Source organism: Callospermophilus lateralis, chromosome 2 (genome assembly GCF_048772815.1).
Source record: "Callospermophilus lateralis isolate mCalLat2 chromosome 2, mCalLat2.hap1, whole genome shotgun sequence".
Taxonomy (NCBI): Eukaryota; Metazoa; Chordata; class Mammalia; order Rodentia; family Sciuridae; genus Callospermophilus; species Callospermophilus lateralis.
The window spans coordinates 155,403,107-155,545,291 of NC_135306.1; the positions used below are offsets into that span (position 1 = coordinate 155,403,107).

At 36.9% G+C, this 142,185-nt stretch overlaps 1 protein-coding gene, 1 non-coding gene and 3 pseudogenes across 2 annotated transcripts; 1 reads left to right on the plus strand and 4 right to left on the minus strand.

The window, feature by feature from the left end:
• Positions 1 to 8,719: 8,719 nt before the first annotated feature.
• Positions 8,720 to 8,811, minus strand: LOC143393235 (small nucleolar RNA SNORD116). The gene has a single exon (XR_013090536.1). It is a non-coding gene; the product is annotated as a small nucleolar RNA SNORD116 (small nucleolar RNA).
• Positions 8,812 to 18,391: 9,580 nt separating this feature from the next.
• On the plus strand, positions 18,392 to 20,610 carry LOC143391456 (ATM interactor pseudogene; annotated as a pseudogene).
• Positions 20,611 to 27,234: 6,624 nt separating this feature from the next.
• LOC143389199 (interferon-induced very large GTPase 1-like) lies at positions 27,235 to 77,363 on the minus strand (annotated as a pseudogene).
• Positions 77,364 to 105,019: 27,656 nt separating this feature from the next.
• On the minus strand, positions 105,020 to 112,303 carry LOC143391457 (interferon-induced very large GTPase 1-like). Its single transcript, XM_076844160.1, has one exon. The coding sequence runs from the start codon at positions 112,301 to 112,303 to the stop codon at positions 105,020 to 105,022; it is 7,284 nt and encodes a 2,427-aa protein (XP_076700275.1).
• Positions 112,304 to 140,496: 28,193 nt separating this feature from the next.
• Positions 140,497 to 140,873, minus strand: LOC143389212 (small ribosomal subunit protein uS10 pseudogene; annotated as a pseudogene).
• Positions 140,874 to 142,185: the final 1,312 nt, after the last annotated feature.

Consider the following 142,185-nt stretch of genomic DNA (forward strand, 5'->3'; position numbering starts at 1 on the left):
TTTTCTTGTATATGGTTTTAAATAATCAGTTATATATGTAAATTATGATTCTTAACTCTAAGTGACATGGGTTTATAATGAATAGTAGGAAGCAAGAAATTGTGAAATGTCACACCAGAAATCTGCAGATCGATATATCTTTGAATCATAAGTTCTAGAAGCTTTTGTCTTTTCATTGTAATTTGTTATTGTGGCACAGAATATGTTTACTAACAGTCTTAAATAATATTTTTAGTATCTCCATAATAAAAAATTGTCAGAGGCAAAATTTTATCTCTATCCTTTTTTTACTCCCTTCATTTTGCTTTTGTTTTTGCTTATTTGCTTGCTGGGTTTGAGCATAAAATGGTTGATATAAACTTCTCTCAGTCTCAACTTTAGTTGTTAATGACAAGAATGTGAAAATCTTCTGGTATAGGGAAAACATGTTTTACACAGGAATTTTACCTTTTTACATCAATTTAACTGATTGATTTTTAAAAATTTATGCTTAGAGACTGTGGATATAGCTCAGTTGGTCAAGTGCTTGCTTTGCATTCACAAGGCCCTGAGTTCAATCCCCAGCACCACACACACACACACACACACACACACACACACACACACACAATATGCTTTGATTGCTCATGAAGATGAGACAATAACCAGTGAACCACCATCTTAAGTTATTTTGCTTGCTGACTATCATTTTTTTATTAGAATGTTATAAATCAGTAGCTGGGTTCATCCTAATAAAAATAATACATGCAGGGAATTTGGTTTCAGTTCACATTCTCCCGTTTTCTTTCCCTTCCTCCTTCCTCTCACCAGTCTCCTTCTTCTACTCTACTGGTCTTCATTTGTTTATTTATTTATTTGGTTGTTTGTACTTCTACATGAAGGTGAGATTCCTTGTGGTATATTTATATAGACATATAGCATATTTTTTAAAAAATTCATTTATCATTTCCTCCCCTTTCCTGCCAGCCCTGACCCTCTCAATCTCCTTATACTCTACTGATCTTCCTTAAGTATTTATAATATCTGGTCCTCCTCTCCTTTCCCCCATTATTTTGATCTAGTTTCCACATATGAGAGCTTGTTTGGAGGTTACAGTGGGAGGCAGCTATTCCTATATCCTATCCTCCTATATCTGGGAAGGCCATCTTTTTCTACCAAGCATGCAGCTTCTGGAGGGAGGAACATGAAGCAATGAGGGAGGAAGGCGACACCTAGCCAGCTGGATTAGCTGAATCAACCCTGGTGAGCAGTGGGGTGACAGATATTGCAGTTGAATGGCCCCCACATCCATACTTCCACATATAAGAGAAAACATTTGACCCTTGATTTTCTGAAACTGTCTTATCTCACTTGGCATGATGTTCTTCAGTTCTATCCATTTACTGACAAATGCCAAATTTCCTTTTCTTTTGGCTAAGTAGAGGGCACCTGAGTTGAAACCATAATTTGGCTATTTTTAATCATGCTGCCATAAACATTGAGGGGGCTGTATTACTATAGTATGCTGATTTTAGTTCTTTTGGCAAAATAACAAGGAGTGGGATAGCTGGGTTATGGTCATTTCATTCCTAGTTTTTTTGAGGAATCTCCATATTGTTTTCCAGAGTGATTATACTAATTTGCAGTTCCAACTACAATGTATGATTGTAGCTCCCCACCCCTACATTTTGCCAGGATTTATTAGTTTTGTATTCTTGAAAATTGCTCTTTGACTGGAGTGAGATGAAATCTTAGTGTAGTTTTGATTTGCATTTCCCTGATTGTTAGAGATGTTGAACATCTTTTCATATATTTGTTGGCCGTTTGTTTTTCTTCTTTTGAGAAGTGTCTGCTTAGTTCTTTTACCCATTTATTGATTAGATTTTTTTTGGTATTAACATTTTTGAGTTCTTTATACATTCTAGACATTAATCCCTTGGGAGAGGAGCAGTTGGCAAAGATTTTCTCCAAATCTGTAGGTTCTCTCTTCATGCTCTTAATCATTTACTTTGCTGTGCAGAAGCTTTTTTAATTTGATGGTATCCCAAATATTGATTCTTGGTTTTATTTTGTGAGCTGTAGGGGTCTTATTAAGAGACTCAGTACCAATATGATAATGTGTTCATCCTATGTTTTTGTCTATCAGTTGTCAGTTTTCTTGTCTAATTCCTATGTCTTTGATCCATTTTGATTTGACTTTTGTGCATGGTGGGAGTTGGGAATCTGGTTTCCTTCTTGTCTAGGAATATATTCAGTTTCCCCAGTAACATTTGTTAAAAAGATTGTCTTTTCTCCAACATGTATTTTTGTCACCTTTATTAAGCATCAAATGGCTATAAGTATGTGAGTTTGTCTGTGTGTTTTTCATTTTGTTTCATTGGTTCTTATGTCTATTTTAATTCCAGTATCACGCTGTTTTTGTTACTATAGCTTTGCAGTATAATTTCAGACCAGTTATTGTGATGAGTCCTGCACCACTCTTTTTGGTTAGTTTTACTTTGGCTATCCTGGGTCTCTTATTATTCCAAATGAATTTAATTTCTAATTTTGTGAAGAATGTCATTGTTATTTTGATGGAGATTTCATTGAACTTATATATTTCTTTTGGTGATAGGACCATTTTTACAGTATTAATTATGCCTACCCAAGAACATGGGTATTTTTACATCTTCTAAGGTCTTCAGTTTCTTTCTTCAGTGTTATATAATTTTTGTTGTAGAGCTTTTTCATGTCCTTGGTTGATTTAATCTCAAGAATTTAATTTTATTTTTTTGAGATTATTGTGAAAGGGATGGTTTTTCTGACTTGTTTCTTAGAAAAATCACTGTTGGAGTATAGAAAAACTATTGATTTATGGGTGTTGATCTTATATCCTGCTGTTTTGCTGAATTTATCAGCTTTAGAAGTCTTCTGGCAGAAATTTTTGGTCTTTTGCACATTGGGTCATATCATCAGCAAACAATCTGACTTCTCTTCCTATTTGTACAACTCTATTCAGTATGGTATTGGCTTTGGCTTTGCTACAGATAGCCTTTATAATGTTGAGGTAAGTTCCTTTTATCCTAGTTTCTACAGATTTTTTTATGTGAATGGATGCTAGATTTTATTAAAGATATTATCTGCATTTATTGAGATTATCACATGATTCTTGCCCTTAATTCTTAATTATCTTTATTTATTTGTGTATGTTGAACCAAATTTGCATCCCGGGGATAAGATCCACTTGATCCTGGTATATTATCTTCCTGATGTGTTTTTGAATGCAACTTGCTGATATTTTATTAAGAATTTCAGCATCTATGTTCCTCAGGGATATTGGTCTATAGTTTTCTTTCCTTGATGTGTCTTTGTCTAGTTTTAGTATGAAAATGGATTCATAGAATATATTTGAGAGTTTTCCTTTCCTTTTCACTTCATGGAATAATTTGAGAAATATTGATGTTATTTCTTCTTTAAAAATGTCTGGTAAAACGCAGCTAAGAATCCATCTGGTCCTAGGCTTTTCTTTGTTGGAAGACTCTTAATTGCTGTTTCAATTTTATTACTTGATATTGGTCTCTTTAATGTTTTTTTATATCTTTCTGGTTCAATTTAGGTAGGTCACATATGTCTAGAAACTTGTCATTGTCATCTAGATTTTCCAGTTTATTGGTGTATAAAGTTGCAAAAATATTTTCTAATGATCCAATGGATTTCAGAAGTGTCTGTGGTGCTATCTCTATTTTCATCTCTAAGTTTATTTATTTGGGTCTTCTCTTTCTTTTGGATAGTTTGGTTAAGCATTTATCAATTTTATTTATCTTTCAAAGAACCAACTCTTCATTGTCTTGTTAATGAATATTGTTTTCTATACTCAATTTTGTCTCTGATCTTCATTATTTCCTGTCTTCTACTAATTTTGGAATTAGTTTATTCTTCCTTTTCTAAAGCCTTGAAGTGGAACATGAGCTTATTTATTTGAGAATATATTTTTTAATGTAGGCACTCAATGCTATAAATTTTTCTTTTAGAACTCCCCAGAGATTTTGATATGTCATAACTTTGTTCTCATTTATTTCTAAGAATTTCTTGGTTTCTTATCTCATTTCTTCTTTGATCCATTCTTTTTTTTTATATTTATTTTTTAGTTTTCGGCAGACACAACATCTTTGTTTGTATGTGATGCTGAGGATCGAACCCGGGCCGCACGCATGCCAAGCGAGCGCGCTACCGCTTGAGCCACATCCCCATCCCCTTGATCCATTCTTTATTTAAAAAAGTTTTGGTCAATTTCCATGTGTTTATGTAGTTTCCATTATTTTTCTTGCTATTGATTTCTAGTTTCTTTCCATTATGATCTGATAAAGTGCACAGGATTATTTTGACTTTTTTGGATTTTCTAAGATTTACATTGTGACCTAGAACATAATCTATTTTGGAAAAGTTTCCATGAATTGCTAAGAAGAAAAATCCAGCTGTTTGGGAGGTAAAATATTCTGTGGATGTCTCTTAAGTCCATTTGATTTATAGTATTATTTAAATATCTTTATCAATCTTATATTTTGATGATCTATTAGTGATAAGTGTGTGTTGAAATCACCCATTATTATTGTATTAGAATCTATCTGATATATTTTTTAAAAAAATATTTATTTTTTTTTTTTAAGGTGTAGATGGACACAACACAATGCCTTTATTTTTATGTGGTGCTGAGGACCAAACCCCAGTCCTGCCCGTGCTAGACGAGCGCCCTACCGCTGAGCCACAATCCCAGCCCCTGATATATATATTTTTTTAAAAAATATAGGGGTTTTTTTGGTTGTTTGTCAGAGTCCAGCTCCAGCAAGGGGTCTCAGGAGACGAATGCATGGTGAGGAGTCTGTGAAAGGCGGCGGAGAAACAACACAGACACTAGAGTGAAGGTGCTGATTCTGATTCTTTACTTGTGAAGTTAATCATATATACTTTTCATTTTGGCAGGCTAACAGTATTTTGTGGTTACAAAACAAGAAACATTATTCAAGGAAACAAAATTTTAAGTAGCTACAATTAGATAAGAAGAATATATCTTGGCTTATGCATAAGCAAGCATTTTACTTTCAGTTCGTGTTTTGCTTTGAGCTGTTTCTGCTTAGTTAGCTTTTAATAATAGTTAGAAATGTCCCAGACTATTGACCTATACCTTGACTATTCTTTCTTGACTTACTGACTAGAACCAGCGCCACGAATATGGCAAGTGGTTAACTTGAAAAGAGAGGCTACTAATTTTAATAAATCAAGAGGAAGAACATCAAACCATTGTGCACAAGAACTAGAACAAGTTGCCCAGTACCAAGCCCTAATCTGTCTTCTTAATATTAATTTTTCTTCTCTAGATTTTAACTTAATTTCTCAAAAATTTCCTTGACTATTTTTTCTACAGGAGGTTTCTTATTAAACATTAACAATTTACGTTCCACAGCTGAATCATTGCATTTATAGCAAACAGATCTATTCATGTTTTTTCCTTCATGCTTAATGGTCATATGAGAAGTCGCAACTATACTTATTATTTTTTTTTTATTGGTTGTTCAAAACCCTACAAAGCTCTTGACATATCATATTTCATACATTAGCATACATTAGCTTCAAGTGAGTTATGAACTCCCTTTTTGTTTTTGTATTCCTGTTAATAAGTATAGTTGCGAAAAAAGGGAGTTCGCAACTATACTTATTAACAGGAATACAAAAACAAACCAGCCCATTCCCAGAAACATGCTGCGCTCCTCTAGAGGATGGACACCTTGTGCCATCCACCTCAGTAGGGCCTTGCCTTTGCCTGAGTCAGGGGTGGGGCGCAACAGTTGTTGTTGTTTTTTAATATTTATTTTTTAGGTGTAGATGGACACAACACAGTGCCTTTATTTTTATGTGGTGCTGAGGATCGAACCTGGGTCCCAACCGTGCTAGGGGAGCGCTTTACTGCTGAGCCACAACCCCAGCCCTCTATCTGATATTTAATGTCAAGAGGTATTTGTATTTATGTAATTGGGGGCACTGACATTTGGGGTATATATTTGCCATGTTTATATCTTCTTGTTGGATTATTCTCTTTTAAGGCTCACTTCTGACTTCTCAACTCAGATTCTAAAATCAAAGAAGGCCAGAAATGAGATATTCCAAGCTCTAAAATAAAACAATTGCCATTTTTTTTTTTTTGCTTGAAATCTGCATCATCAGATATAAGAAAGTTACTTCAGCTTGTTTTTGGACTGCATTTGCATGGAACATTTCTTTCATCTTTTTACCTTTAGCCTTCCAGTATCTTTGTCTATGAGATGAATCTCTTGCAAATAGCTTATAGTTGCATCTTGTTTTTTGATCTATTCTGCTAATCTCTGTCTTTTAATTGGAAAGTTGAGACAATTCATATTCAGTGTTTGTGGTTTCCTGTCATTTTGATTTTTTGATAAATTTAATATTTAATTATATCTTGATTTTCATTTGGTTGATTACTCTTCTATTGATCTTTCTCTATTTGGGAGTTTTGGGATTTCTTTTAGTTTTGATTTCCTCTCTGTGCAGTTTATCTTTGAGTATTCTTTTTAGTATTGGCAGGTTGTTCATGAATCTTTCTAGTTTGTCTTTGTAAAGACAATATTTTATCCCTGCTGAATTTTGAAAAAGAGCTTTGCTGGATATAGAAATCTTTATTGACAATTGTTTTTCTTTTAGAGCTTGAAACATCTCTTATTCTAGGCCTTCTTTGGTTTTGGGGCTTGAGTTGAGAAGTCAGAAGTGAGCTTTGTTGGTTTGCCTCTAAATGTGACGATGTTTCTCTTTTGCAGCTTTTAATATTATTTTCTTATTTTCTACATTCGGCATTTTGATTATGATGTGTCTTGGTGAGTTTCTTTTCTGATTTGGTCTCTTTGGGATCCTGTACATTTCCTGTATGTGGATGTCTCTCTCATTTCTGAAATGAGAAAAGTTTTCTGTTACTATCTTATTGAAAGTATTCTGAATACTTTTAGTCTGTATCTCTGTATTCTCCTCTATCCCAATGATTCTCTGGTTTGATCTCTTGATGTTATCCCAGAGTTCTTCTATATTCTGATAATGTTCTATCATTTTTCATTCTTTATTGCATCTGTGTACTCAAATTTATGAACACTTTCTTCAAGGTCTGAAGTTCTGTTTTTAAGGGCTCAAGTTCTATTTTCTACACAATCTAATCTGTAGTGATGTTTTCAAGTGAATTTTCAACAAATCAAAGTGGAAGGTGAAAACATGCTTGAAATATTTCGAAAAATTTATCAGAGGTGAGGTAGGAGATAGATAGCAGATGTAAACTGTAAAGAAGAAATAGAAAATTAACTGAAAGTAATAAAACAATAAAGAGAGAAAGAAGGAACAGAAAAATTTGTGTGTTAATGGGGGAATAGAGTGAAGAAGGGGAGATAGGAGGGAAAAGAAGCTAATCATGAACAAACGAGCAAGTGTAGGATCCAAATAACTTGAATCCTTGTATAATTATACTCCACCTAAGTAAATTCAAGTCTAGATAATTATAAAATGCAGAAGAAAGTTATCAGTGTGAAAGTAAAACTATATGATATACATGACATATTTTTTCAATTCATCTATACAAAAAGAACTCTCTCTCTCTCTCTCTCACACACACACACACACACACACACACACACACAAAATCATGCATATGGAAAAAAGTAAAAATAATACAATACAATGCAATGATGTTTGAAGAAATTTTGAAAAGTTAAAATTTTAAAAATGAATAAAAAATAAATAAAGGGAATATAAAGAAAACAAGAAATACGCAAAAAGGAAAAAAAGAAGAAAAGTCTTAAAAATATATATTTCTTTAAGTTGTAGATGAACACAATACTTTTATGTATTTATTTTTATGTGATGTTGAGGCTTGAACTCAGTGCCTCACACATGCTAGGCAAGCAATATGCCAATGAATTACAATCCCAGCCCCAGAAAATAATATTTTTTAAAACAATTTTCTATTTGTTCTTTTTAGTTATATACAACAGTAGAATGCATTTTGAGATATCATTCATACATGGAGTATAACTTCCCATTTTTGTAGTTGTATATCATATGGAGTGAAACTGCTTACATATATGAACATAGGAATATTATGTCCAATTAATTCTTGTCTTTCCCATTCTTATCCCTTCTCTACTCCCCTCTGTCCAATTTGGTGAACCTTCCCCTGCTTCCCCCATTGTGAGTCAGCATTTGTATATTAGAGAGAACATTTGGCCTTTGTTTTCTGGGGATTGATTTATTTCACTTAGCATTTAAGTCTCCAGTTCCATCCATTTACTGACAAATGCTATAATTTCATTCTTCTTTATGGCTGAGTAATATTCCATTGTATATATGTACCACATTTTCTTTATTCATTCCCTAGGTTGGTTCCATAGCTTAGCTGTTGTGAATTGAGCTGCTATGAACATTGATGTGGCTGTGTCACTGTACTATACCAATTTTAGGTCCTTTGTATACAGACTGAGGAGTGGTATAACTGGGCCAAATGGTGGTTCCATTCCAAGTTTTCTGAGGAATCTCCTACTTCTTTCCAGAATGGTTGTGCCAATTTGCAGTCTGACCAGTAGTGTATGAGTGTATCTTTGTCCCCATATCCTCGCCAGTATTTATTGTTACTTGTATTCTTGATAATTGTCATTCTAACTGGAGTGAGATGAAATCTCAGTGTAGTTTTAGTTTGCATTTCAGAAAACACTCTTAATAACATATTTTTTTCTTTTTTTTTAATAGAGTTTTCACTCATTTTGTTCCGTTGCCAAGGAATGTTTTTGTGGGAGTCATCATCGATCAACATAGTATTTCTTAATAATATGTTTCTGAATTTCTGTGTCTTTAGAGTTCCTTTTATAGTCCAGTATTAAGTTTCAGTGAATTACCTTTGTTATTCACCTTTCTGAGAAGCAATCTGTCACTGTAAATATGGTGCTGAGAAACTGCTGGGATTGTACCCTTCCTTGAATCTGCCATCTGCTGCCCTCTCACTAACTGTAATGTTTACTGCTTGGTTGTGCTATGGCAGTGTGATAGGCTGCCAAGAGACAAATAAGGACACTTGGAGGTGGGATATGAGATGTAAGGCTCATTGAGAAATGCTTATGTGGAAGATCTAGTGGCAACGGCTAGATATATATTTCATCAGACAGTGAGCCAACAATTTGTACTTCTGCTCCATGTTGTACCTCCAGTACCTTGCCAGAAAGCCCAATAGCAATGCAATAGACAGGTGTGTCTCTGGTATTTTTTCCAGAAAGTCCAGGGAGACCACCTGGATGAGCACTTTCCTCTCTATGGTATTCTGATCCACCCCAGTTACAGCAGGAAGAGGGGTTTTATAAGTTAGGCTACAGAAGCAGTGATAATTTGCTTAGTTTCCTTTGTTCCTTGTATGACTAGTATCCCAAGGAGCAGCTGCCCTGGTGTACATGTAAGAAAGTAGCTTTCTGTAGATAAAACTAACCTGCTCTTATTTTCAGAATATATGAGAGAAAGCCAGAGTCCTTCCATGTGTATCCGGACATTGTGGCTCACACCCACTTTCATTGTGCACTTAACTTGGTTAGTTTGTTTTGGGAATGGAAAGGGCATTCAGGGATATGGTGTTTTGTTTTTAACTTTTCTTTAGGGGCAACACACTGATAAGTTTTGTAATATAGAACTAACAAAAGCTCATTATACTAGTAAACTTATGTGGGAAAATCATGCATCTGTATTTTATTTAATGCTAAAAATGCTTTAAACAGGCCTGATTTACTCAAACCAATAATATTGTTATTTTCCAAAGGTTACTCAAGTCATGTGAATTTGAATAACATTTGGGTTATGTATTAGTGAACTATTTGTCATAACGAAGCATTGGATACAGTTAACTTCACAAGAGGTTTATTTAAGTTCACTTTTGGCGGTTCAAGGACATGGTACTTCCATTAGCTCAGTTCTGGTGGAAGCTGTCACATCATGTCAGAGAGGAATAGTGGGAGTATACATGAGAGTGTGGTCACATCTTGAGTCAGGAAGTAGAGAGAGCTGAATGGGGTCAAACTTGCTCCTTTCATAACCATGCTTTTTGCAAGTGCTACTTAAGAAGTCACATTAGAAAATATCTCATGGATCCAGTGATTGAAGGACATGGTACTAGACCCCCTCCATTTCTTAAAGATTCTACCACTTCCTAATACCATCACTCTGGGAACCAAGCCTCTAATTACGTGAACCTTTGTGGAGACACAATTAAACCATATCAAAACCATAGCAGGTTTAGTTCTTAATTTTCTGAAAGAATGTTTTATTTGTATAAGCACTGTTTTCCTTTAGTTCAATAAAATAGCACTCTTTCACAATTTATTTTTGACAATTTTGTAAGGAGGTAGGAAAATATCACACATACATATCATACATCTAGATATACATAAGCATATAATCAGAAACAGATCTTATTACTTTCATTTTAAATTTTTAGTCATATGTCGGGTATAATAACACAAAACTCATTAATTTGTCAAAGTATGTCTGATCCAAATTGTTTTTTTTTTTTTTTTATCAAATGAATAGGATTTCCTTCCCAGATGGCTAAAGCTTTTGAATATTTGTTAAAAAAAGTTTTTAAGATTTAAAAAAATAATTTTCCTCCTGTAAGTATTTTTTTTCAAAGATGCAACTTTTGTTTCATTTACTCTTTTAGATGCCTTTTTGTATCAAATAAAGAATGCATCTCATTGATTTTATGGCATTTTAGATCCTGTTTGTCTTTTGTTAAATTACTTTATTGTCATATGATAATTATGGTGGAATAAAGATCATTAAAATTTAACAAAAAAATAAATAAAACATAAAACTATTCTAAAATGGTGGTGCAGTTGTGATTATACACATACATTGTATCTGCACTAAAACTTTGTATAATAGCATTCTTTGGCCTTATCTTAAGTAATAAAGTTTGGCACTTTGATATGACAAGTACGTAGTTTAAATAATCAGGTAGAAAAATTTAAATTACAAAAATATTTGAGTGTGTAAACTATACAAGGAATTTTCTGAATGTTGTTGTGGTAAGATGTGAGGCAAAGATAATATGTTTATGGGTAAATAAGATCCCCAAACTGAAAACTGTCTATTGAAGGGCATACAGGTAAATGGGTTCATTTCAATGGTCTGTAGTTTGAGTTAGATAAGAAATTTTAAGAGGCAGTTGTTTTGCCACAGCAGGAAGAATATGCTTATCTTTTATTTTAAATTATCAGCAATTCGTTGTATGTGAATGTTGTGCTCAAAGGTCAAGGTAGATTTTTCCTACACATGTGATGTTTTCCCCACCTTTGGCTGTTATTACAGAGTACCCCCAGATTCAATGTATCTTTTAGCAGCTTACGTTCTAATAATGTAACAAAGTTGGCCATTTGTAATGTTTTAAAAAGTGTTCTGCTAAAAGAAGATGAAACGCATTTTCCATGGACAGACCTCAGGAAATACAATTATCGAAAAGTCTGTCATGTTTTTCAAACTGAGCATGATGCAAAATTCTTGAAGCCAATTCATTTGAAATACAGCCTCAGTTCAGAAATTGGAGACAAGTACCTAAATGCTTGTACTTTCTAGGGTCAAAGTGCAAGTCTTCCTTACATATAAATGTTCTTTGCATATTTCTTTTGGTTAGTCTTGAAAAGTATTAACTTATGTCCACAAAATTTGCATGTTCCCATCCATTTAGTTATATGTATATCTCTCTTTCCTGACATCTTTATTTTCTTCTTCTATTTCCATGAGCTTCTCATCCTTTGGTTCCAGAGACACACAAGAACCAATAACTTCATTATATTTCACAACACAAAAATCATATATTGTTGAAAAATGATTACCATTGATAGTTAATTACTTTGAATACAGAAAAATGTGCATTTATTTAAACTGCTTTGATGATTTTCTTCCAAATTGATATATTTTTAATAATTCATACAGTGACAAAAATGAATTCATTCCCTTCTATCTTTCAACTTGTAATTTCTTGTGACTTGCCCAATACTGTCAATGAAAATGCCATCTGACCAGGATTCAAGACTTAAAATCATGTACTGTTTTTTCTCCCTCACTTTTTGTTTTCTGCAGATTCCAGTAGAACTAAAATAAGCCATTCAAACTTGAATTTATCCCATGCATTTGCTATTATCTGTTGATATCATTTAGAAATACTCCCAAGTAGAAATATTCCCTTATGTTGATCGCTCTCTAGTCCTCATCTACATTGTGCCTTCTCACTTTATTACCTTTCTTTTAGAGACAGCCTTTCCAACTAAATAAACTATTACAATGTCCAATTTAATTTTTGTTATAGTTTAACATTAAGATTCTCTCCGGCTCAATAGTTCTATTCTTATTTTCTATTTACAACACTCTTTAAACTGACTTTCCTGCTTCTAGACTTGAACTCCTCCAGACTAGTATTCACATGCATCCAGAAGCTTAAATGTATTCATAGCACTCTACCACTTAAGGTCTGGCTCAAATTTCCCACTTCTACAGGATATATTTCAGATTCTTCAGTACGGCCTTCAGAGCCCACTATGATCTGACTTTTACTTCCTTTCCAGTCCTCACTAAACTTGAGTACCTTTTCTTCCTGCCTCACTTTGCATAGTACACTCCAGACATGATAATTTACTTATAGAGAACCCAGACAGCTTCACTAATTTCCTTTTCTTTTCCTGCAATATTATTCTGTTTATCTTGCAAATATAAACTCAAATTCCAGTTTCTTTGAAATGTTTCCTAGTCTACCTTCCTACTTGAAGGCTGGACTTCTTTCAAAGGACCTGTAACACCTTAAAGCATTAGCAGGTGTATTAAAAGTTCATGTGGCAGAAATTACACACTAACTCCCTCAGTCTTTACATACTTTCTGACCTGTCTTGTTAAAGACACTGGAAATAAGAAACTGCATTAAATGCTTTAGATGTGTAAAAGGATCCACCAACTAGACTGTTTTATGAGAACTCAGAAGTCAAATGTTTTCTTTTTCCTTTCCTTTCCTTGTCCTTACCCTTCCTCCCTATCTTCCTCCTTTAAAAAAACTATTTTGCTAATAGCATGCAGGGTGTGGGATGTGAGTATTTAGATTCAATGACCAGCCTCAACATTCTACCTTAAGGAAGCCATCCTCATGGGTAACTGGAGACAGTGTAGCAGTGCATCAGTAGAGTGCTGCCCTCTGTCCTGCAGCTTCATGATGTGAGCCTGAATTCAATAGTCCGGTGATGGGCCACTAGTTTTGGCTCTTCTATGCCTCCCAGAGTTTTTAGAGATGCCTATTTCCCTGCAGTACATATCTTATAGTCTGACATTCCTGAGATGGTTTAGGTTTCCTACACTGAAGTCTGATTCAGTTTGCTTCATTTAAACTGTAACTCCTTTGAAAATAGGAATAAGGTTTTTAAAAAATGATAGGGTTGATAAACTATAGTTGTATGTATTTAGGGGTACAAAAGGTATTTTTGAACACAATGTGGAATGATTAAATCAAACTAATTAACATATCACATTTAACTTTTTTGTGATGAGAACATTTGAAACTAAACTCAGTGATGTTGAAATATACAGTATTGTGTTATTTGTATTCATAATGTTGTGCAATTGATCCAAAAAAATAATATGCAATTATCTAACAGGCTTTGTACACTTATTTATTATCTCTATCCACCCTCCTCCCAACATGTATAAACCATCATTTTTATTCTCTGGTTCTATGAGCACGATTGTTTTAGATTCCATTTATAAATGAGAACATATGGTATTTATCTTTCCATTCTTGGTTTATTTCATTTATCATAATGGACTATAATTTCATTCAAGTCTTTGCAAATTATGTAACTTCTTTTTAAAAGTGCTATTCCATGAGGGATTCAAGATAAGAGATTAGAGGAAGGCTGCATTTCCAGTTGCTCTGTGGCTCAGGATATAAACAGTGGGAGTACTGCCTCTCACTGAGCATCTCAGTGAGGTAGGTGAAATTCAGTATCAGATGGTCAGAGTCTCTTAGAGACTTAAAAATTTAGGATTCATTGAACAATGAACAAGAAAAGGTACATTGGGGCCAAGTTGGTTGCACGTAGTGGCAGCAGCACTGGTTCTATTCAGAGGGGTGTGATAACATAGAGAACTACAGCAGACAATTTGGCATGGTAAAACCTGTAGAACAGAAAAGCATCCTGAACTTATGTGATCCAGAGGCTGCACAGTGAACTAGTATTTGAAAAGTACTCGTTTCTCAACTGGCAAGCAGAGAGCTGAGGCAAGGAGCCATCTTGAGGAGTCCACAACGCAGCTTGCTACCGTGGGAGCCTGGGTGATCATAGCAAATATCGCCATAGTGTCCTCAAAACCACCTATTGGGTGGCCTAGGATGTACTTAGCAGAACATGAGCAAAACAGGCACAGAGAAGATTGTATCCAGGGGGATTTAAGTTGGAGAAATGGAGGGGAGTACAACTTGCTTTCCATTCGATTCTGGTGGTTCATATGACCGGATGAAGGGAATCTGAATGGGCAGCATGATCAGACTTAGGAACTAAACCTGGGAAGAATGTATTCATGGGCAGTAGAGTGTGTGGGACCTATGGAAGGTTGTCTTTCATGCCCGTGAGTAGAATTCTCAGGAGACTCCTGAGATCCAGACTTCCAGCAGAGATGAGCATCTACCTGGCCCTTGGGGGTGTGTTGATTTAATCTCTCCAGAACAGATACACCCAACAAAATTGCTAAGGTCTGATTAGAGCTAAGTACCATTGCTGGGACTCCCCACTTAAAACTCTACAGGAGCACCACACTGGGAGTGCATCAATCTGGTGTTAGACTAGGATGCAAGAAAAGACCACTGACTCCAATTAAAATCAAATTAAAGCAAGCTTATTATTTCGACTGGCCGGGCTGCCTCTCCCTCCCAAAACGGCGGGAACAAGACAGCACCCCAGCTTTCCTGCAGCCCAGCTTTATAGCCCAGAAAGTTACACCAAGGGGGGGGGTTACAGATAACAGAACTCTGACAAGCATCACACTAATGGTAGTTTACATTTTTTTGCTGGCCCCAACATCAGAATTTATGAGGACCATTAGAGCCTCAGAGAGGGTTGTTGTCTGGCCAGGGAAGGCCAATATTTATGAGGTGTCACTAAGTTTCAGAGAGGGTGCTATTAGGTCAGAGAGCCAGGCATGGGTGAGTTTAAGGCACGGGCAGGCATTCCAAGCAGGTTCAGAATTTGCAGTAATTTATAGTAAAGCCGAAATTATCTTTTCATGGTTTTGTGGCGAGATGCCCAATTTTAAGAAAAGATCAGGTTGGGTCTATCACTGGTATTTCCAGACAAAACTCCAATTGAGAGTAAGTTCTTCCCATATTCTGTCCTTAATTGGTGAGAAAGGATATTGAATGGTATTTCTACCAACTTCAGTTTTTGGCTACTCAAACTGATAGCTCAGTGAGCAACATACACAAATGAGGGGATTAATAACCACCAGTCTTTTTTTTCTTTCTTTCCATCTCCCCCTCTCTGTCTTTACCTCAGTACATAGCCCAAGAAGAAACAAAAAGAAGGATAGCTGGGCATAGGTACTAATCATCCATCCTCGCTGAGGATTTTGACCACTTCAGTGGAGATTATTCTTTCATTTTTCATTAAGAATCTTTTCTATATCTCTTTTTTATAGCCATGACTTGCTACATCTATTTTGATTTCTCTCTGTTCATATTTTGAACATTCTAAACTTTCTTATCACATTTTATTTTCTCTTAATAAACTGTATTTGCCATCATTTAGAAATATTTATTTATATAATTTCTGCCTACACCATGCATGTTTTCATGATTTTGCTGTTATCATTATTGTGGGTGGCATAGTTGACAGCTATTGTTTACTTTAATGCCAGATCTACTTCATAGATATTTATTGCTTTTCCTTTTGGCAATTTCTGACCCACTTTTCTTGTTTTTTTTTTTTTTTTTTTTTTTTGGTGTGTGTGTATGTTAATTAGTGCAATAAATGTCATAGTAGGCATATATTTTAATGCTGGATATTGTTTGATCCTGTTGTTGCTATTGTTTGTTTAACCATTTTCTGTGAGGGACTGGGAATATCCTGGGACACTACAAATTTGCAGTGTAGAGAGTCGCTGCTCACTTAAACCCAGCCAAGAGATAGCTAGCTCACCTTTATCCACACACAAACCATTCACGCTTATTTTAGTCAGCTTGTAGTGGTTGTTACCAAAAGACCTGATAAAAACAATTTTAGAGGAGGAAAAGTTTATTTGACACGATGGCTTCAGAGGTCTTAGTCTATAGATTGCTGGCTCCATTACTCAGTGCTCAAGGTGAGACAGAACATCATAGCAGAAGGGTGTGATGGAGGAAAGCAGAAAAGGGGAAAGAGAGAGAGAGGGGGGGTGGGAGGGAGAGAGAGAGAGAGAGAGGAGAGACACTGGGAAATATGTTGAAAAGTTCCCAACACTTGATATCCCAAAACACTTTAGAAAGAGAATGTGGTGCCCTAAAAGGCCCACACATAAGAGGATCTGAACTGTAACAAAACTCAAACTTAAGTGATATTTTAATACAAATTTTAGATACAAGACACAAAACCCCACCAACAACCAGGTTCCAAGTAGAAATGGCTGGGGGATGCGTACTAATAGTCTCACTCATGGACATCTATTCCTACAGCAAAACTGGAGAAAATTAGCACAAAGGCTATGGAGAACACACCTGTAAGGGGTCTCAATCTAGATGTACAATACTCCTTTAGAATATACTGAGTTGTTAAGTGAAGAAGAGAATCAAGAGAGAGTGTACTCCACATATCCTGCTGTTCACAACACAATTGCCAAATCCACAAGGAAGATGCTACTCTTTTGAGACCAACAGGAAAATTAGAATCCTCAAGCTTTGAAACAATATGCACTGTATCAAACTTCAATAATTATTTAGTCAGCTTTTTTGCTTGCTGTGACTAAAAGATCTGACCAGAACAATTTTAGGAGAGGAAAAGTTTATTTGAGGGCTCATGGTTTCAGAGGTCTCAATCCATAGACAACAGGTTCCATTCCATGGGGCTCGAGGTAAGGCAGAACATCATGGTGGAAGAGTGTGGCAGAGGGAAACAGCTCACATAGTGATCTGGAAGCAGACAGAGAGGTCCCCACTTGCCAGATACAAATATATAGCCCAAAGCCATGGCCCCAATTCCCATCTCCTCGAGCCACACCTTACCACTGCAGTTACCACCCAGTTAATCCCTATGAGGGGATTAATTCATCGGATTAAGACTCTCACAACCAATCATTTCTCCTCTGAACCTTCTTGCATTGTCTCACATCCAAATCATACACTAATCATTATCAGAGAAGTAGCAGGAAAACTACCTACAAAGCCCACTTGGAAATATGTTGAAAAGTTCCCAACACTTGATATCCCAAAACACTTTGGAAAGAGAAAGTGGTGCCCTAAAAGGCCCACACATAAGAGGATGCATAAACCCCGACATAGTAATACAAGAAATATGAAAAGCCAGGTAACATGATGCCTCCTGAAGCTCATAATACACCAGTAACCAACAGCAAAGATACTGAGATGAATGAAATACCAGATAAAGAATTCAAAAGCATGATTATAAAAATGATCAATAAATCCCAAGAGATTTAACATGCAAATCAATAAATGTAAAGGTCAAAGGCTGTTTATTCATCTCAATAGACACAGAGAAAGCCTTTGACCAAATTCAGCACCCATTCATGATAAAAACATCGAATAAACTAGGGATACCAGGGACTTATCTCAATATCATAAAGACGATATATATAAAAAATGCAAAGCCAGCATCATAGTGAATGGGCAAATATGGAAAGCATTTCTTTTAAACTTTGTTACACGGCAATGATGCCCATTCTCACCACTTCTATTAAATATAGTACTAAAAATTCTAGCCAAATTCTAGACAGGAGAAGGAAATACAAGGGTTAAAAATAGCAAAGGAAGAAATCAAATTATCACTGTTTGCAGATGATATGCTCTTATGCTTAGAAGGTTCCCCCCCCCCAAAAAAAAAAATCCACCAGAAGACTGCGTGAGCTAATAAATAAGTTTACCACAGTAACAGGTGGCAAAATCAACACACACAAAATCAATACATTTTTCTATACATCAACAATGAATCTGCCAAAAAAGAAATTAGAAAGATTTATCCCAGTGCGGGAGCCATGGCGGCCTCCGAGGCTGCGGCGGGAGCTCCTCCGGTCCCGGAGGCCGCGTGGGAAGAAGCCGCCGCCGCCTCGGCCCAATGCAGCAGCCCGCGGCCCCGGCGCCACCCGGATCCAGCCTCGAGCTGAGCGGGAGATGCAGACCAACATCCTGTGGACCCTGCGCGGCTGCGGCAAGATCCTGCCCAACAGCCCAGCGCTCAACATGCACCTGGTCAAGAGCCACCGCCTCCAGGATGGCATAGTAAATCCAACAATAAGAAAAGATTTCAAAAGCATACAAAATTCTACTGTTGTCCAATTGAAGCATGCCCAAGAGGTCCCGACAGACCATTTTCTCAGTTTTCTCTCGTAAAACAGCACTTTATGAAAATGCATGCCGAGAAGAAGCATAAATGCAGCAAGTGCAGCGATTCCTGTGGACTTGAAAAGGCACGCCGAGGACTGTGGCAAGACCTTCCAGTGCACTTGTGGCTGTCCCTATGCCAGCAGAAGGGCATTACAGTCTCTACCGAACTGGTCATGAGATCCCTGCAGAACACAGGGAGAGATCCACCTAGTAAAAAAAGGAGAACGGAAAACTACCTACAAATCCAGAAGTTATCTAACAAGACCATTGACGCATTGAGCACCCAACCCCCTCCTCGGCCAGATCCTCAAGAACTAGAAACTTCAGAAAGAAAATTAGTAACTTCTTTTGCAGATTCTTGCAGCTCTAATGCCAGAAAACAGTGTCACACACCTGCGAGATATCCTCAGAAGTTGCTTCTACTAAAGCCCAGAGTGGCTCTAGTTAAACTTCCGGTCATGCAGTTCTCTCCTGTGCCTGCATTTGTGCCTACCACCCGACTCTTCCACCCAGCCTGTGGTGTTAGGTGTGGATCCCGGCTCCACCGCTGGTGCTGTGCACTTAGTGCCCTTGTCAGTCGGAACCCTGATCCTTGGCCTAGAATCAGAGGCTTGTTCTCTTAAGGAGAGCATACCTCTTTCAAAAATTGTAAATCCTGTTGTTGAGCCAGTTAGTACTGGAGTTCAAGTGAACTTGGGTAAAAATAAGTCTGATCCTTTATAAGAACTAGGGAACACCGGTCAGAAGAACAGCATTTCTTCAATCAGTGTACAGCCGGATCTGTCTTTTGCCTCACAAAACTTCCTACCTTCTGCACAGTGGGTTGGCCCTGACTCCTCTGTGTCATCTTGTTCTCAGACTGATCTGTCATTTGATTCTCAAGTGTCCCTTCCCATTAGTGTTCACATCTAGACGCTTCTGCCCAGCTCTAAGGTTAACTTCATCTATAGCTTCTCAGACTGATGCATTTATGGACACTTGTTATCAGCCAGGTGGGATCTCCAGAGAAACCCAAACTAGAGGGATGCAAAGTCCCACACATGGCCAAGTACAGATGGACCAAGCTGGACTGTGAGGAGACATTTTTGAGAGTGTCCATTCATCATACAGTGTTCCTGCAGACAATATTATAAGCAGCACCTTAGTAGCAGAGACAGTAACTAGTGGTTTGTTACCTCAGAATGACCCTAAGACTTTAAATCAAGATATTGAGAAATCTGCACCCATTTTGAGCTTCAGTGCACAGAATAGTATGCTTCCTTCACAGAACATGACAGATAATCAGACCCAAACCATAGACTTATTAAGTGATTTAGAAAACATCTTGTCAAGTAATCTGCCCAATCAGACATTGGATAACCATAGTCTTTAGTCTGACACAAACCCTGGGCCTTACACCCAGCTGCCATCTGGCTCAACCCAGAATCCTGGAATAGATTTTGATATTGAAGAGTTCTTCTCAGCTTCAAATATCCAGAACTCAAACAGAAGAGAGTGAACTTAGCACCATGAACACTGAGCCAGTCTTGGAATCACTGGACATAGAGACCCAAAGTGACTTCTTATTTGCAGACACATCTGTCCAGCCCTACAGGTATAGGGGAAGTTCTCACTTCCTAGGCTTTGAGATGTTTGACACGCAAACACAGACAGACTTAAACTTCTTTTTGGACAGTAGCCCTCATCTGCCCTTTGGCAGCATCCTGAAACACTCCAGCTTTTCCATGAGCACTGATTCATCAGACACAGAGACCCAAACTGAAGGAATCTCCGCTGTTAAAAACCTATCTGCCCTAGAGAGCAAAGTTCAGTTGAACAGTACAGAAACACAGACCATGAGTTCAGGTTTTGAAACCTTGGGGAGCTTGTTCTTTACAGCAATGAAACTCGGACAGCAATGGATGACTTTCTTCTAGCGGATTTGGCCTGGAACACGATGGAATCTCAAATTCAGCTCTGTGGAAAGTCAGACATGCGCAGAGCTGCACACAGTCTCCAACTTCTAAAGGTGAAGTCCAGGTTGGATGGTGTTTATTATTTCCTTCCAGATATAGATAATGGGAGCAGGGACAACAGTATTAACTCTGTTGAATGTAGCTGATGATGAAGTTGCTTACATTTGCCATTTTATAGCTAGTCTTTCCATCTTTAAAACTGTATCTCGTTCCTATAAAACCAATACAGCCATTTAGCTGAAGCCAAGCTTGCCAGGTAGTAGAGTGAAAACTAACCAAATCTCCAAAATGTTTCAGCAAAGTGTAACATACTTAAATTGCACTTAAAATGTCTTCTAGACAATGCTTCTGTGGTTGGAGACTCCTGTTGCTGCAGCTTCATCTGCTTTGCCATCTCTCTTCTGATTTGAAGACACCAAAGGAATTTACAGTTGTCTTCAGTTTTTGCAAGTTTCCATGTAGTCACTACCATTCCTTCTCTCATGAGCTATTACCGATGCTAACATGTGTGAACAGTCCTTTCCTCACAAGAGGTTTGTTGCTGTGAAATCATTACTGCCTAGATAAAGGGCAGCAGTGTAAATAGTGATCCTTCTGAGTACTACATCCAGACTAAGGAGACACGGTTGTTAAATCATGCCTGTTAGTTCATCCTGGGGTGTGTGGTCCTGTGCTCTCATACCACCATCAATTCAGAAGCCTTCTGTGCCCAGATGTGTGGGAGTTTTCCCCATGTACCAGCAAGCAGCTCCGCAGCAGATGCCACTTGGGTGTCCTCTAATGCTCTTCAATTCTGACACTATCTGGAGTCCAGGCCTCCAGAGTGTCTAACCCAGCACTTACAAATTGGTGTTGCCACAGTCTCCTTCCTGGGTTCAATTTATTCATGAGTGGCTGGCAGAACTCAGGGAAACATGTTTACTGGTTATTGCAAAGGATACAAATGAAGAAATGCTTCCAAGACTTCACTAGGAGAGCCGTCTTCCAGGAATCCACGTTTGATTATCTGGAAACTCACTGAACCCAGTCCTTTTGGGCCTTTATTGAAACTTCACGGGCATGATTGATGAAATCACTGGCCATGATCAACTTAACTTTCAGCCTCTTTCCCCTCCCAGAAGGTAGAGAGGTAAGGCAGGGTGAGGCTGAAGATAATCCCACCCCCCTAATCATGTCTTTGCTTCTGATGAGTCCTCATGGTAAAGCTACCTAGGGGCTGCCAGCTACCAATGATTTCATTAGCATGCAAAAATATTTATGGAAATAACAAGGGTTTTAGAAGTTGTCTACTACCAGGGAGGAAGACCAAATATGTTTTTAACATTACCACATCTATAAACACCCTTCCTGCACTCCACAGCAGACCAAAGTGGGGCACCAGAACTCGTTCTCACCATGCACCTACAGGCTGGCATCTTACTTTTGTCCTCATTGTTAAAGTAGGGAAAGAGAACACCACCCCTCAAACCCAGATTTCAAAACTTAATACTTCTGAGTTTGATAGGGCAAGAGTGCAATCTGAAATTATTTTAAACTTACTTTTCCTTCCATCCACCACCCATCTTTTCCTTGAATAAAGAAACACAGGTCTAATAAATATATCATTTGTGTCTTGAGGCTAGCAATTACATAATAAATACATCTAAACTATCAAACTTGCTTCAGTAATCAAGAATATTTTCTATTTTGAGATAAGGATAGCATCAAGTATGTTTTGGGGGTTCTCTAGTTAGTAGATCCTGTTTGCCATTTTATAGCTATTTTTGTTTGATTTTTTTCTTGGTACTGATGATTAGACCCAGGGGCACTAAACCACTGTGTGACATCCCCAGTCCTTTTTATTTTTTCTTAAAGCCTCACTATGTTGCTGAGGCTGGCTTTGAACTTGAGATTTTCCTGCCTCAGCCTCCCAAACTGCTGGGATTGCAGGTGTGTGCCACTGTGCCCAGCCTGAATTCTTAATTGTTGCCCAACTCTCAGGCAAGTGCAGCCTGTGTGTTTTCAGAGTTTACCCCAAAATGCTCTGTTCTTTCTGTGACACATGCTTGTGCTGCTGAAAGCTAACTCCTCAAAATAGAACTTAAGAAAAAAACTAATGATTCATTAAAGTAATTAGATGGTGTTGGTGATAATTCTTATCCCATATGTCTGAAAGAGAATTGGTAATGGATTAATAACATATCCAAGCAGATGAACTAATATCTAGAAGATAAGTTTGCTTTGGTCACAGTTACCTATGAATATGAGTTTTCAAAATGAACATAAAGACTTAACTTAGATTTTCATTGTTTTAGAATCATCACTGCCTTAATGTTCAAACATCTATTTAAGTTGTCCTGATAAAGAAGAAATGCATGTTTGTTTATGGCTTTTTGTAAATACATATGCAGTGATCTATGGCTTTACTTCTGTTTGTGATGATGTTTGTTAATCCAGCCAATAGTTATTTACAAAAAGTGGAGCATGTGATTTTTCTTCATGTACATGAACTTTTCCCCTGCAAAAACTTAGTTACCTGAATTGTCCTAAGATCATTTGTAAAAACTGAAATTCAATGATTACAAGGAAGCTAGAATTAAAAAAGCTATCCCATTCACAATAACCTCAAATAAAATAATATAAAATTCTTGGGAATAAATCTAACCAAATAGGTAAAAGAACTTTAAAGTGAATATTAAAAAGCACTGAAGAAAGAAATTGAAGAAGACCTTAGAAGATGGAAAGACCTCCCACATTCTTGGATAATTAACTAATGTTATCAAAATGGCCATACTACCAAAAGTGTTATACAGATTCAATGCAATCCTCTTCAAAATACTAATGACATTCTTCACAGAACTAGAAAAACAGTCCTAAAATTCATTTGGAAGAATAAAAAACCCAGAACAGCCAAACAATTCTATGCTAAAAAAGCAATGCTGGAGGCATCATAATACCTGACTTCAAATTATACTACACAGAGATAGTAATAAAAACTATATGGTGCTGGTATAAAACTAGACACATAAGTGAATGGAACAGAAGACACAGAGAAAAACCCACACAGATACAGGAATCTGATCTTTGACAAAGGTGCCAAAAACACACATTGGAAAAAAAAGATAGCTTTTTAAACAAATGATACTGGGAAACTGGTTATCCAGATGTAGAAGACTAGTGTTTTGTTTTTTTTATTTAAATCTCTCACCCTGCACAAAAGTCAACTCAAAATGAATCAAAGACCTAGGATTAGGCCAGAAACTATTCAACTCCTGAAGCAAACCCAGAGTCAGCACACTAAATATAGGCACAGGAATGACTTTCTCAATAGGACCCCTAAAGCTCAGGAAATAATATCAAGAATTAATAAATTCAATGGCTTCAAATTAAAAAGCTTCTGCACAGCAAAGGAAACAATTAAGAATGTAAAGAGAACCTTCAGAATGGGAGAAAAATCTTTACTAGCTGCTTTCTGACAGAGGATAAATATTCAGAATATATAAAGAACTCAGAAAGCTTAATACCCCTCCCCAATAACCCAATTAATAAATGGGCAAGTGAACTAAACAAACATTTCCCAAAGAAGAAATACAAATAGCCATCAAGAATACAAAAAAAAAGTTCAACATCTTTAGAAGTTGGGGAAATTCTGATCAAAATCATCTCACTCTACTCATAATGCCAGCCATCAAGAATACAAACAATGGATCTGGAGTTGTAGCTCAGTGGTGGAGTGCTTGCCTTGCATGTGTGGGGCACTGGGTTTGATCCTCAGTGCCACATAAAAATAAACTAATAAAATGAAGATATTGTGTGTCTATCTACAGCTAAATATATATATAATTTAAGAAGAATACAAGCAATAATAAATACTGGAATGGATGTGAGGATAAAGGAACACTTTTACATTGTTGGTGGGATTGTAAATTAGTACAAATGATATGGAAAACAATATGGAGTTTCTTCAAAAGATTAGGAATGGAACCACCACCATATGCCTGGTTATACAACTCTTTGGTATTTATCTTAAAAATTAAAATCAGCATAATATCGTGGCACATACATACTCATGTTTTCTTGCAGCCTATTATGGTTTAGATATTAGGTGTCCCCAAAAGCTCATGTGTAAGACAATGCAATAAAGCTTAGAGGTGAAATGATTGGGCTATAAGAGTCTTAACCAAATCAGTGTGTTAATCAAATGATAAGGATAACTGGGTGGTAACTATAGACAGGTAGGGTGTGGCTTGAGGCAGTGGGTCCCTGGGGGTGTGCCTTTGGGGTATATATTTAGTCCTTGTTGATCAGAGCTCTCTCTCTTTTTCTGCTTCCTGGTGTGATGTCTCACCTTGGTCCCTGAGTAATGGAGCCATCTGTCTATGGGCCAACTTCTTCAACTATGAGCCCCCAAATAAACTTTTCCGCCTCTAATATTGTTCTTGTCAGGTCTTTTGGTTGCAGCAACTAAAGAGCTGACTAAAACAATTTTTTTTCCCTGTTGGAATGATGATCTGTCATAACCTAGAACATATGGATATTTCAGATGTCAAAAAATTTTATGTTCTTTCACAATTGAAGAAGATAAAGCCCAGTAAAAGGGTAATAATCCCTTCAAGTGGTGAAATACCTCAAATACTTTAATTTTCTAATTCACATCCTAGTGGTTGGCCCTGGATGAAGTCATAGGCTTTTGCCAAAGTCTACAATTAGTATGGTGGCATCTAGCCAAAATTTACAGGATCATTAAAGCACAGAGTCTGTAATGTTGCAAAGAATCCAACTGGCTTTGGTTATTGAAGCTCCAAAAGAGGCTGGGGTAGCTTAAAGCTCCACTCAAATTCAGCTTGTTTCCTGGTAATTTTGGGATTAAGACTTAACATATTTCTACGTAATTTCTCCATAAACCACACTTGATGAATTTTGTGCATCTTGTTTTAAGAACTGACAAAGACAATTATTTATTTTTAGTTCTCTGAAAGATGTCTTTAGTGATCCTAATCCATGAGAATTTCACCATTTTCACTGGTCCCTGTATCTGTTGTTCATATCATGAATACACATTTGTAATACAGTGATGGTTTTGTCTTCATAGTGATATATTGGCATTATATTATTAATATAATTAATATCAATGTGCCGCAGTCTGTCTGGGCACAAGATCATGAGCCACTGAAACAGGAACAAACTTTATTTTTGAAATAGCCGCCAATACCACGCACCTGGCCCCCACCCCCCCCTCTCCTCCCGGAACCCCAGAGCAAGTTCCTCCCCCGGAATTCCCTCCTACTGCACTTTCCCAACCAATGGGAACTCTCCAGGAGTCCCAGCAGGAGTCCGGTATCCATATGAATGTAATTTTTAACATAATCATATCATCTCAATGGCTAGCTGGCATCACCTTTCAATCAAAAATGCCATGCATCATATTAATTGGCTGTGGCTCTTAGCATCAGTGCTTTTAATTGGATCAAATCTAAGTCTTTTTTAACCAAGTTACACTAGGTGAAATAGGAGAATTTAAGTAACCTTGTGGGAACGTAGTAAAGATCTATTGGTGTCAATCTCACACGAATGGAAATTGTTTTATTTTTGAAAATAGAAACACAAAAGAATCATTAGCTAAATAGATCAAACCAATCTTCTTTAGCATATTGTTCAACTTAAATTATTCATATCTATGGAAGCATGGCTGATGTTTGTTTCTTGGGTACTAGATTATTAAATTTCATGAATCTCTTACTTCTTAAAGTGAAATTTGAATACTGATGTCCCTGTATTGAACATATTGAAATTCAAAGTTCTTGAAGTTCCCTCTACTCTAGAGTCCTGTATTATTTTTAAATTAACCATGTGTCTAGGGTTAGATAATTTTAAAGTTTCCTATATAGCATGTTCGATTAAAATGGAAGAAAGAGAATATTTGTACAATTATCTGTTTATCCAGTGATTTGTGAAAGGAGTGTCTCCCATTCAGACATTACACCCATTTTTATATTAGAGAGGCTAGGTCCACATACAACATTTTTATATATAATATTACTCTGAGTCCTACTTTTATCTTTAAGCTCTCTACAGTTAAATCATGGTATCACCCTCATTTAATCATATTTCCCTTTATCTTTTCCTTGGTATCACAGTATGTGTGCACTATTATTCAGCAATCCTAATATAGTTTTTTTCACCATGTCCAGGCTAGTTGCCCATATTAATACAAAGATATCCACTCCTCTGCTGGGACTTCTGCCAAGAGACTTTTGCCTTCTCATCACCTAAAACACATTTTTCTCATTTACCTTGCACCATTTTAATTTGTTTTTGCTCTGAAGGGCTTCAATACATTTTTAGTTCTTAAATTTTCCTTTTTTCTCTTCTATAATTTTGCATTGTTATGTTGGTTAACCAAAGAGTGATTTGCATGTTTTGTGTTATTTCTAACAAATATTCAACTTAAACTTTTGGCAAAATAGCAGTTCTAGAGGTTAATTAGTAAATGGAAATTAGAATAATATAATAATTTAAAAACTTCCAGAGTACATCCAAACTATGTATTTAATTAGTTAGGTTTAATTATCTGTGTTACAAAAAATGCTCATCACAGAAGGAAATGCAACAGAAAAGACAGATGAGGAACTGATAAGCTTTTTGAGCATTTATCCTAATTTATAAGGCAGTAGAAATGTTTGCACCAGAAAAAAATCAATCAATGCTTTGACAATGTTTGTAGGACAACTTGAAATTAGTAAAAAATTCCTCTTTTTTGCTCTCTAGATACAGAACAGGGTTGTTTGCCATCTTGAATGCAGTGCACATCTTTTTAAAACTATTTGCTGCCTGTTGGAATAGCTCTAGGGCAAGTTCTAATTTATATCTGTTGGTTAGTAAGTATGTGACTCTTTGAGATGCAGCCTCAGTCTCAGTTTGGATCACTTGTAGAATTTCATGGAAATAACTAGAACTGTATCCTTCATTTTGTTGTTCTCTCATGTGTATGATTTCTTTAACCACATTCATAATTTGAGTTGTTCTCTTTATAATGTCTTTTTCAAATTCTTCCACAGGAGACCCATATGCTTGGGACTTTTGAGAAGTGAAAACATGTTTAGAATAATTGATAGAAAATGCTTTCTTTGTTTTACGGTACCTAATTTTGTTGACAATATTAGGATGCTGTTTAAAATGCTCTAGCAGAATATTCTCTAGATCAATTTCAATATCAGGATCCTCAATTGATGGGGATAAGGGAGGCAATAGAATGGAAATGTTCTCTGACCAGATCTTGTTGAACACATCCCTCAGTTCCTTATCATGTAACTCCTTGCTCTTGGAGGACATAGCTATTCCCCTGATTTTTTCTAAGAACATATGTTCAAATTTTACTTTTTGCTCATTCCAAACATCTTGTATTTTCTTTCCACCAATCATAACCTCACATTTTTTCATTAGTTCTACTATAAGCTCCTCTTTAAGAGTCTTCAAATTGTTTTCAAATTTACCTTTCCACTGAGCTAATATATCTCTGTCTGTGTCTTCTTGAAAATACTTTTCAAGTTTTTGCTTAATGGCTTCATGTTTTTCCACCACTTGTTTCTCTACTGGGCTTCTCTTGATCTCTTCAACTCCTCCATTCTGAATTTGGCTGGTTAGCTGTTTCTGCAATTCTAGCACATGACTTCTCAGCTCCCAGGTCCAGCTGTTGTACAAGGTCTCTAGTTTATTCATGACCATAACCTCCTTGGTGTTCCTGAACCTGAAGATGAAGTTCTCATTCATTAAAGTCTTCCATAAATCCCGTAACCGGACTTTAAGTTCTGATATCTTTAAAATATTTCCTCTGGATTCTTCTTTGGCAAGGTTAAGAATCCGGCTTTTCAGCTCCTGGACATTGTGGCTATAAGAAGGGTTGGGAGGGGCCATTGGGGGATAACCTTCCCAGAGGCAAGCAAAGTAATGGATGTGGGTCTTGACGTCAAACTTAATGATATCACTGAACTGGCATACATCTGGGCACTGTTCATATCTGGAAGCAGCAAGGGCCATTCCATCTAATTTCTCCTGCAGCCATCTTCGCCTTGCCATATTTTGATTTGTATCTATAACTTCTTCTATATTTTGATGAACAAATAGGCATCTTGGGGAGATAGTCAGTTGTTTCATCCTGAGAAAGGCATGGACAGCTATTTGCAGAATATCTTGCATTTCTGAAAGATTCTTTCCAAAAATATTGATCAGAGTTAAGTTTCCAAGTCCAATGACAAAGGTTGCCAACTCATTTTTCTTAACCTGTGCTTCATTGATGAGCTGTGGAAACTTAAGTCCTTCTGAGTCCACAACAAGCACAAAATCAAAACCCAGCTGTTCTCTGAGCATCTCTTCCACCTTCAGAAGCTGCATGTAGGCCCCCCGGGTACACCTCCCAGCACTGAGACTAAACTGTAGGCCAAACATTGCATTCAGCAATGTGGACTTCCCTGAGCCCTGCAAGCCAAGGACAGAAAGAACAAACACCCGTTTTTCTCCAAGTTTCTCAGAGACCTTGTCAAAAACAGCTGCCACCCACTTCAAGGGCACATATGAAGCATCTCCATCCATCAATTCAATGGGAGCCCCAGATACCATCAGATCAGCAGCCATTTGGGGAAGGGAGAGAAATAGTGTATTTGTTTGGGAGGAAGCTTCTTCCAGAGCTTCATAGATCTGGCCCACCTCTCTCAGGAAGTGCTCAATTCCTAGAGTGGAGTCACTGATCTCTTTGGAAACATCTTCTAATTCAGCCTCCCAGAGTCTGAGGGAGTCAGTCTTTGACTGCTTCTGCTTCTCTGTTTGCACTTGAGCCAACAAGAAACTGTGCCTCTGGTGGAGTGTTTCTAAGTCTTTCTTGCTTAGTTGTTCCATGAACATACTTAGCCTTTGCAGAAAATAGAGCTCCATGTGAGTCTCTGGGTGTGACTGAAGACCATCAAGAAGGGAATTCATTAGGTTATTAAGGTCAATAACTTTGTGATATTGTTCACAGCGTATTTTTTGCTTCTCCTTCTCAATCTCATTTTTGTATTGTTCAATGCTCCTGTTCCCTTTTTTTCTCACTTGATAGAATTCCTTATCCTTCTTGCACCAATCATACCATAGCTGTCCCTGAAGGGGAAGCAATTTTTCTTTTCTCTGAGATAATTTCACTTTCCCCAGGAGATCCATGATGATATCAGCCTTTTTTCCTGCTTCTTGACAATCTCTTTGATCCTCATCAATTATAAATTCATACTTCCTAGCAATGTTGGCACAGTTATTCAAACTGCAAGGAGATGTAGAATCCTTCAGCAACTTTTTTAATGTAGCTGTAATTTTTTCAGCTAATTCTACCTTATTTAGATTCTTGATACCAATTCTTACTTTGTGAGGATCACACTTCTCATCCACAATGTTTTCTACATTTTCAAACAAACAGATGAGTGGTTTGAGTGATTTAAAAAATTCAGGTAGAATGGAACTCTTCATTTTTTCAATGTCAGAAGTTGATAGGAGGAGTATAGTAACTGAGGAGACCTCAAGCAAGAACTTCACTTGCTTCTCATGCATTTCACCATTTCCATGGAGACTGGTGAAGGCAATACAGTTTTCAAATCTGTCTTCAGCTCTTCCACTTGGACAGAACCAGCATATTTCCACAACCCCTTCCATCAAAAGACAGCTGTTATTGTCTTTCTTAGAATGATGGTGAAAAAAATTGTCATGTTTGCCCTTACTCAGGAGTGAATTCAGAATCTGTGACTTGGAAGTGGAGACAGAATTTCCAACTCTTATGAAAGATACAATGGGGATAGGTTGCCAGCAAATCAGTTGGTTATCATAATTCCTAATTTTTTTCTCCCAACCTATTTTTTCCACCTCTTTCCAGCTTCTCCTGACTTGCCTAAGAGACCAAAGAGGGAATTCAGTTTGGTGATTACAAGGATTGGGAACCAAAAATGGGAGAGCATATTGACAAATGGAAAGTTTGGTCACCATATACTGTCTTGTAAAATCATCTGCACAGTGAAAAATTGCCATTTGAATGTCCATTGGGTGAATGCAATTTGGTATTATGGTTGAATGCGCTTCTTTGATAGTGAAAAAGTCTTCAAATGTTGGCAATTTCCTCTCTGATTCTGTAGTTTTCAGTATCTGGGATACATTAGAAGTTGCTTCTATCTTACCTCTGTAAACTAGGTACCTTGAATGATAATCTAATACCAAGAGTTTCTCTAAAAAACAATGTGGTAGTTCCCCCTCAGCTCTTGGTTGACTGCCAAGGAAGGAGGTCTTATTTATCAAAAGATAATTGACTTTGGACATCTTCTTGGGATAATAGCATTCTAGATTAAGCCTCCTGATCAAGTCATGAAAGCGTTGATTTTTAATTGTTACTTCTTTATCATTGCATTGTTGAATATCTCTGGGAAGAGGAGTAAATCCGCTGGATGGCTTCTTTGGATTAAAGAATTTTTTAAGTTTCTAGAAAGGAACAGAAACAATGATAATGGCTATTGATACTCTACAATAAAGAGACTTAGTTAAACTTATAATTTATTCATGCATGAATATATTCAGTAGCTTTCCAAAAATAAATTGAATCCTTCTATGTGCTAGGTAATGGGCTGACCAAGGGATGAAGTATAATTCAGAATCCAACCTTGAAGGGCTTAAAACTTAATAATGAGAGTTTTAAACAAGCATGTAGTCAATAATACTTCAATGTTATGCAAGTTAAAACACAAATGCACTGGAAATACATTTGAAAAAGTGACTAGATTTTCTTGGTAGATAAAAATGAGAAGACTACTCGACTTTTGTAGCAGATCATCATGAACGTTGATAGGAAGAAAAGAGAGTCTAAGAAGAAATAGGAAGGAACCTACCATAAGAAAGATGCTTGTGCGAGTTTTATTATGGAATGAAATGGATTTTTCTCAGGCAGAAGAGTGGTAGGTGGGGGCATCTTAGATAAAGAGAACAGAAAAGTCAAGGCAAAGATGTGTGAAAGTTGGGCATATTAAGGTAACAGAAAGAAATTTTGAATATGTGAGCAGAAAAAAATGTAACTAGTGAGGAAAACTGAAAGGAAAATAAATTGAACTTTATTCAGTAACTTTTGACTTTGATAATCTCACATTATTATTATTATTATTCTCATTTTGGAGAGAAATGACTCATAAAAATAAAGAAATGTGTTCACAGGGATACAGAAATGAAGAGGGAGATGGACCTCTTTGGGACCTTGCTCTTCTCTAAGAAAACTTGGAGACATGTTGGTGCCAACTTGGAAAGACTATGGTATGCAGTAGACTACTGGAGTTAGTAAGTCTCTGAGATGTAGACCATCCTTATGACCTAGGCACTCCACTCCATTCTAGGGCAAGCATATGTGCCCCAGAGTTGATTACAAACCTTAGAAACGGTTAGATTCTGCTTTTCCTCATCTGGTCCTGCTTCATTCTCTTGTTTCCTCTTGTTTGGCTTTTTGCCACACTTTCCAGTGGAAGATCCAGCTTTGAAGGGAAGATAATGTTAATTAATCTCTCAATTAAGAAAGCATGAAGAGGCTTTTTCCTCATCTACAACCACTAGTTTGGAACCAACAGTTTGACATAAATAATTGTGATGTCAGATATAAAAATGGCACAAAAACAACAATAATCATTTCAGAGTAATTGGGGCATTGCTGATAGAGTGTTCTCCCTCCCTATTATAAGATTTTTTTTATTAGGATTCTTATATTGAACACTTGGAGCATGTATTTTAATAAGATGTATTTAATCTTATTCATTTCAATATATTTTTTGAAGTTTTAATTCCTTGTGTTGAATGCATTTTTAGGCAGTCCTTATAACTACTCCATTAATATTTAAATAAAAAAGATATCCAATAAATCCTATTCAAACTTCAAATTTCAGTATTTGATTTAAAGCTGAGGATGCCATTCTGACTGAAGTGAGGTGGAGTCTTACCGTTGTTTTGATTTGCATTTCCCTAATTGCTAGAGATGTTGAAATTTTTCATGTATTTATTGGCCATTTGTATTTCTTCTTTGAGAAATGTCTGTTTAGTTCTTCTGCCAATTTATTGATTGGGTTATTTGTATTTTGAAAATCACACACACTTAATGTAGACATCGTAACCCAAGACTGTAAAACTCATTGAAGAAAACACAAGTGGAAAACTTCTTGACATTGGTCTTGGCAGTTACTTCTTAGATGTGACAGCAACAGTATAGGCAATGAAAACAAAAAAGAGCAAAAGAGCTAGGCACAGTGGCCCACACCTGTAATACCAGTGGCGTGGGAGGCTGGGGCAGGAGGATTGCCAGTTATAGCGAATGGAAGTTTAACAGGAAGATGAATGTTTATGCTTGATGGAGATACATCTAACTAAAAAGCTCCTGCACATCAAAGGAAGAAAATAACAGAGTGAAAAGACAACATATGGGATAGGGGAAACTATTTACAAACTATCTGATACAGTGTTAATGTCTAAAATATATGAGAATCTCCTACAACTCAATAGCAACAAACAACCCCCCCCAAGAACACCCCCCCCCCAAACAAACTGATTTTAAAAAAGAGCAAAAGAGTCAGGTACAGTGGCCCACACCTGTAATAGCAGCGGCTCCAGAGGTTGGGGCAGGAGGATCGCCAGTTCAAAGCCAGCCTCAGCAAAAGCGAGGTGCTTGGCTGGGGTTGTGGCTCAGAGGTAGAGTGCTCACCTAGCATGTGTGAGGTCCTGGGTTCAATCCTTAGCACCACATAAAAATGAAATAAAGGTGTTGTGTTTACTTACAACTAAAATAAATAAATAAATATTGAAAAAAAAGTGAGGTGTTAAATAACTCAGTGAGACTCTGTCTCTAAATAAAATACAAAATAGGGATGAGGATGTGGCTCAGTGGTAGAGTGCCCCTAAGTTCAATCCCTGGTAATTTCCCCTCCAAAAAAATTGAGCAAAAAAAATTAAATAGAAATTTCTCTAAAGAAGACATAAAAATGGCCATTAAACACATTAGAGAATGCTCTACATCAACAGTTATTAGGGAAATTCAAATCAAAACCACATTGAGGTGCTACTTAAACTCATTAGGATGCATGAAATCAAATAAATGGAAAATAACAGGTGCTGGAGAGGAGGTAATGAATTAGGAAATTTGTATATTGTTGGAGATAATGCAAAACAGTTCAGCTACTATGGAAAACACTTTGGTGTTTCCTCAAACATTAACTATAAAATTATCATATAACTCAGCAATTCTACTCCCAAGTATACACCCCAAAACATTGAAAATAAGTACTCAAACAAGTTATTTGTATGTATATATTGCCATAATAGCACTATTGTCCTTAGCCAAAAGGTAGAAACAGATCAAATGGAAAACAAAGTGTGGCAAATACTTAAAATGGAATACTATCTACACATAAAAGGAATAAAGTGCTGATACATGCCACAATGTAAATGAAGCTCAAAAACATACTAAAGTGAAAGTATCTAGGCACAAAATTCACACTGTATGATATCATTCATATGAAATATCCAAAATATATAAATGCATATATAAAAACATATATTTATGGTTTCCAGGGTCTGGGAGGAGTAGGGAGGAAACTGTTTAATGGGTAAGGGGCTTAACTTTGGAGTAAAGGACATTTTTTGGAACTGGACAGATGATATTTACACAACATTGTGAATGTACTAAATGCCATTGAATTGTTCCCTTTAAAATAAACAAATAAAACAAAGGTATTGTGTCCATCTACTATATATATATAAAGTAATATATGTATATATTATATATATGTAATTTTATTTTATGTGCATTTGAGTTCAGTAAATTATTTTTTTAATGAAGCAGCATGAAACATAGCTCCTTTTATAAATGATGCTGTCATGTCTAATTGGAATTAATTACAATGAAGATTTCAGGGAAAGTCCTGAATCATGTCCAGCAAACGAAGGGGTGGATTAGTTTTAGACTTACATTCTTCTATGAATTTGCTGATCTTCTCTGCCAGGCTGCGCTGGTTTATGGCTTTCAGGACCTCGTGGGTCACAGTCTTGGAGTATTCTTCCCCATAATATTGGATTAATAGGTCGGCAAGTGTGAGTGCGTTTGCTTGCTGCAGAGTGCCCCTCCGAATGTGGTCGTATCCTGCAGCAAGAGGTATGCTTGTCAGTCGGAATTTGAACTTTGACAATTCTTCCTCGATGAGGTCCTCAAGGATGGTAAGAAGGAATGCCTTTGATGTGCTTTCCATTCTGCACAGTTGAATCCCGAGGAAATGATGTCCTTGAAGTTACTGACCTGAAATGAATTATCACATGAATGATGGGAATTATATGAGGCAAGTGCTTGAAGAGAAGTCAGAAAAAGAGAAGTAGAGGGGAGATCAGTAATGTTTTGCTGAAAAACAAAAACAAAACCCGATCCTCAGAAGATGTGCCTATGGTATATATTCCTTACATAGAGGATATTTGTCAAAGATTCAGAACAACTTACCTGCCTTCCCTTTTCCCCACAATCTTGCTGTATCCCTAGAATTCCCAAGATTATCTATTAGATGATACCTGTTTGTGGAGAATGGAATGAGATGGGATCCTATGGAGTGGGATGTATGTTATTTCCTAGTAGACACTTATTTCCTAGTAAAGAAGTAAGTGAATTATAAGCAGTTACAATGAATGAAAGTTTAACAGAAAGACGAAGATACTTATGCTTGTATTACTTGTGTGTCTTGGGTGGGCAGGCAGTTTTTTTTTTTAAGGAGATTTTATTTGCATATGAAAATTGGGACAAACAATAGGAATAGCAAAAATTAGTTCTCTGATTTCTTGGTATTCAATAGAATCTTTACCCTTCTCCTGTGATTCCTACTCTCATTTGCTTCTACTTTGTCCCAAGCTGAAAAATAACTTTTCTAGGTGTGTAAGTATTTGAAATTAAAGCCATTATCACCATCTTTTATCAGTAATATTGCTGTCTTCTCCAACCCACCCCATCTTCCCCATTAAAACCTGAGTATTCTTGAAGCTACAATAAAACATCTCTTTTCTAATGTTTCTTTTGATTTTCCCACAAAGATGAGATGTTATCTAATTTTCAACTCTCGTAATTCTTATGACACTTGTTATAATTTTCTGTGTCTTTCAATTATTTCCCTCTGCTAGGTAGCAAGGATTCTTAACTAAATAAGCAATATACTGAGTATCAATTACATCTTGACTAATATGATAGATGTGCAACATAATTGTCTTATTTATTTGTAACAGAAAATAAACAGGTATTATCCTATTTCATAGATTTAAAAACTGTAAAGCTACTTACAGTAAGATAAGTTTGTGAGTAGAAGAATACATACAAGTCTTTCCAGTTCAAGAAACACCATTTTCCCAATACAACAATGGATATTACTCATTATTATGTATACTTCAGTTTATATAAAAATGCTTTTACTTAATGGTTACAAAAATCAAAAGATCTTTAACTTTGCTTCTTTTGCCCACCTTCTCACCCCAAAATCACCAATTATGTATTTAACTTTTTGCTTTCATTGCCAAATTAACATCAGGCAATATTTTAACACAGTGTAACAAGAAATGGTTCGTGTGATGGATTCTCAATTATAAAAATAGAGACAAGATTTCTTCCCACAGAATACTTTCATATCAGGTCAGGGTAGGATGTTGAAGGAAATATGAAAAAAACAGTAGAAAAACAATAGAAATATTAGTATGATTATTTCTGCTATTCAGATGATGGAATAAGATGATGTGGTGAAATACTACCATGGAGTTGAGAATAGGGACTCTTGGGAAAAGACTACTCTGATGATGTGATAGTTAACATTAAACCTGAAAGGAGATAAGAAGGCTGATATGTGAAGAACTGGGAGAAGAACCGTCTAAGAATAAGGAAGAGACAAGGCAAATGCCTAAAACAGAATCAAATTTTGTGTTTTGGGCACTAGAATAAAGGCCAGTTTGGTTGGAACAAAACTGCAAAACAGAAGAACGTCAGAAAGCTGTGATTCATATAGCATCTTTTTAGGTCATGTAAGGATTTGGGGTTTTGTTCTATGTAATGGGAAGCAATCAAAGAACACTGAAATATGGAAACATTAAGAAAGCATTGTAGTGGTCCAAAAATAATGGCAAATTGGACTGAGAGTATAGTAAGGAAATAGTGAACAATGGTCATATTTAGGTTTTACATTGTAGGCATTCCCAGCCAGAATTATTGATGGTTTTGTTATGGGATATAAAGGAAAGTGCAAATTGAAGGATAATGTAGTAGACAGGAGTCTAAGATGTTCCCTGGGATTCTCACCCCCTGGTATACATACTGTGTATCATCTTTTTCTCTTTAATGTGAGCAGAATCCATAAATATGACGAGACATCATTTCTGTGATTATGTTACCTTTGATGGCAAAGGGAAAGTTTTACTGGGAGGCTTTACTTAATAAGCTATGCTCTTAAAAGAGATAAGAAGCAGCAGCAGATGGACTTCTGTTTATGTAGAAGGAAGCATGTTGTAAACTGCCTGCATGGGTCACATGTTAAGGAACTGCAGGTAGGCTCTGGGGAGTGAGACTGATCTCAGGCTAACAGCCAGCAAGAAAATAAGGATCTCAGTCCTATAGGTACAAAAAAACCGAATTATTATAATAATTTAAATGATTTTGGAAGATGACCTTGAACTTGAGTTGAGAACTGCAGCATTTTGATACTTATATTGCAGCCTCTTGTAATCTTGAACAGAAGATCCAGGTCACCCATATTTAGACTCCTGACCCAACTAAAATAGTTAATTAGTATTTTTTAAAATAGTTTACATAATTTATTTAATAATCTTGCATCATTCATGAAATTTAATTAGAAAGGTGATTTATGATGATGATGATAGCAATATATTCAATTCTTACAATGAATTAGGCAATATTTAGTATATTAAGCTACTAAATTGATAATTTTTTATGTAGTGATTGAAAAGAAATACAGAGAATTCTAGCACAAGCAAATAGATTGATGATGGTGCTATGCTTATGGTCAAGATTTATTACATGAACAGATTGGGGTCTTACTTAGGTTACAATAGAAAGGTAAGTGAAGATGGTGATTAGACTCATGTGGGGTGTATATTTTAAGGGATAGGTCCAATTTGGAGATACTAATTAGAGAGCCATCAGTATTTGAAGGCATGGGACTTGTAAGGTCTCTTGGGAAGAAGGTATAGGAGAGAAGAAAAAGTGCCCTGGCACTAAGTAACATTCCAACATTTAAAGAAGCAGTAAAGGGGACTAAATAGAAGGATCCAAGGAGGAAAAGTTAGAGAATGAGACACAAGTGGGGATCCTTGAAGACTGTGTCTTGGTTCCTTGAGTTTCCAAAGAATCTATTTTTGTTTTCTTTATATATTTTCAGTATTTTTTTAATACATTGGTAGAAGATCACCACAAAGGTTAATATTTTGATACTAGTAGGAAGTAATGACTGTCAAAGTTGGGACTGATTAGATATAAAAAATCAAAACTATTCAAAGGATTAAAATAGTAGGACTTTTAAATTATTTGTGGAAATAGAAGTATAGGAGGCTTTAAAGGTGATTCCTATATGAAAAATTGTGATATATATGTATATTAAGAATTGTAATGAAAAAAAACAAAGTACATGTATAAAGGCATAAATTGGCATGAACATACTTTATATACAGATATGAAAAATTGTGTTCTATATGTGTAATAAGAATTGTAATGCATTCCACTGCTGTCGTGTATTGAAAAAAATAAAATCAATAAAAGATAAAAAAGAAATTAAAGCAACATTTGAATAAAAAAGGTGATTCCTAAGTTTGTACATAATTGAGTAATTTATTGAAAAGGAGGACTACATGCCGCAGTCTGTCTGGGCACAAAATAACCAAGCCACCATAAAAACTTGTAGATTCCAACAGCAACTCTTTATTCCCGAACTCTCACCGGCCCTCTACATGCACGTTCTGGGAAAATCTCCACCTCCACCGGGCTCTGCATCCCAAATACTCTCTGAATCCCGCGAGAACTTAATGGGAACTCAAGGAGCGGGCGCCTGAGGCAGCAGGATATGCCCTATTCCCAGCAGGATCCACCTTAAACCTGGAACCACCCTATTCCCAGTAGGATCCACACCCTAAACCTGGAACCACCGCCCTAAACCCGGATCCGCCCTGGTCCTTGAGCAGGGTCACCTTTCTCAAACATTCATGCAATGTCACTGCAAATGACCTGGGTCCAAGGCAAGCCCATTTCCACAATGGAGAGTCCTCCCTCTAAGCAACATTGGGTAGGCTGACAAGAAAATTGCCATGCGTCATTCCTACTGTCTATGGCTCTCAGCAACTACAGGGTTTGGGAACAGAAGAAGACGATTGATTCAGTTATCATACATTGAGTTTAATATAATGGTTAACATGTATGCTTTGTAATTTCTTTTAAGTGCTTTGCATGTATTATTTATTACTTACAAAATATTAGTAATATCATATGTGTAATTTATACATGATAAATCAGGTCTATCTTGACCATGGCTCTGTAACAACTTGGTTCTAGAACCAATGCTTTTTTTGTGTGTGTGGTGTTGAGGATTGAACCCACGGTCTTTTGCATGTAAAGCTAGCACTCTACCAAGTGAGCTGTATCCCCAGCCCTAGAAACAATGCTTTTAACTCCCATATCAATATCCTAGTGGAGAAACCAACTCATAGTTGTGCTCTGGAGGCCTCTTTGAGCTAAAGATTTAGATTAGGGAATCATCATAATGATAAGAGCCAATACCATAAAAAATAAATGCAGTCACTCAGAGGAAATGTGATACAGAGATTAGAAAACTAAGGGCTCTTTATATGCAGAGCTGATATTCATTAGGCTGCAGGATGATCTTATCAATTGTTAAATATTGAAATACAGTGCTTCCATACTGTGATAGATTCTTTTACTTCCAGATTCCCCCCTTCTCCAGCTTCTCAGGTTCCAATGAGTCCTGGATCGTTTCTGTCAAGGAGTAATATTCTCTATTTTATTTTGTTTATTTGTTCTGCTACTTAATTTTTAAACAATAATTTACTGAATATATTATATGGTGCTATAGTAGATGATGGAGAATCAAAGATAAATTGAGTACTTTCCTGCCCTTAAGAAATTTATGATAAATGACAGACCTAAGTACAGCATGAATGTGATTAAGCTTGAATGCAATTACTTCAGCGTGTGGTACAGGAATTTAGAGGATGAAGCAGTTATTGTTATGCATTCACTGAATTCATTAATTCTAAAAGTATAAAAAGCCACTTTTCAGAGGCTGGGGCCATAGCTCAGTGTCAGAGTGCTTGTGTGAAGCAATGGGTTTAATCTTCAACACCACATAAAAATAAACAAATAAAATAAAGGCATGCTGTCCATCTACAACTACAAAATAGTAAAAAGAAAAAAGAAAAAAAAAAGAAAAAAATTTTCAGCATCCTAATATGAGCCAAAATTCACAAATGAGGTTAAAATGAAAGCAAAGCAGCTTTATTTGGGTGCAGAATAGATTTGCAAATCAGAATACAGAAGTTCAGGTTGGAAACTGAGTGGATGGTCCCATGAAAAGAGGCAGGATTGAGATTTTTTTATAACAAAAATGAAGAGGAATATCAGAATTTATTTCCCCGTAGGCATTCTTTGGAGATAAGCAAAGATTGAGCAATGGTGAGAAACTAATGTGAATCAGGTTGGTTGCAAATTTTTCAAGTCCTTTGAAATATCTACACCAAGAACAGAATGCTCACTCTGGCATCCTTTCAGATCTTCAGCACACTGATAAAGTACCAAAAATTGTTTATGTTCAGTTCTTGACACAATGTCTGTGTAGCAACTTGTCCCTGTCAGCAAGCCTCTAAAGCTGACAAAAGAATTTTTGTTTTGTCTTTGGCCATTCTGCAGCCATTCTGACTTTTAATCTATCATTTTCCCCTTTTCATTCAGTGTCTAAAGATGCTTAACCAGGCAGATTGCTCCACCAACAAAGCAATCTTCACTGGATGAAGACCATAGTAAAGAATGTAGTTCAGGAGTCAGTGTTCCCCATTGCTCAGGGGAAATTTGATGGTGCTGGGAAAGTTCATTTCCAGGAAGCTGTGTCCCAGGGAAGAGGGAAGTGTCCAGTGATCCTAAGAGGCATGCAGGAAAAGGTCTTTGAAAGACAGGGCCAAATTGGAGCAATGCTTTTTGGTTTGAACAGTTCTAGGGATGCCAACAGATACACAAATGGCATAAGTACAAACACAGCAATTAAGTTTCTTTTTTTTTTTTTTGGTCTGGAGAACTGCAAGTAGTCAATATGAATCATTGGGCAAGCATACTGGCAGAGGTTTTGTTCTCCTCTTACAGAAGTTGGAAAGACAAGTACAACATTTGTAGACAACAAAATTTAGAAGCATATGAAGTAAAATCATCAGGCACAGTTGGTGGTTGAAACTAGGACCTATCTGATCATCTTGAAACCTCCAACTTTGGTTCTTGATTAGTAAAAACAAACCTTGGCAAATGCTTTTGCTCTGATCTGTTTGGTGGTGGCCCAAGAATTTCACTCTAGTGGCATAATAAGAATGTTCTCCATCCCACTCTGCAATCCCTCTCAATAATGGCCTCAGTTCCAAAATCAGCAAAATAGAACAGTAAGGGCATCACGGACATTTTATTGCTCAGTCTCAGATAGCTGGATGCCATTTGTCCTTGTAAGAAGTTAGAGGACGCAGTCTACTTGTGGGGGTTGCATAAGTAGTTAACATGCTAGAGTCTCAATTGTTATGGGAATTAACCAGGTAGATTGCTCCATCAACTAAGAAGGTCCATGTATCATCATCCATGGAATTGAGAAAGGGCTATCAATCTGTTAATCCTTTCAATGTCTGGGCAGGGTTTCTAACCTGAAATCCCAGTTTTTGTTTGTTCTGCACCAGAAGAAAACTATTTTTGTGATTTTTAATTTTTTTTGTAATGGAGATTGAACCCAGAGGTGTTTTACCAATAAGCCGTATGCTCAGCCCCCTTTTCTTTGGCTTTTATTTTGAGACAGGGTCTCACTAAATTGCTTAGGGTCTGCTAAATTGCTGAGGCTGGCCTTCAATTTGTGAACCTTCTGCTTCAGCCTCTCAAGTTGTTGGGATTTCAGGCATGCCCCATTGTGCCTGGCTTGTTTGTGATTTTTGTTTCACATTACAGCTATCAGGGGCTATATACTGGGGATTCAAAAGTTAATACAAAAGTGTTCAGTGTCTTGTGGGGGACATGGGCACAGAATCTGACTCATGTATTTTAGGATGAAGATGGATGTAGTTAAAGGGCACAGTGGAATGTGGTGAGAGTGAACTAGGACAGAAGGTATAAGGATAGGTAGAAAGGAGGCATGCAGGACTAAACAAGATTAGTCAAGATTTAAAGTCCATTTTTATATGGATTATATGTCCAGATATAAAGGTCACTTTCACCTACCTTGATCACGAACAATACTATTTAGGCAATTATTAAACCTTGTCCATAAGGACACCAATGTAGTACTGTTTAAATTCACAAAGCATAGCCTTTAAAAACCAAAAAAGAAAAGAAAATTATCACCATTCCATTGGTGGTCAATGAGTCCAGTTACCAATCCAAAGGGGCACTAAAAACCCCTCTTTGATCATATCCCCGTACTATAGATTTACATGCATAAACATGCCTGATATGTAGCCCATTCCTTTCCAACACTTGCATTCTACTGTGTCTCTTAGAGTATGTACTTCTTACTGTCTCTCAAAAAAAATCCATCTGCATCTTACTTTTCTCTGTTCTTAAATTCCTTTCTGCAATGACATCAAGGGTCCTCACAGCCTGAATTGAGATCCATCTCCCTTTTAGGGGATTTCCTTAGGACTTCCATCTTGATGACAGGAGCAGTAATTTTTTTTTTTTTTTTTTTATTCCAGTAACAGTGACCACCTAAAGTGGGATAAGGCTCCAGCGAATTGGCAGGCAGATGAGATTTTACATTCTTTAGGAGATTCTGTCTGATGGAAAATTACCTTACAGATTGCATAGTCCAGCCTCCATTTTAGAGATTAGAAATCTAGGAGCAGGCTGTGGCCAGCCTGTTTTGCACATACTAGCAGCTGAACCAGGACTTAGATCTAGTCTCTGAGCCTATCCAGAGACCCCTCCTTTAATTCACATTGACTAATCCGCCATGAGTTCAGGCTGACCCAAGCTGCAGTTGCACTTTGGTCTTTGTGTCCTCCCCACACCATTCATATCACCAGGAATAGGTCAGCCTTGGTGCCCTTGATGAGGATTCTCTCAAAGCTTCCTAAATTTGAACAAATAACTCTAAACCATATGTTTAAAGCAGGATCTTACTTAAAAGACAAAGAAGACAGAAAGAAAGGCACAGTGACACAAGAAAGGCAGAGAAAGAGCAATAAAGCAATGGAGAATGATGAGGAGATACAAAAGGGGAGACAGAAGGTGGGGCTGGGTAGGAGAGACAAAGAAGAGAAAGGGAGAAACTGAAATAGAAAAGGAAAGCAAAGACCAGGAACAAGAAGACTTTCTGGCATACTATAGGAGAAAAAGAAGGTCTCTCTAGGCACCCGTGTTCCCTTCTCATATGGATAAGAGGGGACTCTAACCTCACTGTGGCCCCCTGTGGGAAGGGGATACTCACCAGAATGAATCCTGGGTCTTCTTCCAGTTCAGTCACACCAGGGGAGGGAAGATTGTTCTTGCAGGTAGAAATTTCCCTCTTTATGGAGGCAGTTTGTGAACTGAGAAAACCAGTTTGCTTTTTAAAAAAATGTGACTGAAAAATGAGAGATGTGGAGATATCAGCGCCACAGGTGTTACCACCCCACGCCTAGTTACTTACTATCTACAGGAAGGTGGGGAATGGGTGTAGTTAGAGGTGTTATCCTTATTTTAAAACTTTGTCAATTACACTTCTTTACATATTAAATCAAGTCCAATGTTGGGATTTAAGATTTTTCCCATCTAGCTAGTGGGTAAGAGCATGAATTGGATTCATACTGATCCATACTTAAATTCCGATGAGATCACTTGCTAGTTGAATTAGATTACTGAAACTATCAGTCTCTGTCTTCTTGTTTTTGAAATGAGAATAACAATACTGAACTCCTACGGTTGACTAAAAATTAAATGAAATAACTGGGTAAACCACTTAACATACTGATGTTCTCTTAATCAGCATTCAACAAAGGTTAGCTTTTATTTTTCTTGTTCTGGGAAGCTTTACAGAAGGGATTTCCTATTGTGTTAAAAACATGCTTTTAAAAATGTCTTCCTTAACTGAATGGATAGCCTACATCTTGGGAGCAAATCTTTACCCCTCACACATCAGACAGAGCACTAATCACTAGGATATATAAAGAACTCAAAAAGCTAAACACCAAAAAAACAAATAACCCAGTCAATAAATGGGCCAAAGACCTGAAGAGACACTTCTCAGAAGATGATGTACAATCAATTAACAAATACATGAAAAAATGTTCATCATCATTAGCAATTAGAAAAATGCAAATTAAAACCACTCTAAGATTTCATCTCACTCCAGTCAGAATGGCAGCTATTATGCATACAAACAACAATAAGTGTTAGCAAAGATCTGGGGAAAAAGGTACACTCATCCACTGCTGGTAGGACTGCAAATTGGTATAGCCAATATGGAAATCAGTATGAAGATTTCTTGGAAAATTGGGAATGGAACCCCCATTTAACCCAGTTATCCCTCTCTTTGGTCTATACCCAAAGGACTTAAAAACAGCATGCTACAGGGACACAGCCACATCAATGTTTATAACAGCACAATTCATAATAGCTAAACTGTGGAACCAACCTAGATGCCTCTCAATAGATGAATGGATAAAAATGTGGCATATATACACAATGGAATTTTATGCAGCAATAAAAGAGAATAAAATCATGGCATATGCAGGCAAATGGATAATGTTGGAGAAGATAATGCTAAGTGAAGTTAGCCAATTCCCAAAAAACAAATGCTGAATGTTTTCTTTGATGTAAGGAGGCTGATTCATAGTGGGATAGGGAGCAGAGCATGGAAGGAATAGAAGAACTCTAGATGGGGCAGATAGATGGGAGGGCAAGGGAAGGGTCAGGGGGTTAATAATGATGGTGGAATGAGATGGACATCATTATCCAAAGTACATGTATGAAGACACGAATTGGTATGAATATACTATGTATACAACCCCAGATATGAAAAATTGTGCTCTATATATGTAATAAGAATTGTAATGCATTCTACTGTCATATATAAATAAAAATTACATAAAAATGTCTTCCTTAGGGAGAGAGATATCGGAAGATTCCTTGGTATTGTTGATTTGGGCCTTTTGTATAAGGTAGTTATCAGGAAGAAGCACCAATTCAGGGTAAAAAATATCTAAAAAACCAAAGGTTGAATGTTTCCTCTGATATGTGGAAGCTAATCCACAATAAGTGGAGGGGGAAGAATACAAAAAAGAATAGAAGTTCAGTGGAGTAGACAAAGGGGACTGGGGGAGGATTGGAAAAGGAAAGACAGTAGAATTCAGGAATGAATCTGACATAACTTTCCTATGTAAAAAAAAAAAAAATACATGAACATACCACAGTGAATTTCACCATTGTGTACATCCACAGAAATTAATTAAAAAAAATAACTATGGGTAAGTGGCAGAAATAAAGGGAAGAGAACAGCGTGTGGGGGGAGAGAAAGGGAAGGAGAGGTACTTGGGACTGAATTAGAATAAGATACATTCCATGCTTGTATAATTATGTCAAAATGGATTTTACTGTCATGTATAATTACAAAGAACTAATAAAGTTTAAAAAAAGAGAAAATATTCCCCATTCTTTACCTTAGGGCTTAAAAGAAAACTAGTATCACCCCTTAGATGGTGTTGATGTTTCTGGGTCCCTGAGGTCCCTGGGGTAGTAGACACCAGAAACACACCTGGCCCAACTACTGTGTAGATTAACTAACATAGGCCATCACTAAAAGTGAGAAACCTGACTTTTTTTTTTTTTAAACCTGTCTTTGGACTAGATATCATGACACACCTGCTAAGTAATATACTGTCCCACCCACCTGCTCTGAAAGGATTCTGTCCTAGCAGCTGCTGCTTTCACCTGCCCAGCAAGGAGGGTCTCACTGTCCTGGCAAGTGTTCCATCTCCCTGGAGACTGAGACTCCACTGCTGCCCTGGCCTGGAGGAGTCCTCTGCTTCCTGCTGTGTTCTGCATTCTTTTTGTACTCCTTGATTCAGGATTCAGTTCCCAGCAGCACTGGGTGGCTATGGCCAAATCTCCCCCAAACATCAGGGTATTTAAGGAGTGTTAATTAGGCAGGCCCTGGCCTGTTTTCCTTGCAGCCCTTCCTCTGAGCATGTGATTTGATAATAGTTTGAGATATTAGGTTATCTAGCATTTTACCCAGTCCATTTCTTACCTACATTCAAATATCTTGTTGCATCTGTGAATAACAGCCTTATGGAGAGCATAAAATGGGACATTTTAACATAAGTTCAGCACATTGGCTACCATAGAATAAATTGTGTTGAAGAAATAGGAATTATATTTCCAAGACCAAAGAAAGATTCACCCAGAGGGAAAGCAGAGGGAGGTAAAAGGAGATGTGACAGTTCCACCAAAGGGAATTATGTACCCCACCCTTTTTTTTTCTTTATGTACCCTGTTTTTTGTAATGCTGGCTGTAAGACTCAGAAGAGAAAAGGCTATGCGATGCCTCTGGTCTTGGTGTCACAGGGAGGTGGAGAGATGCAGCTTCAAACCTCAGTTCTTGTGTTCTTATGAAAGAAAATTACAAAAATTCAAGCAAGAAAACTTTATTGTAAGTGAAAATAAAGTATGGCTCAAGCAAAAAGCACTCTCACAAAGAGAGAGTGGGTCATCTCTGAGTAGAGAACTACAAAGGAAACAATGCCACTTCCAGATTGATTGCTGTTTGAGGTTTCACCTTCTGCAGTCCTCTCCAATCAGGGCTTCAATTCCTTTACGTTGGGTAGGGGAAGTTTTGACCTCAGCTCTGTCTGAAATTTTCATGGTGGCCATCTTATTCAGGGGGGCTTCATCTACAAGTTAATCCTATTTATGTGGATATTGGGGTCAGCAGCCAGACAAAATTTACCTTAGTGAACCTGGGCTACTAAAAAAATGTCTCTTCTAAAATACATTGAGAAACAAAGCCATCAATCCTGACTTTATAATGACCTTGGTAGATCCTGTCAAGGGTTAGTCCTATTGATCTTGCTTTCTTGATGTATTTCTTTCTTTCTTTTCTTTTCTTTCCTTCTTTTTTTTTTTTTTTTTTAATATTCTGGTGATTTTTATTTCCCTTGTACTTTTCCATATTGCTTACATTGGGGATGACGAGGGTTGATTACTTTCCACAAAACAAATACTCTTTTCTAAATCAACTTCATGAAGGCATTTCTTTTTTTAATATTTATTTTTTTAGTTATAGGTGGACACAATATCTTTATTTCATTTTTTTATGTGGTGCTGAGCATTGAACCCAGTGCCTCATGAATTCGAGATGAAAGCTCTCCCTCCAAGTTACAATCCCAGCCCCAAGGCATTTCTTATCTACAATAAATGCACCAATTTTAAGTGTACATCTCTATGAATTTTGACAAATTACACCCATGGAACTACCATCAGATGTAGACCCTTTTATCACCCTGAAAAGTCCTCTCCCAGTTAACTCCCCACCCCAGCCCAACTAACAACTGATCTACTTTCTGTAACAGTGTATTAGATTTGCCTTTCTTGTGTTTCATGTAAATGAACTAATATGCTATGTACTCTTTGGCACCTGGCTTCTTGTCTCACCATGTTTTTGAGATTTATAATTCCATTGCATGTATCAGCAGTTTTTCTTTTTATTGCTTAAAAAAAATCTATTTTATGGAGATTCTGAAATTGCTTTATCTACTCACCTGTTGATAAACATTTAGGTTATTCCCTGTTTGCGATATTATAAATAAAGCTGCTATGACTGGTATAGAAGCAGAAATTCTGGATCCTAGAGCAAGTTTATGTTTATACAAAATTTCCAACCTGTTTTTCAAAGTAGTTGTACAATTTTACATCATCACCATAATCTATAAAAGTTTCAGTTGCTCCACATTTCTCCAAAGCTGAAAGGTTATAAAGCATCTCAGAGATGAATGTCCCTGGCAATTTGAAACTTTCTCTTTGAATACCTGTGGAACTGATGCTGGAGTCATACTTTTCCTATTTTCTGATGTATGATCATTGTGTAAATCAAAATTAAATTTGTTTTTCTAGTTCTTCAGACTTAAGGCTTGAATTCAGAACTTACATTGTGTGTAGAAAAGTAACTTAACTTTGATTTAGAACCAGAGAGTGGAAGCACCCATTCCTATTATTAAACTGTTATATTATCCATAGAAACTTCACCTTTATTTCTCAGAGAGATTTCTAAAATGAAAATTTCCATGCTAGCTGGATACAGTGGCTCACACTTGTAACCCAGTAGCTCAGATGGCTGAGACAGGAGGATCACAAGTTCAAAGCAGCCTAAACAATTTAGCAAGGCCTTAAACAACTTAGAAAGACCCTATCTCAAACAAAACAAAACAAACAAACAAACAAAATAAAACAACAACAAAATGGGCTGGGACATGGTTAAACACCCTTGGGTTCAATCCCCCAGTACAAAAAAAACAAAAAACAAAAAACAAAAAACAAACAAACAAAAAATCCAACAACAAAAAAACAAACCCTGCTAAAACCCTTCAATTATTTTCTATTATCTCTATAGTAAAGTTCATACAAGACCCTTCATGATCTGTCTACCGCTCCCATGTCTTACCATTCCCATCTTCATTCCACCAATCATGTGCACATTCCTGCAGTTCTTTAGTTTGTGTTTTATAACTCCATATTTTTTTATTTGCATCATTTTTTTTTTTACTTTCTTTTCTCTTTTCTGAATTGTTTTTTCCTTTTCTTTACATTGCTAATTCTTACTCATTTAGAACTCAGCCAAGCAACACCTCTCTGGGATATATTCTCCCACTCCATTCCCAGTGTATTGGGTATTGTGTATTGTTATCTGCCAAAGTGCACAGTATAGGCAGCATGTTCAGGGATGAAATAGGATTTTTTTTCTCTGTATGCCTTGCTATGTCAGCACAAATTGTTGATCACAACAAAAAAACAGGTAAGATCTATCCTTTTCATGATGTACTTGTGTCTTCCTGTTGAGTCATTTTACATGTTCCTTCAAACCTTATCTTTCTCTATATTTCTTGGATGGGTTGCCTCACCTTAGAAGCTGAAACTGTGCTGGCTGATCACAGATATCTCTGTAATATTCTGTTCTATTTCAGGCTGGTTTGTTCTCACTCTGCATAGCAATGAGGCGCTGCTCCCTTCACTCCCTAATGTGGCCAGAAAGTATCTCAGTTATTCGGGCTTTACTCTGTCCCTCCATATCTACTCTGAGCCTGTCTCTTCTGTTCTCTAAGCTATTGGAAGCTGACCTCTATGAACTGCAACACTCGGGCTCTCTGACCTTCTGAACAGGAGCAAAATTAGGCTTGGGAAAGTGAGAAACCTTGGCAGAGTTTCCATGGGAAGGCTTCATAGGAGGTGTTTCATGGGTACTGGTAAGCCTCATTCACAAAAGAACAGGGAGCACAAGCTAAAATGGATTCTTATTTATGAATTCAGAATAAAGTAGTATAAGAAGATCATTATGATTTGACTAGATTGTGGAACTTTTCCTTGTTTATTCCCATCATAGCTAGCAAACCTATGGCAGGCCTGATTTAAGGAATAGTGTGAGAAGTATTAACTTAGAAACTATTTGGATAATTTAAAAAATTTAATTGGGATAGACAACTAAGGAAATAACATTATTTTTGACTTAAGGATGATAGCGTTGTATACATTTTAATATGCAGTAGATATCTAACAATTCATGTCCATATACAGTGGATTTGAATGGGCTGGGAAAGCCATTTTTTTCCTTTCCCTCCCACCTCATGTTTAATGTTAATCTTTTCCTCCTGCTCTTCCTCCCTGCTCTGTTCTTAGTTGCTCTCATTATATCAAAGAAGACATTTGGCATTTGTTTTTTAGGGATTGGCTAGCTTCACTTAGCATAATCTGCTCTAATGCCATCCATTTACCTGCATGGAAATGGAAGGAGACCCTCATTGTTATACAAAATTACATATAAGAGGTTGTGAGGGGGAAGGGAAAAAAAACAAGGGAAAGAATTAAATTACAACAGATGGGGTAGAGAGAGAAAACGGGAGGGGAGGGGAGGGGGGACAGTAGAGAATAGGAAAGGTAGCAGAATACAACAGTTACTAATATGGCATTATGTAAAAATGTGGATGTGTAACCGATGTGATTCTGCAATCTGTATTTGGGGTAAAAATGGGAGTTCATAACCCACTTGAATCTAATGTATGAAATATGATATGTCAAGAGTTTTATAATGTTTTGAATAACCAATAAAAAAAAAGAAGAAACAATTTCAAGATTATTCACAGAACAATGTGCTGTATAGATGACATGGGGATCAGAAGTGAAATTCCAAATACCTAATATCCATTTATACATTTACTTCTTTGTCTGCTTTTATAAATGGTATGCTTTCTTGCAGGTAAATTTAAAGAAATTTTAAAGAGAACTTTTTCTATAAGACCCCATTAATTATATGTAGAGGATAAAGGAAAAACAAAAATAAAAGCCAAAAACCAAAATCCAGGCACAGGGGAAAGTGTTGCTTCAATTATTTACTGCAGCATAGCAAACCAACCCAAAATAAAAGTCCATATCTATTTTTTTAATATTTATTTTTTAGGTGTAGATGGACACAACACACTGTCTCTATTTTAATGTGGTGCTGAGAATCGAACCCAGGTCCCGCCTGTGCCAGGCAAGCGCTCTACCACTGAGCCACAATCCCAGCCCAAAAGTCCACATCTATTTGACTCATACATCTGTAATTTGTGTAAGGATAATGCCATGATGTTTAAGGTCATAGATAAGATGACTTGGATGGCATGGAAACTCAAATATGGGCATATCCCTTTCCTTCCATGAAGTTTGTCAATATGGGCTCATGTGGGTGGCAGTTTAGCCTGATAATCTCTGGTGGTTGAACTTTTTCCATGGAATCTCAGGTTCAAGATGGAATGTTTTATAAAACACCAGAGTGTTAGTTATAGGCCTTTTATGACCTAGTCATGGAAGTCATACACTGTCACTTCTTCCAGTTCTATTTTTGATGCAAGGCCAATCCTGCTACAGTGTGGATATGACTACACAAATACTGGGGAACATGGATCATGAAAGGGGCATTCTATAAAGTAGATACTTCAAGTAGTTTCACAAATGGGCTAATAAGACATGAAATAATGGCATGTCTATCTCCTCTGAGTGGAATATGAACTTGTTTTAAATTATGGTAATAATTATAATGTAATACTAGTTATCATTTGCTAATAGATTTTCTGTGTTGAAGTCTATTCTAAAGGCATTATATAGGTAATTCATTTTATTTTCACAGTGTTCCTCAGAGATAGATGCTATAAATATCCTCAGTTTGGAATGAGAAAGCAAAAGCATAAAGCTTAAGTCATTTTACTAAATTCAAAGGTCAGGATATGGCAGAATTGGAATTAGTACTCAGGGAATCTGGCTCCTGACTCCAAGTTCTTAATCACTAATTTTTCTAGAAGTCAGAGAAAAATGGAAAAAGCTTACTATTTAGTATCCTTGAAATCTTTAAAACTTCTCAGGAGAGTCACAATAATTGCAGTACCAGGACCAGTAAGTTAACTGTATAGCAAGTAACAACAATGTTGCGGCTGACATCTGGAGAGTTTTGAGGTTCTTATTTCAAATGTGAATGTAAGCAAGAATATTTTAAAGTCCTGGGAAGAGTAAATGGAGTATGTTTCCTTTCAACAAGCCTCCAAGAATATTGTTTCTTTGACATGAATATTTGATAATTTGAATTATAAAAATTTCCAAATTTCTGTCCCTGGAATACAGTACCTTGACTGCTAGTTTAAATAGACATCTCTAAAGAAACTAATGACCTGTGGAGCATTGACTATTATATTCAGATTGAATACCTCCCTTGTCTGTGTTCCAACTTTTGCTAATTTTGGAAAGGAATAAAGGAATATCTTGTTTGTTTCTGTTACTTCTCTCCCTGCATCAAGCTTCTTTATGTTAGACATGAAAGTAAGGGTTTTTATACATAAGCAAACACAATAGAAGACATAGTTCCAGTTGAAAGTGTTGTATATCTGCAGGCTTCCCTGAACTTCCCAGACTCAATTCCACTTCTTACATCTCTTCCCTGGCCAGCTGTGGTGTGTGTGTTTGAACTATCTCAATTTGGTCCATGTTCATGCAAGTTACAGCTGTTCTTTAGCTTCGGGGATTTCCAAGGAAAGTTTCTTCACACTTGCCAAAACTTGCTTGGGCATCAAGACTGTGCGATGTGCTCATTCTGATAATTTGCTTCAAAACCTCTGGCACCTTAAGAATTCAGGTAGGGCTTGTTCTTTCTCCTTCACATACAGTCACCTGTTTTTGTTTGTTTGTTTGTTTGTTTTTTTCATTCCTCACCCCGCCCCCCAAAGGAATAGGAGTCAAAGACCTTGATTTTCCTTGGCCTGAGCTCGGTCTGGGTGGGCTGGACCCAGTTCTTAACTGCTTCCTTTGCATAATTTTGCTTCATTGCAAAATTCTGCATCTTCAGAACTATTGCATCATCATTGTTCCTGAAAGGCTCAGTTCTGGAATCAGGGCTTTGGAGGTTTGAGCAAACCCAACATATACAATTGGGTGGAAGTCCACAGATGAGCCTGTGAGAATTTTTATTTCCTGCTCATAGTACAAGCTCATTTCACAGAGAAGGTCTTTTTCCCCCCCTGAGGATTATTGTATTATTAGAGAGACCCTTATTATTGCCTCCTGATTTTCTTCTACTCCTTTTTTTGTCCTACTTCTCCGTTTCTGGCATTTAGAGTTTACCCTTTTGCTTTCTTTGTTCTCCTTTTTTTTTTTTTGTCATGTTTTTCAAAGATAAATTAACCATACATGTAAGAGTTTATTTCTAGACTTTCAGTTCTATTCCATTGCTGTTATGTATCTGTATACCGGTAACTCACAATCTTGATTAAACTTTGAAATTGGAAATTGTGAGTCTTATTCTTAGTCTTATTCTTCTCTTTCAAAAGCCTTTTGGCTCTTTAGAATCCATTGAATTCTCATATGAATTTCACAGTTGGTTTTGCAATTTTTGCAAAAAAATAGGCAGCTGTGATTTTGTTAGAGAGACTGTGTTGAATCTGCAAATCAATTTGGGAAATATGGCATTTTAATAATGTTAAATCTTCCAATTCATAGATATGTAACAACTTTCCATTTATTTAGGCCTTTTAAATTTTTTCTCAAAAATTTTGTAGTTTTCAGTATAAATCTTGTACTTATTGTGTTAAATTTATTTCTAAGCATTTTATTACCTTTTGCAATTGTAAGTAGAATTGCTTTAATTTCCTTTTTGAGTTGTTCCTTGTTCCTAGGTAGAAAAACAATTGACTTTCATATACAATTTATTTCAGAATACCAATATCGTATCCTGTAACTTCCTGAACTGATTTTATTTATTTATTTATTTATTATTATTATTATTATTATTATTATTATTATTATTTTGAACCCAAGGTCACTTAATCACTAAGCCATAGCCCAGCCCTTTTTATTTTTATTTTGAGACAGGGTCTTGCTAAGTAGGCCCTTGCTAAATTGCTGAGGCTGACTTTGAACTTGTAATTCTCCCACCTGAGCCTGCTGAGTGCTGGAATTATAGATGTATTCCACCATGCCTGACTGATCTATTAATTTTAAGATTTTTTTTTGTGAATTCCTTAGGATTTTTTCTATATAAGATCATGTCATCTATGACTAGGGATACTTTTACTTCTTACTTTTCAATATAGATTTAAATTTTTTTCTTGTCTAATTACCCTAGTGAAATCTCAAATATGTGGCAAGAATGAACAACCTTCCTTTTCTGATTTTAAGGAGTAAGCATCCATACTTTTAACATTAAGTATGATGTGAGGTGTGTGAGTTTTCAGACATGACTTTAATAGGTTGGGAAATTTATCTTTATTCCTAGCTTATGGCATGTTTTTTAATGAAAAGGTGTTGGATTTTGTCAAATGATTTTTATTTGTGATGTTATATACTTTAATTTTTGATATAGCATAGTTTGATTCTTTTGATATGATATGAAGTATTATATTAATTTCAGGATAGTAAGCCAAACTTCCATTCATAGGTAAACCTCATGGCATTTGGCATAGTGTACTATTCTTTTTATATGCTGTTGGATTTGGTTTTGCCAGTATTTTATTGAAGAATTTTGCCTGTGTATTGACATGTTTTTGTTTCCTTGTGATCTTTTTCTTGTTTTAGTATCAGTTTAATACTTGCCTTATAGAAAGAATTAGAAAATGCTAATTTTAAACATTTTAATTCATATATTTGTTTATCAGCTGTATCAAATAAGTTTTAACTATTTATTTTAAGCATCTGAATCTGACACACATATGACATACATAACACACACAAAGATGATATTCAAAGGATTTCAACTTCAATATTCTGCATAACAGACATAATGAAAGAACATTGGTAAAACTACAACTAATTACAGTCATACTGAAACTAATTGAAACCTTAAAGAAGAAAGCCTACCAAACTATTGAGCCTTTCCATGTAACATGATTGCTATAACCTTTATAAATCACTAACAGAAGCAAATTATTGGTGAGTTGATAGTTTGAACAAATTGGATTTTGTTGTCAAAAAGCAAATTTTAATAAGTTGATAATTTTGGAAAATTTGGTGAATTGTCCTTTGGGTAGCTTGATGACTGAGCATCTTTAATAAATACATTTCAACTAATTGCCTTGTTCCTAAGTTAGATAAAGCCAAGAGGATAGGAACAGAAAGATTATGCCTATCTATTGTCTCTTTTTGGTGTGTGTGGGTAAGACACAGATTTTGAGGCTAAGGATTCATTGTAAGAAGTTAAGGTGATACAAAGAGTTTTATAAACATGGAGAAAGATTTCAGGAGTTAATGGAGGTGACAGGATTGAGCAACCCAGGCTTCTTGTGTTCAAGGCCTAGCTCTGTTGGTTCCAAATTTAGTGGTCATGTGGTACTTCTCTTATTGTTGTTTGTTTGTTGTTATTCCTAGGAGTTCTCAGCTATGAGAGCATAGCAGTAGAGAAATCTGGTGATTAGTAGGTGGGTGGGAGAGAAAGACAAAGGATTAAATTGAGCTGGCTGAGAATGGTGAAATGATGACATCCAGGCTGGGTTGAAAAGGCAAAAAGAATATATTATATATTATGGAATATAATATATATAATATTCCATTTCATATATGATAGTCCATTTTATGTATAATATATTTACATATTTTATTTACATAAAATATATTTATATATAATATATGTAAATATATATAATTTATATAATGTATATAGTTTACATATATATTATATAAAAAATAAAGTATTACTCAGCCATAAAGAAGAAGGACTTTATGACTTTTGCTGGTAAATGAATGGATCTGGAGATTGTTCTGCTAAGTGAAGTAAGTCATTCCCCAAAAGCCAAAGGTCAAATGTTTTCTCTGATATGTGGATGCTAGCACACAGGGTGTGGGAGGGGAAGAATAGAAGTTCAGTGAATTAGACAAAGGGGAATAAGTGGAAGAGAGGGATATAGGAATAGGAAAGAAAGTGGAATGAATCTGACATAACTTTCCTAAGAATATATATGAATATACCACAGTGAATCTCAACATTGTGTACATCCACAAGACTGAGATCTTAATTAGAATAAGATATACTCCATGTATATAAAATATGTCAAAATATACTCTATTGTCATGTATATCTAAGAAGAACCACAACAAAAAACACTTGGTATATACAAGGAAAAAAGAGTGAGACCAAAGAACTGAAGAGTTTAAAATTTGGATATCTACATGGAAGGGGATGAGGGGACCAGAGAAAAGAAGCTTGGTTTCCATAGTGAGATTCTGGAGGGTAAAATTTGAGGAGTAAATCAGGTCTGGTCACGAAAGGGTCAGAGACCTGGTAAAGAGGGGCTGACTAGTTACTAGAGGTTAGGATCATATGTAACGGTGAGGCCAGAGTCTTAGATGGGGCATCTACATGTATGGGGTAAGTATATGATGGAATGATAGCAGGTCTTGGGATGGTAAACAAGATTCTAGGCCTAAAACTACTGAATTTGTGAGTGACCAAGAGCCATCTTCTCCTACTCCCAACACCCCCATCCCAGCATGAGTCGTCCAGCTTCTTATTAAAAAGGGAAGATATGGTATTCAGTTTTACCTCCAGAGAGGCCTTTAACCTTCTTGTGTTTGCTTCTGTCTCTGCTAAGCCCATGTTCACTTCTCTATTGTGTTTCGAGTCCATGATTGTCTGTCTGTTGTAGCCCATCCTGTTAGGTCTTTCTTTTTTATTTCTATTTTTTTAATATTTATTTTTTGGTTTTTGGCGGACACAACATCTTTATTTGTATGTGGTGCTAAGGATCGAACCCAGGGCCGCGCGCATACTAGGCGAGCTCGCTACCGAGCTCCACATCCCCAGCCCCTGTTAGGTCTTTCATTAACTGAGTTTAAGAAGCCATTTTGTGACTCTTGGTGGGCTATAAACTATGCATGATTTCTACTCAAAGGTAGATATACTCAAATTTGCCAACTGAATTCCTGGGAGATGGTCCAGCTGGGGCTGTAGACTCCTCATTCTTTAGCCTCTCAAGACAAGACCATCAGGATTCCTAAAAGAAAAGAAATTAGGTTTGGGATGTTCAGAGGAGCCACCCAAAAGTTTTTGAAAATGAGAAGGGTTTCAGGGTAGTAAGGACTGCAGGAATAAAAAGTAGTAGAGGGAGCTGTACACAGGGAAACAACCAAAATAAGGACTTCTATGCTTCTGGAACATAAAATTATAGGCAAGGGAAGTAGCTGGGGCATAGAGTATGGTTGGTCATGAAAGGGAGACAGGGCAATCTGGACTCTTTCCATTGGATATGAGCCACTAGAGATACCAAGAAATTAAGATGATCAGCTTATGTGCAGTGTGGAGGGAGGAGGGAGGAGGAGGCTGTGTGGTAATGGAGGATAGAGATTTGCAGGATTTCACATTAGGGAGCAAGGGATCAGGGCTGAGTTATATGGAATAAAATCAATGTGACTTAATTTGACAAAAAATGAATATAAGGAGACAGTCCCTGGCTTTTCTAACTGTGTCTCCTCTGTATATTTGGCTTACATAGTGTTATCTATTAATGTTAGAATAAAATTGTCATTTTGTTTTTTTTTGGTAGTGGTAGGAACATTACTTTGTCAACCGTAATGTAATGTATTAGAGCCCCAAATGAAGAACCTCTGAAAATGGAGAAGGAGCTCTCAGTATATCTGGGTCTCTCTTATGTTTGGAATTCATTAAAGCAGTGTTTAGATGAAGTTGAGGGTGCATTCACAAACTGAGGTGAAGTTTTTAATAGGACAGTTTAGCAAAATTATCAATACACTGTATCTTCCTTGTGTAGTCCTTGAGTCTTTAGCAAGTGTTCTAGGATTCTATGTACTAATATTTGGGTCCAAATATTAGAGGAGATACAACTGTCCCTTGAGGCCACTTAGACAGTGGCAGTGGTACATTATACTGTGAGATCCTTCGTGGAAGAGGTTTCTTCTCATCTCTATGTTGCTAGTCAATATCTCAGGCAACTATTTGACTAATGACAAACTTTTGATAAATATGACATCTCTAGTGTCTAAAATGATTCTGGGGATTGACAGATGCTTAATAAGCACTTAGGGAACTGTTGAGAGCCTCAAAGGGAAAATATTTCTAGAGGCTAAGAGGAAAAGCTATGGGAAGCCAGCCACAGTTCACCTGTTCCCAAGACTTAAAGATGTGTTTTTAACTTTAAGGCAAGTGCTTTCTCTAGGTGTAAGGAATGACTACCAGATATCAAACTGGGGTAAAAGTTCATGATAAGACAGAAAGGGGGGTGATAGTTTTTTTTGGGAGAAACATCAAGAGTTATAGTTTTATTTGAAAAAAGTTTTAAGTGTCTATATCACTTGTAAAGTAACAAAGCTTTCTGGCAACTACCATGAAGGACACATTGGAATAGAGGGAAAGAGAGAGCTCTGTTAATAGCAGATGTGTCTGAGACAAAGGACATTGTGGTAAAATAACACCGGAATGATTCTGTCATGAAAGTTCTCATCTTTCTGCTAGACCAGTGACCCCATCCAACCTCACCTCTATCCCCTTAGACAATGAATGGGTTCAGTGGGCCAAATATATTTGGGAGGTACACCCTATAATAATATCTTTTTCCCCACTCTCCTGGGGGATATGGTAACCATCAGGCCCTGCTGTCAAGGGTGACAGTTTTAAGTCTTTCCATGACACCGCTCTAGTCAAGACTTTGTGTCTAAGGCAGTGGCAGCCTGGCTGGGTTGTAACCACAGTAATTAGTGGATATAAAAGATTTACCTGCTTTTCACATACTATGATTATTCTGAAATCAGCTTTCTTTTCCCCTAAATTTTCCTAAAGGCCCAATTTTGCCTACATTGAAAATGTCTAGGAAATTCCCAGCAGGTTAATTTTCTAAGGCTCCTCTTAATTCAGCCCTCTCTTTCATTCCCTTTCTGTATAAGAGGAAGAGTCTCCCAATCTAATCTTCAGATCTCACACTTTTCAGACCAAAGGCCAGGAAGTGAAGGGAACAGAGTATAGGCTTTGTATTCTTCAGACATGACAAACTGAGGATGAGGGTGTAGATAAAAATGGTATGATTAGGACCTCTCTTTAGTCCATCTGAGATAAGATGGGAGATAAGAATTATTTACAAAAGAAAAGTAGAAAAATTAGTTTTTTGGCATCCAAAATGGATTTTCCATGGATCAACTTTAGGATTCAGTCACAGAAATGTAGCAGAACATGCTTAGTTATAGGTGTCGTTACAAAGTTGCTCTTTCTTCTTTCTTCTTATTTTAGACTCTGGGAATTGGACCCAGAGCCTCAGACATGCTAGGCAAGCAATCTACCACTAAGACACATCCTCAGCCCTGCCCTTCCCTGAAGTTTTTTTTTTTTTCCCCCAGTGGTTGCATATAATTTTATTTTGTAGATTAATCACCAGATACTTACCTTCCCCAGGAATAAAAATGTAGGTTATTTTTCAAGTACTGCTATTATTCAAGGAAACTAAATTTAATATCTTTATGCACCTTAATGCTCCCAATTATTAATTATTTCTCAGTATAACTAGTTGTAAAATTTCTATGACAGATACAGAAACATTTAAAAGTGAACAAATGTTGCTAAACTCTGTATAAAAGAATATAACACTTAACACTTTCTCTTTTTTGTTCTAATTAGTTATACATGACAGTAGAATGCACTTTGGTACATTACACACAAATAGAGTATAACTTCGCATTCTTTGTACATAATACAGAATCATGTCAGTCGTGTAGTCATATATGTACAAAGCGTAGTGATGTCTGATTCATTCTACTATTATTCATACTCCCATACTCCCTCTCCTCCCTTCACTCTGCCCTGCCTAAAGCAAAGTATTTCTATTTTTTCCTTAGCCCCTCACCTTATTGTAAATTAGCATCTGCATATGGATATTGGATTGAAACCCAGGGAGTTGCCCTGTCTTATCATAGAAGAGTGACTTTATTCAGCCATAAGGTAATATGGACTGCTATACCAATTTATAGGATGGAGAATGTGGCAATAAACTCATTGTTCTACAGCCATCAGAATCCTTTCTACAGCGAGAAACTCAGATACATTGTCCCTGCCAAAAGTATAGATCCCGTGTTAACTATGCAATTGCAGAATGTTCACTGGGTACACATAGAACTATACTTTGACACCAGCAGATGGCGCAGCTACACCATAAAAAAGCCAGCAGACAGCTAGAGCACACTTCTGGATGACAGGAGATTATATAAACCATACTCTTTGCCTCAAACACTAGGGAAAGAAGCAGGCAAAGGAGAGGCTCTTTAAGTGATCAAGCATTGTTTTATCCAATAGGGACTTAGTACTTCTTAAAGGTATATTTTGTTCTTCTTATTATTATTTTATTTTGCAGAACAGATTACATCAGTAGTGATTTATATATATTTAGCTAGGAACTATTTTTAAAACCATACGGCATGCATGAATTTTGCTTTGATCATATCCAGTTTCCTTCTACTCTTCCTCTCCTACCCCAGGCCCAGCATTACCTTTCCCTAATAGTCTCTTGTCCACTTTCAGGTAATTTAAATATTTTTTTTCTCATTTGAAACTAGTATTTGAAACATGCAATACCAGTCATTTTGTCTGGCGTATTTCACTTAACACAATGTCCTCCAGTTTCATCCCTTTTCCTGAAAATGACATGATTTCATTATTCTTCATGGCTAAATTGTATATATGTTCCATATTTCCTTTATCCATTCATCTGTTGATGGACATCTAGGCTGATTCCATGTCTTGGGTGTTGTGAAGAGTGCTGCAGGAAGCACAGGTAATCAAATGTCTCTTTTTTGATGCTGACTTCATTTTCTTTGTGTATATCTTAGGATTGTTATATCTGCATCATACAGTAGTTTTATTTTTAGTTTTTTGAGGTGTCTCCATATTGTTTTCCACAGTGGCTGTATTAATTTTCATCAACAGTGTATAAGCATTCCTTTTCCTTCACATCCTTGCCAGCATTTGTTATTTTTCTGGATTTTTAAAAATAATTAGTCATTCTGACTGGGATAATGTAAAAATCTTGATGATTTTTTTCTAAAAGTATATTTAGAATAAGTTCAAGCTAGATTGAAATTTAGTTAATTTTTTTCTTAAGCCAACCAATGGATTGGGGATTTGGGAGGGATATCAGACTATAGAGTAACATAAAGAGAGTAATATGTTTCCATACATAATCTGAATTATGGCATGAGCTTTAGAATTCATTCTGATTGCCCTTCTGCAAAGCCATTGAAATTCTGGATTATGAATGTATTGCCAATAATTATCAAATTTTCTTCTTCTGCTAGAGAGATGAGAATGTGTTTCTCCAGGCTGCCCCTGTTTCCACTGAATGTAGAGCAGGTAACTCAGATCTCCCCCACAATGTCCTCTGCTGGTGGCAGAGACAGCAGGAGTGAGCTTTGCCATAGAAAATAAACAAAAGACATGATAGAGTTTGCATCTTGGGAGGAGATTTTGAAACTCATGAAAATTTCATTTTTCTTGAATTCTAGATAGTTTAGAGAATCATTTGCTATCTTGAAAGCTTTGTGTATTTTCTTAAAACGCTTTGTTGCTCTTTGGAATAAACACAAAGATAATTCATATAATGTTTGCTTATAAATACATATCTTTTTTTAGTGTGTGCAGATTTTACTTAATCTTCTATTATTCTGAAGATTTCATGGAAGTCATTTTGATCATAGTCACATTGTTGACTCAAAATGCTATTAGTTAGATTCATGAAAACTTGAAAAAAATGCAGTTAATAATGAAATTTCTATCACAGGCCTCTAACTTCTTTTTGAAAAGAAAATTTTTCTTAATCACTTGGACATGCTCATCATAATTGATTTTAAACTTAACACCATAATTTCCCTTGAGTTTTTCAACCAGGTTTGTCTCCTTTTTGAAATACTCCCAGAGGATGTTTTCTGAATCCACATCAATATCAGGCTCTGTGACTTGAAGGACAGTAGAGGATAATTCATAGACCCATTTTTTCCAAAGTTGATTGAATTTCTCTAGCATATGACTCCTGAGCTCCCAGGTCCACTGGTTGTACATGGTTTCCAGTTTGCTCATGGCCATGGCCTCTCAGGTGTTCCTGAAACTGAAAACTTTGGAGGGGTCACGTTGCCTTGTTTTTTCATGTTTCTTGAATTTTTATGTTGAGATATTCACATCTGTTGGGTTGTAGGTTTTTCACATTTATATGAGGGACTTCTTAGGACATCATTCTCTCCTCCAGATGTACCCAGATAAATTGGATTGTTGTGCACAGTTGAATTTAATTCCAAATAGACTTAACAGTGTAGTTTCCTAGTGGCTTCTCTGGCTAAGAGGGGTGGGTTTTAACACAGTGCATACTGTGTCAGAGCGTTTTAAGGGTCCCACTTCCTCTGTGGGTCTGTCAGAGCCTCTGACAAGCAGTTGCTATGAAAGAACTAGTCCTCAGCATGAACTGACACCATCATTAAGGAGAAAAACCATGTAAGGACATTAATCTGCCCTACCTTTCTGTGGGTTGCATTATGGAAGACATCCATTAGGGGAAGGTGGTCAGATTACTCAGAACCATAAACAGAATCACCAGCATTCTTCTTATTCCTCAAAAGGTGATCTACCAACTGTTAATTCCTAGAATAACAGGCACTTAACATGACCCTAAGCTCCTACATTGGCCCATGAGTTGCTCAGAAACTCAGTTGGTGACTTGGTGGAGGCGATCCCCCACTCACTGTCTTGACAGGGTCACAGTGAGAAAAAGTGTTGGCAAAGCCACTCTCCCACTGTCTTGACAGGGTCACAGTGAGGATGAATGCTGGCAAAGCCACGCTGGTTGGTGGGTAACTGAAACCATGAGACCCTTTTTTATGTAATTGGGACTTTGCATTTTCATGCTTATGTTTCTCACAGGAGGCATGAGTATGTTAAATGCCAAACAAATTAAATTTCAGATGGCTAGAACAGAACAGGTGGTTCATGCCTTGGAGGCCGTTCTACCCACCCCTCAGCATATCAAGGACAAAGTAAAAGGCTATTCTTCTATCTTAGTACATTGTGGACAAACCTAATAATGGACAACAATCATCCTCTGAAAAACAAATTCTTTGAGAACTAGTGCACCTTGACTGAGAAACAAACTCTTTGAGAACTAGTGTACCTTGACTGAGAAACAAAGAAACTCTTCGAGAAAGCAGCTCAACCAGTTTTATGAGAATAAATTTAGGAATCAATTAAAATAGGTTTATAAGACACAGTTTTAAAATAATGTTAGAAATATTATTTTATTTAGATTCTTAAGTTTAGAAATTCTTAAGTCTTTAGTTGTATAGGTTTCTGATATGTTTTAAGGATGATTCATAAACTTTAGGATATTTTAAATATAAGATTTAAAGGGACTTTTTTAGATGGGAATTTTGAATTAGAAATAAAGTACAAGTATACTTTAGGTTAATGATTGGCTAGGAGACTTAGAGTCTGGTTACGTAGTTTGGCATTAGTTAATAAGGAAATAACATATCTTGGGAAAAATAGTAAATCTTGGGAAAATCTGAAGGATGTAAATTGGTGACATGTTTTATTGATGATTTTGTACTTTGATGATTGTATGGCTGGGGGTCATATCCTGGAAGAATGTAGATCGGTGTGCTCTCAATCATGGTTAAGGAAATGTCATGTCTTGGCAAAGTTTTAAATTATATAATCAATGACGTATTGTGAATCTATAATGATGAGAAAAATTGTAATAAAAAGGGGACCCAGAGAAAGCAGTTTTAGCTCTCTCTCTCTGGAGATTGCTCAAACGGAACGACTCCTGTCTCATCATTTCGCCGACGCCACTCCTCCTTCAGGACTCCCTGGACCCCGCTGGGGCTGGACCCCGGCAGTGACTATATGACTTTCTGCCTGTGGTGTTAGGCCAGAAATGGCCAAATGACCCAAATGAGCAGCGTATACCCTCATTTTAACATTGTATATGTGGTGTGTGTGTGTGTGTGTGTGTGTGTGTACGTACGTACATGAGACTTCTCACAAGAGGGCAGCAGCTGTGCACATGCCAGGCCCTAAAAGGCATGACTGTCCATGGACTCAGGCTACATGCTACTCCAAGTTCCCACTCGCTGTTCTAACAAAACCTAAAGTCCATCCAAAACATGTATATTTTTCATTTCTCTTGCCTTTGTTCCCATTTTGCAACAAACCTGCTCCGAATGGCCATCTCTGCCTCATTGTTTTCTGGGTCCAGATAGCATCCTGATTTTTAGCCCTTCACTTAAGGCCCCAGGGCAATCGAACCCCTGTGTAAACCTCCAGTTTTACTTTTAACTTTTCCCATGTCCAGTTTAGAGAAGACTCTAGACTTTGGACTTATGAATTGATGTTGGAATAAGTTAAGACTTTTGGAGGTATTGGGATGAAATAAACATATTTTGTATGTAAAAGAACATGAATTTGAAGAGGTCAGGGTGGAATGCTGTGGTTTGACTGTTTGTATGCTCTAGTTCTGGAGGCTCAAATGTCCATGATTAAGGTGCTGACACCTGATAAAGACCTTCTTTTTGTTTCATCATATGGCTGAAATCAGAAGAGAAGGAGGCAGAAGAGGATAAGGTCACTCTTTTCTAATGACATTAATCCCTCACATGAGGATACAACAATGGCATTTGAACATTACAAGTAGGCAATGCAAGCCTGAGGGGATTTCAGGCATGAAACTCCAATCAATGAGTGCTGCTCTTTGGGCTGAGCCCATCAAAGAAAAAGGACCAGGACTGCCTGAAGACTTGGGGATCTACCTTCTACTCCATAATGGCCAGAGTCAAAGGAGATTTTCTTCAAGTCTCATAGAATAAGTAGCTAGATTGATATGAGCACGGAAGTGGGGAAAGGAAATTTAGACTCTGCCCCTGGGTGGTACCCAAGTGGCCATGATACCATATAGGGAAAGCCTTAGTATGAGCAGATAGCTCCCTGTCAATCTGGAGAAAAATAATAGAGACTCTGTTGGAAAAAATCTAACATGTTAACACTAAAGCAGGTGCACTGAGCCATGGTGGGAAATCATAGTGTTATGGTCTGAGATTAATCAATATAGATTATAGGTTATAAATTATAGATTATAAGTCATGAAATATTAATAAGTAGGATACTAGGATTTGTGATAAGTTTTATAGAATAAATAATGTTAAGCTTCTCTAGTTATAAATTAGAAGAAGTAATATTAATCATGTAACTTAAGTTATAAGTTGTGAGAAATAAGATATAAAACAGTGTAGGGTGATAAGTATAAGCCCACAGATTAATATAGTTACAGATAAGTATATCTTAGTGGAACAATAGTTAAGTACAAGATATAGCAATAGGCAAGTGTAAGTAAATATAGCCATAGTGACTCCACTTTTATGACTCCTGTGTGAAACATTAATATAAGCTGTTTCTAAGATGTTAAAAATTTGTTTTTCTGTACTTCATATACCCACAAATGTGCTCGAACCCAGGATGTGGTTATCTGTTTTTGCTCTGCTAATTGCTTTCTCAGCCTTTATATCCTGATTACTTGCCTGCACCTACATTTTCAAGATGTGTTTTTTTTCTCTTATAAACCCCATAGAACTTGGACCCAATGCTGTTCCTGGCAGAGACAATTTGGGTCCTGCAGGGATCAGTTGCCAGCTGGCTAAATAAAACCTTTCTGATTTGGATAAAATTCATAGCCCAAAAAATGGCTATGTAGAGGGAATTCTTGACAACATTTAGAGGCAAATGAGTAATAATCCACTATTGTCTGTGGGAAGAGATTATGAGGGAAATCAGAAACTGAAAACCTAAGAGGAAAGATTGGTAAGAGAAATTTTGTATGGAATTAGCAAGTTGAACCATCTCTGTATATGGAAATTTGAAAAGCTAGATGCCTTTCCAGAGCAGGATATATCCCCAGAAAGAGCCTGGTAAGACCCAAGGTTATAGCTCTCATTGATCCTTGGGCTCAGTATATTCAGGAAGTAAAGAGTAAGACAGAATGATAAGCGGCCTGGTTAAGCATTGAAGGAATTACATTAAGCTAAGTAAAGACTGGATGAGAGTTTTGTTTTTTTCCTGCAAGAAGTATAAAAGTGTTTATTAATACATGTTTGAACATATACTATGCTAAAGGGAAAGACACACTTAAGACCATATATTCAGATTCTGTTTTTTCAAAAAAAGGTTTCAAAAATTCCCTTAGACAATTACAACTCACACCAGCCAGAAAAATCAAACAATCAAAAAACAAAACAAAACAAAAAAAATCATGAGCATGAGGAATAAACTGATTTGCAGTGTTAACTACATTAGAGTTTCAAAATGTCTAGATTTCTACCCAAAATTAAAAAGCATGTAATAAATAAGAAAGTCTGACCTAGTCACAAAAAATTAACAGATTCTTTGGGTGACAGAGAGTCATCAGAATCACTTGGCAAAGAATTGAAGTCAACTGGCTTAAATATACTCAGAGGTACAAAGGGAATCATGGACAAGATCTTGGTTAGTTCTGTCTAATGGGTTCTTATAAAATAACAGCATTACTGGGCTGGGGATGTGGCTCAAGCGGTAGAGTGCTCGCCTGGCATGCGTGCGGCCTGGGGTCGATCCTCAGCACCACATACAAATAAAGATGTTTTGTCCGCCAAAAACTAAAAAATAAATACTAAAATTAAAAAAAAAGAGCATTACTGGCCCCTCCCTTTCTCTTCGGTTCCTGTGTGCTCTTATATGTGGTCCTACAATGATGTGATGTCATTCATTATTTGCCAAACTAGACCAAGGGGACCATGTGATTATGACTTTTGAGCCACCCAAACTGTGCTCTAAGTAAACCTATTGTCTTTATAAGTATCTTGCCTCAGCTATTTTATTTGAGTGATGACAAGTGAACAAATACAGTAATTATGAAAAACAATAGCCCCCAAATTCAAAATTTGACAAAAGACATACATCTACACACTAAAGAAGGTCAAGAAATTCTGAGAAGGACAAGCCCGAGAGATCCACTCTGACATGTATTTAACCACTTTTAAAAGAAAATTATAACAAAGCAAGAGTCTTGGAGAGAGCCAGACAGAAGTGATTTGTATAAAGGATTCTGAATAAAAATAACATGATTTCTTAGCAGAAATAAAAAAAATCTTGAAGCCAGTGGGTTGGCATTTAATATGTGGAAAGAAAGATGGTCAATCAATAGTCTTACAAGTGGAAAAACTATTTTTTAATGAATCATAGAGAAATTCAGACTTTTACAAGTAAAGAAATGCCAAGGGCATTCATTATTAGTAATCCTAGCCCTACAGGAAATGTTAAATTGAATTCTTTAGGTGGCAATGAAAAAAACTAGACAAGTAAATCAAACTTACTTGAAGGACTATGAAACACAGGTAACTACTTAGGAAAATATAAACCTCATGTTATTGTATTTCTTGCCTGTAACTGTCTTTCACATCTGAATATAATTAAAAGATAAATGTATAAAATGTTAAATATAAATTTTGGTTAACTTGCATAAAATGCAAAGGGACATATTTGTGACAACATCAACATAAATAGGGTGGATAGAATAGTACAGACTTAAGTTTTTGTATACCTGTGGAAGCTAATATGGTATGAATTAAAAATATGAGTTTAAGAGGTTAATTGTAGGCAGTAGGGAAATGGATGTGAAAATATATATTTTTAAACATAGAATAAATTAGAAAGGAATTGAAATCATATGCTAAAACAATGCAAAAAAAATTAGTAGTGACTAGGCGTGATGGTGCACATCTGTAATCTCAGTGACCTGGGAGACTGAGGCAGGAGGACTGTAAGTTCAAGGCAGTCTCAGAAACTTAACAAGACCCTCAGCAACTTAGTGAAGTCCTGTCTCAAAATAAAAGGACTGGCATAGAGCTCAGTAGTAAAGCATTCCTATCAATTTTATATTCTGGGAATTGATTCCAGGGTCTGAGACATGCTAAGCATGCAATCTACCACTATGACACATTCCCAGCCCTGCTCTGCCCTGAGCTTTTATGTGTTATTGATATTAAATTGAAACCCAGTGAGCTGCCCTATCTTATAGCAGAGTGACTTCATTTAACCATAAGGTAGTATGAAGTGATGTATCAGTTTGTAGGATGAAAAATGTGGCAATGAACTTAGGGTTGTCTAGCCATCAGAATCCTTGGCACAGTGAGAAAAGCTCAAAAACATTATTCCTGCAAATGGTAGAGTTTCCATGTTAACTACTCAATTCAGAGCTTTGTCATAAATGTTCACTGGGTACACATAGAACTGTACTCCAGAGACCAGTAGATGGCGCAGCGACAACATAAAATGCTAGCAGGCAACTAGCGCACCTTCTCAGTGACAGGAGGTTGTATAAACCACACACTTTGCCTGGAACACTAGGGAAAGAAGCAGACAAAAGAGTGGTTTTCTAACTGACCAAGCATTGTTTTATCCAATAGTAACTTAAATATTTCTAAAGGCATCTGTTTATTATTATTTTGAAAAACTACTTCACTGCAATATTTCATACAATGCATGAATTGTGCTTTGATCTTATCCATCTTCCTTCTAATCTACCCCACCCCCCACCCCCAGGCCCAGCCTTACCTTTCCATAATAGTCTCTTTTCTACTTTCAGATAATTTTTAAAAAAAATCTCATTTGAGGGAAAAAAATGCAATACTAGTAGTTTTGTCTGCCTTATTTCACTTAAAACCATGTCATCCTGTTCCATCTGTTTTACTGAAAATGACACAATTTCACTATTCTTCATGACTGAATAATAGTACATTTTATATATAGTCCATATTTGCATTATCCATTCTTCTGTTGATGGACACCTAGGCTAATTTCATGACTTGGCTGTTGTGCAAAGTATCACAGTAATCATGAGTATGAGTATCTCTTTTTTATGCTGACTTCATTCCTTTTATGTGTAGACATAGGAATGGTATAACTAGGTCATATGGTAGCTTTATTTTTAGTTTTTTAAGGAGTCACCATAGTGTTTTCTATAATGGCTTACATTCCCATCAACAGTGTATAAGCATTGTTTTTTTTTAATTTTCCATATTCTTGCCAGCGTTTGTTGTTTATCTGGATTGTATTTTTTTTCTATATATAATTAGTCATTTTGACTGGGATAGAGTAAAATCTTAATGATTTTTTTCTAAAAGTTTATTCATATGATTAGATTGAAATAAGCTAGCTTGAAATTTTAGTTAATTTTTTTCCTTATGCCAAATAATGCATGGGGATTTGGGAGGAATATCAGATTAAAAAGCAAAATAAAGAGAAACTTAGCAAGACTCTGTTTCTGAACATCATCTGAACTGTGGCATAAGCCTTAAAATTCATCCCTGATTGTCCCGTTGCAAAGTCAGTGATATTTCTCCTTGAATAGGTTTCAGAAGAGGAAAGAGAATCAGCCGCATATAAACTGAACTTTCTCTTTTCTCTCCCTCTTTTCTGATCTGTTTTTGAGTTTGGAAAGTTGGAGGGAATTCAAACATAGCCCTCTTGCTCCTGTCATTCTTGTTTCTCATTCCTTAAGAGAATGCTATCCAGTCAGGAAGGTTCTGAAAAATACCTCGATTAAGGGGGAAGCTCACTGAAGGTTTATTAAGTGTAAGGCCCTAATGATCATCCCAGGTATAGGACATATAAGGAAGAAAAAGCTGGCCATGGCCGGCATGTAAGGAGCAAGGCATAGGAGAAATAGGCATTTAAACACATTATTGTGAGGCTGGGGATGTGGCTCAAGCGGTAGCGCGCTCGCCTGGCATGTGTGCGGCCTGGCTTCGATCCTTAACACCACATACAAACAAAGATGTTGTGTCCGCTGAAAACTAAAAAATAAATATTAAAATTCTCTCTCTCTCTCTCTCTCTCAAAAAAAAAAAAAGACTTAAAAAAACCCCACACGATTGTTATAAGTACCATCCTTGAACTCTATGAAGACAGCTCTGACCCCCCAAGCAGTTATCTCTTCACCTTTTGCCAACATCTGCACCTTGTGTTTCAAGGTGACTAGTCACATTTTATTCTGTCTGTGTTCATATTCTTTCCATCAGTTTGTGTACATCTTTGAAGAAGAGCTATGTCTCAATCATATTATAAAACTGGGTCCTGTCAAAATTCTAGATATGTAGGCCACATTGACTGTAAATTGCTCTTTTATGGTAGTGAAAATTGGGAAACTTCCCTTGCCCACCTTTAAGAACCTAATTAATTCCTATTAATATATGATATAGGCATTAAAATTAATTTTTAAATAGATCAATAATTGTTGGCCTAGAAATATGTCCATAATAGATTTTTAGAGGAAATGGGATTATAGGAGAGTGTGTATGCTATGCCTTGCTAAACTGTGTGCTTTTATCCTTGAGTCCATGTGCCTGGGAGGATAGCCATTGAAATGTTTCGAGAAGGTGGGATATTTAATATTTTTCCACATTTAAAATGTTTTTGTTTTAACAAAATGCATGTTCTTTATTCAAAAAATGACAAAATAATTAAACGTCATCAAAATTTATTTATTTTATTTTCATTAGGGTCTCACTGAATGATGGTTCTCAATTGGGGCAATACAAATGTTTCAGGAATATTTGGCAATGGTTACAGACATTTTTGGTTGTCATGTCTGCTGGGAGTGCTCCCTGCATCTAATGATAGAGTCTAGGGATGCTTCTAAGCATTCTATAATGCACAAGACAGTCCCCCACAACAATGTTGTCTGGCCCTAAATGTTGACACTACTGAGATCAAGGTATCTTGGAATCTAATAAGGCTTGTTACCACCTGCTGGTAAGAGAAGGCCTGCAACTTCATGAAACTTTAACCAGAAGCTAGATGACAAAGCCCTCAGTAATAAGATGGGAGGCCATAGGAGGTGGTTGTAGAGTTGAAGGTAGGAAAAGAGCAAGGAAAATTCATGTTTTCAGGATGCTCTTACTAAGACCAGTAATTGTTCCCAAGGATAACATTTTGTGCCAGCAGAACCTAAAACAATTACTATTTTCCAGTCTTATTGGGTCTCTAGAGACCCAGAAAACTATGTGCTGGTGCAAGAAAGTCTTTGGGTAAACTTTATAGATTTAATTTGGCAGCTGAAAGTTCAGAATCTCTAATTGCCCCTATAGGTGTCTTCTTAGTACATAGGATGATGAAGCTTTTGCTCTGCCAGGAAAATTTCTAGGCTGAAGCATGTTGGATCAAGGCAAGTAAATCTTCTTGTTTTGGCTCAATTTACCTCCCTCTCATTCCTAAGGAATTCATTTGATAGAACTAGGTTCCTTTTCTTGACTACCCCACCCCCATTTCAAAAACTGGGGAGAAATGTTTATTTTAGTTCTAGCCCATCAGTTTTACCTCTTTTTTTGAAAACCACCAGTTTTCTGGTTACCGTTGACTAATGAGTTGCCCACAGAGCTACTACATCTCATGCTCCTCTGGAATGCTTTCAACAGGGCTGAAGTCCTGTTTTGGTTTGGACACCAGGTATCCCCTGAAACTTCCTGTGTTAGTGCAGGAATAGTCAGAGGTGAAATTAAGATTATAGGAGCAGTAACCTACTCAGTCCATCTGAGTTTGAATGGACTAATTGTGTGTAATTTTAGGCTGGTGGGGCTTGTCTGGAGGAGGTGGGTCACTGGGGTGTGCTGTGGCAGGGTTCATCATCTATGCAGCCCCTCTCCCTTTCTCTCTCTACTCTCTGGCTGCCTTAAGCAGAGCTGTACTCCTCCACCACAACCTTCTGCCTTGGTGTTCTGCCTCACCTTGGTCCCAGGATATTGAAGTTGGCCCACCATGGACTAAATCATTGAACCTGTGATCTAAAATAAACTTCTCCTCCTCTAAATTGTGCTTGTCAAGTATTTTTGTCACGGTAATGTAAAGGTGACTAGCTCACTTTCCTCCCTGCTAGTCATTTCTGGAAGACCTGCATTTTCTCACCCCTTGAAAAGATGATGCTCCATTTCTACAGATGGTGGAAAGAGAATACTATGTAGCCTTTATTTTATTCTTGTGCTGCATCTTTATTATGCACAACCATTGTTCAAATCCATTTGGACATGACAATCTTTACCAAGACCTATAGGAATGTCAATGACCAATTTTTCCAGAAGCAGATTCTGAAAAAGTATGCAAGATATTTCTTAGGGATCAATACCTATGAAAGAAAGGGGCAGAAATAGGATATGTCAGAGGTAGAAAGTGAACTGTGGTGCAGACCTCAGAAACTTTCTTGAAACAGGCTAGAACACTGGAGTGAGGGGGTCTATCAGAGAGAGTATCCTGTGTCAGGCCAACATGGCAGGGACTCTGTGTCTCACTCAATCACTGAATAAAAGTTGTCCAGGAGAGCATGAACTCAGGTAAAGAGGCATTCTGCAAGTGAGGTAGATGTGAAAGGTGTAACAACCGATGAATGGCTGCTTCCTTCACTCCCCTCAGCTGGCAGCAGTCCTTTCTTGGAAGAGGATCTGGGTGGCGCACTGCTGTTCTACCCTAGAGGAGCTGACGAGACTCAGAGTGTAAGGCACCAGAAAAACATGATTGTTTTTCTAGTTCAATGGGAAAGAAAGAAAGATAATTAAACTATGGGGGTGGGGTGTTGTTCCCAGGAGAAAATGGCCTGGTTCCCATCTTCCCCAATTTATTCTATTACCTCTGATTGCCCACAAAATATAAAAACAACTATGATATTGGGCAACATTAGATAGTTGTTGTTAAAGCAACCTTATATTGCTCTTTTTTCTGCCTTAATTCCTTGTGTTTCTCACCCTCTTTTTTAGATTTACTGTTTTCATTCTACTTTATTTAAAAATAATATTTAGAGAAAATAAAATACAGATAGGGAAAATAGCAACATACTTTTGTAACTACTAGTTGGGTTAAAATACAGAACTTGGACTTTACTCTTCATAAATGTAAAACTGATGATTTTAAACTGTACTACAAAGTTATAGTAACAAAAATGACATGGAATTGACACCAAAATAGAAATGTAGATCAATGGTACAGAATAGAAGACACAAGAGACAAACCCACATTAATACAGTTATCTCATACTAGACAAGGCGCCAAAAACATACATTGGAAAAAAGATAGCCTCTTCAACAAATGGTGCTGGGATATCTGGAAACTCATATGCAGCAAAATAAAACTAAACCCCCATCTCTCACCATACACAAAACTCAACTTAGAGTGGATCAAGGACCTAAGAATTAGACTAGAGACCCTGCACCTAATAGAGGAAAAAGTAGGCCCAAATATTTATCACATTGGGTTAGGCCCCTATTTCCTTAAAAGGGCTTCTAAAGTGCAAGAAATAAAATCAAGAATGAATAAATGGGATGGATTCAAACTAAAAAGCTTTTTCTCAGCAAAAGAAACAATCAATGAGGTGAAGAGAAAGCCTGCATTTTGGGAGCAAATTTTTGCCACCCACATGTCAGATAAAGCATTAATCTCCAGGATATATAAAGAAATCAAAAAACTTAACACCAGAAAAACCAAACAACTCAATCAATAAATGGGCTAAGGAGCTGAACAGACACTTCTCAGAAGAAATACAATTGATCAACAAATGTATGAAAAACTGTTCACCATCTCTAGTAATTAGAGAAAAGCAAATTAAAACTACTCTATAATTTCATCTCAGTCAGAATGGCAGTTATCAAGATACAAACAACAATAAGTGTTGGCGATGGTGTGGGGGGAAAGGCACACTCATACATTGTTGGTGGGATTGCAAATTAGTGCAACCAATTTGGAAAGCAGAATGGAGATTCTTAAGAAACCTTGTAAAGGAACCACCATTTGACCCAGATATCCTACTCCTTGGTCTATACCTTAAGGACTTAAAATCAGCATAATGTAGTAACACAGCCACATCAGTTTTTATAGCAGCTCAATTCACAATAGCTAAACTGTGGAAGCAACCTAGATGCCTTCAATAGATGAATGGACAAAGAAACTGTGGTATATAGACACAATGGAATATTACTCAGCATTCAAAGAGAATAGAATTATGGCATTTGCAGGTAAATGGATGGAGTTGGAGAATATCATGCTAAGCAAAGTAAGCCAATCCCAAAACACCAAAGCTTGAATGTTCTCTCTGATAAGTGGGTGCTGATCCATAATGGGGGAGGATGGGAAAAATGGAAGAACTTTGGGCAAAGGGGGCGGGGGAAGGGAGAGGGTATGGAGGCAGGAAAGATGGTGGAATGAGGCAGACAACATTACTCTAGGTATATGCATGACTGCACATATGGAGTGAGGCTACATTGTATACAACCTGAGAAATGAAAAGTTGTGGTGAAATTGTATACAATGAATCAAAATGCATTCTGCTGTCATATGTACCTAATTAGAATCAATGAATAAATTATTTTTTTTTAAAAGAGACAGTTCTTGCTGCTTTGTCTGCAGTGTTGTGGAAAAATACATCATATTGATGTTTACTAAGACGGTTCATGTTCTGAGACTTGGAAGCACACAGGCCATTGTCAACTCTAATGAAGGACACAATGGGGGTGGAGACATAACACATCCGCTGACTCTTGTGACTGTGCTTCCCTTGTGGTGATTTTTTCTTGCTTGCTGCCAACTTCTCCTAATTTGTCTGAGAGACCAGAGAGTGAATTCAATTTGAGAAGTGCAGGAATTTTGCACCAGGAGGCACAGGACAAATTGACAGGTGGATAGTTTGCCCCAAATATATTGTCTGGCAAAATCATCTGCACAGTGAAAAGTGGCCATTTGAATATCCATGGGGTGAATGTGGGGTCTGGGATTAATGGGAAAAGTATTAGTGAGAATATCTCCATCTTCAAAAAAGGATCTTCACAAGGATCAAAAGCCTCATTTTCCTGATTAGATGCACTTGGAGAGACCTGATGTTCTATGTTTTCATCATCTTTGAAGACCAGGAATCTAAGTCAATAATCCAGCATTAGTAGCTTCTGAAGGAAATAGTTGAGAGTTTCTCTTCTAATTTGGGCTTGATGTTGTACACAGAATTCTTGTAGACCAGATGGAAGTCAGCTCTACTCATCCTTTTTGAGTAGTAATGTTCTGGGTTTAGATGCTGTAGTGAGTTTAGAATGGCTTCATTTTCTATCACCTCCCATTTGTTATTTTCATTATCATTTGTTTCCTGGGACTATTTCTTTTCATGGAAGAGAATTTCCAATTCTTTTCTTAACTTGCCCATTTGCAAAGAAGAGATGGTGGCTTCATAATCGCCATCAATGAGTAACCTCAAGTCTCTCTCTAGGTTTTCCCAATCATGATCTGCTCCAAGTTTAATGAGGACATGTGCAACTTCTTTAGATGATAATTTCCCCATATGTTGTCTCGTAAGTGTCATGCATTGCGCCTTCTCTTCTGGAGAAGAACTCTGACTCCAGCTGTGGCTGTTGGACTTGTGAGCACCAGGAATGTGTGGGCCCTGGAGCTGGAAATATTTTTGATGTCTTGGTATTTATTGTAAGCAGTTTGCATTAAATCCAGCAGGAAGTTCAACTTATCACACCCCAGAACATGATGAAAAATATGCTTACCACAGGATATCCTGCACCAGCTGCACTGGAAAGTAGCAAGACCTGTGTGTCTGGCTGCCCTGCTGCTTCGAGGTGATTTAAGAAACTGCTGAGAGCTAAGTTGACCTCATGTGTGGCCTTTCTTTGAGCTTCTTCCACTGTTTCTTGCACTTCACATTTTTTAAGGAGTTTTTAAAAAGATGGACACATATTTTTACTTTATTTATGTTATTTATTTTTATGTGGTGCTGAGAATCGAACCCAATGCCTCACACTTGTGAGGCAAGCGCCATACTGCTGAGCTATAACCCCAGCCACACCTTGCATTTCACATTTAGCATTCACCTCGAAGAGTTCATTCTGGGTTTCCTTTAAAATGTTAATAAATTTAGAAAATGAGAGATTTTGAGTTGTTCTTTCTGTGACTCTGACTGGTAGATCCATTGCATGATGGAGTGAACCGGAGGAAAGTGTGTCACTTTGTTGACCTGGGGATCCAGAAGGCTGCACAACTGTGATTTAATAAATGTAATTTTATGTCTGAAATAATTTTTGCTAAAATTGACAGTGTTTACTAGGAAATTCTGTCAGGCCTATGTTAATCCAAGTGCCATAATGATTTATTTTTTGACTCAGTGTTTGCATGAATTTGATCAGGTTTTGAAGTTGCTCCCAAGGATCAGATATTTGCCAGAATTTTACATCATCCTAGAAAACCCTTGCCTCCTTCCCAGCACTAAGTAATTCAGTTCCCTCCTGGATCTGTGCAGTAAGGTTAGTCAAAGCAGTATAGTTGTCTTTCAGGCAGTTAGCTACCTTAAGGGGATCTTTAAAATCACTTCTTGGCTGGAGAGGATGATGTCCCAAATGGGCACCACCTGAAGTCCCACACCAAGTTTGATTACTGACAACAGGCCAGCTTTCCACTGGATGAGGCCATCTGCTTCTTGCGGACACCTGTCTGGACCACAGATAATTGGACCTTGGTTTTGAGATTTTGTAAATTTTGGCTTTTAGAAGCTCTTTTTGTATATGAGTCTGAAACCTTCATACCTGTAGCAACTCCCACTCCAAAGCCACTGTAGCTGTCCCATATGTAATATTCAGAACAACTGCTGCCTGCTGCTTCACATCAGCCAGCTGGTCACTTTGCAAACCCTTTGAAACAATTTCACCTGTAGATTCCTCCCAGGTGCAGAGAGACTTGGTTAACATGAGAACCAAACCTGTGGAAGTAGTTCTCAGTCCTCTGCTTCAGCAAGGTGAATCTGTCTGTGTCTGCATTCTCATCCAAGAGGCCTTTGTTGTATTCACATTCTTGGAGAGCAGGCTTGGAGAATTGATGCTCACCAATGGGAGAGTGGCATGAGGCCAGGGGGACACAACTGAATTTAGTCGAGCCATAAAGAAGTGTGCTCAGAACTTGCTTGTTGGGTTTCCTTGGATTCTCAATGCTTGCTTTTATTCAATCCAGTCTCTAGTTGAATCCCCCAGCCTCTAGCCTTGGTGGAAGCACTTACATTTTTATACAATCTGGTGAACATGGATTCTTCTTGAAAAGATATAAATTGTTTTGTTTCCATTCTTGTGCTTTATTGAGGGCTAAAGAGGGAAAAATTACTGGGGACACTGAGTAGCTCCTCTCTCTTTTGTATCAGGTCCTTTTGGTTGCATGATTGGCAAATTCCTTGCAGGGCCAGCCCTCCTGATGCCCATCTTGTAGATCTCTATCTGGGAGGTTTGCCTGTGGGTCAGTGTCTGCTTTATGGGACTGAGTTGTCTCTGCATGATTTCCATGACTGCCTGTAAGGGCCTTTCAGGCACTGGCCAGTACTCTTCAGGGATCTCCATGGCTTGCCTCAGCTCTGCTTCTTTTCTCTTTACTGTCTCTTCCTGTCTCTGCCTCCCTTCTGGGAGCAAGTTCCTCAGCTCCTGCAGTGCTTGTTCTGCCTGCTTCTGCTTTCTCTTTATCTTATCCATTGGTGACTTCTAGAACTCTGGAAGACTATTTGAATGGGACAGGTCAAGCAGTCTCTCCAGGGTTGATTTCTCCCATAGATGTTGTACCTGGGATCAGCTTCTGGAAGTTTTTTCCTGTTAAATATTGTAAGGCTTGGGCACAGGTCACACCCAGGTGTTCCTGAAGTTTGTGCAATCAGTATTTAAGATCCAGTCCTACTTCTCTTGGCATCTCTTGGAGATCTTGACTCCTTTTGTCTCGGAGCAGAGCTTCATCTGAGGTGTACTCTGTTGTGGCCATGGCTTTGTGAAAACAGACACTCGGTTACTCTTGACTCTGTCCTGACCAATCTGCCACATAATCAAAATTGTGAGTGTATTAGTGATGCAAGTCCAAGTCCTTCTCATCCTCTGTTTAACTGTTGATATTTACATATATTTTTGTATATATTTAAAAACCATTTTTTTGTGAGGGTGGTAGACATCATTGTGTTCTCAATGTAGATTTTGCTTTTTATTTTCCATGATGAGTTGCAACTTAACAGCCTGATTTTGGCCATTTCTATCACACATAATCAACTACTTGTAAAGCTCGAGACTGAGGGTTGGATTATGAGAACATGCTTAGGTTTGATAGCTTGATGGTTTATTTTTGAAACAAGAGCAATACCCTTGAACTATATTGACTGGTTTCATTCCTATCTCTGTTTGACCTCTTAGGTTATTTAATATTTTTTGTCCTGTATTTTGATGGCATTTTTACCCTAGTTTATGATAGTCACTGACTTCCTGTTTTTCATCTTCCCCTTTTAATATCATCTTTCTATTACATGGACAACTTTATATACCAAGTCCTCTGTATATGTCAATACAAGGAATCTCCTATAACCAATGTTGCAATGGGGCAGCATAATGTGCATGGGGTAGTGTTATGCTGACTACCTCACTCACTCTTTTTGGACAACAAATGAGATGAGATTTCACATGTTCCTGTAGTATTTTCCCATTCAATGTCAGTACCATACTTAGCTAATTGGTATTCTACCCACGTGTCTTCCTATTAATGTGAATTTAGTACACCATGTCTTTTCAATTTATTCTCTTAAATTTGTCTTTAATCTCATCCTAACTTTTCTGTAACAGGGAATCAGAAAGCTGACTTTGCTAAAAGCAATGAGTCTTCTCCTAGGTGTAAAGTTGCCCCATTGGTAACAAGAAGCAGAATAAAGCTGGATATCTGTGCCTTCATTTTGTATCTGACTTCTTGTTACCTTAAGCTTTGGTCAGGTCTCTGCTCAGCTCTGCATGGAGTTATGTTAATGATTTAAGGAGTGTTTATCTAAAAACTAGTTATACAAGGTTATTTAGGTCTATATAAAATATGTCTCAGCACCTTTCAATACTGTGGTCAGACATATTTGAAGGGAGATTTGTAGCAGCCTGTTTCAGATACCTGGAATGGTGCCTGGAGGACTTCAATCATCACCCACTTCCAGGAACACATGCTTGGGAGGCAAACATACTGAGCATCAAGTGCAGATTGCTCCCTCAATTGATAAGGGCATTTCTGGAGCTGCCTCCTCAAAGAATCATTAATGAGAGAATAATCAACCAGACCTGCTTAATTATGCATGCATCTTTCCCTCTGCCTCAATTCTTTCCCTATTTAAACCTGAAGCTCATGTTAGCAAGTTGAAAGAAGGGTTGAGACTGCTAGATCTCACCTTGCCTTCCCAATATGGCTATTGATTAAAGTTTTCTTTCCTGTTTTTTACCATTACAATTTCAGCTTGGTATTTGGGGCAAGTGGCTGGACCTGGTTTGTTGGGGCCCCTGGAGTCAGTCCTATTGCTGAGGATGCTGGCAACACTACCAGGTGTCCCTTAGTTTTGTCTTCATGTCTTTATTAGATGGATATAATAGTCATTCCATCTGCTGTGCTTTGAACATTTGTCCCCTCCAAAACTTAGGCTGAAATTCAATTTTGATTTCACAGAATTAAAAAATTGTGCCTTTGAGAGGGTATTATGTCATGAAGACTGAACCCTCATGGGCAGGATTAATGCCATTGTCAAAGCAAGAGCTTGACACTCTTTTGCCTTTTTGCCCTTCTCCCTTCTATGTGTGATGATATAACAAGAAGCTTCTTTCCAGAGTCTTATCCCTGGATCTTTTACTTTCGAGCCTCCACAGCTGTTGAAATAGGAATTTGGGAGTACAGAATACCCAGTAAGATCTACTGAGTAGCAAAAAGAAAGTAACCAAGAACACTTGGAATATAGGAAACATCCATGAACCTTTGAAATGGAAAACAAGCAACAATAAGCCATGTCCTTAGCTCTAGTCCTTGGTCAGCCTCATTGCCTGCTAAAAGTAACATGATGGGTAGGCACCATGAAAGCTGGTGTCAAATTGTGTTAACTCCACCCTATATCTACCTCTTGTTATGCCTTTAGCTACTGTCCCCTCTAAATATCAACATACCTACCCAAGGGGTTGGTGTCTCTCCCTCTGGAAATGGCCCATGTTCTCTCTTGAGTGTATATTCCTTTCTTTAGTACAAAAGTTTTTCCACAGCCAATATTCTCCCATGAATAATCATCTGCTTTCCTAAATAAATTTCTGTGTCTCAGACTGGTGTGTACTGAAATTCTTTTCCATGTGTGTTAAGGACACCACTTGTTCTGACTGGAGTCCTACACTCTAGGAATTCCTCTGGTGATAGGGAAGTTCACAAATATCTGTTCAGAATTAACTGCTCAGTCTGAAGTGTTCAATTACAGCAACACAGAATAGACCAATACAGAAATTGGTATAGAGGAGAAAATGTTACTATGACAAATACTTAAAAATGTGGCTTAGGAACTGAATAATGAACAGAAGGTGGAAGAACTTGGAGGCAGAGGCTAGAGAAAGCCTGCATTTCCATGAATGGAATATTAAGGCCTTTCTGGTGAGGGCAGATGAAGAGAAGAATTGTAGGGGAAGACTGAAACTTTTTAGAGATGACTCAATTGGTCCTGATGAGAATGTTGGGAGAAATACGGATAATAAAGGCAATTCTGTGAAGTCTCAGGTAGAAAGGTGGAATAAGGTATTGGGCACCAGAGGAAAGGCCAAAGAACTTTGCTGAATTGTATCCATACCCGAGGGCTTTATAGAAGGGAGAGTTTAGGATTTATTTAGTAGGATAAATCCAACTAGCAAAGCTAACAGGTTTTTCAGTTAGTAGCAACTTCAGAGAGAAAAATGTAACATTTACATTTGGGAGGTGATAGCATCTTGAGGGCTAGTTTGGCATTCTTTTGCCTGTTTGCTCTTCTGTCTCCCACTGATACTGCTGGTTACCGGTGACAAGTTCTGCTCCCTCACATGTTGAAGTATAACATTAGAAAAGCACTCCGAAGCAAGCATATAAAGCCAGGGTTTATTTAAAAAGGGGTAACATAGACTTCTCCAGGAGGGAGAAGGGGGCCATAGCTGGTATCCTGGCCTCCCGAGAAGTGAGAGCGTCCTGTCTTTTTCATATGTCCTAGGCTTCCTTTGTTCTCCTGCTCTCTTCCCCATATGGCCTTCCTGGATAAGTGACTAGGTCCAGGAGATGCTTGGTGGGATGGCCAAAAGGTGTGAAGCAGATGAGGGGGCCAAGGTGGTGTGATCTGGGGAGGAACAGGGCATTATTAACAACTCCCTGTAGGGAGGGACAATCCCTGGGACAGGTTACCTTAGCAATAAGTTGGAGCAGGAGCAGGTTATCTTGATAAGGGTGGAGAAAAGCCTCTGAAGGCATTAGCATTTCAATCCCTCTCCAACTTCCTGGACTCAACTCAAATTGACCTCCTTGATCCAATCTGATTTTATTTACCCATCTATACTGACTGCCTGTCTAATTCTGGCTTCATCACTATTTGAAGACATGAGAGGAACAATCGAGAAGGTCCTCACCAAATGCCAGCCACTTGTTCTTGTCTTCCCAGTTTCCAGAGTGGTGAAAAAATTAATTTCTGTTCTTCAAAATTTATCCACTTTTAGGTATTATGGTATGGTTTATGTTATTGTGTTATGGTAGTACAAATGGTCTAAAATAACTGGGGAAAAAATTCATTTCAACCTCCTAGGGTTGGTGGCAGAATTCCTCTCCTTTTGGTTATAGAATGGCAGTTTCTGTTTTCTTGTTGGCAGTTTTCTAGAGACCACTCATAACTCCTAGAGTCTGTCCATAGTTCCTCATCACAAGATTTTCGTCCCCCCCACAGGAGCTTCTTTCAGTATGGTAACTTTCTTCTTCAAATCCAGCATAGAAGAATTTCCTTCTCCTATCTATTAAAATGGAAGCTCAGACAATGTAATCTAAGCCCAGCTGCTATATCCCTTTAGCTGTGCCATGTTCTTTGTCTAGAAGGAAGTCCTAGTACCCACCTACATTTAAGCGTGAGATTCCTCTAAGTTATGGACCCAAAGAGGTGGAAAATCATTGACAGACACCTTGAGGTTTGCCTCTCACAGTGTTCTCTGGTCCCTAAGAGTTCATGTGCCTCCCAAACAAGAAATAATTTCATCTGTCTCAAATTCTAAGAGTATCATCTCAGTATTCACAAACTTGAACTCCAGAATATCCTGTATATCCAGACCAAGTATGGATTAACCTTCTTGTAATTTGTTAACTGTCAGTCCTGGGACACTGTTATCCCCCACGTATGGACTTGTGAAACTAAAGATATATGACATCAGAGTCCAAAAAACCTGACATACAATGATGGGAAAGGTATAGGATAACAGCTGTTGGCATTCTGATAAAAAAACATGGGTGTAGGAGGAATGGAATGAAAAAGAATGATTTATCCATGACAATTCTGAAATCTAGCTGGGAAAATTTCAATCGGAGTTTCTCAATTAGGCTTCCCAGTCTGAGGGTAAAACTCAGTGGTTTATGGTTGTGCTCCTTGGGCTTTGGACATTGCCATATGCGTCATTCCTACTTTTCCATGAAAGGTAGCAAAGGTCCACAGATAAGCAGTTCTATTTGTGTAACTGGGGCATATTTCATGCTTTGATATTAACCATTGCTGTTCTACCACTGTGGTTTCCTTTAAAATCAACATGGTTTTTGCTTCCCCTTTCTCTTCTCCCTCTCTACTCCCTAACTTTGGAGGAAGCAGAATTACCCTTCTTCCTATCCTAGGCTAAGTTATCTGTCCTTAAGCACACACACACCAAGAATGAAGTAGTTGAGATGTTGGGGGATAGTGCCAAAAGACCTAAGAAACAGCTACCTACAAGTGAATTATGACCCTGACAGGGAACACCTGTAAAGTAGTCTTTGAATCATCTTTTAAAAATTGTTCCCACTGATGATCAGAATCACAGCCTCTGGGACACAAGTCCCCTTTTTCCATTGCCAGAGGAGCAATAATACTTCTTTTTCCCTCTTCACCCAAACTGAGTCTTCATTATTGAATTAGCATTGGGGACAAGGACAGATCTTTTGGTAACATTATTTTGCTTCCTGCCAGTAGAATTTTTTATGTGTGTGTGGAGGGACATAACAGCTTCCTGTCATTTTGTACTTTGTCTCTTTTAATTCAAACTAGCAGTGTTTATGCTGAACTCATTTTCTGAAGACATTGTGGGTCTTCTGTGTATTTCTTTCTTTCTTTCTTTTTTTTTTTTTTAGTTATAAATGGACACAATACCTTTATTTATTTAGTTATCTTTTTGTGGCACTGAGGATTGAACCCAGTGCCTCACACATGCTATGGGAACACCCCACCACTGAGCCACAACCCCAGCCCTCTTCTGTGTATTTCATTGGGCGTTAACTCTTGGACACAAGTCATATCTATACTTAATTTTCAGAGAAGCCCTCTCATTTTTGTTCTCCTGCAGGGGTTTTTGATGAACAGTGTCCTACAGGTCCCTCCAGGATTTCTGGTTTGATAGATATCACGGTGCCAAACTCTTATTCCCTTGACAATATTCTTTGTGTACCTGATTATTTTGACCTTTGATATTTCCAAGGCTTTAGCAAAAGATTGCATAATCATACCCAGCAGAGATTTGCCAGGTTTCTGTTCTCTTGACTAAAAGGCTCAGGGTTCACTCCAAGTAAACTGGGCTAACTGGGCTGCACAAAATAACCACACAAGAGACACAAGTACCTTTTTCTTTGGGGTCGCTGTGACGGCTCCTCTGACCTTAAGGGTCCGCAGGAAGAGAGAGAGAGAGAGAGAGAGAGAGAGGGCACTCGCTGACCCCTTTTATTGAGGAGAAGCTATTCAAATGAGGCAAGGGGTCAGGTTTCAGGGGGCTGAGTCTATCTTCATGATGTCCACTGTCAGCAGGTTGACTGACATCTAGGTAGGCCACACCCAAGGGCACAGTAAGAGAAGGGGACACACACAAGGCACTTCAATGGAAGATTCTACCCTACAGGGCAAGGGGTTATATTACAAAGGAACAGGTGAGCGTAGCTCCACACATGGGGCTGTAGCAAGACAAGCCTGGGCAGGAAGACACAAGTCACTCGATCCCTAGAAGAGCAGGGCAGTCTAGCAGCATGGGTGCCTGAGGCCACATCGACCAGCAGGGGAGTTAACTTAGTCACATGCGAGGTTGGTCTCCCACAGAGATTCTTGGTTGAATCTCTTAAATCTAATGTGTTTATCCTTTTAGACAGGCTAAGAAATTCAACATTATATAGTCTTTCTTTTAGTATATAGATTCTTTTCTGGATTTATCTTTCTCCTCTCATATTTTATTATAATCAATAATAATCAATAATCAAAAATCAGCAGCCATCTTTTACATTTTACCTGGAAGTGCCTTAACTGCTTAACCAGCATGACAAGGATCCTCTTCCTCCTATTTCTTTTTTGCAGGGGGTGTACCAGGGATTGAACTCAGGGGTACTCGACCACTGAGCTACATCCCCAGTCATATTTTGTACTTTATTTAGCGATCGGATCTCTCTGAGTAACCTCACTTTTGCTGAGACTGGCTTTGAACTAACCATCCTTCTGCTGGAGCCTCTCAAGCTGCTGGGATTACAGATGTACCACAGTGCCTGGCTATTCCTCCTGTTTTAGTAACATGTTTCTTACTTTCTTCTATGCCTCTCACTGTGCATCCTTTAGTGATTTCAACTTATACTGTATTCAAGGTAGTTTAAACTTTATCATGCTTCTCAAAGTTCTTCTAGTCTCCACCCACTTGATTCGAAGCTGTTTCCAAATTTTTAGGTATGTGTTATAGAAGCTTCAAACATCTCAGTGCCAAAAATAGGTATCATTTTTCATATTACTATGTAACAAATTAGCAAAAACTCCTGAGCCATTATTGGGGACCTGGAAGATCAAAACCAGATAACTTGTAAGGAATAGATGTTCAAATTGGGTTTGGGAGAATTTTTCAGTGGCACAAGTTATAATACAGACAGGACAAAGAGAACAGCCCTAGGGAGTTAATCCCATTAAAATAGTATAGTATGGCTGTCATTTGAGAATATATATAACTTCTAAGTTACCCATTATCACACACAATTTCATGTTTAGTTGGTAGAAGGAACTTGGAGCTTAAGGAGAGTCAGGAGTTTAGCTGGACTTTCAGCACATGCAATTCATTAGGTGCCTCCTTCTCTTTTCAGATGTGAAGGCAAATTTGCTGATGTTTCTGGCTAAGATGGGCTTAGGAATCAAATCACCTAGGAAGCTGACAAATGAATCAAGTAAAACAACATGAAAAGACACACCTTGAATGGGATGAGCAAGGTCTAAGAAGAAGGGGTTCTAATAGGACTGGAATGAAAACACAGGGAAAAGAGAAGCTCTCTGTCATCTCTAGGGTACCATGAAGATTAAAAGTGGAATTGCAAGGCTGAGCCTCGTAGTCAAGTGTTTGTATTCATGGGCAGATAAACTACTGATGGTGTTCAGGATTATAAAGTCCTCACTCTATGCCTGATTTAACTAGTGCATTTGTGTATAAAACAGACTTGGTTTTAAGCCAATGTAGAGCTAAAAGTCTGAGCTAATAGTTCAAAGCTGTGATTCTCAATCTTTATTTGGGGTTGAATCACAAGGAGATTAGTTTGTAAAATGTGGGTCCTTCTGGGCATGGTGGTACAGACCTGTAATCCCAACTACTCAGGAGGCCAAGGCAGGAGGTTCACAAGTTTCAGGTGAGCCTGAGCATCTTAGTGACATCCTGTCTCAAAATTTTTAAGAATTTTAAAATTGCTGGTATAACACTTGCCTAGCACATGAGAGAGTGACAACTTAAACTCTAGTACTAGGAAACAAACAAACAAACAACAACAACAAAAAACCTCATACACACACACACACACACACACACACACAAACAAAAACAAAGAAACAAAAAACATCTCAAAAAAATCCAAAAAGCAGATTCCTATTTTTACAGAGATTCTGACAAGGAAAGTCTAGATATTGTTTAGGAATTTATTTTTCATGAATACCTAAAATTTTTTTCATTTGATAAATGCTATCAAGTGGTCAATTACATTTTGGGAAAATGCTGTCCTAAACAGCTACTTTCAGTGGAGAAAATATGGTAGTGTAAAAATACATATATTTGCAGGACATGAAAACCACTGATCTGAGATTATTTGCATCCTAGTTTCACTGAAGTATTCTTTCTGGAGAGTATTTGCATACCAGAAGCTTCAATTACTATGTTAAAATGTTCAGTGGAAGGGTGTTCTGAAGTTTAGACTCAAGGATAAAGAAATGAAAAATGAGAACTATAAAGAAACATCCAGCATAGATCCAGCAATGCTGCCAACTCTGAGTGACTCTGCTATGATTCTGAGGAGAGATTAGTAAGAAAACGGGAGAAAAAAAATCATGTTAACCATATAAGAACATTTTCCAGAGCAATATGGTCTGATTCTTCATGTTGAAAATATACATCAAACATTCATCACGAAAAATAGCAACAATAATTTTATTATTTTGTTTATATGTCCAGATAGAAATTACCTACTCCTAGAATAAAGAGAAAAGTCTCAAGTGGAGTCAGGCATGGTGGCCCACACTTGTAATCACAGTGGCTCTGGAGGCTAACACAGAAGGATCACAAGTTTAAAGTCAGCCTCAGAAACTTAGTAAGGTCCTCAGCAATTTAGCAAGACTCTGTATCTAAATAAAATATAAAAAAGTGCTGGGAATGTGGCTTAGTTGTTTTGTGCCCCAGGTTTAATATGGCATCCAAAAAACAAAACAAATAAACAAACAACAACAAAAGTTTAGTGGATACATTAAAGAGCACATTGTTATTTCCAGAGTAGTTAAAATCAGACTGATATGGGGATGTCAGCACCAGCACTGATACTCTATGATAATACAGAACCATTTTAATATTTTTAATGAATATGAGTTGAAACCTAAGATTATATAGATAAAAAATTTGTAAAAGAACAAAAAAAGTATAAATAATTATTGTTGTATAATGTGGAAATTAAAAACTGTTAGTAAAATCCCAGCTAGTTTAATGCAGGAAATGGTGTTGCATGAATGAGGATAAAGTTGTGTGTGTGTGTGTGTGTGTGTGTGTGCGTGCACACGTGCGTGCACATTTGTACATGTGGTGAGAGTGAATATGTGTGAATTTGATAGAGAATGAATTTAATGTATTGAAAGTCAATGGAGAGTACTCATGACACATTCAAAACAAAGTGAGACATCCTGACTTAATGGAGTAATAAAATGAAATAAATCTCAGTAAGTACCACAAAGGTAGGTAAGAAAAAAATACAAAAGGATCGAGAAAACATGAATATACATAAAATGAAATGGTGGGAAATAGCCGAGGTTTCCACATCTAGGTATATGCCAATATGTGCACATATGCATCAAGACACATCCATGAAAAAGTCCATGGCAGCACTATTCATAAAAATCACACAAAACAACCCAAGTGTATATCCACATCCAGATGAATATGTAAATTGTGACACATTTATACAATACAATGTTAATACAACAATGAAAACCAATATCATGGCTACACATAACAATATGGCTTAATCTCACAACATTGAGTTGTGAGAAAGAAGTCAATACAAAAAAATGTATGCTTGTCAATACTATATGCTTTCCTTAAAGAAAGAAAAATAACTGACAAAAATAACTTGTAATAGCTCCATCTTCCCAGTCTTTTGGACTCTTTGACTTGACTTTTTCCCCTAGTCTGTACCATTAAACTTCATATACTTATAATTGAATATCTAACTTATGGAGTTATTGAACTCTAAGTGCTGGCCCTTTTCCTACTCAATGGAGTTGGAGACAGAGACTAGAAAAGGTCTAGAAGGGTAAACATTTCCCTTAATCTACAATCCAGGAGCCTGGAAGAAAGCCAGGGGCACAGGAAGAGCTACACTAAATAAAGTATTGCTTGAGTTTCTTCTTGCCTTTGGTTACTTCATTTTGTAATTCTAAGTAATGTGGAAGCCATCTGGTCAGACCTTTCCCACCTTAGAAATTAATACTACCTCAATCTATTTTTATGTTTTTCTCTCTGGTTTCTCAAAAAGTTAAGGATAGGAGATCTCAAAATATGCTGAGTAGGTATATTGATTATTTCAAGTCACCTGAAAACAGTGACTTCAAAAAGAGCCACTTGGACTATCTTTTCCTACATTCAGCAAGCCATAACAATTATCTTCAGAGAAGTGTCCTCACCATGCTAAGGTCAGGACTGGTAGTTAGGGTGGTAATGAACCTGATAAAGAAACTCTTTGGGGTAACTCTTATCTTCCGTTAGCTTTTCCGCTCTCCCCTGCCATAAAGCTTCATGACATCTCTAGAATTTATTATGCTAGTTTAGAGATCCATTTGTCCTGGCATCCCTTCCAAATGTATTTTCTTTTCTCTGAAGGGTATGAAAAGCATTGGTCATTTCATTGGCCTTCACTCCCTGTGAAGAACCCCATGCCCTCATAAATTTAATGAAACTTCCTGCTTTTCTCTTTTCAATCTGCCTTTTATTAATTTGTTTCTTAGATCTAGTCAAAGAATCCACATAACAAGTAAAGGTTTTATATAGGGGATTTCTCCCTCTCCTACATTGCCAAGGGAGTGTTCCTAACCTCTTTGCATTATCAACTGTCTGCCCTCTAAATCCTGTTCCTATTCTCCTACTTACCTCCATCCAGTCTTGTTTTATATATATTCAGCTTCTTAATTTCATGGTTGCTTCACTTTGCACAAGAAATCTTACTCAAAAAAATATTGAAACCAGTATATCTGGCTCAACAAATGATTGCTAATGAAATGAAATGATGATGGTATTCCACGATAGTTCTTATTATTTAGTCTCACTTTTGCACTTTTCTTTTCCTAAAATGAATTATCTATAAATCTAATATCTTGATATTTTAAATTGGGATTTCTCACCAACATTTTCATTGTGTTCATTCTCAGGAATTTGTCAGTTATCTTTCCCTTTTTGTATCCATAATGATAATGGGTCTTTAAGCAATTCTGATCACACAGCTAATATGGACTAGAGATTTAGCAAAGAGATTATAAAAATCCTAGAATTTTTAGATTATTATTTTGCCTGTTACATATTGGACATTAGTTTGACCTGTTTGACTACTGTGTAGCAATAACTCTTGCATCTACTTTTGGCTTTTGTTTTTTCTGGTCCCTCTTTCACACTACATTAAAAAAGCATGTTTAAATCACTTATTACTTGGTTATAAAATTTGGAAAACTTTGTGTTCTATTAAGGTACAATAAAAACTACTTGGCCATGACCCTTTTAATGTGGCAATAATCAATCTTTCAAATACAGCATCTCTTTACTTAAATCTGGATTTGTTTTTATTTGATAAAACAAATCACCAAATTGTTTCTTGTCTGTTATCCCAGATTTGTAGCTCTTTTTTGGAACAATGAAGATGCCAAATTCATATTTGTATCCTTACCATGTCATAATTTCTGTTTCACTGACAGTTTCTGATGACTATTCCTATCAATTTCTATTCACATTTCAGTCTTTGAGTCTGCCCTTGTATCTCTTTGTTTATTGTATTTCTTACCTTCTGTTCACCTGCTTGTATCCTTGATGTTAAGTGTCTGTGTTCAGGTTGCTTCAGAGAGAAGTGCACCAAGAATAGGTTCCTTCCCCAGGTCTGGTATGCAGTTGACTCACTGCTGTAGCTCAGGCTTTGGTTACTTACAGGTGAGAGGAAGCTGAATTAATACTGAGAACAGGGCATCTCCCAGTTCTCCTTTTATGTGGTGGGAGGTTCTCTCTTCTTCATGTTTATTTCATATCCCATTATTTTTTGGCATGCTGACCAACTTAATGTAATGGGAGAAGCTCTCTCTGGAATTCCCCTTATCTGCATTAAGACCAGACTGCAAAAGAAAGGATGCCTTCTACTCCATCCTCAAATTCCATTATCTATCTCAAAAACAAAACAAAACAAAATAAAAATAAATCTGAGAATGTAACTCTGCCTGTGTAGACTTATCTTATAAAATTCTGTCCCCTGGGCTCACTCAAAGTTTAAAGTGATCATCCCTGAGACCCTTCTTTCACCTCATAATAATTTATAAGCCATCAAAATTTTCTCTGCTTCTTTGTTCTCCTCTATAAAAAGGGAATATGTGATTTATATGTTTATGAATAATGTTAAACATGCTCCTGTGATTGTTCTTTTCCTATTTTGCATGAAAATAAATCTGTATGCCATTTCTCCTATTTATTCTTTCTCTCCTTGATTCCTGTGAGTGATCCTTAGGAGGTTAGAGGGGAATCTTTCTCTACACAGCTCTTGGGAGGATTGTCTTGTCCTCTTGTACTGGGGCTTGTACTGATGCCCTTTTTTCCATTGCTAATTCCATAGGTGATAGACTCTCTGATCCCCCTGAGATTTCTTCAGAGTAAGAACACACTGCCTGTGCATGGTTTGATCTCAGTAAGTCTTGTCTTAATTGAAGTGGGTGAAGCCCTTCATTCCACAGTTTGGCTGTGTCATGCAATGCTGGACCACCCCCAATACTAAAAACAGACTTTCAGTCTCATTTCCCAGTCTCATTCTCTATTCCCAGAAAAGCTATTTGTAATAGGAGTGATGACAGGCATGTTTGTTGGTTAATGAAGGTTGTTTGTCACCTGTCTTCTCTGAGTGTTCCTGTGTCTTATTTTTTTCTTGTCAGTTTCCTAACTTAAATTTGATTTGAAAATTCTAGCCTTATTATGATACACAGTGGGGGATTCTCCTTGATTCTCCCAGGGGATCTTAGAGAGATCCCAGTCACCCAGGGACCACCTAAGGGAAGGTCTAGTAAGAAGAAAGAGAGACACCTGAGAGTGCTTCAATATTGTACCCTAGTTGCCTCACTCTATTTCTACTCCTAGCTCAGCTTTGACTGCAAGCTTTGTGAATGGGACTTCCAGATCCCAAATGCATTGTTTAAAGAAGGAAAGTCAGACAAAATTGCAGGTTCCCTTTTTCTGGGATTTTCCCCTAATTTATCCTTAAAGCAGGCTCAAAATTTGTCTAAGATGATTTTTTCCTTAAGGGACTCTATTAATCTCTTCTGAAATCTAGAGAGATCCTTGCCATCAAGGAAAGAAAGGAGAAGAGGAATAAAAATCAGACAACCCAGGGAAAGACACAGAGGCCTCAGTTCTAGCCTGCTAAGGACTTTTCTCCTTACATTTCAGGGATGTGCCAGCTGCAATGGGTAAGACTCTGCTTGCCAGAGAGGGCAAAAGGAAGAGTGTCCCTCATTCTTTTGTGAACCTTGAATATTTCCTGCTTCAGCTCTTTGCATGGCCTATACCTCCCATACTGCTCAGTTAGTCCCAAGGATTTTCACAGGGAGGAATTCCCATCTCCATTACCTGATGACTGACAAGAGACAGAAGACAAGGGGAACCACCATGTCTTGCAGATGGGATATATTAAAGGCACAGGTTTGGCTCCATCCTGACTTAGGGTGGCTTTGGTAGTTGTGCTGAACTTGTGGAATGTTGTCTCCAACACTCAAAAATAAGGAATTGCTGGAGATGGAGAATCAGAGACCCAGAGTCTGTCAGAATCTCGATTTCTCTCTATTTCCCAGAAAATCCAGTATCCAGTCATTTGTTGCTTTAAGGATAGACCTTTGTTGCATGAGATTTGGAAGGCAATGTTTTAAATTAGAAGCCCTGAGGCAACAATAGCTTTTCTGGGTTACCCAGAGACTCCAGGAGACATGACCAAGGTTACCAAAGCCCCAGTAGTGGAGAAGTTTTGAGATTATTAATAGGGTCATTCACTGATTTTAACATACAAATAAATTTTGTAAAAGAGAAATATGTTGCCTTAGGAATCCAAAAGTTTTAGGAAATATTGTACTTAATTGTCTTTAATACAAGTATTAAATGAACCTCCTTGGAGTAAGAGGAGGAAGTCTCAATACAATGCCATTGCTATGCTCCTGGACAAGGTGAATGTTGTTAAGATCTTGTCTGTAAAGATTATTTGTGATGACAAAACTGTGGAATACACCCCCCACCCCCGCCCCTGGGAGTCTGGAAAGGTGCACTGTGTCCTAAAAGGCAGAGGCAAACGGCAGCTGGGAGGCTATGAAAAAAGCTTTGCAAAAAACATGCTCTCTATTTATATAGGAGCAAAATATTCACCAGTTCTCAATTGAAAAGAATTAGTAGTTTTAATAATATTAAAAACTGGTTGTGGACCCTAATGCATGAGACCTCAGTGTTAAGTTTGTTGTAACCATCACTCAGTATTTTTGTATGCATTTTTCTTTTTTGATCATTAATGGTGTGTAATTGTGGCTGTTAAATGGAGAAGGGAAAATTGCTACTTATTTAGGACTTATTTAAAAAAATTAATAGTTAAAGCTTTGCTTTAATTTATATTGGGCCAGATTATGTATCTTAACTGAAAGCTTATATGTTTCCATTTCATGAAACAAATTTGTAAGGGCCAAAAGCTTAAAACCTAGGGTATTTTATAGCTATGAGTACATGACTATAGGAAACACAGGCAAAGCTACACTTAAAGTGAGCTGCACTTATTTAACAAACATTTAATGACCTTTCTCAAGATTGTAAGTTCAAAGTGTTTTAAATTTAGTGGGATTCCCCAGGTGTAAGTACAATGTTTGAGTTCCAGTATTAAATTTATGAATTTTTGTCATTTAGTAAGTTTTAACAAATGTTAAAGTAAAATCAAAACCTATTGTAGAGGCACAATGCCTTATCTTCATATAAATCTTTATTTTATAATTTAGTACATGAAATTTGAACTTCGACTTGAATCAAACTTTGGAAAACACACATATGTTATAAATATATTACATATTTTTATTAAAATATTAGGTATATAATTTATTTAATTAATTTATTTCCTTCTGCATTTGTTTATAAATCAATTGGTAATTTAAAGCTAACATTAATTTTGCTGGCCCTGGGGCTTGTTTAGTTCTTTAACTTCTACTGTTTTTTTTTTCTCTTAAAGTTAAACCCACCTAAAGCAGTAGTTTCTCCCTCTGTCTGGCTCTTCTTTCTTTCATGTGTTTATAGTTATTTGTTCATGTGTTTATGTATGTTTTTTCTTTTTAAAGTTTTATATCTTAACTTAAAGTCCTTAGTCTCTGCCTCTGTGTGAAAAAGGAAAAGAGGAGGAAAGAGGCCCAGTGCTTCTAGGAAGTAAGCTGTCTCTCTGTTAAGACTAGATATTTTGTACCTTTTTTTTCCTTTTAAGTAAAATATTTAGAATAACTTGAATTTCTATGCAGCTGAAAACAATATACATCTTTTTTTTTCTTTCTCTGGATGTTTTCCTGACTTGCTCCTGGTGGTATGGAATAGCTAGCTGTTGTTTTACCTTACAGATTGTTATAGGTAAAGATTTGAGGGTGATCTTTTGTACCCATATCACTGGCAGCTGCTTCCCTTTCCAGCATGTCTCAATCAGCCTCTAAGTGGTTGGCGAATGAGAAACCAAAGCTGCAAGAAGTGCAGCAGCATAAGAGGTGCTTGCCTCCACAGTACCTCTTTTTGGGCGGCAACATGGGGACTCTGGCACAGTTACAGCATCACAGGTTGGAGTAAAGCAATTTGATCCTTTCGTCCTGGCTCTGATTCTTACACTATGAAGCCCAGTGTCTTATCCACCTAAAGAGGAATTTCTTCTTCCCTAGAGCTTGATTGCCTGTGTCTCTATCACCTGAAAGATGGAGACAGAGATTCATGATATGGGTGACCACAGAACTTTGTCACTCTTATCCAATTCAGTCCTGACCATGACCAAGAACTCAGGCCACCAAAATAGGACACCTCATTGAAGGGGCAGCATGCTGCTGAAGGAAACACATCGTCTTTACCTCAGGATTTGCCCTCCTGTGGCTTCAGGGTTGCCCAACAGCTCAAAGAGCTGGCTATAGCTACCACAGTTTTGGTTGAATCCAAAGGTGGTACTAGAAAATGGCAATATGAAGCTGCATAACATTGTAGAATTAAACACTAGGAAGCAGTAGGAAAGGATCAACATTAGAGACAACGAAGCAGGACCCTGTATGTTCCTCACTCTATATCTACAGGTCATCCCTAGACAGAGACCATATTCATCCTGTAGAAACATACCTGACTCCATCTCATAATGTGGAGGTAGAAATAAAAAGTTTTTACGTTCATGTCAAAGGCCCACATTCACAAAACCAATAGCAAGGAAGGGCTTTTCATTATTCTCCAAATGGATTAGTATAGGTTCCGTGGAGAGAGATATTTCAAGCTCTTTATGTTTCTATTTATTTTGGGATTCTTTCATCTGATTATATTCTCAAGCCCAGAACCTCCAAAATACTCCTACTCATAGTCCATTTCCAGCTCTTTGCATTGCCTATACCTCCCATACTGCCCAGTTAGTCCCAAGGATTTTCACAGGGAGGAATTCCCATCTCCATTACCTGATGACTGACAAGAGACAGAAGACAAGGGGAACCACCATGTCTTGCAGATGGGATATATTAAAGGCACAGGTTTGGCTCCATCCTGACTTAGGGTGGCTTTGGTAGTTGTGCTGAACTTGTGGAATGTTGTCTCCAACACTCAAAAATAAGGAATTGCTGGAGATGGAGAATCAGAGACCCAGAGTCTGTCAGAATCTCGATTTCTCTCTATTTCCCAGAAAATCCAGTATCCAGTCATTTGTTGCTTTAAAGATAGACCTTTGTTGCATGAGATCTGGAAGGCAATGTTTTAAATCAGAAGCCCTGAGGCAACAATAGCTTTTCTGGGTTACCCAGAGACTCCAGGAGACATGACCAAGGTATTGTTTAATAATCCAATTGGCCAATCTGTGTCTTTACATTAGAGATTAAAATCATTCACATTCAGGTTAGTATGATAAATTCTGTCATTTTGTTTTTTTCTCCTTGCAGTCATTTCAAATGATGTTTTCATTGTTTTTTTCCCTTATTCATCTTAGAGTTTTGAAAGCTTACTGAATTGATACTATTTGGTCATTTCTGATCCTCATTTGATACTTTGCTATTCAATTGAGATTAGTTCTTTCTTGTACTCTTGTGATTAAATTTATCTTGCCTTATCTTCTGTATGTAGGATTACTTTGAGTAGTTTCTGTAATACTGATTCAGTGGTCAATAAATCCTTTATTTTATGCCTATTTTGGAAGGTCTTTATTTCTGCTTTGATTCTGAAGGATGAGTTTGCTGAGTATAGTAATCTAGGCTAGTAGTTGTATATCATTCCATGCCCTTCTGTCCTTTAGAGATTCTACTAAGAAATCTGCTATTATTCTTATGGGTCTGCCTTCATTATTGACATGGTATTTCTCACTTGCAGATTCACTATTCATTCTTCATTCTGTACTTTTGGAAATTTAAATATAATGCACCATAGAGAGGTTCTTCTTTTGTTATGTCTATTTTGAGTTCTAAATCACTCCTGTACATGAATGTCCATATTATTCTCAAAATTTTGGAAAGTTTTTGATATTATTTCATGGAACAGTTTTCATAATTTTAGCTTGTACTTCATCTCCCTTCATCTTTACCTATGATTCTCATGTTTTGTTTAATCATGTGTCATAATTTTGTATGTTCTGTTTATGCTTATTTTTCTTAATTATTTCTGAATGTAACATTTCATCAACCTTTTCTACAAACCCTGCTATTATTTTTTCAGCTTGATATCATCTATCATGAGTCTTTCAAGTGGTTTTTATTTGATATATTAAACTTTGCATTTTCAATACTTCAGTTTTTATTATTATAGAATCTTGCTCTATTTAATTGCTCTTTCATATGCTACCTTGTTTTTCTTAATTCAACTGTTCATTTTGAAGTTATTTGAATTTGTTAACTATTTAAAATCATACTTTTGAAGCCCTTTTCCAGCATTTCATGCAATTCAGTAACTTTGGAGTTAGTTACTAGTCAGTTATAAAAATTTGGAGGATTACTGATGCCTTTTTCCCCCCATATTTCTTGAGTTTCTATGTTGAGATGTTCATACCTGTTGGGTTGTGTATGCTTTCCACTTTTATATGAGGGTCTTCTTAGGGCACCATCTTCTCTTCATAATGTTCTTTAAACCATTGGTTTGTTGTGCAGAGTTGAATTTAGTTCCAAATAGAATTAATAGTGTAGTTTTCCTGTCGCTTCTTTGGCTAAGATGGGTGAGTTTTGACACAGAACTGTGTCAGATTCTGAGGGTTTCACTTCCTCTGTGGGTCTCCCAAGAGTGGAATCTTTCTGGTAGATTAGGTAAATGTGTTGAAGACAGCAGAGTATACGGGATGCAATGTTTGAGGTTACTCCTCTATATTTGTCAACAGTGTGCTGTCTGCAGGGTGGTCTGCTGTAGCTGTGGGGGAGATTATGCAGGAGCTAGTCTCCATAACTACCCCCTCCAGCCATACCTACTTGGGGTTCAGTAATTACATGGGGACTTCTTTCCTCTCCTGTTCATTAAGTTGAAGTATCTATCACGGTTTGAATAGGACTGGGTCCTGGGTGGAGTAAGGTGCAATTTTCCTTAGCTGATCAGTGAGGTGCAGTTTTTCTTAGCTGATTTGTGAGTATAATTCAGTGGCAGATCATATTCCCAGTGTATTTGAAGTGTCAGGTTCTATTCCCACATGACATAGGATGAAGAAAACAGCTAGGGAAAAACAATGACAAATAAGGGTCAATTAGATATAGAAATAGAGTAAAAACCACAAATGTCACACCACCACCACTAGGAATGGCAGGGGCAAAAATAATATGGAATGAATTAAATGGTCAAAAAATGATTACAAAAAAATGAGCACCAGAGAAAAAGAAAAGGCACACAACATAAACACTAGAAAATACAGAAAGAAAAAAAGAAAAAGCAGGTAGAGATAGAAAAGCAAAGCCACAACTTAAGAAAAGAAGAAGGAAAAACATTTGAGTCTTACAAGGAAAATTGAGTAAAAGAAGAGAAAAATGAGTGTGTGTATATATATGTTTATATATAGAAGTTTTATACAAAACATATATATATATATATATGTATATATACATATATGTGTGTGTGTGTACACACACACACACACACACACACACACACTTATGTGTATATATTTGTGTGTGTATGTATATACCAAACAACAAAGTGTCTAGTATTGGCTCTGCTGAGGGGTTGAACCCTGCACACAAAGTGGATGTTAGCTCCCTGTAAGGACTGGCATTTCCTTCCTTGTCTTAGGCAATCCTTGGAGATAGCAGAGGATGGGGGTTATTCACCTCTTTTTCCTAACTTTTGCTTTACTTTCCAGATAACAAACAAGATTGGATTGAAACTGCAGCCAGTTGGAATAGCTCTCATCTGCCCTATTCACCAGTAAGAGCTATCATGCACTGTGATGTGCAAGGGCAGAAACCTTCTCTGAAATAATTAGTCCAATGTACTTCAAAGACTGGGCTGATGCCCAGCACTGTGGCCAGTCTGGGTCTCCAGTGTCCTTTGGGATGCCTAGTGGGTGGGTGTGGTAACAATCTGCAAAGGGGGGCTCTAGGTCCCACACAATCCACACCTAGGACTCTGGCCTTCCAAGCCCAGGTTCCTGGTGTGATCATGTGTGTGTCTGTTCAGACTCCTGAGCCTCTTCAGCTGGCTGCCTGACCTGAGTCTTAAGGGGAAGCAGCTTCTTCTGTGTTCACATCACCAACTGATTTCCCACTGGAAAGAGATTTTAGTGAGTTTGTTTCAGTGGTGCTCCCTTCCCTGGGGCCAAGCCAAGCCTCAAGAGATGTATTCACTGAGCAAGCACTTTTGTTTTGCAGAATCAGCAAGCTTAGATGAAGCCATCTGAAGATGTTTTCTCATTAGAGCACCAATAGTGCTCTGCAGGTTCCAGATCATCTGGGTTTGGAATGTCCTTCTGCAGTGTTTCAATTTCTGTTCTGGTTCCATCCACTGTCTTTCCCTTCCTCTCTGTTACTCCTGCCCTAGAGTTGCTGCTGCATCCCCCACACTGATGTGTGCTTCCTGCAGGGCACATTTTCTGTTCCACTCTCTAGAGTGCCTGGGCTTCTCCAAGTCTCTGTCCACTGAGCATCTTCTCAGTCACCCACTTTGATGAGGATCTGCTCTCTTTCTGTTTTCATTCCAACTCGCAGAGAAGCAGGTGAGTGTTGGCTGCCTTGAATCAATTGTTTCTGTGTTCACAATAAAAATCAACTATAAAAACTAAGAAAAATATTTTCTGTTTTACCTTGTTGGATGTTGGTTAGGATAAAATTGGTTTTGATTTGAATGTTTGGTCAATTTAAGAGCATGAAATTTTTAAAATACAGATTTCAAAGAATTTTAATCTCTAACAAAAGAAATTAAAAGAAAGAACATGCAGAAATAGAGGAAAAAAAGCAATGCACAGCAGAGCAAAATAGGAGAGGAAAAGGGGAAGTATTGGGGAATAATATTGGCCATTTATATTGCTATGTTGTGCATATATTCAAATGTGAAACTATGAATCTCAACATTATGTACCTCTATAATGATCCAATAAAAAAATATATATAAAAATAGAATCTGAGTCATCTGGAACATTATAAACCTCTATTATATACAACCCTTTGGGTAGTATTTCTTGAACCATATGCAGTTGCTGGCTTTATAATAATTACCATTAAGTGACTTTCATTTTTTTTGGCACTCAATATCAAATTATTTCCCCATTTAAACTGTAAACACCTGTGGCATTCTCTAACTGAATTTTCTGCCATAGTCTCAATTTTGACATAAAAAAAGTAGCCATCACTTTTTTAAGTAAAGCCTGCTCATCTCCTGTAATCTCTATCTTTATTACCAGCATTTCATTGTTCTTTTTCATGTGACCATAAGTGAGAGTGCACTATCTGCTGCTTCTTTTTCAACATCATTGTTCTGTCTTCTGGTATATTTCCATGGCTTCTCTGAAATCCTCTTTCTCATTTTAAGTTCCTATGGTCATTTTCAATAAGAAGTTGAATGTTCATGGGGCTAATGTTTAAAATCTCTTTCTACTCTAAATCATCATTCATTATATAAGCTTCAAAAACTAATCAAAACATCTTATGAGTTCCTACTATGTGACATCATTGAACTGAATGTTGTACTTGGCAGAGATGTTTCTACTTTCATAAAGTTTAGCAATCACTGGGAGAGGCATGCAAGCAATGAATCTTTGAATCACCTAATTGATCAATAAGCAAGGTAATAAATACTTATAATGACAACAGATGTTGGTAAGTGACATGAACGTGGTCATGGATAGCCTTTGTGAGAGGGTAGATGGTAAACTGAGCAGCAAGAAAAATTAAACAAAAATAAGGAGACAGCCAAATCAAGAGCTTCAGGAAGCTCTTGAACTTGAGAATATAGAAGAGGGTCAGTGTGGTTGTAGTTCAAAGAAAGGACAGAGCTGCAAATAAGGCAGGAGAGGTTACAAAGGGCTACATCATGTTGGGTCTTATTTCTAGAGAAAGGAGTTGGTATTTTATTACAAATATTATAGCAGGCCATTGAAGTGCTCCAGGGAAGAAAACAGAATCTCCTTTATGTTTAAGATTATTCAGCCTGATGTGAGAGTGTGTAGACTAGTGTAGAGGTCAAAATGTGTGGCAGATGAATCAAACCATTCAATGTTTCAAATCATCTGTGCTCTCTACTGTGCCTGCCTGAAACACTCAATATTCCTTCTGTGTCTAACATTCATAAGACCATCCATAAAAATTACCTAACTATGACTGTAATTTAAAATTCACCTTTGTTTATGTTGTAAGCATAGCAACTCTAGCCTTCCACTTAAATATTCATGTTTATATTTTAAACTGTTTTAGATTTTCTCTCCTTCTTTGCCTTTTCCCCTGCTTTCTCTCCTTCTTTCATTATCCTTTGTTCCTCTTTCTCTTTCTCATTTCTTTTCAACATCTCAGTGCTATGGGCACTGTACAAGTGCAAGATCCTTCTCTATGAGTTATGACTAGATAGGGGCAAGAAGCAATGTATGATTGCATAGTATGGTGAATATAGAAAGCAATAACATTCAAAGCATTTCAAAAAAAAATAGAAGAATTATTAAAATTTTCACCATAAATGATAATAGTTCAAGGAAATAAATATGTTTAACCTGATTTAAAAATTGTGCAATGTACACATAATTCAAATATTACATGGTATTCCATTAACATGTATAATTTTTATGTTTTTAAAATGTATCACTTAAAGAATCAATTGAAAAAAGACCCCTCTCTGATTTTAATCCCTGTGTAGACTAACAGTAGTTCATACAGTGTAGGTAACAGCAACTTCTACTTTAATGGGCTAATGAAAATCATTTAAGTCTATTCTTGTGCTTATCATAAAAATTAAACAATATTTTCCAGCTTAAAAATATTAAAAACACCAAAATAATGTTGTCAATTCAATATTGTAAAATTGATATTTCATTTAATTTTGTTCCGGGGTGAGTGATCCCTGCCTATGGTTGAAAAATATAGACAATAGAGAAATATGTTTTAAAGGTAACTTTAATTCTATAATAGTAATCTCATTTTCCTTTCACAATTTATTCTGGTTTTACATATATATGTAAAATATTTATATTATATGTATTTTACATGCATACATATACATAGGTATATACTGTTGGGAATTGTACACAATTGGGCATGTACTAAAAATTCATTTTTTTTTTGCTGTTTCATTGATGTTGTACCTTGAGAAATTTTCTGGAACTTTAATTGTAATAGCCATACAATTTTCATCAGGTAAATATCTCATAACTTATTTAATTTCCTTCATTTGTTTGGTTTTTTAAGTTCATGCCCAGATTTCCCAATTTAAAATAATTCCACAAGGAAATATATTGCTATGAAAATCTTATCTCTATGTCTTTGATTTTTCTCAGAAATGCAAAAGAGTGATAGCAGTGGGACATATGTTCATATCACCTTGGCAATAGGGTCGCAGATGGCCCTCCCACTCTCCAGTGACATGGGTTGCAGTGCCTTGGACAGACTGAACACTCTGCATGATAGATTATTATGTTTTCTCTTTTCTTTTAAAAAAGACGGAGAATAAAGTACACATTTTCTACAGTGTCCTGAAAAAATGGCATACAAAGTTCCAAACCTTCCTTCTATGATCCCCACTTATGCATTGTGCCTTTTGTTCTTCCTAATTTGGTCTTCAACCATATTATTGTTGATATCTAAAATGAAAAACATTCAGGTGCATGGTAGGTGCTCTAGTCCCAGGGACTTAGTACCACATTGTAGCCTTGAAATTAAACATCTTATTCTCGAATCGAAGATTTCTTTCTACCCAAGTCACTTTTCTTTCCTTTTTTTCTTTTTTCTTATAATGTCTTGGTATATCATATCAATTTTCAAAACAGCTTATCAAATTCAACACACACACAAGATACCTGCTGTGATTTTGATCAGATTTTTATTACTACATATCAGTTTTAGGAATTGTTATTTCCATGATAATATGTGAAAATGGTTTGTTTCTCCATTGATTTCTATCCTAACATTTTTTTCAATGATATTTATAATTATTTACAAAATATTTTACAAATTTCTCAATTGAAATATCCAATGATTAGAAATAAAGTGTCAAAATTATATTATTCCAACAGAAAAATATTTGAAATTTATAGATAAATTAATTCATTAAAAAGCTAAGCAATAACTTTGACAAAAATAACAGTATACAAAGAAATTACATTGATATTGAACAGGAAAAGTAAGAAATTTGATTTTGAATGGCATTAAAAATATAATTTCCCTAGTATCTTCACTTAGATTCTACCAAAAGTAGAGCCCAAAACATAAATTTATTCTTTTTTTGGTTTGTTTTGTGGCACGATATTTTTATGATGTGACATTCCTGACCTTGGCCACTCTTCAAATTATTTTTGTTTTCCAAGTTTTTATTGGTGCATTGTGGTTTTACGTAATAGTGGGATTTCTTGCACATTCATACATGCACACAATGTAACAGTAGAATTTGGCCTATATCATTCCCCAATATTTCTCCTCTCCCTCCTTGCTTTCCTTCCCCTGAACCCTTTCCTTTACTCTATTGATCTTTCTTTAATTTTCATGAGACTCACTTCACACTTTCTTTTCCTTTTTCCTCTCTAATTTCCACAACTGACCTTTACCCATCTGAGTTTGACTTATTTCACTTAACACAATGTTCTCAAGTTCCATTCATTTTCCTACAAATGACATAATTTCATATTTATTTTTGGCTGAATAAAGTTCTATTGTGTACATATACCACATTTTCTTATAAACTCATCCAATGATGGACAGTGAGTCTGGTTCTGAAATGCCAGATTCGTGAGACCCCAATATTACTCTAGGAGCCAAATCCGATGCAATCACACAAGAGTCTTTATTGCAAGCTGGAGCCTGGACTCACAATTGTTTCCAACATAGAGAGAGATCCCAAGGAGTGAGTCCCGACCCTTGGTATTTCAGGTTATCTTCCCTGTCTCACTCTGATTGGTTGTTGCTATGGTTCGAAATTAGGCCTCAGGCATTCTTTTGGTCTTTATGGACAAATGACTCAGCAAGGTAGCTATGTGCTTAGGAATGGGTTTTCCATGGATAAGGGTCAACACCCACCTTTGGACCAGCCCTGCTCTGAGGTACTGGCTGGTTTTTCCAAAAGGGAGTCACATCAGTTTCTCAGTTCCATAGTTTAGTTATTGTGAAATGTGCTACTACAATCAGGAGTATACTTGCGTCACTATAGTTTGCTGGCTTTCATTCTTTAGGATAAATACCGAGGAGTGGTAAGCTGGGTCATATGGTGGTTCCATGCCTAGTCTTTTGCGGAATCGCCATACTGATTTCCATAGTTCTGCTGATTTATAAATCCACCAATAGTGTAATAGTTTCCCTTTTTCTCCACATACTCTTCAGCATGTATTATTGTTTGTATTCTTTTTTTTTGTATTCTTGATGACTGCCATTCTAACTGGAGTGATAGGAAATCAGTGTAACAGTGGTCCACTTTATGCTTTGAACTTTATGCTTTGAACAAGCCCTTGCTTTCTCTGTCACTGAAACTTATTTTTAAAATGGACATGTTTCTCTTCCTCTCTCCCTGCTCCTCCCTATCTCAGGGGGAATAGGATTACCTTTCTTTCCCATTTTAGACAGATTTATCTGTCCTTGAGTACACACCCATCATAGGAATTAATTAATCCATATTTAGGGGATGATACCAGAAAATATCAGTAATGACTATCTCCCAAATTAACAAGTGAATTACAACTCGAACAGCGAGCACAACACTTGAAATGTAGCCTTTGAATCCCCTCTTTAAAAGAAATTCATTTGGAAAAGTAAAAGACCCAGTATAGCCAAAGTAAGAAAAGTGAAGCAGGAAGCATCAGAATACCAGACCTTAAACTATAATACACAGCAATAGTAACAAAAATGGCCTGATACTGGCACAAAATAGTCACATAGACCAATGGTACAAAATAGAAGACACAGAGAAAAATTCATGTAAATATGGTTATCTCATACTAGACAAAAGTGCCAAAAACATACATTGAAAAAAAAGATAGCCTCTTTAACACCTGGTGCTAGAAAAACTGGAAATCCATATGTAGCAAAATTAAATTAAACCTCTATCTATCTCTGCACAAAAATCAACTCAAAGTGGATCAAAGACTTAGGCACTAGAACAGAGACCCTGTGCCTAATAGAAGAAAAAGTAGGCCCAAATATCCAGAATATATAAAGAATTCAAAAAACTTGACACCCTGAAATCCCAAATAACCCAATCAATAAATGGGCTAAGGAACTAAATAGACACTTCACAGAAGAAGAAATACAGTCAACAAACATGAAAAAAATGTTCATAATCTCTAGCAATTAGAGAAATGAAAGTCAAAACTACTCTAAGATTTCATCTCACTCCAGTCAGAATGGCAGTTATCAAGAATGCAAGTCTAATAAGTGTTGGCAAGGATGTAGGGGGAAAAGGTATAATTATACATTGCTGGTGGGTTGGTAACTTGGTTGGAAAGCAGTATGGAGATTCCTTAGAAAACTTGGAATGGACCCATCATTTGACTTAGCTATTCTACTCTTTGCTTTATACCTAAAAGACTTAAAATCAGCATACTACAGTGAAACCTCCACATATTTATCACAGCTCAATTCACAATAGTTAAACTATGGAACCAAACTAGATGCTCTTCAACAAATAAATGGATAAAGAAAATGTGGTAGGTATACACAATGGAATAGTACTCAGTCTTAAAGGAAAATGAAATTATGGCATTTGCAAGTGAATGGATGGAACTAGAGAACATTCTGCTAAGTGAAATAAGCTAATCCCCCCAAAACCAAAGGCCAACTGTTTTCTCTGATAAGTAGATGCTGATTCATAGTGGGGGTGTGGTAGGGAAGAATGAAGGAACTTTGGATTGTGCAGTAGGGAGTGAGGGGAGGGGTGGGGCTGTGGGGATGAGAAGGACAGTAGAATGTGACAGACATTATTACCCTATATACACATATGATTACACTACTCTGCTCCATGTATAGCCAGAGGAATGAGAAGTTTTGCTCCATTTCTATACAATGTGTCAACATGCACTCTACTGTCATGTATAACCTATTAGAACAAATTAAAAAATAAATAGAAGGGAGACCAGTAAGTAGACAAAAGGAATCATGGAGAGGGAGGGGAAGGAAAGGGGAAATACTGGGGAATAAAATTGTTCAAATTATACTGTTTTATTGTGTGCACATATGAACATATTGTAACAAATCCCACTGTTATGTATAATTATAATGTGCCAATACAAAGGGAAAAACATTAGATTGTACAGCTTTAATTGGGTGAATTGTATGATATGTGAATTCTATCTTAATAAAGCTATTTTTAAAAGATTTTAAAAAAAGAGTTAGTAAATTTTCTTCATAAATTGAAACAGTGAAAAATATTCACTCAAGGAGTTAAAGTCCATCAGTAGTTTCCAGTCAAGACCTGTATATTTGTTCAACTGCCATGCAGTTAAGAGTAATTTGTAGGAATTTGTAGAAACATGCAATGGCTTTTAATTTCTTGTGTAATGATGAGTTTCTTTGAGATAGATTTTTTAAAAATTCAGAATAATATTTCAAAGCATGACATAGGTATTTTAAGTACATTTTATTTTATTTTGTCATATGATCCTATTTTAGTAATTTTTTTCTCATCCAGATGGAATTGAGGCAAAGAAAAATAAAGACATTTTATAGACACTCAAACTCCCCAAATGTTAAGCATCTATTTTTACATACTTTATTCACAAAGTTGACTATTCAAAATTCTAGTTATAAGGAGGATGTGTTTTAAGATTGGTTATGTACTCTGATTTTTGTTCAGATGCTAATATTCTTATGTGTTCATTGGGGATTATTGCTTTTTCAACTCATCAAGCACATACTGCTTTGTGATTTTTGCCCATTCATCAGGGATTTGACCTCTATTTTCAAATTTTAGCTGATATTTTTCTTCCAGCTTTGTTCTGAAGTGACAGACAAACCATTTCCAGTATGGCTGGGTGGATGAATCTGGGGTGATGTTCCATGTGGCAAAATTCCTTCCAGCCTTCCGATAGTTCTTATAAGGAATATTACAATCATCTGTCAAAGCAAACAAACGATCACTTGCAACTAAACTAGAACAGCAATCAATGACAAAGTGGTCTGTTCTATACCAGTTAGATCCATTGACAGCCCGAAGACGATGAAATGGAACACTGTGGTCTCCATCATGTTTAGGAATTGTGTTTGTACATATTGCTTTACAGAAGGGACACTGTTTCCAGCAGCCACAGAGATGTTTAGAGAGGATTTTCCCAATTTCAGGAAACATTTCATCTATATTCCTACTTGAAAAATTTTGTTCTACTTTTTTCATTGCAGGATCCAAAGCTGTACTCATGGCTTCTTTGAGAAACTCCATATCTTTTATTTCCTGGTGCTCAATGCTTATCAAGTCTCTTCGTGGGAGGATCAACTTGTTCCCTAGGTAGTCACAGAACAAATCCAGCCACTCAGATGCAGTGCTGCTTGTATCTTTAGCTACTGCTGTGGATTCATGAGTGGCAGAGAGAATGGCATTCTTGATGTCATCTAAACAGATTTTGAAAAAAGTTTTTATTTTTTCACCACCTTTGCCTGAACAGTACATTTTAATATGATTTTCAGTGTAAGTCCTAAAGAATGATTCTGGATCATGAATGTACTGCCAATAATTGTCAAAATTTTCTTCTTCTGCTAGAGAGATGAGAATGTGTTTTTCCAGGTTAGCCCTGTTTCCACTGAATGCAGGACAGGTAACTCTCATGTCCCCAGTTATTTTAATGATCATTTTTTCCCATATGGTGTCAGAGACAGCAGGAGTGAGCTTGTGCCACAGAAAATCAACAAAAGACGTGATAGAGGTTGCACCTTGGCAGGAGATCTTGAAACTCATGAAAAAATCATTTTTCTTGCTTTCTAGATAGTTTACAGGATCATTTACTGTCTTAAATGCCCTGTGCATTTCCTTAAAATGTTTCGACGCTCTACGAAATAAGCACCAACATAATTTGATTTTGTATTCACTGGTAAATATATATCTATCCTTAGTGAGTGCAGAATTCACTTCATTTTCTACTACTCTCAGGATTTCATGGAAGTCACTTTGATGATAATCACGTTGGTGACTCCAAATGCTGTTAATATATTCATCAAATCTTGAAAAAATGCGTTCAGTAGTCATATTAATGGGCACTTTATCACAGGCCTCTAAGTTCTTTGAGAAAGCACCAGATTCTGTATACATCTTGACATGTTTTCCAAAATCTATATGAAAATCTTCTTCAGTATTTCTCTTTAGTTTTTCCACTATGTTTTTCTCCTTTTTGAAATAATCCAAAAGGATGTTTTCAGTATCCACATCAATGTTAGGCTCTGTGGCTTGAGGGACATTTGAGGACACTTCACAGACCCATTTTCCCCAAAGTTGGTTGAATTTCTCACGTAAATCTTCTTCACTCAATTCTTTACCTTTTACACTTAAAGCCAACTTTTGGCTCCTCTCAAATAATTCATTTTGATATACCTTCTTTTTCTGTTCCAACCGTTCTTGACTTTCTTTGAGACTAATTAGTTCATTGGCTTTTCTTTTAGTGTCCGAAATAAGTGAGTCTTTAAGGACTAGTAGCTTATTTTCAAAATGGGCTTTCCACTGGATGAGTATATAACTCTCTGTGTCTTCAGTAAAATATTTTTCAAATTCTTGCTTGATGGTTTCATATATTTTTACAACTGGATCCTCAATCATGCTTTCTGTAAGTGTCAGAATTTTTCTATTCTGAATCTGAATGTGAAGCTGGTTCTGCAAGTTCAACATGTGACTCCGGAGCTCCCAGGTCCAGTGGTTATACATGGTTTCCAGTTTGCTCATGGCCATGACCTCTTGGGTGTTCCTGAAACTGAAAATGAAGTTCTCACTTACCAGGGCTCTCCACAAATCTTGAACTCTGAATTTTACGTCTGATATCCTCATGATACTTCCTCTGGATTCCTGTTTGGCAGTCAAAAGGATTCTACTTTTCAGTTCCTGGACATTGTGGCTATAGCGAGGATTGGGAGGGGCCATTGGGGGATTGCCATCCCAGAGGTGAGCAAAGTAGTACACGTGAGTATTGACATCAAACTTGATGACGTCACTGAAGTGGGTTACATCTGAGCACTCTTCTTGTTTAGCAGCCAGTGCTGCCATTTCATCTAGCCTCTGCTCTAACCGCCTTCGTCCTTCTGTAGTTCGGTCTTTAGCTGTCATTTCTCCTACATTCTGATGCACAAATATGCAAGTTGGGGAGATTTTCACTTGTTTCATCCTCAGAAAGGCTTGGACAGCTATCTGTAGGATATCTTGCATTTCTGATGGATTCTCCCCAAATATATTGATCAGAGTCAAGTTTGCAAGTCCAATGACAAAGGTGGCTAACTCGTTGTCCCAATTCTGGGACTTGTTGTTGAGTTCTGGGGCCCGAAGTCCTTCTGTGTCTACAACAAGCAAAAAATCAAAGCCAAGTTCCTCTCTGGATGACTCATCCACCTTTAGGAGCTGCATGTAGGCCCCCTTGGTACACCTGCCTGCACTTACACTGAACTGCAGTCCAAAAAGAGCATTCATCAGAGTGGACTTTCCAGAGCTCTGCAGGCCAAGGACAGAGAGAACAAAGAGACGTTTGTCTCCAAGTTTCTCAGAGAGCTTGTCAAGAATAGCTGCCACCCACTTTAGGGGCACATAGGAAGCATCTCCATCCATCAGCTCTATGGGGACACCAGCTATCATCAGGTCTGCAGCAATTTGGGGAAGGGAGAGAAAAATTGTCTCTCTTTTGGCAGAAGTTTCTTCCAGAGCTTCATAGATCTGGCCAACTTCTCTGAGAAACTGCTCAATTCCCAAGGTACAGTCAGTAATCTCAGTAGATATGGCTTCTATTTTATTTTGCCAGAGTTTCAAGTTGCTGGTTTGGGATTTTTGCTTTTCTGTTTGTTCATTTGACCACAAATGAATTAGTTTTTCATGCAAGTTTTCCAAATGCTCTGCAGTCAGGCTATCCAAAAACATACTCATCCATTGTAAGAAGTAGAGTACAGTGTGAGTTTCTGAATATTCATGGAGAATTTGAAGGACAAATCCCATTATATCTTTAAGAGGAAAGGCTGTTGTCAACTGCTGATGTCGTATTATTTGTTTATCTGTCTCAACATCACTCTTGTGTTGCTCAATGCTTCTATTCCCCTTTTCTCTCAAATGATACAGTTCTTTGTCCTTCTTACACCAAAGATGCCATAGTTGTCCCTGAAGGGGTAGAAATTTTTCCTTCATCTGAGACAACTCTGTTTCTTTTAGGAGGTTCATGATAGTCTCAGCCTTTTGTTTGGCTTCCTTGCAATTTTTCTGGTCTTCATCAATAAGAAATCCTTGCTGGCGAGCAATTGGAGAGCAGTGCTCCATGCTGAGAGCAGTGTCACAGAGCTCTAGCAAACGTCTGATGGTAGTTGTGAGTTCCTCTGTCAATTCTGCCTCATTTCTGTTCCTCAGGCCAATTTTCACTCTTCTACCACCATTATTGGCTTTGAATTTTTCTTTGTCATCAAGTAAGCAGATCAGAGGTCTTGATGTTTGCCACAGGTCACAGACTATTTTTTTGTTTTCTTTATTTTCATCAGAAGCAGACATGAGGACCACAATGAGAGAAGAGACGTCCTGCAGGAAGGTGAGCTGCCTCTTATGTTCCTTTGCATCTCCATGAAGGTTCATGAAGGTCACACAGTTGTCAAACCTGTCCTCTTCCCCTCCAGGGCAGAACCAGCAGATTTCCACCACACCCCGCATCAAGAGGCAATTCTTGCTGCTTTCTCTGCAGTGTCGGTGGAAAAACACATCATGTTTATGTTCACTGAGAAGACAGTTCATGATCTGAGATTTGGAAGCAGACAGGTCACTGCCTACTCTAATGAAGGACACAATGGGAGTGGAGACACGGCACATGTGAAGATTCTTGTGACTGTTCTTCCCTTGTGGTGATTTCTTTCCTTCCTGCCAACTTCTCCTAATTTGTCTGAGAGACCAGAGAGAGAATTCAATTTGAGATGTACAGGGATTTGGCACCAGGAGAGGCAGGGCAAATTGACATATGGATAATTTGGTCAAAATATATTGTCTGGCAAAATCATCTGCACAGTGAAAAATGGCCATCTGAATATCCATGGGGTGAATGTGGGGCCTGGACTCTGTTCTCAAAGGATTAGTAAGACTATCACCATCTTCAAAAAAGTCTTCATAAGGATCAATAGCCTCATTTTCCTGTTTGGAGGTACTTGAAGAGACCTGATGTTCTATGTTTTCATCCTCTTTGAAGGCTTGGTACCTCAGTCCATAATCCAGCATCAGTAGCTTCTGAAGGAAATAGAAGGGAAGTTCCTGTTCAGATTTGGGCTGGGTGTTGCACACAGAAGTCTTGTAGATCAAATGGAAGTCAGCTCTACTCATCCTTTTTGGGTAGTAATGTTCTAGGCCAAGACGCTGGAGTAAATCTAGAAAGGCTCTGTTTTCTATCACTTCACTTGTGTTATTTGCATTAATATCTGATTCACAGGGCTGTTTTCTTTCATGGAGAAGACTTTGTAGCTGTCTTTTGACCTCATCCATTTTCAAAGAAGAGATGGTGGCTCCATAATCCCCATAAATGAGTAACCTCAAGTCTCTTTCTAGGTTTTCCCAATCATGATCTGCCCCAAGTTTAGAGAGGACATGTACAACTTCTTCAGAAATAAATTGTCCCATATGTTTTTTCATAAACTCCATGCGTTGTATCTTCTCTTCTAGAGAAACAGCTACTACTCCAGCTTTGGCTGTCAGACCTGTGAGCACTAGGAATGCATGAGCTCTGTAGTTGGAAATATTTTTAAGTTCCTGGTATTTATTGAAGGCAGTTTGCATTTCATCCAGTAGGAAGTTTAGCTCATCGTGGCCCAGGAGATACCGAAAAATATTGCTTACCACCTGATATCCTGCACCAGCTGCAGTGGAAAGTATCAAGAGGTATGTGTCTGTCTGCTCTGTTGCTTGGAGGTGATTCAGGAAGCTGCTGAGAGCTAAGCTGACCTTATAGGTGAACTTTCTTTGAGCTTCTTTCTCTGTTTCTTGGTCTTCACACTTGACATTCACTTCAAAGAGTTCATTCTGTGTTTCCTTTAAGATTTCAATAAACTGAGAAAATTGGGAGATGTTGAGCTGTTCTTCCTCTGACTCTGACCAGTAGATCCATTGCATGATGGAGCGAGCCTGAGGAAAGTTTGTCACTTTGTAGACGTGGGGATCCAGAAGAGTGCGCAACTGTGATTTAATGAAAGTAATTTTATGTCTGGAAGAATTTTTGCTAAAATTGACAATGTTTACTAGAAAATTCTGTAGGTCCCAGTCTGTGAGACATTGGTTAATCCAAGTGTCATAACCATTAATTTTTTGACTCAGTGTTTGCATGAATGCTATCAGTTTTTGAAGCTGCACTTCAGGATCAGTTACCTCCCAGGATTTTACCTCCTCTAGGAAATCTCTTGCCTCCTTCCCAGCACTCAACATTCCACTTCCCTCCTGGATCTGTGCACTGAGGCCAGTCAGAGCAGTGTAGTTGTCTTTTAGGCAGTTAGCTATCTTAAGGGGATCTTTAAAGTCACTTCTGTGACTAGAGAGGATGATGTCCCAAACGGGCACCAGCTGAAGTCCCCGGTCAATGACACACCAGGTTTGATTGCTGGAACTAAGGCCAGCTTTCCACTGGACAAGGCCATCTGCTTCTGTTGGGCCACCTATCTGGGCTACAGATAGTTGGATTTTGGTTTGAAGATTTTGTAAAATTTGGCTTTGGGAAACTGTTTTGCAATGTGAGTCTGACACACTCATATCCCCAGCAACTTTTACTGCATAGCCCTTGTAGCTTCCCTTTATGTAAATATCCAGGACCTCTGCTGCCTGCTGCTTCACATCAGCCAGCTGGTCACTTTGGAATCCCTCTGAAATAGCCTTCCATCCATAGATTCCTCCCAGGTGCATAGGACCTTGGTTTACATGAGAGCCAAACCTATGGAAGAAAATTTCAGTCCTCTGCTTCAGTAAGGGGACGTTATCTGTGTGTGCCATCTGATCCAAGACTTCTTCCATGTATTTCAATTCCTGAAGTGCAGGCTTGGATAGCTGAAGCTCATTCATGTGAAAGTAGCAAGAGGCCAGAGGGACATAGCAGAACTTAGTTGAGCAGAAATATGTACACTCAGAACTTGCTTGTTGTGTTTCCTTGGATTCTGAATGCTTGCTTTTATTCATTCCAGTCTCTATTGGAATTCCCCAGCCTCCACCATAGGCAGAGGCACTTACACTGAAGCCCATCTTTTCTATTGTCTGGGTGAACATGGATTCTTCTTGAAAAGATGTAAATTGTTTTGTTTCCATTCTTGTGCTTTGCTGGGGGCCAAAGAGGGAGAAATCCCTGGGGACACTGATTAGCTCCTCCCTCTTCTGTATCAGGTCCATTTGCTTGCATGTTTGGTAAACCCCTTGCAGAGCTAGCCCTCCAGATGCCCATCTTATTAGGTCTCTATCTGGGAGGTTTTGCCTGTGGGCCAGTGTCTGCTCCTTGGCACTGAGTTGTCTCTGCATGATTTCCATGACTTCCCTGAGGGGCTTTTCAGGCTCTGGCCAGTACTCTTCAGGGATCTCCATGGCTTGCCTCAGCTCTGCTTCTTTTTTCCTCACTGCCTCTTCCTGTCTCTGCCTCCCTTCTAATAAGAAGTTTCCCAGCTCCTGCAGCAATTGTTCTGCCTGCTTCTGCTTTTTCATTATCATCCCCACTGGTGACTCCTGAAACTCTGGAAGACTATTTGACTGTGACAGGGCAACCAGCTTCTCCAGGGCCCTTTTCTCCCATGGATGTCGTACCTGGGATTTCAGTTTCTGGAGGTCTTTTTCTGTTAAGTATTCTATGACTTGAGGACAGGTCAAGCCCAGACCTTGCTGCAGCCTGGGCAACCAGTACTCAATATCCAGTCCTACTTGCCTCAGCATCTCTTGAAGATCTTGCCTCCTTTTGCCTCTGAGCAGAGGTTCATCAGAAGTGTTTTCTGTTGTGTCCATACCTGTGTGTAAAACACACATCCAGTTAGATTTAATGGTATTGTAACTTTAGGAAATGTTTGCCACGTGATCAAAAGAATGACTGTCTTAGTGTGACTTTCTCTTCCCTGCTTTACTTATACTAAAATATATTTTTCATCAAAACCTTTTTGTGTTTCTGCTTGGTATCATTGTGGGTGTTGTCACATAGATTGCTTTTTTATTTGCCATGGTAAATTACAACTTAATAGCCTGATTTGGGCACTTACTACACAAGCTCAATTGCATGAAAAGTATGAGGCTTAGGAATGAAGGTTGAGAATATCTATGAGTTTCTAAGCTCAGTGATCATTGTTAAAACTAGAGCAATATCACCATTTGGATTTTTTTTGTCTATACTTTTTTCTTTTGAATTGTTTCATTCTATCTCTCTGTTACTTCTTCCTAGGTTATTTAATACTCATTTGGTCTTTTAAAATGAACTTCTAACCTGATTTATGCTTGGTAACTCATTTCTTACATTTCATCCATACCTAGTTAATATCATGTTTCCATTACATGAAGAATTATCTATATATGGATATCATCCAAGTCCATGTATATAGATCCCCATATTCTCCTTAATCCAGGGTTCCTTTCATGTTTTGCACCATTTCATCTTCAGTGAATATCCTTAGATGAAAGATGAGATGTGGTATCATTTATTCCAATTTTATATATTATTCAAGTTTTTCTTCTTCCTATAATTCCTGTCCCATTCAACGGCACTAGCATACTTGCTCAATGTCTATCTTATACACCTTTGTTCCTACAAATATATTACACCATGTCTGTCTTTTTTTTAGAGAGAGAGAGAAAGAGAGAGAGAGAGAAAGAGAGAGAGAGAGAGAGAGAGAGAGAGAGAATTTTTTAATTTTTAATTTTTATTTATTTATTTTTTTTTAGTTTTCTGCAGACACAACATCTTTGTATGTGGGGCTGAGGATAGAACCTGGGCCGTACACATGCCAGGCGAGCGTGCTACCGCTTGAGCCACATCCCCAGCCCAGACACCATGTCTTTTTGTTTTACCCCCACCCCCCCATTTTTTTTTAAAAAAAAGATGTATTGTTTATTTTTTATAATAAGTATAATTCTGCATATCACAAAATTCACCAATTAACAGTGTACAATCCAAAATTTTTTATATATTAACAATCACTGGCACTATATAATTCCAGAACATTTGCATCACCCCCAAATCAAACCCCTTACTCATTAGCAGTCATTTCCCATTCTTCCCTCCTCACCTCAGCCTTTGGAAATCCTTAATCTATTCTCTGTCTCTATGAATTTTCCTCTTTTGGGCATTTCATATAAATGGATTGATACAGTACTGGTCTTTTGTGATTAGTTTATTTCACTCATGACAATGTTTTCAAGGTTCATCCATATTGCAGCACCTATCTTTTATTTTTTTGGGGGTACTGGGGATTGAAATCAGGGATCCTTAGCCACTGAGCCACAACCCAGACCTATTTTGTATTTTATTTAGAGACAGGGTCTCACTGAGTTGTTTAGAACCTCACTGTTACTGAGGCTGGCTTTGAACTCTTGAGCCTCCTGCCTCAGCCTTCTGAGCCACTGGGATTATGGTGTGTGCCACCGCACCTGGCTACCATCTATCTTAAATATCTTTTTTAGTTAACTTTCTTGATTTAAAAATTTTATTGGCACATTATATTTATGCATAATAGCGAGAGTCATTCTGCCACATTGAAACATGCACATAACATAATTTGGTCAATCTCATTCTGTGATACCTTTTTTGTTCCCATCACTCCTCTACTGATCCACTTGCTCTACTCTGCTAATCTCCCTTCTATTATTATTATGATTGCTGTTATTATAATTTTAATTACTAGAATATATAAAATTGGGATTCTTTGTGGAATAGTCATACCCAGTTGCAGCATACTTTGATAGATTTTGCTCTCCAGTACTTCCCCATACCATCCCCTCTTCCCTTTCTCTTGATCCCCTTTATCTACCCTATTATTCTCCTTCCTATTTTCATGAGATATTTTTAAAAAAATTTCTTCCATTTTTTTTCTCTCTAGCTTTCTCCAGTGAGAGAAACATTCAACCTTTGTTTTTCTTTATTACACTTAGCATAAACACTAGTTCCGTCTACTTTTCAGCAAATGATATAATTTTGTTGTTCTTTATGGCTGAGTAAAACTCACGATGTATATGTATATATATGTCATATTTTCTTTACCCATTTGTCTACTGACAGATACCTACCCTGATGCAATAACTTGTTTATCATGAATACCACTGCTATAAACATTGGGATGCTTGTACCTAATATGCTGATTTTAGCCATTTGGGATAAATAGAAAGTTGTAGTATAGTGCAGTCATGTAATTGTAACTTTGTTAGTCTTTGTAGGACTCTTCATACTGCTTTCTAAAGTAGATATAACAATTTGTAGTACCAATAAGTACTATAAGTTTAATTTTCTTTTCCTTCACATTCTCACTTGCAATTATTGTTATTTGTACTCTTGATGTTAAAACTCTCTTTATTCTTATTTCTCTTCACCCCCTACACACTGTCTTTTAGATTTTTCCTTCACTTGTCTTCAGTGGATTAGCCACTATGGTTTGAATGTTCATATCATCTAATACTCTTGTTGAAATTTGTAATTTAGTAGTATTATGCATTGGTACCCTTGAGAGGTGATTTTGGTATGAAGCCTGCATCTTCATGGATGGGAATAACTCCATTATAAATGATTATTTCAAACTCCTTTTGTCTTTTTGTACTTTTGCTTTCTGTTTGTGCTAACAGAGCAAGAAGGCTCTGTTTGTATATATGTGCCTCGATTTTGGACATTCCAGCCTCTAGAACTGTCAATCAATATGTGCAGGGTTCATTTCAAATCACTAGGTTCAATTTATACATTGAATACAAATCTTATTGTTTGACCACTAGTGGCTTATTTTAAAAATAACATGTTCTTCTTCTTCCTCTCCTCACCAACTGCTGGGAGCCATCAGCCAAGTAGGTATGACAAATTCCTTGCCAGCTTACTCCCATGCTGTCTAGTGGAAGGACTTCTGAAAGGTGACCTTGCTCAAGGACCAGGGCAGGATCCATGTTTAGGGTGTTCCCCCTTTAGAATAGGGCAGTTTAGCATAATAGGAGATTAGGGTGTTCCCCCTTTAGAATAGGGCGTATCCTGCTGCTGAGTTCCTCTTGAGTGCTTAGGGTCAGACAGTATATTTTGGGAGACAGAAGCCCATGTGGATTGGATTTGGGCAGAGTAGTGGATTAGGGCAGAGTGTGGATTTGGGCAGAGAACGTGGATTCCCCCAGAACGTGTTTGTAGACGGCCGGTGTGAGTTCGGGAATAAAGAATTGCTGTTTGAATCTACAAGCTGTGTGATTTGTGCCCAGCCAGAGACTGCGGCAACCAACTGTGGGGGAAGCAAGATTAACAATCTTTTTGTGCTAAACCAAATTATCAGCCACTCATTGTCCATAATAATAAAGAAACTGTACTTGAAACTGGAACAACAGATCTTTTAGGGATATAATTTATTAGATATAAAAAACTGAAAATAATACTTAGAAAACAACCCTGGTGTGCCTTCTTTTTCAACCTCTCTTTTCCCCCTGGGAGTTAGAATGGTTGCCTTTGTGATGTACGTCTCTTGCACTTATCTTTTGCTAACAAATTAAAAACCTTTTTCTTTTTTCTCAAAACTTGGTCTTCATTATTGGATCTGCATCAAGGACAAGGACTGAGTTTTGGTATCAAATTTTGCAACTCAGGTGGGATCTGAGAACAGTCTCTGCACCTTGTGCAGGTGTGGCACTTCAAGTGTGAGCTGGTTGAGAACACCACTAGAGAATTGGGAGATAAATAAATTTGCCTCCGGGAAGACTAAAGTAGCTGTTCCTATAAGTAAAAGGGAGCAACCGAGGGACCATCCTGCAGCTATCAAGGCTTCTTTGGCTTCAGGGAGCATGTACTTTCTTTCTCTGAACAGTATGGTGCAATTTGCCATCTAGTCTATTTGGGAAAAAGAAATTCAGTGGGATATATTTGCAACACCTTGATCATCTGGTAATTCTTGTGGTTTATACGCCAAGACTCTCATTTGTATCCATCTAGTTATTCTTGATGGGAAAATCTGATCCCTCTTTGTGGCAACCTCTGTGGGTTCACTGGTGTAGAAACCATGGTTGAGTGAGATTAGGGAACCTATGGGATTTGTCCCAATTTAGTCATATGTTTTAAAGGTTTCCAATCTTCTGCTCCTGGCTTTGTGATCCTCTCTGTTATGGGTTAGATATAAGGTGTCCCCCAAAGTCAGCATAATTTGGTGATATAGCCACAGCAGTGTTTATAGCAGCACAATTCACAATAGCCAAGTTATGTCACCATCCCAGGTGCCCATGAGTAGACGAATGGATAAAGACATTGCATATATGTGGTATATATACACAATGAAGTTTTATTCACCATAAAGAAGAGTGAAATTATGTCATTTGCTGGTAAATGTATGGAACTGGAGACCATTATGCTGAGTGAAATAAGCTAGACTCAGAATATCAAAGGTTGAATATATATTCTCTCATATGTAGAAGCTAGACAAAATAAGGGGAAAAATGGGGGGAATCTCATGGAAATTAGAAGGATTATCAGTGGAGCACAGAACTGTGACTGAGGAGGAGTGAGAAGGGAAGAGCACAGTGAAGAAATATGGAATTAAATCGACCAAAATATACTATGTATATACATCAATATACCACAGTGAATTTCACCTTTAAAACTATAAAGCACTAATTTTTAAAAAATTAAAAATAAATATAAGAAAGACCTATAGAGGAAGGGAAATGGGGAGGGAGTATTGGAAGGAAAGGGGAAGTACTGGTGATGGATATGGAGCAAATTATATTTCATGCTTGTGTAATTATCTCAAAATGAACCTCAATATTAGGTATAACTATAATTCACTAATAGAAAAGAAAAATTTAAAGTATAAATTACATAGAAATTAGAAAATACTTTGAGATAATTGGAAATTAAAATGTAACATGCTGAAACTAATAAGATACAATGAAACTAACACTTGTAAATTTCTAAATTATAAAAGATCTCAAATCAGTAAAACATATCCATCCCTTAAAAAAATAGAAACAGAAGAGTAAAATTAACACAAGTAATGTAGAAGGAAGAAAATAATAAAGATTAGAATGGAGATGAATTGAATGGAGAATAGAAAGACCGTAGAGAAAATCAACACAACTAAAATATAACTTTATGAAAAAAACCCAAACAGACAAGAATTGTGGGGACTCAGATGACCAAAGTGAGATATGAAACTGTGGACATATTACCAACTTTTTAGAGATAAAATTAAAAGGAGTTTAGAAGGACATTGTGAAAATATGTAACTCAACAAATTACATATGACCAGATGGCTTTACTAAAAAAATAACACACATAGAGCCAACACTAGCTTGATACCAAAGTCAGACAGAGATGTCACCCAATAGCATTTTTTTTTGCAAAAATTAGAAACATGATAAATTCATGTGGAATAGCAGAAGACCTCAACTAACTTAAACAATACTGAAAATGAAGAGCATAGTTAAAGGATTCATATTTCTTAATTTCAAAGCACAACAAAACCACAGGTATCATAACAGTGTGGTACCATCATGAGAAAAGACATGTAGATCAGTGAAATGGAATGAAGAGATCAGAAAGCAAATGATACATGTAGAGCCAAGTATTTTGACAAGGATGCCAAAATAAGTCAATGGGGAAAAAGTCTCCTTTATAAGTGATGTTAAGACAACTAGATATCCACATACAACAAATGAAGTCAGAACCCCAACTCACATAATATATGAAAATTAACTCCAAATGGATCAAAGGTATAAATTGAAGAGGTAAAATACTTAAAAAAGGGTAAACCTTCATCACCTGAGATTCAGCAGTGGTTTTTAAAATGATACCAAAAGCAAAGGCCACAGAAAACAAAAGAGAAAGAGGACTTCATCAAAATGAAAAACCTTTGTGCTTCAAAGCACATGATCAAGAAAATTAAAAGTTAATCCAAAGGATGGAAGAAAATATTTGACAGTCATATATACAATATAGATTTAATGCACAGAATATAAAATGAACTCTATAACCCATTGCCATAAAGACAAGCATCCCAATTTAAAAATAAGCATGATTGTGTTGATATTTCTCCTAAGAAAATGTACAAATGGCCAACAAGCACATTTAAATATGCATAATGGTATTAGTTATTGAGAAAATGGAAATTAACATCACACTGAATATTTTATATTGACTAGCATAGGTATGATAACAAAGGACTAACAAATGTTGGTAAGGGCATGCAAAGATGACACTTTTCATACATTTTTGGTAGGAAGGTGGAATAGTGCAATGTCATATAAAACAGTCTATAAATGTCTTAAAAACATAAATATCGAATTATAATATGGTCTAGAAATTCTACTGAGAGGTGTATACCCCCCAAATTGAAAATAATTGTTAAAAATACTTTTACACAAGTGTCTATAGCATACAATTCATAGTAGCCAAAAGAATGGATAAAATCCAAATGCTTATCAATTGATGTATAAACAAGATGTGGTACATTCATATAATAGAACATAGTCAACCATAAAAGGCTGTTCCAATGTAGCCACAGTGTGGATGAACGTTGAAAGCATTATGCTAAGTGAGAGGAACCATACAGGAAAAAATGAAATATTATGTCATTCCTTTATAAGAAATATTCAAAATAAGTAAATTTATAGAGACTGAAGGAAGACTGATGGTTGCTGAGGTCTAGGGAAGGTTGGAAGGGGAGTGATTGCTTAATGAACATGGGGCTGTCTTTTGTGATAATAAAATTAGTTTGAAACTTGATGGAGGTACTTTATATATAACATTGTGAATGTACTAAATGATAATGATCTGTATAATCTAAAATTGTTCATTTGGTATTATGTGATTTTTTTTACCTTATTAAAAAAGAAATTGTGTAGATTTCCAATTAAATGAAGTATATGGAAACCAAAAGCGATTAGAACTGAAAACTGGATAATATTCTAAATTATCGTATTATATTGTACTATTATTTATGCTATAAAGTCCACTTTTGTCTCTCTCTATGTATAGAGGACATATTACAAAATGATGTGTTACTATGCATTTCTTCCCAATTTTAGTTGGCATCAGTCACTTAAAATTGGCCACAGAGGATGTGTTTATGTAATGGAAAATGCTATGAATCAGAAATATTTTTTACTTATTTGTTTATTGAGCCAGAAATTTTGGGCTGGGAATATAACTCAGTGGTAGAGTATTTACCTATCATGTATAAGGTCCTGGGTTTGATCCCCAGCAATAGCAAAATTCCAAACCAGGAGCTTTCTTTTCCTGAGAGTTAAACATTTACTACACATCATCGATTGGAACTTTCATGATCCTGTATGCTTCCCTTAAACCACTGACTGTGTTTCCAGGAAGTAGAGACTATGCCTTATTCAGATTTCAGTCCTGAGGACAGAAAATAGTAGCTAGTAAAGGCAGAGAACTTTCAATAATCAAAGAATGTGCTCTGCAAATTTTCTGTCCCTAGGGTTCTACTTCTTCTTTCCCTGTTTCTAGTTGTAGTTCCTTTGGAAGAATTCTAGCTATATTCTTTCATAACCCTAAGAAAAGTTGTGAAGTTGTGTGTGTATGTGTACATTTTTATTGTTTTTTTTCCCCCTGGGAGAACAACAAGAACCAATGATCTAGGAAGCCCTCCCCAGCTTGCTTGGTGTTTGGAACTGTGGGGTAGAGAGGCAATTTCAGATGGCAGCTGTGATGATTGTTCTCTTCCTCTGGAGGTTCTTTCAGATTTTCCCTTCAGTCAGTCATCAGCTGTGGAGAAATATTTCTTTCTGGGAAAGCAGTTGACCTCTGCTAAAAAACAACTTTCTTTCTGAGCTACAAAAGAAAAGTATAAAATATATTTCATTGACCATTAAAAATGGGAAAATTCTACTTAAGTTTTTTCTTAACTTTTGTTTCTAGTTCTACCAGACTTTCAAAGAAGAACTAACATCCATACTCCTCCAATCATTCCATGGAATATGAAAAGAGGGAACCCGTTTAAACTCATTTTATAAAGTTAGTATCATCCTGATACCAAAACCAGACAAAGACACAACAAGGAAAGAAAACTTCAGACCAAAATCTCTGATGAACATAGGTGCAAAATTTTTAATAAAATTCTGAAAAATAATATATAAAAACATATTAAAAAGTTAATGCACCATGATCAAGTGGGGTTTATCCGAGGGATGCAAGGTTGGTTCAACATATGGTAATCAACAAGGGTAATTCAACACATCAATAGACTTATATAGATAAGACTCATATGTTATCTCAATACATGCAGAAAAAACATTTGACAAAGCACAGCATCCATTCATGTTCAAAACATTATAAAAACTAGGGAGAGTAGGAACATACCTCAACATTGCAAAAACTATATTTGTTAAACCTAAGACCCACATTATTATAAATGGAGAAAACTTGGAAGCAGTCCCTCTAAAATCTAAAATAAGACAGAGATGCCCTTTTTCACCACTTCATTCAATATAGTTCTTGAAACTCTAGCCAGGGCAATTAGGCCAAACAAAGAAATTAAATGATATGAATAGAAAAAGAAGGGCTCAAACTATCGCTATTTACCAAGGTCATGGTTCTATATTTGAAGGTCCCCAAAACTCCACCATAAATCTTATAGAACTCATAAAAGAATATAGCAAAGTAGCAGGATATAAAATTAACACCCCAAAATCAATTGTATTCCTATACATCACTGACCAATCAGCTGGAAGAGAAATTAGGAAAACTATACCATTCACAAAATCCTCAAATAAAATAAAATACTTGGGAATCAGACTAACAAAATAGTTGAAAGATCTCTATAGTGAAAATTGCAGAACACTAAATAAAGGCATTGAAGAAGAGCTTAGAAAACGAAAAGATCTCCCATGTTCTTCAATAGGCAGAATGAACATTGTCGAAGTGGCCATACTAATGAAAGCACTATACAGATAGTAGTTCCTATTAAAATGTCAATGATGTTCTTCATAGAAATAGGAAAAGCAGTCATGAAATTTATTTGGAGAAATAAAAAGCACAAACTAGCCAAAGCAATTCTTAGTGAGAAAAGTGAAGACAGAGACATTATAATACCAGACCTTAAATTATACTACAGAACTATAGTAACAAAACAGCATGATATTGGCAGAAAAACAAACACAAAGACCCATGGAATGAATAAAAGACACAGAGGCAAAGCCACATAAATATGGTTATCTCACACTAGACAAATCCACCATAAACATACATTGGAGAAAAGATAGCCTCTTCAACCAATGGTGCTGGGAAAACTTGAAATCCATATGTAGCAGAATGAAATTGAACCCCTATCTCTCACCCTGCCCAAAACTCAACTCAAAGTGGATTAAGGATCCAGGCATTAAACCAGAGACCCTGAACCTACTAGAAGAAAATGTAGGCCCAACTTTCTATCATGTTGACTTACCAATCAACTTTCTCAACACACTCCTAAAGCACAAGAATTAAAATCAATAATTAATCAATGGGATGATATCAAATGAAAAAGCTTCTTCACAGCAAAGGAAACAATATAAAGAGAGAGCCTACAGAATTTGAGAAAATCTTTACCACCTGTACTTCAGATAGAGCATTAATCTCCAGGATATATAAAGAACTCACGGGGCTGGGGTTGTAGCTCAGTGGCAGAGCACTTGCCTAGCATGTGTGAGGCACTGGGTTTGATCCTCAGCACCACATAAAAGTAAATAAATGAAAAATAAAGGTATTGTGTCCATCTACAACTAAAATATGTTTGAAAAAATTAAAACAATAAAAAAACTTAACTCAAAAATAAAGCCCAATCAATAAATTGGTAAAGGAACTGAACAGGTACTTCAGAGAAGAAGAAATATGAATGGTGAACAAATATATGAAAAAACGTTCAACATTTCTAGCAATTGGAGAAAAGAAATTTAACACTACACTGAGATTCCATTTCATTCCAGTTAGAATGGCAATTATCAAGAATACAAGTAACAATGTTGGTGAGGATCTGTGGAAAAAGGTAGAGTCATACATTGTTGGTTGGACTGCAAATTGGTGCAACCACCATGGAAAGTAGTACAGAGATTATTTAGAAAACTTGGAATGGAAGGACCATTTGACCTAGTTATCCTACTCCTTGGCACATTCCCAAAGGACTTAAAATCAGCATACTACAGTGATGTAGCCACATCAATGTTTATAGCATCTTAATTTACAATAGGTAAGCTATGGAACCAATCTAGGTGCCCTTCAACAGATGAATGGATTAAGAAACTGGTATATATATACACAATGATATCTTACTCAACCACAAAAAAGAATGACTTTTTGACTTTTGCCAGTAAATGGATGGATCTTGAGACTCTCATTCTAAGTGAAATAAGCCAAACATCCCAAACCAAAGATTGAATGATGCTAACACAAGACAAGGGGAGTGGGAGGAATATAAATTCACTGGATTTGACAGAGGGCAATGAAGGTAAGGGAGAGAAATGGAAATAGAAAAGATAGTAGAATAAATCAAATATAACTTTCCTATGTTCATATATGAATACACCACCCGTGAAACTTCACATCATATAAACCACAAGAATGGGATACTAATTAGAGTAAGTTATACTCCATGTATGTATACATCAAACTACATTCTACTGTCATGTAGCTTTAAAAAGAAAAAATTTTAAAAATCTATAAGTGTACATAAGGCCTGATTTATTTTATGCTGTTTAATAAAATGCCAGGGTTGTGTTGAAAAATGTGTCTTAATGAAAACTCTCTAGATATGAACCCATAGAAAGATGGACATTTTGCTTTCCCCTATACTTACAGAGAAATTTCTAACTAGAAATAGGACAAGAATAGTAATAATGAATATTATTCTTATTTCTATTATCCAATATGTGAATATTTTTAAGTATTAATTTTTTCTGGTCTCTGTTAATATAAATTATAAGGCAAGAAATCTGGCAATATTGGAAATATGAAGAAGGGAAGACTTGAGCATATTGACTTGAATTTAAACAGAATGGGAAGACTTGAGCATATTTTCTTGTTCAAAGTGAAACAACCAGTAAAGTCAGTTGCTCAAAATACTGGAAACAAAACCCAAGGGGAAATAAGGAAGAACAGGATTTAGAGCAGAGTTTTTGTTGCAAAGAGGTTTGGGACAGTTTTTCTTCAGGAATGTAAGACAGGGAGAAATCCCTTCTACTAAGAGAGAAACTTTTGGCTTTTTTGTGGGTTCTTTGGCTACATCTAGGAACCAAAATCACGCAAGACTGAATAACTAAAAAGCCTGCAAGTTTTATTAAGTTTACATGGGCATAGGTATCCTCACAAGAGAGAAATCTGAAGAAATAAACAAAGCAAGATGCTTTTATATTTTTTAGAAAAAGAATAATAAATTTGTGAAGAAATGAGAGGAAACTGGATTTCTGGAATAGAGTAGTAAATTCTAGGGATGTCACAAAGTACTGTGGGAGTGGAATATAAAAGCTAGTGGAAAATAGGTATTAAACTAAAACATTTCTTTATCAGGTTTCCTATAAAAAAATTTGGGCAAATGGCTAGAGGTGGAGTAGAACAATTTTGTAATGGAACAAGCCATTCTATATATTAATTCCACATGTCCAACTAGAAACTCAAATCCAAAGAAATATCTAGGAAATGATGAAGAAACTAAGTGAATGGGAACCTCAGTCCACAACAACAAAAAATTGAATTGTGCCAACAGTCAAACCTGTAAGAAAGAACATAGCTTAGTTCTCTCTTGTATTACAGCCTTGTGAGACCCTGAGTAGAAGACTCAGTTAAGCAGTGTCTTGATAGAGTAGTTTAAGTCTTAAGGCCTGTGGAAGCTCTGCACCTGTCTAAGGGTTAAAGTCCTCTGAGCTCTAGGCATGCAAGAGAACAAGAACAGCACACTGTTCTCAGGACACACTCTGCTGACAGGTCAGACTTGCCACAAGTTCCTCTTGAGACTGCATTCCCCTGTGGCTAAACTTATTTTGAGGATATTCTTGCTGATTAGTTCCCCTTGAATTGTGATTAATCATTGGGCTTAGATCTAAGACAGAGATTAAGGTAGCTGCTTATGAACATTGCATTATTTTAATGTTACTCTTACTATCTTGCTTATGTTAACCTCAAAGAACTTGCTGAACCATAAGGATAAAGCAAGGGATATATAATGGCTGGGTTGCTTAAAATAAAAATCCTTAGCTTTCCATATTCTGGGTCCCCTATGTCCTGTTTCTCGTCTTTCTCAGTTCCTCAGCACCAATCTTCAACAGTGTTTGGACTCCTGAATGAAATTATGATTGACAAATAGACAGACAATTATTGTGTTAAGATATTAAGTTGTGATAACTTGTAACAAAGCATTATAAAATACATACTTTTAGCACCAAGCAGTTGGGTACTGCTGAACAAATACCTCGAAACATGGCAAAATATTTGGAGTCAGGTGAATGCCTGGAGACTAGAAGAATTTGGAAGAGCATGAAAATTGAAATTACCTTGAATAAACTATAAATAGAAACCTAGATTCTAAAGTTGCTATAGAGAAGAACTATAGAAAAAAAGGAAGAACTTGGGAAAAAAGTGAGGAAAGTGGCATTGCAACCAGAAGAAAGGAGATTCTTGTTATGTGTAGCAGAAAGCCTGGAAAAATTATGTCCTGGGGTTATGTATACAGCAGAACGGATAAAATTGATTATGTAGGTAAGGATCCTCCAAGGCAAAATTTTGAAGAGGTCTCCTGATTTCTTCTTGCTGGTTTTAATAAAATGTGAATGGAGAGAGATAAACTAAGCAAGGAGTTGTTAAACTAAAAGACAATAGGACTGCATAATGTTGAATTTCTAATTTTCTCTAAAAGGCAAAGAACATTAGAATTAAGATATTTGGTCTTGAACCTCTGCTGGGTATGAAGCAGTGGTCTTCTTCATGCTTTGAACATAACCCTTAGTTCTCTACCAGTGCAGCTTATTTTTAAACTATTTTTCTTTCTCTTCTCCTTCTCTCCCTTCCTGACTTTGGGAAAGCGAGATTACCCTTCCTTCCATCCTAAGCAGAGTTATCTGTCCTTCATCACACACACCACAGGAATGAAGAAACAGAAGACCTAAGAAATGGCTATATTTCAAGGCCAAAGTGAATTATGACCACTGACAAGGAACACATAAAATGAATCCTTTGAATCACCTCTTTAAAAAGCCCTCTGTTACCCCTGAAGGGAAGAGTCACAGACTCTAGGACAGAAACCCCTGCCCTTCTCCTTTGCCTGCAAAGCAGAAAAAAAAAAAAAAAATCTTTTTTTCTTTTTCTCAAAACCATGACCTCATTGTTTGATTGGTATGAGGAAAAAGGACTAAGCTTTTCAAAACAGGTATGATTTTACAATTTTTTGCTAAAACCTCAAAAATATCAAAAGATTGGTGTAATCAGATATATAAAGAATTCTTTTAAGAGAATAAGAATTTAGCGCAGTACTTTCAATCAAACCAGAAGTCTCAGAGGAAGCCTTAGGGATACCATCCTTTAAAAATCTAGCATAAGACCAATGTATAGGAGAGTTTATCTGAAAGTCACCTATGGATGTGCCTTGAGTCTGATGGAGTGGGGACCCAATGGAATATATTACAAGTTCTTGGGAATATTAGCATTAAGGGGACAGATAGATGAGAATTCTATAATATGGGCCCATGGTGCTGATCCTCCCACCACACATGCTTTCTTTGTCAAAAAGCAATCTGCCTAGTGCTTCACCTGGCCTGAATGAACAGGCTATGTCACATTCTTCAGTAAACTGAGGCATGGGGCAAAGTTCAGGCAGTCAGTGTAGGTAAGGAATGATGGTGGTCCAGAGGATGAGGACTGGCTATTACACAGAGGACAATGGGTTGTTAACCTCTATGATCATGCTTCTGGGCACTCTGGGTTGCTAATAACTAACCCCCACCTCCCTGGTCCCAGGCACTTACATGGAGAAGAAAGAGAAAGGGAATTTGGGGGTCTATATAAGAACAAGACACACCCCCTCCCATGGATACTCAGCTCCGGGGCCATGTCTCTTAGGAGAAATTTGTCTCTATCACTTTCTTAAATAAAATTTGCTTTCTAGGCTTGCCTTGGCAGTTCTCGGGTGTTTAATCTTTAACATCAGGGAAACTCCAAGACCCATATCATTAGTACAACAGAGAGCCTGCCAGCTTGAACCCAAAGAGACACAGTGAGAACAAAATAAAAGGAGGCTGTTATATCCCTTTCACCCACTCCCCAATTCTACTGGCAGGAAGCAACCTGACAAAACTGCTCAACTGTGAGAATTTATTACTTTTCATGAAAAAGGAGGGATGATTAAGAGGGCAGAACCAAGTGCCCAGGGAGCCAAAGCAGAAGCCATCATTGTCCTCGAATCTGGAAACCCAATCAAAGAACTCTAACTGCAGTTTCCCATCTGGATTTCAGAACCATCATGGCCTGTTGTTATGTCTCTCTGTCTACCCCAATTCTTAACTTCTTGTTCACCTACTTGTATTTTTAAGTCCAAGAGCCTGTCTTCAGGTTGCTCCAGAGAAAAGTGCACCACCAAGAGCAGGTTCCTTGTGCAAGTGTGGGAGGCAGAGATTACACAGCTGCAGTCAGTTCTGGGTTCTTTAGTGAGATAAGGGACTGAACTTTACCTCAGAGCAGGACAATTCCCAGTTTTCCTTCCTCTTGTGGGAGTTTCTATCTTACTTATGTTTATTTCTTGAGTTCCAGACAAAGAACATTAAATATGTGCATGTTCAAGCAATGTGTGATGATTGAATAAGGAAACTAGTGTATCTGAGCTGCTTTCCTAAGGTGTCTGTAGGGGATGATAATGGCTATTTCATGAATTGACTCAAGGAGCACAGGGCGTATAAGGCTGTTGACCCAGTTTCTTACCAGAAGGCTGATCTTTTCTCTTTGAAGGAGAGCATAGGCAATTTTTAATGAGCAAGAGTTTTAGTATTAGTCAAAGTCTGAGCTCAGGTTTCAACAGACACTATTGAGGGAGAACAAAATATCTGACTCAAAATACATATTGATTTTGCATAGTCTGAGTTGGTTATTCAGAGAGACTGTAAATCTCTTAAACAAAGGAAGACCTCTGGAAAGCTTTCCTTTAGCAAAAAGAAATCTACATCTAACTGCACTAGTAAAATACACTCTGGATGCAGGTAGATGCTTTTGTATCTGATACTCCCTACCTCTGAAAGATCTTTTCACAGAAAGAAGAGATTGGGAGTCTGATACCAGGCCCAGACAGAGATTATCCCTGGGAAACTTCACATACATAACAAATTGACAGGAGTGGCTCACTGTGCTACTCCTTACCTGTCCTTCCAGCATGTATGTCACCCTCCCTTCCAGAAGTCCAGGCCCCCATTCCTTTGTTTAGCTTTGCATAAAGTTCATCCATCTTGCCTGCTTTGAGTCTCATACTTTGATATGGATTCCATGCTTAAGCATATTAATAATTTGTATGCATTTTTTCTCTCACAGCATGTATGTTACTCAATTATTAAAACCTTTGGAGGAAAAAGAATAAATTTAAAGCTTCCTTACACTACCTGTATATAGGAAGAAGGCAACCTAAGTAATAAGAAGCAGCTAGATGGTGTATGAATTTGCAGTGGCGGTAGTATTATCTACATCAAAAATAGTGGTGAGGACAAAATGAGATGACATTGGTGACTCTCACCTAGTGCTTGGACTGAAGCACATGCTCAAATATGAATTCTTTTCTCCCCAGCATAGAATTGGCTTTGAAGATCAAATGTGTCACAAGAGGAGGTACTGGGAAGGATCATTCCAGTTACAATATTATAAGAGTATAATTTGAACTTCTGAGAGTTTCTTTGTGACTGCCAGAATCTTTTGGTTGTTGGGGCTCAGAGAATGACATTCCTGAAAAATGGCATTTTTGGCATGCTGAGCATCTTGATGTAAAGGGACAAGCCCTCTCTGGAATTCCTTTTATCTGCATTAAGACCAGACTGCAAAAGGGAACGATTCCTTTTTATGGCCACCTTGAATTCCCATTATCTATCTCAAAGAGGACTGAGAAATATAACCACATTTGCATGAAATTTCCTTACAAGATTTTGACTCATGAGCTCACTCAAAATTCAAAGACATGGTCCTGAGAGTCCCTTCATGACTCATAATAATTTATAAAGTCTCAAAATTATATACCTGTCCCAACCTCTCCTTCCCTCATAGAAAATGGAATATGTAAGTTTGTGTGTAATGTTAAACAGGTGGATAATCATACTCCTATTATTGTCCCTCATGCTGTGATTTTTCCCATTTTGCATGAAAATAAGTTCATATGCTTTTTCTCCTGTTCAATCTTTGTTTCATTCCAGTGATTGGCATGAGGGCGGAGGGGAAATTTCCCATTGCCTCTATATGGGTCTTGGGAGAATTGTCTTGTCCTCTTGTGCTGAGATGTATACTGGTTCCTGTGTTCTCTGTTGGTATGCTAGGAGTCCACAGATGATAGTCTGTGTCAGATCCCCCTGAGATTTCTTCAGAGTGAGAGCACACTGTATGTACATGGGAGGATTCTGTTATGTGTTATATCAAGCAATGAAGTTGGTAAAGCCCTGCTCACATGTAGTTTAAGAGGTTATTCTTTAAGGGACTCTGTTAACCTCTTGAAATCCAGTATGCAATGTTTGACAACAAAGAAAAAAAAGGGAGAAGAGGAATAAAAATAAGATAATCCAAGGAAAGACAGAGAGAAATCATTTCCTGCCTTCTGTGGGCTTCTCTCCCTACCTCTCAGGGCAGAGCCAGCTGCATTCATTAGATTCTGCTTGCCAGAGGAAGTGTAGAGGAATAATATCCCCCATACTATGTACATTTGGAATGTTATCTATTTCAGCTGTCCAATAATATGCCCACCCTGCTCAATTTAGAAAGCATGAAATTCTGAACAAATTCTTAAGTGATGCCATTCTAGCGAATGGGGCTCCTCTCTTATACTCTGCAAGGTGGAGTGGAAGGTGTGCGTTTCAACATGTTAGCTACCTTCAAGTTCCAGAAAAACAACTTAGGCAACTAGTATCAGTTTGACCTACAAGACAGAGGTGTTATCTACAGTAAAACTAATTTTTATTTTTCTTTATAACTGAATGAAAATTCTACTGTGACTATCTATGCCACATTTTCTTTATTCATTTTTTCATTGATGAATACTTAGGCTAGTTCCATAATTTAGCTATTGTGAATTGTGCTGCTATAAATATGGGTATGCATGTCTCACTGTAGTATGATGAGTTTCATTCCTTGTGATAAATACTGAAGAGTGGTGTAGCTGGGTCCTATGGTTGTACCATGCCTAGTATATGGAGGAACCTCCATATTGGGTTTCCATAGTGGTTGGACTAATTTACAATCCCACTAACTGTGTAGTGTAAAAGTGTTCAATAATTCTCCATATCCTTTCCAGCATTTATTATTATTTGTATTCTTGATAACTGCCATTCTGACTGGTGTGAAATGAAAACTCGGTATAGTTTAATTTGTATTTCTCTAATTGCTAGTGATGTTGAACATGTTTTCATCTATTTTTTGGCTGTTTGCATTTCTTCTTTTGAGAAGCATCTGTTTAATTCATTTGCCCATTTATTAATTTGGTAATGTGGTTTGTTTTTGGTGTAAAGTTTTTGAGTTCTTTATGCATTCTAGATATTAATTGTCAGAACCCCACTTTCAATAACACATACAATTAGATAGAAGATTAATAAGGAAATAGAGGACTTACATAGCACTGAAACCAAGACTTGACAAATACGCATGCGCGCGCACACACACACACACACACACACAGCACTCCAACTAAGGACAACAAGATACAAATTCTTCTACGGAACACATGGAACATTCCAAATTAATAAAGAACAAGTAAAACTATCCTGAATAATTTTATGTAATGTAAAATTTATGAACAGTCTGTAATTAAAATTGGAGCTGATTTAATATAGTAGATAGTGTTGTATGAATAAGGACAGTGTTTGTGGTAGTTGTGGTGACAGCAAATATGTGAAAAATCAGTAGAAAATTATTGCTTAATGTGTCAGGTAACAATGGAGGGTAACTATGATACATAAAACAGGATAATTATAAATTCAATAATGGGATGATAAAATGAAAGAAACCTCAATCAATACCACAAAGGTGTGAAAGAAAGAAATCCAAATGAAACAAGAAATCATGGATACACATAAAATGAAATACCAGAAACAAGTCAAGAATTCCATTTCTAGCTATCTGCCAATATGTGCTTCACATACCTCAAGACACATCCATGAGAATATCCATGGAAGCATTATTCACAAACGTTTCAAGTTGCAAACAACCTAAATATCCATCCACAACCAAATGGGTGAATAAATTGTGGCATATTCATACAATGAAATGCTAATGCAACCATGAAAACAAACATCACAGCTATGTACAACAATGTGGATTAATATCAGAACATTAGTTGTGAGAAGAAAGACAAATACAAAAGAATATACATGGTATGGTTCCACATAAAAGAGGTATTAACATCTGGCAAAAATAATTTATAATATTCTCATCTTCTCACTGTCTCAGGACCCAAAGATAATTATCTTTGACTCTTCTATTTCCTTCAATCCCTACAACCAGACATCACATATTCATAATTTTACATCTAAAAATATTTGCACATATTTACTGATCTCTTCCTAATTGATTTTGTTAGACAATGAGGTTGGAGAAATAAATAGCAAAAGATCTGAGAGGTTTGCTTTAAACTACAGTTTAGCAGCATAGAGAATGTGTTATAGTTACAGGAAGATAATCGGATCAAACTAATATTAGATGAGGCTCCTCTCACCTCATTTTATAATTCTAGAGAGTAGGACCATCTGGTCAGGCATTTATCTCCTTTTATATTTTGAGTTTCACATTTAAGATTATATTAATAATCATCATTGTGTCTTCCTTCTGTCCCTAACCTTTTGGCAAAACTAACTCTGTGTCCTCTAAATCCTGTTATTACTTACCTTTAGGTATTATTTTCTGTATCTAAAGTTTAAGATATCTTGAATGCCTTGTTTTCTGTTGCTGTACTTTGGACAAGAAAACATGCTCCAGTCTTCCCATCCTATTTAAATGAAGACTGGATCTTAACTATAAGGTTTTAAATTTTTCAAAGTATTTGAAATGAACATATCTGTCTCAATGTTTGTTGATAGAATGAGTTGATGAATGTATATGGTCCACTTCTCATTGTTTAGTTTCGCCTCTGTCCTCATCCTTTTCTAGAAAATATTCCCTAGTAAGCATGATACACACATCCAATTTACCAAGTCAGGATGTCTGTCCAAACTCATTGTAGGGAACTTTCTTTGTTCATTCTCTCTCCTTTCTCAGTGTCCTTCAGAATAGTGTGACTTCCAAGCAAAGCTGATCACATAGTAATATGGATTAGAGATTTAGCAAAGAGGTTTTAAAAGTTCCAGATCTATTCTACACGTATTTATTGAAGGATTTAAGTGTGCTAGGAAATGTTCTCTGAGCTGTATTTTGAGGGATGAATAAGACATACAAGATTCCAATCCTTAGGGAGTTTACATTTTCATAGGGGAAGCAGACCATGAGTAAACACATGAATGAGTAACATACTTTCAGAATATTTTAAGTGTTAAGAAAGGAATAAGCACATAATGGGCTATGAAGTAGCTGAAGATTGCTTTAGATTATGTGATACAGGAATACGGCTTTGAGGAGTTGTGATTCTGCTGCTAATAATCATGGGATGCTTTAGGCTCTTCTTGCTTTTTCTAGGTTCTATCAAAGTTTAATTTGTCTCTGTCTCTATCTCCTGAGATCTTACTATTTATTTGGATTTGGAGCTGCTCTGTGGACTTTAATTAATTATATATATCAGTTAATTCAGTTTGCCACATACCCTAAATTCCTGACCCTAGCTACATTTTTTCTAGGAAAATTTTTGATGGGAAATCCATCAAAGGTTATTAATTTATTTATTTGTATTGGAGACTGAGCCCCGGGATATTCAATATCTGAGCCATAGTCCCAGCCTTTTTATTTCTGGAGCCTTGCTCAGTTTTCAAAGTTGTCCCTTAACTTGCAGTCCTCCTGCCTCAACCTCCCAAATAGCTGGGATTATAGGCATGGACCACCACACCCAGAAATTCAACCAGTTTTGATGGGGAAATGTTTTAGTAGTCAACTTTTAAGTCTTGAGACAGTGATTTTCCTAGTTCTTCCATTATAACTATAACTATTTCATTATATAATGCATTGTACTCTATACAAGTAGTCCTTGAGTCTGTTTCCTCTCTCCCTTTTGTAGTTCATATTTCACATGGCATCCTGAAAATAACATTTAAATAATTTTTTAACAAAAAATTAAAAATATTAAACATAGTTTTATGATAAAATCCAAATTACTTGGCCTTCATATTCAAGGCCAAGCTATTCCTTCATATTCAAGATCCCTCATAAACTAGCAGCAACTAACCTCTATAATTCTTTTTACAACCATTTTTTCCTTTTCTTACCATCTAGTTCATTCTCTGAGACCTTTGGAAGACATCCTCTTCTATTTTCCTGACATCTCTAGGTGTTCCTTGACTCTGCATATTATATTTGCTGAGCCCTTTCCCTCCTTTTCTGCCTGGGGCTCGGTACTCCTAGTTCAGTTCAAGTTTCTTTATACTTGTGTAGACTTTCATAAATCTTCTAGGTCAAGTTGATGGTTTCCCTTCAGAGATTGTAGTAATCACACTTGCTAATCATGAGTCACACTAACCTTGTTATGCTTTAAGTCCTTTGTTCCTAGAAAACAATGATGATTGAAAAAACCCATTTATCCTTTTATTTTTTGAAAAAGGGCTTACTGAAGTGAGTCTCATAGGACTTAGATATGACTCATGTCTTCTTCTTTTTTGGACAGAGCAGACATAGACACTTTAAATTCTCATTCTTTGTCTCATGAATGATTAACTGAAATTTATCCACATATAGGTAGAAACCAAGGACTTGTTAACTTGACCACACATTAGTTAAGCTCCTCTTCCTCTGTTTTTATAAAGGTTGACCTACCCTCCCCTTTTCTCAATACACCACATCCTTCTATGTCCTATACAGAATTAATGGGTAAATGAACCCTCACAAAAATATGCTGATCTTAGGGAAACATTCCTTCATTATTCCACTATATTCATAGCAGAACTTTCTAGCCTTGTTGACTCTTCCCCATAAAATAAAATACCTTTCTATTTGGCCTTTGAGATGTTTGTAGCTCTTATGTTTGGATTGTTCTCCCTATTGCAATATTCCCTTTGTTGCAATAATCCTGTCAAATTAAGTCTCTCTTAACTTAATTATGGGGTTGTTTTTTAAAATTTGATAAAACAGGTTATCAACATGTTTCTTGACTATTGAGACTATGTACTCCCTCTTTTCCGAGATGCTCTTGGCATGTTTTAATCTTCTTTTTTATTTGGCTGTTCCCTATGACTATTTCCATCAATTTCTGTTTCCTTTTTAGTCTTTGTTGTGTCTCGATCTATCCCATTTCCCACGTTCTTCTTCACCCACTTGTCTCCTTGAGGCCAAGTTCCTGTCTTCAGGTTGCTCCAGAGAGACCTACATGGAGAGTAGGTTCCTTCCCCTACAGTGCAGGCTTTGACTTCTTATGTGAGAGGTATGAATTCATTCTCATAGCAGGAAATAAAAAACTAATTTCACATTTCTGAAAAGTCTTATCATGATATTTTGTATTATTATGGTTCCTGGGTTTAAAAATTACTCAAGAAGTACACTCTTGACAAGACCCTCCATAAACCTAACCGACCAAAATCAAACAACTCAAAGTTCAGGCAATAAAGATATCTTAACAGTATTTGGGTCCAATTAGTCATAATCTTTGTTTAATGTGAAGTTCAAGACAGTAGTTTCCTATAAAAATGGTCTGATTTTGAGGCATAAGCTTGTGTTGTTATCCTAGCAACAAACCATAGAAACCTGGAGACCCATTAAAAGAAATATAAATATTAGAAAATCTTGGGATGGTCAAGTTTGTCATCTAGTATTCAGGATACCTGAAAACACCTGTTAATTGTTCCTATAAATATATCTTGAGTTCCTTCCACCTAAGAATTTTCTTAATGTATTTGAGTCAGTGTCTAGAGAAACAGCATTACCAGCTGTGTTTTAAATTAAGTTTTCTGTAGTGGTCAAAACCAGAGGCAAGAGAATTGCCACACTGTTTTCTTCAACACTACACACAAGCCCTCAAAATGGGTAAAGAGGAGATCTAAAGCTAAGTTGTGTGACATTTGATTGAATGTTTTTTTGTTCTCATCCACCATTCATAGAGTGGCTTCTACTTGTGTGAACCCTTGGGAGGTTTGATTAGCTATGAAATTCAATATTTTTCTCAATTTACTGATGAACTTCAAATTCCATACAACTTGCACCCCACTACTGACAAGAGTAAACACTCTTGCAATTCCTTTCTCTGTGGACATTTTCTTATCTTTATCTATTTTGAATTTGGTATTAATATCAGTTGTTGAATACTCTGGCTTTGATTATGGGAAGTATTATGGGAACTTTCAGAGAAAGCTATTCCAAAGTCAGGAGTGAGCCAGGCTCAAATAGAAAGATTGGAAACCCAGGAGGCAGAACAAAGTAATTCTCCATAGACCCAATGTAGTGGCTGGGAAACAGGGCCACCTAGTGGCAGTTGAGCAGAGTTCATTTAAATTTATTCACCTCTAAGTCTTGTTTAGCTTCTGAACAAGGTTCAGTGGGAAACTGACTTTTTTGAGGACCCTTTATAGCATGATGTAAGGGTGCTAAATCACATTTATGGAAACAGATATTTCTGGATTTATTATAGTTACATCATACTTAGACCCACATAGATATCCCACAGGATGACTGGAAGCACAAAATACCTTTTGCTGGAATCTTGTATCCACCAAATTTAAGCTTCAGATTTGAAGATGAAATAAAAATCTTCCATGATAACAAAAGTTAAAAGAATTTATAGCTAGAAAACCGGCACTACAAAATATCCTTTGCAAAATGTTTCATGAAGAGAAAATGAAAAACAACAATGAAAACCAGCAGAGGGAGATAGTACACTAAAGGAAAAACTAATCAAAGAGGAAAACCAAGTCAAGTTAAATAACAAAAATAAACAAATATGGCTAGAAATACAAACCATGTCTCAATAGTAACCCTACATGTTAATGGCTGAAACTCACCAATCAAAAGACGTAGGCTAGCCGATTGGATTAAAAAAGGATAGGAAAGGCAGCAGAATACAACAGACACCAGAATGGCAATATGTAAATCAATGGTTGTGCAACTGATGTGATTTTGCAATCTGTATACGGGGTAAAAATGGGAGTTCATATCCCACTTGAATCAAAGTGTGAAATATGATATATCAAGAACTATGTAATGTTTTGAACAACCAACAATAAAAATTAATTAAAAAAAAAGGATCCAACAATATGCTGCCTCCAGGAGACTCATCTGATAGGAAAAGACATACACTGAGTGAAAGTGAAATATTGGGAAAAATCATACCATTCACATAGACTGCAAAGCAAGCAGGGGTTTCCATATGCATATCAAATAAAGTAGACTTCAAGCCAACGTTAATCAAAAGGGATAAAGATGGACATTACAAACTGCTCAAGGGAACCATACACCAACAAGACATAACAATCATAAATATATGTCCCAAACAATGGTGCAACTATGTTTATTAAAAAAAAAAAAAAAACGCTTCTCAAATTCAAGAGTCAAATTGACCACAACACAATAATTTTGGGGGAATTTAACACTCCTCTCTCACCACTGGATACATCTTCCAAACAAAAGTTGAATAAAGAAACTATAGAACTCAATAACAAAATCAATAACTTAGACTTAACTGACATATATGGAATACTTTAACTGGCATCAAGTGGATACACTTTCTTCTCAGCAGCACATGGATTTTTCTCTAAAATAGACCATACAGTATGCTACAAAGCAACTCTTAGCAAATAAAAAAAGTAGAGATACTACCATGCATTTTATCAGATCATAATAGAATGAAATTGGAGATCAACAACAAAATAAAAAATAAAAATTCCTGCATCACATGGAGACTAAACAATATGCTACTGAATGAACAATGGGTTATAGAAAACATCAAGGAGGAGATTAAAAAATTCTTAGTGGCAAATGAGAACATAGACACAACATATTGAAATCTCTGGGACACTATGAAAGCAGTACTAAGAGGAAGATTCATTGCATGGAGTTCATTCCTTAAAAGAAGAAAAAGTCAACAAATAAATGACCTCACGCTACATCTCAAAACCCTAAGAAAAAGAACAAAACAGCAGCAAAAGCAGTAGAAGGCAAGAAATAATTAAAATCAGAGCTGAAATCAATGAAATAGAAACAAAAGAAACAATTGAAAAAATGACAAAACAAAACATTGATTCTTTGAAAAAAATAAATAAAATTGACAGACCCTTAGCCACGCTAATGAAGAGAAGGGGAGAGAAAACTCAAATTACCAGCATACATGATGAAAAAGGCAATATCATCACAGACACTAGAGAAATACAGAGGAAAATTAGAAATTATTTTGAAACCTTATACTCCAATAAAATAGAAGATATTGAAGGCATCGACAAATTTCTGAAGTCATATGATCTGCCCAGATTGAGTCAGGAAGATATGCATAACTTAAACAGACCAATATTAAGTGAGGAAATAGAAGAAGCCATCTAAAGATTACCAATAAAGAAAAGCCCAGGATTGGATGGAGACACAGCCAAGTTCTACAAGACCTTTAAAGAAGAATAATACCAATACTCTTCAATTTATTTCAGGAAATAGAAAAACAGGGACCACTTCCAAACTCATTCTATGAAGCCAATATCACTCCGATTTCAAAACCAGACAAAGACACATCAAAGAAAGAAAACTTCAGACCAATATCTCTAATGAATATAGATGCAGAAATTCTCAATAAAATGCTGGCAAATCGAGTACAAAAACATATCAAAAAGATTGTGCACCATGATGAAGTGGGATTCATCCCAGGGATGCAAGATTGGCTCACCATATGGAAATCAATAAATGTAATTCCTCACACATCAATAGACTTAAAGATAAGAATTATATGATCATCTCAATAGATGCAGAAAAAGCATTTGACAAAATACCGCACCCCTTTATGTTCAAAACACTAGAGAAACTAGGGATTACGGGAACATATCTTAACATTGTAAAGGCTATCTATGATAAGCCTCAGGCCAACATCATTCTAAACAGAGAAAAATTGAAGGCATTTCCTCTAAAAACTGGAACAAGTCAGGGATGCCCTCTTTCACCACTTCTATTCAACATAGTTCTTGAAACACTGGCCAGAGCAATTATTCAGATGAAAGACATCAAAGGGATATGTATAGGAAAAGAAGAACTTAAATTAGCATTATTTGCTGACAATATGATTCTATACCTAGAAGTCCCAAGAAGCTCCACCAGAAGACTTCTAGAACTAGTAAATGAATTCAGGAAAGTAGCAGGATATAAAATCAACATCCATAAATCAAAGGCATTTCTATGTAACAGTGACAAAGCCTCTGAGAAGGAAATGAGGAAAACTATCCCTTCACAATAACCTCAAAAAAAAAAAGATACTTTGGAATCAACTTAACAGAAGAGGTGAAAGATCTATACAATGAAAACTACAGAACCCTAATGAAAGAAATCAAAGAAGACCTTAGAAGATGGAAAAATCTACTTTATTCTTGAATAGGCAGAATTAATATTATCAAAATGACCATACTACCAAAAGCACTATACAGATTTAATGCAATTCTGACTAAAATCCCAATGACATTCCTCATAGAAATAGAAAAAGCAATCATGAAATTCATCTGGAAAAATAAGAGACCCAGAATAGCAAAAGCAATCCATAGCAGGAAGAGTGAAGCAGGTGGCATCACTATACCAGATCTTAAAGTATACCACAGAGCAATAGTAACAAAAAATATCATGGTATTGGCATCAAAACAGACTGGTAGACCAATGGTACAGAATAGAGGACAGGGAGACTAACCCACAAAATTACAATTATCTTATATTAGACACAGGTGTCAAAAACATGCACTGGAGAGAAGATAGCACTTTAATAAATGGTGCTGGTATAACTGGAAATTCATATGCAACAAAATGAAATTAAACCCCCATCTTTTACCATGCACAATACTCAACTCAGTGGATCAAGGATCTGGGAATTAAACCAGAGACTGCATCTAATAGAAGAAAAAGTAGGCCCTAATATTAATCATGTGGGATTAGGCTCCAACTTCTTGAATAAGACTCCTATAGCACAAGAATTAAAACCAAGAATCAATAAATGGAATGGAATCAAAATAACTAAAAAGTTTCTTCTCAGCAAAAGAAACAATCTGTGAGGTAAACAGAGTGCCCACATCCTGGGAGCAAATTTTTACCCCTCACACATCAGATAGAGTACAAATCTCTAGGGTATTTAAAGAACTCAAAAAGCTAAGCACCAAGAAACCAAATAACCCAATCAACAAATGGGCCAAGGACCTAAACAGACACTTCTTAGAAGAGGATCGACAATCAATCAACAAATATATGAAAAAATGTTCATCATCTCTAGCAATAAGAGAAATGCAAATCAAAACTACTCTAAGATATCATCTCACTCCTGTCAGAATGGCAGCTATTATGAAGACAAACAACAACAAATATTGGCGAGGATGTGGGGGAAAAGTTACACTCATACACTGCTGGTGGGACTGCAAATTGGTGCAGCCAATATGGAAAGCAGTATGGAGATTCCTTGGAAATCTGGGAATGGAACCACCATTTGACCCAGCTATCCCTTTCCTCAGTCTATACCCAAAGAACTTAAAAATAGCATACTACAGGGACACAGCCACATCAATGTTTATAGCAGCACAATTCACAATAGCTAAACTGTGGAGCCAACCTAGATGTCCTTCAGTGGATGAATGGATAAAAAAAAAATGTGGAATATAAACACAATGGAATTTTACTCAGCATTAAAAGAGAATAAAACTGTGGCATTTGCAGGTAAATGGATGGCGTTGGAGAAGATAATGCTAAGTGAAGTTAGCCAATCCCCCCCCCCAAAAAAAATGCAGAATGCTTTCTATAAGAAAGCTGATTCATAGTGGGGGAGGGAGCAGGAGCATGGGAGAGTTAGATGAATTCTAGATAGGGAGAAGTGGGGTGGGAGTGAAAGGAAGGAGGAAGGGGATTAGCAAAGGCAGTAGAATGTGATGGACATCATTCTCCAAAGTACATGTACAAGACTCGAATTGGGTGTCAACATACTTTATATATAAACAGATTTTAAAAATTGTGGTATATATGTGTAATAAAAATTGTAATACAAAAAACCAAAAACAAAGTACATGTATAAAGGCATGAATTGTTGTGAAAATACTCTATATACAAAGATATGAAAAATTGTACTTTAAATGTGTAATAAGAATTGTAATGCATTCCACTGTCATGTATTTAAAAAATAAAATCAATAAAACTAATTTTTTTTTAAAAAAAAATTAAAAAATCTTACAACAGTCTTAAAGCAGAATATGTAAAGAACTTCAATAAAACCAACCCAAAATAAGAATGGATGAAAGATAAACAGAAACTTTATATGAGTGAATATCCAAATAGTCAATAGAGTATTTAAAATGCACAACTTCATTATTAAGAAGGGAATTTCTTATCAAAACTATATTAAATATTAAATACTAAAATACTGCTGTACACATCAGAATGGCAAAAATTTGAAAGAATAAAACCAAATGCTTACAATATAAATAGATACTAGAATTCTCATACATTGCTGACATAAATTGACACTTTTAAAAAATTTTAATTTTTAAAAACTGATAATCTATTTTTTACAAGTGTTGGCATAGGCATCTGCAGTGTTGACTTCAACCTCCACTCCTGGCTAAATACTGATGGAGTTTTTTTTTTTAACTAATCTCAGAAGTCCTGTGCAAGTCAATGAGTCACTTGAGGATTCTCATGTGGAAGTGATCCCATGACTTGGAACCTACACCACAAGGCTTTTCTTGCAGCCCTTCTTAATCTTGGTAGGTGTGCAAACAGATGCTTTCACTTTGAGATTCTTTTCCTTTGTGCCTCTGATGAAGTGAGCACACACTTTCTCCAGCAATTTCACATTGCAGGTGGTGAGGGTAATTCTAGTTCTCTGACTTGTTACCTCAGGTTGCAGGGTGTCTTTTCAGTATTTTTAAATGCCATGGCTTGCTGCAGCCTCCTGATGGATTTATTCCTTGGCAAGAGAGAACAGCCTTGAGTGTGCAGCAAAGCAAACTGAATTGTGTTCTGTAGCACCACACCCACATCACTCTCTAAAAACCAAACTAAAACAAAAAACAAAAGCTGCTCACACATTTTAAAAGCTGTTTGGTATTCTTTACTGATGTTGAAAATAAGTGTATGCTACAACTTAGCCATTTTGACATCTAGTGTATACTTAATGGTATGTAAGTGCAAAAAATATGCACAAATTGTTTGTTACACCATTATTTAATTCTCTCCAAGCTTAAAATAAAGTATTCATCAATGGTAAAATGAATAATATAATATCCATTGTGATCATATAGTAGGAAATTCGTGCAACAATGAAAATGAGCCAAGTTCCCAGGTAGTAATGTGGATAAATCTCACAAACAGATTATTTAGTGAAGGATATCTGGCAAAAAACACAAATACTTTATCATTCCAAGCAAAATCTAATCTATGGTGTTAATTTGCCTATTTGGAAGAAAGAGGGTATAGTGCTTATGAAGAGGTATGTGATGGGGGGAGAAACATGGGATTATGGATAATATTCTACAACTTGACCTGGATGATGGTTACTGGAGTGTTTGCTTCCTGACAAATTAAACTGAGCTGTTCACATGCAATCTGTGTATTGTTTTTAGTATATCTGTTATATTTCCTTTTTTAAAGTAAAAAGAAAAAAAAAAGGTTTAACCACATGTTTTGTAGCCTTCTGACTCACTGAGAGTCATTCTTTCTTTAGTCTAGTATAAATAGAGGTTTCCCCTAAAGATATCTACATCTTAGTACCCAGAACCTGTGAATATGTTCTATGGCAAAAATGTCTTTGCCGATGTCTTTAAGTAATTAAGATTCTCCTGGGTTATCCAGGGGCCAATGTAAATTCCAGGTCCTCACGAAAAGGAGACAGCAGGGTCAGAGTTAGTGAACCAGCGTGGGAACAACTTGGCTGGCCATAGCTGGCCCTAAAGATGGCAGAGGTCATGAATCTAGGAATGAAGCACAGAGGTTTTCCTAGCAGCCACACATTCTGTGTTTTTGCACAGATCCTTCCTAGTCACTAAGCATGCCACAGTCATGAACCATCAGAGACCTCAATCCCAAACACAGAACCCTTACACCCCCATCCAACTACCAATTCGAAGGCCAAATGGAAAAATATCTATTCTTCTTCTCCTCGTTAGTTTTCCTCTTTTTTTTTTTTAAAAAAAACAATTTATCAGTTTTCTATTTACTAATTATTACTGACTAATGAGTAGCTCATCTA

Bases quoted from the DNA above. Each gene is read 5' to 3' on its own strand.
- LOC143391457 (XM_076844160.1), bottom strand. From the start codon at position 112,303: ATGGACACAACAGAAAACACTTCTGATGAACCTCTGCTCAGAGGCAAA.